Source organism: Diadema antillarum, unplaced genomic scaffold, assembly GCF_040938485.1.
Source record: "Diadema antillarum isolate AM-2024a unplaced genomic scaffold, OU_Dant_1.0 seq00001099_RagTag, whole genome shotgun sequence".
NCBI classification, from domain to species: domain Eukaryota; kingdom Metazoa; phylum Echinodermata; class Echinoidea; order Diadematoida; family Diadematidae; genus Diadema; species Diadema antillarum.
Window position 1 is genome coordinate 248,235 of NW_027271916.1, and position 115,346 is coordinate 363,580.

Sequence of the window (115,346 nt, forward strand, 5' to 3'; positions counted from 1 at the left end):
CTTATTTATTTTGGCCACTTCTGTAAGTGGTTAATTCAAAGTGGGGCATTCGTGGATATGTAAATGTTTTATCCGTAAGATTTGTTGTTTGATAAACCATCATTATGAGTGACATAAATTAGGATTCTTAAGGTCACGTTGAGGGTTTGTGTTAACTTGTCGAGACTCCTAATTACTGGACACACACACACACACACACACACACACACACACACACACACACACATTATTTTGAAAGACATCGTCTTCTGTCTGTCTCCACTGTACTTATGGATTTCTCTCCTGCATGTACAAATTATATCAGTGATTTTTCTTTTTTTTTTAAAGTATGATTTCTACCTGGCCCGCAGCAATGTGATGCAAGTAATGACCTATTGATGTCCAGAATATGTGAGGGGGAAAAAAAAGAATGTCTGAGCGCCGTCAATTTTGATTTCCCACACGTTGGCTCAGGATGCTCTTCTGTCATTTAAGAACATCAGCAGTATATATGGGAGGAAGCTACATTTTGTAATCCGACAAGTGACAGTTCACGCGGGCATTAGTTGTGTCTGCGTGTACGGAGACAAGAGTACACAGTCGATAGATACAGGTGGATAGATATATACATGTAGATAGATAGAATGAGATACGGAGAGGTAAACAAATTAATAGGGAGAAAGATAATTGGAGGTAAAGGGGAGATATGGAATTCACCTTCCTCCTCCCCCCCCCCCCAACAAAAAGTAAAGTTAACATGGTTGCGGGCAAAAATTATAGTCTCTTGAAAATAAACAGGACTGTGAAAGAAGGAGATTGGGATTGATATTTCCATGATATGCGATTTGTTTATTTCCTTGCTGAACCTGATGGAAAATAGTGTGATCTTGGCAAAGTACGATTAGCTGTAACATCTTATTGATTTCATTATACACTTATCATCGTATTCTTGAAACAGCATTGGCCTAGATTTCTTTGGAGTGCAGAAATAGCAAATGTAAACAACTTTTGCTATCGAATATATCATTTTACACTTTGCTGTATTTAAAGACCTCATACTGGGACATGAATCGTTTAGACAAAATTTCCCTCCCCTCTCTTAATCTATAAAACTGCCGATATTGCCCCTTAATGGGTACTTATGTACCCTGCTAGCTTAAAGTTGCAATGGCATTGAGTCACCTCCAGCATGAAGTTGTTGACAATTTACTATCCCTCACATTCGAGAGGAATTAATCGGGAAGCAGATCGATGTGACCCATAATTGCTGAGTGGTACCAGGATGCTAACTGAAATTTTGAAGTGGTTCCTAGCTCAAGAGGTCGCGTCATCAAGTGGTGATGGTAACAAGTGTCACTATTGCATTCGAATCTTCCCGGAATTGTTTGCTTCCAAAATCAACAATAGATTATTTTCCCTTAATCAAGTTTGATATCGAATATCATTTTCGATCCTGCTCCGCGAGCTCATCTCAAGCGTAAATCAAACATTTTCATTTGCAGGGAAGTAAATAAGACTTGTCGGTTCCTAAGAAAATCAACAAACTACGAAAAAAAAAAGATTCAAAGACGAATTGAAAGGATCATATCTAGGTCATACTCCAATGATGTTTGTACTTACGGAAAGGGTCATTTTCAGGTCATTCCAAAGTAATTACATTACTTGCACTTTAATGTTATCAAATTATCAAATTGAATGGATTGTTGTTCTATGTTTGCATTTTAATTATTCTGTAATACGCTACATTTATCAAATTCAGTACTCAGAAGACCCCATGCTTCAATGTTGAAATAGTTTTCGCAGTTCAAAACGTGTTTCAAAAACTTGAAATCTATCGTTCAGATTTCTTTTCCGCTAATTCAGAAATTTTACAACACATCGATAAAACTACGCCTTTTTTATTTCCCACTTCTTCTTTTGTTTTCTTGTCTGCATCGATATAGATTTCAGGCAGTGAGTCATCCAGACGCCAGGTATCCTCGCTTTCCTTTCAATCTCCGTTTGCATCTTTTGCTATGAAATCTAAAAGCCACGCAAATTTGAGAACCATCTTTTAGGCCTACAGCTTTGAAGTAAAAAAAAAAAAAAATATATATATATATATATATATATATGTATATATATATATATATATATATATATATATATATGTTTCTGCTCCAAGCCGTGATGAAAATATCGCGTTCCCAAATATTTCAGTGCTACCTATAAAGAATTTAGGCGCAACACTGGTGCTTTCAATTTCTTTTTGAAAGGTAAAGTTTTGATCTTTTTTGTTATTGTTGTTGCGCATGTTGTCTAAATATATCATTAAAGGATTGCGTTAAATTTTTTTTTAGATGTTTCGGAAGATTTTCCAGAGGATTTTAACTATAAAGCTTCTTAGATTTGCCGCTGGACAAATGTTTCAAGAGTTGAAGAAGATAATCGATAAACAGTAATTGCAAGTTATGATTGGAACCGTCAGTTATGAGGGTGATGATCTTAAAAACAATTTGCAAACCGCAACGAGTATAGACAATTCACTTGCTAAAAGATAGTCGACTCTTTATAGTGCCTGGTCTTTACAATGATATTAACTGACATTATTTTTCCATGTAGGCCTATTAAGATCATATCCTAGACTGTTCATAAATGAGGAATTACAGTAAATGTTTGTGGAAGAATGAGAGAGATGATTGTTTCTCCAATAAGCTTTAATATTGTTCAAGTTTTATAAGTCGCTGCAGATATGAATTTGTAAATATATTTTCCCGAAAATTTCACCATGAAAATTACCTATTAGTCTGAGATAACTTCGTTCCTATGCACGCAATTACTGTCTTGCAAAGGGAGAGACGAGAGATACTCCCAACGTGAATCAGTCTCCAAAGGATAGGCGGAATTTGCTAGGATTGTTTGTAGGATGCGGGCCAGGGGCGTGTTTGGGTGGTGAGTATATTTCCCGTCAAGCGACACTGGGAATTCTCTCTCACACAACTTTCTCAGGTGTACGTGACAAGACGCCAGAAATTTGTTTGGTCTGAAGACGGAGACATAATGTCCCAATGGAGATTTCTGAGAGGATCCAAACTCTCTTTTTTTTCTTCATTATCCCTTGCCATCCAGTATTCAAGACAGTTTATAATCACTTCTCTTCTCTTTGAAGCACTGCTGTTCTCTGTTTAGATATTCGTTGTATTGGGGATGCATCGATGTTCTATTGGAGTCGGCACTGTCTTCTCTCTGTCATTTTTTCTTTCCTAATTTCGTAGTTCTAAAATGCAAGGTTACATTACTTTCTTTGAAGAACCCAAAGTTTACTTGCATTGCTTTTAGTGGGTCTTCCATTCTTCTCCAGAATAAATTGATTTCATGAAAATGATAAGAAATGGAAATTAATTATAGTGCAGTATATTTTGTGCTGATAATGTGATAATGTACTAGTTTTGTCTTTCCGTTTGTTCTGCTGGTGAAACTTACAGTCACTTTAATCGGGCTGTCGAAATCCAATTAATCTTATTGTATCGTAATATCAAATTGGTGTATACAGTTGTCCAGCTGTGACATGTTGCGAAGGCCCGGTTATGAGGGTAAATTAAAGGATGGCAATGAAATAATACTGCAAGGCAAGTTCCAGCATGGGAACATAAAGGTTAACATGCTTGAACATGTTCTGCTCTGGAGTTATATTATTGACCATGTAAGTCTAACACTATCTTGAAATTTATGAGTTTGAAGTTTCTGCAGCGATTCAACGTTGGATTGTCCTAGAATACTGTTGAATTAAAGAAAGATTACAAAGAAATACTCTTATTTATCTCTGCCTTAGCAAATAACGCGTATTTTGTTAGATAACTAATCTAATTTCTAAAGAACGCTGTTGATTTTAACATCACACCAAATCATGTGCTTTCATATAATCTCATCACTGAGCTTTCAGATGTCATTAGCTAGAAAAACAAAAGAATAATGTCTAGAAATTCAAATTTCCATCCTTTCCGTTTTATCTTATTTACATGTTATGAATAATCAGTGGCTGTTTGATTTGATTTTCCATTCATTCATTTCAAAGAAGAACTCTTATTTGCATGACCTGCGAAAGAAACAGCGCCATCATTGGAAATATTGCTGACCCAAATCTGACACAGTAACATAATTATTATGTTATTTTGTTATTATTCAAAACCAAAATCCAAAAGGCATGGAAAAAGATATCAGTCAGAGATTAAGATGGCTATAGCAGCAGCAGAATGTGAAGAAATTCCTGCAAGTGTCTCCAAATAAAAGAGCATTTCTAAAACCTCATTCTTAAACTCTTATCGATCTTCACTGCGATGAAGTCCGGTATATGGCGGTTTAGGTAACATCATGTTGCTTAGAAGCATGAATATGGTGATATGATGGAACGTTGCTACAGCATAATTGTTCATAGGATACTTTGCAACAATATACATTTCTATAATGACTGCTTCCATATCAGTGGTTCATCACCTCAATTCCATACAGACACGACAGAATACGCTTCTACATCGTAAATATCTACTTTCATATCGTCTCAGTTGTCGCTACTCTGGATCATACATTCCATCTGTATGCTGTGTGATTCGGTGGTGCATGTAGATGATTGTTTAACTTAGAAATTACACAGATAGAAAGATATCATTTACAAGTGAGGCCACATACAACAGAGCGGTATGAATCAATACACATTTCAGCTTTATTGTTTCAGAATGAAAGACAAAGAGTATAAAAATACTGTGGTTGACTTTTACAAAATTACTTACACGAAACAACCACTGCATTGCTTACACCTGATACAAAGATAATCACTCTACAAGGCGTATATATATATATATATATATATATATATATAAACATATATTATATATATGTACATATATATATATACATATATATATGTACATATATATTTATATACATATATTATATATATATATATATTTAGCAGGCTTCTGTCTATTCACAGTAGGTTGCGATTGTGTATATGATGTCACTTTCTTCATCATTTGACCATTGTACTCGTCGAAAGATGTGAAAAATATAATTCAACCGTTTACCTATTTTTTGACAGACATGTACACATTTCTGACAGACATGTACACATTTCTTGTGAGTATTTGTTATCTTTGTTCAATAACATCATTGATTATGATTACACCTTAGAATAAAATGACAATACAGCACATGCAATATTACGGAAAAAGAGAGGGAGATTGTGGTAGAAGCGAAATGGACACGTTACTAGCATATGAAACATAAGCAGCACAGAGAGAAGTGGGTCCTCTTTCCTTGAAGGGGCCAACGTTAGTACTATCTCTTCTTGAAAGAATATAATTTCTCATTCCCCTTTAATCTGGGACGACTCACAGACATGTCTAGATTTAACTTGTTATCTCTCAGCAGTGACTGCATTTAATTATACCACAATTTGTAACTGACTGATCGAAGCATAGATATATTTTGCTCTTTAATTGTTGTTGATGTATTGTATATTCAAAGTTAGGAGACTCTGTATGGACAGTCGTGGCATTCTAGCGTCGCGTTACGTGAGGATAGTAACGTTACTCATCAACTTCTTATGATCGCTATCGCTTTCTATAGATATCCATCCATTCGTATTTGTCTCATAAAAACGATGCATTCACTGGAGTATCATCGATCTCGTGATAGTAATCCAACAATTTTAAGAGGGCGCTTTATCATTGAGGGTGGGGTGGGGTGCGAATTGCAGTTCTGACTGCACAGACTACCAGGTCAACACTTTCCGTGCACAATATAACATGAGAGGTAATATAACTTCAACATGCATTCATGATTTCATTTTACAATGTGTGAGGCAATGTTGCCAAATAAATGAATGAATATATTAATATGCGTCACGCAAAATCGACTTTTTGATTATCAATTTTGAAACGAAATGCAAGCAACCATCTACCTGACAACCTTACAGATAGGATGTTGTCATTGTTTGGAGAAATGACTACTAAAGCGGGTATTCTTCTTTTATGTGCCGTGATTTTTGCGCGGACGGGTTAACCATCAATGCAGACAACATTCCCATAAAGTCCATGCGAATTTAGATGGTAGGATGAGTTATTAAGAAGATAGATACTCTTAGTAGTAATATTCAGAATAAATTTTTAAGTACACAGTCAATTCTTGCGGAGTAAATATGATAATAGCCCTGCTAATAAACTTCAGGTTCTTTCCTTTTTCGAAATATCTCTTGTCTTGTCGACACGATTACTCTGATAAAATCAATGGCAGCAGAGTAGATGAATTCACAAGTGCATCAATGTCACAAACCAAATAAAAAATAACAGGAAGCAAACTTACGAGGTCTTTACTAATCATACTATTAACGCGTATCGCAACCCTGATCGGAGAGCTTCAAATCGGAAAACCCAGTGAAGTAGAAGAGAATTCAAAACCTGAGATAAAACTTGTTCCCGACGGAGAGCTGCTATTGCATATATATCGTGTGGTTTCCAACTCATTTTCCTCCCCTTCATAAGTTTGCCGCCATCGAAAGCAAATATTATAACAAAAGAATTAAACAAGAAGACTTCACGTCATAATGAGACTCTTTCTAAGATATCGGTAATTTGCCTCTCTTTCCGCTACTTCTCACTCGCTCTCTCACTCTCTCTCTCTATCCTCCCCTGTCTATCTTCTCCGGGTAGGTCCGACTATGTGATTCACGAGACTCAATCCGGGGGAATTTCTGTCTTCCTCTGCCTGTATGGGATGAGAATCATAAATTCATTTCAGTGAGCTTTAGCTACACGCAGAGCTAGATGATTCGAAATCATATGAGTATGAATCACAAGTTTTTCTCTTCTTCAATGATCTTTTCTCTCTATTTCACTTTGGAATGTCAACATTTAGCTTAAAAAACGTTGTCTGGAATAATGTTTCCTCGTCTTAACTTCTTCCACTCTCTGTCTGTCTGTCAATCTGTGTTAACGTGTAATAAAATACGTATTGAATCTCACAAACCATACCTTTTACAATTCGATATATCCGGTCTGTATATTATGCGCACTGTGTTGAAAAGAAGCAACTCACAAACTGAAGACAGTTACATCTTAAAAACTGTTAAGAATATGAATATTATATTTGGGCCCGAATCAGGCTGTTAGGACTCCATGCACAAAATACTCATGAGCTGGTGGAGGTGTGAAGTTTGCACTGTATGTCATAAACAGCTGCTGTTGAATGTGTTTTGAGTGAAAAGTGATTGGAAAGTTCCTTCACTTCTGATTCTAATAGTCACTGGTTACGAATATTGTTCGCACCTTCTGTAGATGAACAGACCCCCTGCGATGACACCAACAATCAGGAGGATGAGGATAAAGAAGACGTACCAGTGTCTCTGTCCCCAGGGCTGGTTTAGAAAGCATTAAAAAGCATCATCACTCGTAGCAACTCAGGTGACCAACAATTACGAAAATATCTGTGATCTTATAATGGTAGTTATGGTGGTAATTTAATAAGATAATATAACATCATCATTATAACCGTCAAGTATGTTATGTCACTATCATCAATGGCTAGTATTCATAGTCGCCGGGAGAGAGAAGACACGATAACATCATGTATCTCGTAGAAGTTGAATATTCAACACAAGGCGTAAAAGTATAAATGCATGCAGTGTGGGAAATGTCTCTAATACTAGTAACCATAGAAACGGAGGAAGTCCAGTAGGAAAGATGAGGGTGTTCCCTAATGGGAGAGGTCCTTTGATTCCGTAAGTGAGCTGGATGGCCCAAGTTTTCCTTTATTGAATCCAGATCCAAGATCATGTCGACCCGTTCTCAGCTCGTTTTCTATAGAGTCAATATGTTTTTGAGTACCTAGGGATTTGCCGCTAGGAAGTTTTGCTATGTGTCGTCATGGAAACCATGATAGAGATGGTGAAAGATGTCGACAGTGGTTCGGATTTTCAGTTTCCCTTTTTCCTCTCTCTCTCTTTATTCCTTTCAACTATGGTCGGGTATAGTGCATTTCCCCCATGAGCCTTTTCAATCCAATACTAGGGTAACGAAAGTGACAACCGGGATCACAGTTCTTGTTAATATCCACAAAGGGTATATCAAGACGTTCTTGTGACTCCGGTCAGTTACTCGTGACAGCCCGTCCCAAAAGAGAAGAAGAAAAAACAAGATATTCCATAAAGCTGCCAACGATGTCCTTGAAAAGTATTAATTGCCACCGGATGGTGCAATGCACTCATGAAAAATACAGTCCAAAATCCTTCTATGCCGTGGTGATGCGTCCTAACTTGTATCAGAAATATTTGCCTCTTGTGAAATTGGTTGAATAATTATAGCATATTCAGAAAGTACAATTTCATCTCAGCAAACGTCATGCTGTCATCATCATAACAACACTTGAAATCTGAAATAATAAAGCATTTTTGAATGAAAAAAAATACATAAATCTGTCAAGTCAGACCATATTCTCATCCTCTTTGGAATGACAAAGTGTCGCCTCTTAAAAAAAGAAGAAAATATTATGATTATGATTTTGCCACAATGTGAAATTTGATCTTAATGGCAGAGAATGAAGATCAGAAAAATTACGGTATGATTTTGATATTTTCCCCTGAATGTGGATTTCACACTCTATCAACTCTAAAACTGCCACAGTATGATGGCATTAATGATAAAAAGTATGTTTCTGTTTGTGAGATTGTCCACTGAAATGATAAATAAAATTTAACAGAATTATTGGCAACTATAACTTCGTACTAAAGATAAAGGATTACAAGGTGTTTAATAGACATTATTACGGCACGTCTGCGTTGACTTTTGTTATTGTTTTTTAGCATGAAAGGTTAAAGGTTGCCCTGTGACCAAAGAATCTTGACATATACAGAGTACTACTTCCTTTATTTTTTTTTAAAGAGAAGAGCAAATCATAAAAGGATAAAGATATCACGACAGGAAGAATAGTCAGTGGTAAATTCATAACGCGTTTTCAAAGATCCTATTCTTTTTTTCACACCTGTTGATATGTCATAAATACGGATAAACTCTATGAACGTGTTCAGTTAATCACCTTTTTCCTCTTAATGTCGCTGTCGTTATTGATGTTGTTGTTGATAACCTCTTTGACGTCATCAATGATCAGTCTTCTCTTCTCGTCCACAAACAGACGGTAAGGGTACAGAAGTTTGTTGATGTGCGCGGGAGGAAGCGAAGTCAGCATGACAGCCAGCGAGTGTCGATCGGCGGGTTGGTCATCCACCATAGCGAAGATTGTAACGTTGGTGAAGTCCATCCTGTTGAATGTATAATTGTTGATGGATTTCTTTAAGATGTGGAGAGTGATTTTGTATGAAATGCCTACCACGGATTAGTTTGTACAAGCTTCTGTCTGCATTCTTTGAATCTTCTCTCTCGTTCCTATACTTCCGGCAGCTGTCAAATTAACGATCGCTCGATCTAACGGCTGAAGCAATCACTGAATTATCACACGCACACACACACACACACACACACACACACACAAGCAAGCACGCACTTATGTGCATACTTGCATGTATTCCACACATGCGAGACCTCGTGGACCAAGACATGTGTAACAACATCAATTTTTGAATCCCAGAAACTGAAAGATGTTTTGCACGTACAAACAGACGCTAAACTCATTATCAATAATACGTTTTAGAAAATATGAAACAAACTTCATGACATTGAGTGTCTAGTAAACAAGGTTTTACGTCGGACTCATTGTCGATATTACATTATTCTGACACACTCTGCATCAAGATTGTTGTGCGACAACTTTACGGAGGGCATGAAGCAGTCATTGACGTAATCTTTTTCTGTCAAAGCATAAAATGTTTGGTGGTTAAAGATAATAACTTCACTAGTATACCATTGTCATTCCAGATGAACCCTTCGAAGGCGCCACCGGATTACTTACCCAGACACGGCGCCGTTCCCTATCGCACTGTCAACGATAGTGATGTTGACGTTCGTGTGGTTGTGATTGTCACTGACCAAAGCCTCCTTCAGGACGTGTGTTATCTTGTATTCGAGGCCGTTAAGCCGAGTATGTTTCTTCTCGAGTAACACGCTGGTTGTAATGTTCGGCACATCTAAGAAAGACATGCACACAGGGAAAGATCTAAATGCTTCTCCCGTAACATGTAAACCACGAAAAATTTATTATCGGAAGTAAATCTCAAGCAGAAACAAGCAACCCAGTGGAGCAATTTTTGAGAAATCAAACACATATCAAAGGTAATTACTCGACACATTTCTGCAAACAAACAAGCCAAGGCACCCTCTTTCCCAACTCAAAGAAAGACTTATCAAAACTGTTAAAATAAACTTTCTTCAATACAAAGAAAACCAATCCATTCATTATATTCCTATAAGCTCGGTAGAAAACTGCATCACATTCACATGACTCTTACTGACCGTATTTAAGGAGCTCATGAAAATCTTAAATTCAAACTGCCAGAACTTGAAGACTGAAGTGAGCTTTAGAAGCAAGTTTAGAAATACATGTATCAGTAAATTATAATTGAACTACATGATGACTGTAACCCGCCAAGTGACGTAAAGCATACGAATAGGTTATATCATAATAAAAAATTTTCTGAATAGTAGACCACTGTCAAACGGCACGATGGAATACTGTTTGCCAAAAGGCATACTCTTCGTGCAATTGTAACACAAGTGAAAGATCATGTGAATAGATAATTCACTTCAAGCTTTAATTCTGATTGTTTACGCAAGCGAAGTTACTGTCCGTATCTACCTCTCTACCATTTTCGTAAGTGTCAGACAAGAACGATGGAGAGTTAATAAGTGTTTGCGTAGACTGTCTAATACATATGATTAATTGGAACAGTTTAAATGCAAAAAACACCACCAGATATATCCATGTTTATCAATTTGAGATATTTGGGATTAAAGGTGCTGAAAAACTAAGAAAATAACTTGATACAAAAAATGTGATAATCTGAGTAGTATCTTCTTGTTATGTATGTTACAAATGCGGTATCCTTGAAAAGACTTTATTTCTCTCTCTTCAATGATGACCACACTTCTTCTGTTTTCGCATTCAAATTCTTCATTTCTAATATCTATATGGCCAGATCGAGCACCGGACTTACATGTGTCACATTCTGTTCCAATGAATCCAACGTCGCAAACGCAGGCATACACAGGTTGTTCTGTAGACATGCTGAGCTCACATTCTCCGTTAAAGCATTTTATTGACCCACAAATCTCTGGGTCGTAGACGTCACACAATGCTCCCTTTGAAGTTGGTGGACAAATACACCTAATTGTAAATGATAATAAAAAAACATGAACAGACAAAGGTGATGTTGAGGTGTGAGATTTCTACAACTTTGTCTCCTTCTACAAATGAAATTTTTAAGATCGCAACTGCTGATCTATAATTTTAACAAACCTTTCGGGAAAAAGGGATCACGGGACTCAAACCTGTTATCTACCGCTTTCAGGGCAGCAACACTACCACCAGCTAGCTATCCCGCGGTTTCTATTTTCCAACCTCAACCTTCACCCCTCTGCTTAATAATCTCTTGCTTTCAAAGACTATGTTGTTGATGCATGATGCATTCCAAATCTTACTTTTTGGATCACCGAGCTAAATTTATTCTTATGCCATGAATTGCCTTATCTTAATAAATGCAGTGAAATTGAGGACAACTGTAGCATCAATCTTATATTAAACACAAGTGAACCAGCTCACCTAAAGTCTGTCTCAGTTGTAAAACACGTTGAATTCCCATGACATGGATGAAGCTGACAGTGGTCCAGTATTGTCTCACATTTGACGCCACTAAAACCTTCCCTGCATTTGCAAACAAATCCTGCCAGCAAATCTTCACACTCTCCATCGTGGACACATGGATTACTGTCACACTCATTCGTTTCAATTTCACATAGCCATCCTTCGAAGCCAGCGGGACAGTAGCAGAAGAAACTGTTCACCCCGTTCAGACAAGTGCCATCATTCTTGCATGGCTGACTGTCACACTCATTGATCTCGACTTCACAGTGCTTTCCTTCGTAGCCAAGAACACACTGACACTCATAACTGTCAACAGCGTCTATGCACGTGGCGCGATTCTTACAAGGCATACTCGCGCAATCATCGATGTTGATTTCGCAGTTGACCCCCTCAAAGCCAATAGTACAGTAACAGGTATACTCCTCAAAGCCATCTACGCATATCGCTCCATTCTGACAAGGGTCACTTCTGCACTCATCCGTTATGATTTCACAGTGGTCACCCTCATATCCAGGCGGACATTCGCAGTAGTAGCTGTTAATGGCATCTTGACACGTACCGTCGTTCATGCACGGCTCACTCGAACACTCGTCGCGGTTGATCTCGCAGTTCTTTCCAAAGAAGCCTTTTATGCAGTGACACCGGTAGCCATTGAGTCTGTCAAGGCAGATGCCGTTTTGACAGGGACTACTGCTGCATTCATCTATCTCATCCCGACAACGTGGACCTCCATACCCAGCTTTACAATGGCAGGTATACCCATTTAAACCATCTACACATCTACTGCCATGTAAGCAAGGGTTGCTTTGACATTCATCAACGTCGAGTTCACACAATACCCCTTCAAATCCTGGCCAACATCGGCAGAAGTAACCGTTGACATCATCAATGCACCTGCCGTTATTCATGCACGGATTGCTCACGCACTCGTCGATATTAACTTGGCAATGATCACCTTCAAATCCACTTGGACAGCTACATGAATACCCAGCGATGTAATCAGTGCAGGTACCTCCATGTTGACAAGGCACGCTTGAGCACTCGTCAATATTTTGCTCACAAGACGCGCCATCGTATCCAGTCGTGCATTCGCATTCGTACGCATTGATCCTGTCATAGCATGTACCATCATGAAGACATGGTTGACTTACACATTCGTCGATGTCAATTTCGCACATTACTCCTTCATAGCCTGACGTACAATTACAGGCAAACCGGTTGACTTCATCAATACACCGTCCACCATTTCGACAAGGCGCGCTATCACACTCATCACGTTCATATTCGCAGTGTACGCCGTGATATCCCGGAAGACATTCACATCCATATCCGTTTACTTTATCATAACAAGTTGAAGCAAATTCACAGGGGTTGCTGGCACATTCATCGATGTTTACCTCACAAAGTGTACCGGCAAATCCTGGTGCACATCGGCAATCATACGAGTTGATCCTGTCAATGCACCTGCCTCCATTCCTACAAGGAGAGCTTTCGCACTCGTCCGTATTAACTTGACAATGGAACCCCACGAATCCCGGTATGCATGTGCAACTATATCCATTTACCTTGTCGAAACAAGTCGCGCCGTTCATGCATGGATCACTTGCACACTCGTCAATATTGGTTTCACAATTACTTCCCATATACCCATCAAGACAGACACACAGGTATTCATTTACCAGATCTACACACTCGGCTCCGTTCTGACATGGAGAGCTAGCGCATTCATTCACATCATTGTCACAGTGTTCCCCGTCATAGCCGGGGAGGCAAGCACATATGTAACCGTTGATGGAGTCCCGGCACGTTCCCTCATTGCTACAGGGATCACTTTCGCATTCATCGATATTTGTCTCACAAAATGTTCCCGTAAAACCTTGCTGGCAGTTGCAAGTGAACTTATTCACAAGGTCCACACAAGACGCCCTGTTGAGACAAGGGGAACTGGCACATTCGTTGATGTTGATCTCACAGTGCGTGCCATCAAAACCGGGCTTACATCGACATCGATATCCATTCATCTTGTCTCTGCATACGGCTCCGTTTTGGCATGGCTGACTGGCACATTCATCTATATCAATCTCACAGTGGACACCTTCTGTCCCCGACACACAGTGGCAATTGTACCCGTTGATAATATCCTCACATTCTGCGTCATGTTGGCAAGGAGAACTGGAGCATTCGTCAACATCTGTTTCGCAGTGCAAGCCGACAAAGCCGGATGCACATGTGCACGTATATCCATCTATTCTATCCACACAAGAACCGCCGTTTTGGCAGGGGAGACTGTCACATTCGTTGATATTTGTTTCACAGTAAACACCAGCAAAACCTCTTTGACACTGACAAAGATAGCTATCTACTTTATCGATGCACAGAGCATCATTTTGACACGGACCACTTTGGCACTCGTCTATGTCCACCTCACACAGGGTTCCCCTGTATCCTGGGAGACAGCTACATCGGAATCGATTCACTTTATCGATACATGTGGCGTTGTTGTAACAGGGATTGCTCTCACACTCGTTGATGTTAACTTCACATTGATCCCCTTCATAACCTCTTGCACATTGACACTCATATCTGTTGACATAATCAACGCATGTAGCTCTGTTCTTGCACGGGTCGCTGCCACATTCGTTTACATCAATTTCGCAATATTCCCCGGCGTATCCAGGCCTACAGACACATGCGAATCTGTTCACAAGGTCAGTGCATTCAGCACCATTCCTGCACGGGTCACTGGAACACTCGTCAATGTTTACTTCACAATGTTCTCCTTCAAACCCGCCACGACACAAGCACTTGTAACGATTTACTTTGTCCACACATGTCGCATTATTCATACATGGGTCACTGCTACATTCGTTGATATTATTTCCACAGTTCACTCCGTTGTAGCCAGCTCTGCAAGTACAGCTGTACTCGTTAACCATGTCGTGGCATGTCGCTCCATTCAAACAAGGATCGCTGTCACATTCGTCGATGTCAGTCTCACAAAGGGTGCCTTTATAACCTGGTTCACAGTCGCATGAAAATCCGTTTATTATGTCCATGCAGACAGCGCCATTAAGACATGGACTGCTTTCGCACTCATTTATTTCGGTTTCACATTGTATACCAGAATAGCCTGGAGAACAACGGCAGGAGTAGCTGTTTACGGCATCGATGCAATTTCCATTATTCAAGCACGGATTGCTTCTGCACTCATTTATGTTCGATTCGCAGAGCGTCCCTTCAAAGCCCAACAAACAACTACATATGTATCCATTAATTTGATCTATGCAAGTTGCATTGTTGTGGCAAGGCCGGCTGAGGCATTCATCGATGTCGACTGAGCAAAGAATACCACTGAACCCATCCAAGCATCGACAGCTAAATCTGTTGACGTGATCCCGACACATAGCACCATTTTTACATGGCGACGACAAGCACTCATCTATATCATTTTCACACAACGCACCGTCATACCCTGGCTGACAGTGGCAGATGTAATCGTTCACTCCATCCTCACATTCTGCGTTATTTAAACAAGGATTACTGGCACATTCGTCAAAATCAACCTGGCATTCTTTTCCGCGATATCCATCGACACAGACGCACTTGTAGCGATTTATTTTATCAATACAAGTTCCATTATTTCGACAGGGAGTACTAGCGCATTCGTCAATATCAACTTCGCAGTGTAAGCCGGTAAAACCACCAGGACAGGTACAGTGGTACCCGTTGATATCATCCACGCAGCTCCCTCCATTTTCACAGGGAGAACTCACGCATTCATCGGTGTCTACCTCGCAATGAATTCCTTCGTACCCAGGGACGCACAAGCACTCGTATGCAGCGACCATATCGTCACATGTAGCTGAATGGAGGCATGGTGAACTTGCGCATTCATCAATGTTGTTCTCGCAGTAAATTCCATCATAGCCATCACGGCAGCGGCAGGTGTAACCATTGACCTTGTCTTTGCACTTTGCACCATTCATGCAGGGGTCACTTGCACATTCGTCTATGTTAACCTCACAATGGACCCCTTGATATCCTTCCAAACAAGAACATACATAGCCGTTGACGTTGTCGATACAAGCTGCACCATTGACACAAGGGGCGCTTTCGCACTCATTGATATCAACCTCACAGTGAGTACCTCCATACCCCTGATTACACACACATGCGTATCCATTCACGTAGTCAGTACAGTTTGCTCCATTCAAGCAAGGCGCACTGTTGCATTCGTCAATATCCACTTCACAATACGTTCCTTGAAATCCATCCAAACACGAGCAAACGTAGCCATTTATTTCGTCTAAACAAGTTGCTCCATTCAGACAGGGGTCGCTGGAACATTCGTTGACGTCCACTTCACAGTGGTTTCCCTCGAAGCCAGGCAGACATTTGCACTTAAAGCTATTCACACGATCAATGCACCTCGCACCATTTCGGCATGGATCACTGGCACACTCATCTACGTTTGTTTCACAGTGTGTACCTCGGTAACCAGGAAGACATGTGCATGTATACCCATTGACCTCGTCAATGCAGGAGGCTTCATTTTGGCAGGGTGACGAAGTGCATTCGTTGATATCAATCTCGCAGTGAATGCCGTCGAAGCCAGGTAAACATTGGCAATCGTAGCCGTCTATCATATCGTTACAAGTAGCATTGTTCTTGCAAGGGTCGCTTTGACATTCGTCAATATCGTTGTTACAATGCCTTCCACTAAATCCAGGAGGGCACACGCAATCATAGCCGGCGACCCTATCAAGGCAAGTGCCGTTGTTGTAACAAGGTGAGCTTGCGCATTCGTTGATGTCATCTTCACAGTGTGTGCCATCGAAGCCGTCGACGCATTCACAAACATATCCATTGATCTGATCCACACATACTGCACCATTCTGGCACGGCATGTTTGCACATTCATTAATATTGATCTCACAGTGGTATCCTCTGAATCCATCCAAACATCGACATTTATACTTGTTTACTCGATCCAAACATGAGGCTCCATTTTCACAAGGGTCACTTGAACATTCATCTATGTCTGTCTCACAGTGCAGTCCCTCGTAACCTGGGAGGCAAGTGCAAATGTATTCATTCACACGATCCACGCACGAGGCACCATTTTGACAAGGTGACGACTTACATTCATCAATGTCAGTTTCACAATGCACCCCAGTAAATCCAGAGAGGCATTTGCAGTCGTATCTATCTATTCCATCGGCACAAGTGGCATTGTTCATACAGGGATTGCTGCCACACTCTTCAATATTTCTTTCGCAGTGGACACCATCGAATCCCGCTTGGCAGTTGCACATGTATTTGTCAACGCGATCAACACATGTTGCATTGTTGTGACAAGGAGAACTTTCGCATTCATCGACATTTGTTTCACAGTGCACCCCAATGAATCCCGGGATACATCTGCACTTATACCTGTTGACTCTATCCACGCAGGTGGCGTCGTTCATGCAAGGGTTGCTTTGGCACTCGTCTACTTCAATCTCGCAGTGAATGCCAACATACCCAGGTATACACCGACACTCATAGCCATTGATGACATCGTGGCAAGTCGCCCCATTCCGGCACGGATTGCTCTCACATTCATCTGTATCCGTTTGACACCATGTTCCTTCGAATCCCGGAAGACACTGGCAAGTATAGCTGTTTATGTTGTCGACACAGGTAGCATTATTACGACACGGTGAACTGGAACATTCGTCAACATTGTTCTCACAGAAGATTCCGTTAAAGCCCGCTGCACATATGCACTGATGTCTAGCTATTTGATCAACGCAAGATGCACCATTCTGACACGGGTTACTTGTACACTCATTAATATCGATCTGACAATGTAGCCCACCATATCCCGGCTGACACCTGCATCTGTACCCATTGACTCGGTCTACACATCTCCCATTGTTCTTGCAAGGGGAACTACTGCACTCGTCAATGTCGTTTCCGCAATGGTCTCCATCATAGCCTGGAGTGCATAAGCATGCGTAGCCGTTCACATTGTCAACACACGTAGCTCCATTCTCACAGGGGTCCGAAAGACATTCATCAATATTGGTCTCACAGTGAGTGCCTTTGAAGCCCGCCACACATTCACATGTATACTCGTTGATGTCATCGTAACATGTTGCATTATTCAAACATGGCGCACTGGCACATTCGTCGATATCAATCTCACAAAGAATACCTGCATAACCGTCCTGACATTCGCAAGTAAATCGATTAATGTGGTCATGACAGACAGAACTGTGTTGGCATGGGAAGCTTTCGCATTCATCGACGTTTGTTTCGCAGTGAATGCCGACATATCCAGGAACACACTCACAGTGGTACCGATTGATTTGATCAACACAAGTGGCCCCGTTTAAACAAGGGTCACTAGCACATTCATCTATCTCGCTTTCGCAATGCGTTCCTATGTATCCTGGCTTACATTTGCAGTGATAACCATTGATAAGGTCTTTACACCGGGCACCGTTTTGGCAAGGATCACTGGAACATTCGTTAACATTCACTTGACAGTGTACTCCATCAAATCCGGCAGCACAATGGCATATGTATCCATTAATTGCATCCTCACACGTTGCGCTGTTCTGGCAAGGAGAGCTGACACATTCGTCAATGTCTGTTTCACAATGTGTATCAGTGTACCCTGGTACACAATGACATTGATAAGCGTTGATAAGGTCCTCGCAAGACGCGCCGTTTTCACATGGATTGCTTTCACACTCGTCGATATTTATCCCACACTGAATGCCGGAGTAACCCGGAGCACAGATACACTCATACCCGTTAATATGATCCACGCACGTTCCACCGTGTTGACACACAACACTGGCACATTCATCTACATCAATTTGGCAATGGCTACCGTCGTAACCAGGGACACAATCGCAGATGTATCCATTGATCTCATCCCTGCATGTTCCACCATTGTCGCAGGGGTTAGATGAACATTCATCAATGTTATTTTGACAATGGACACCGTCATAACCTGGTGCACATTTGCAACTGTAGCCATTGACAGCGTCTTCGCAGGTTGCGCCGTTTTGACATGGAGCACTAGCACATTCATTGATGTCAATATTGCACTCAACTCCAGTGTAACCGGGTACACATTCACATTCGTAGCCGTTTATTCCATCGACACAGGATCCACCGTTCCTGCATGGCAAGCTTTTGCATTCGTCAATGTTGGTTTCACAGTGGATTCCGTCGAATCCGTCAGCACACTCACAGGTGTAGCCATTGATTCTGTCCAGGCAACTTGCTGCATTCACACATGGGTCACTGAAACACTCATCTATATCAGTGCCACAATTTGACCCTTCGTATCCAGGGAGACACACGCAATCATATCCATTGACAATGTCGACACAAGGTGCTTCATTCTGGCACGGGTCGCTCTGGCATTCATCGATTTCAGTCTGACATTCATCGCCCTCGTAACCAGGCTCACAGTAACACCGATAACCATTGACAAGATCACTACACGTGCCTCCATGAACACAGGGATTACTCGCGCATTCGTCAATATCTCTTTCACAGTGAATGCCGTCATATCCGGCAGCGCAGGTACAAGTGTAGCCATTAACTCTGTCTTCACAAGTACCTCTGTTAGCGCACGGGTGGCTGGCGCACTCATCAATGTCGATATGGCAGAGTTTCCCCCTATATCCAGCAGCGCAGACACATTCAAAGTGATTGACTTTATCCAAGCAGGTTGACCCATGTTGGCATGGCTCACTGAAACATTCGTTCACATCCACTTCGCAATGTTCCCCAATGTATCCCCTGACGCACCTGCACTTATATCGGTCAATCTTATCTATGCAGGTAGCACCATTGTGGCAAGGACCACTGCTGCACTCGTCTATGTCGATCTCACAGTGAGTTCCTGTAAAGCCAGGTACGCACAAGCAGACGTATCCGTCGATGCCATCCGAACAAATCGCATTGTTTTGGCAGGGGTAGCTTGCGCATTCGTTAATGTTGAACTCACAATGTGTCCCCGTGAAACCAGGAGGACACATGCATGTATACGCAGCAAACCCATCAACGCACGTGGCACCGTTCTGGCAGTCATTCCTCCTGCAGTCGTCTGGGTTGGTTTCACAAAACCTCCCTGTGTCAACCGGTAAAGAAAATTGACATTAAAAAGCATTATCCATTAAATATATATATACACGAGACCACATTTTAAAGCTATCAATATTTACACTCCAAGTACACATTTACACTGTAGTCTTTGTCGACTTTCGCGAAAGCTAGATGAAGAAAAAACAATTGTAAAACATACTCAAAGTCTTAAAGCTCCTTTCTAAGGGAAGCTAAAGTGAAGTGTAAAGCTTTAAGGATAATTTGCAGACAGCACGAGTGTAGTCATTTTATTCATTATTATTCATTCTCATATCCTTAGCCGCCAACGAACCTTCGGAAAATCGAATAGCTGTAGCACCCATGACCTACCTGTGGTACCCTCCTTACAAATACACCAGAATCCGTTGACGATGTCATGGCATGTACCGTTGTGTTGACAGGGCACGGACTCGCATTCGTTGATTTCCTGCATTGTTAAAACAAAACCAAACGCAATACACACTGAAACTAGGCAATTAGGTAAAGTGTGTATCCCTTCCCCAACAGGATAGACGACCACAGATGAAAAAAGTGTGCATAGGGGTGCGATGGGGAATTTTTCAAAGAAAGGATGTTTAATACTTAAAAACTGTCCGGAAGACAATCAAAGAAAAGAAGATGAAAAGATCGTCGGATAGCTTGTTAAAGATCCGGAAGCAGGCACAGGAAATAGTCGTATTGTGTGTTATGTACATAAAATAATATGCGAAAGGACACCTTGCGATGCTTTTGCACTGCAAGCAAATATCCACGAAGAGAATTTCGGACACACTAGGGACCAAGACATGGCGACAGTCTTGTGTACGTCACGTACCTCTTGGCATCTGTATCCGGTGTATCCGCCATGGCAGATCATGTCGCCCGTCAGCGGATCGCAGTAGAAGTGGTCAATACCATCACCTCTGGGACGGCAATAAACAGAGCAGTCCGGGCCGTAGTAATTGATGCCACAATACACCTTGACATCTACAAGAATGCTGCATCAACATGTTGCATGTGAGATGGAGAGATCGAGACATAGAGAAGAAGACATCGTGTGTCTGCAAATGAATTGAGTTTATCGGCGTTAATTGTTGAAGACACTCTATCTATTACATCCTCACTAAACGCTTACCACTTCCCCGCGCGTACCACACATTTGACTATAATATTGATCCTACTTTAAATTCAGGAAATGGGAACTTGGGCTGTGTAAGTGATGCGTGGTGACAGTCTTTGTCAATTGGTTTTTATCGTATAGTCAACAGTAACAATGATATCGATTACCATTGAGATATTTTGATAACGACAAAGGCAGGGAAAGAAATCAGGAGAAAACAAAGAAGAGAATAAAGCAATATAAAAAATTAGCCACACATCTCTATCACAGGACAGATGCAAACATGTGTTGACGATAGCCAAGCAATATTCTGATTTCATGTGCCCAGCATGTAATTAAAAAACCAATGGAACTCCATTCGGAAATCCATATGGAGAAAGGAGTAAAGACATTTTTTTTTTGTTAGACATATCCTCATACTGCATTTTCATTGAGATGATCTACTTTTCTAAGCTGTGTTATTCTTCCCATCAATGCTATTATGGATTCACAACATGATCTTACTAGTCATCTTAATCGACAGTTTTACACAGAAATTTTTCCATTGCTATTTGGAAGTATTTTATCTTTTGTAACTGATAAAACACTGACAAAAAGAAATCTGAGATAATTCTAGCATTCCATCAAAATGTATATATAATATATATATGACTGCCTATTTGAATTTGTTTCATAGAAAGAACTATTTTAGAATTGTTTCAATTGTTTTTAACATCAGATTAAACCTACCGTGAAGGACCTTGGCCGTCCACTATCCATCTCCTCTTTGGCGCCGTTGACGGCGTCCTCGCTGGTGATAACAAAAAATCCCGGCCGTAAGAGTCAACATGTACTTCCGGGTCATAGAACGCGTTGACATCCATGACTTTCATTTTGAAGCGGAAGCCTCGCTGTTTGAACAAACATGCAGTAACTATGTCATCATTGAGAAGCTAAAGTACCGTGGACTCCCGTTATAACGAACTCCTCGGGACCGGCGATTTTCTTTCGTTATATCGAAATTTCGTTATAACCGAACAAGTAAACAATAAAGAACAAAGAGCGGATGATTTTGCGGCCTGAGTTTTTACTTCGTTGTAACCGAAATATTGTTGTAACCGTATTCGTTATAACGGGAGTGCACTGTAATACATTCCATCAGGATACGATGGAACCATGCTAGCATCTGAATGTTTTACGAAATGCTTGTCACTTTTTTTTTTTGAACACAAAATGATTCCTTTGCTTTCATCTTTGACCTTTTATGATGGCTATCAATCATATCTCCTTACAAGGTTTAGATCGGGCCTTTTAGTAATCAAGACAGTTTGATATACGACGTGTTGAATATCATAAAAAAAGCAAACTGTGAAAAAAGAAGAATGAGTTAGAAAAAAGGTCAAATGTAGTCTGGTGATAATCAAATTGGAAGCTCAGTTGACAAGTTGTGATGAATGTCGGCTTAAGTCTGTCCTACAATGCATGATTATTGCAAAGGATTCGAAATGTGCGGTTTCAAAGTGCCTATTTCCGCTTATCACGCTGATGAGTTGTGGGGGTATTATGCTCTAACTCCTGAGACTGCTTTAAGATTATCTTGGTTTTGAAATACTTCATAACACTGATTAATTTATGACGATTTTGATTATGACGCATTCTACAATCTAATCATCACATATAAATCTGAAATAGGCTATCTGCAGTCACATATGTTATTATTTTCTACATGTCAATCTATTCTAATTATGTTCCCATAAATTACCTTTGATTCATGTTTTGAATTATGTCATGCTTAATACTACATGTATGTGATTTTACTATTTCAGAAATAAACATGAGCAAGCAAGAATAACACTAAAAATAGCTAACATAAATATTCATATTTTTTGCATGTCCATTTTGTGTTTATCGTGATACTGCTTTTTAAATTCATTCAAACTAATTGAAACCAAACTCTCCTCTGTTATCACTCTCAATTTCGTTTCGTTTTTATATTAGACTGTAAAGTGAACAGGAATGGCTTTCCTCTTTATAGCTACTTACTTTCCACTTGTTGATCGATAGTATCATGGGGTTTGGTACCCCGCCGGGCATTGGGGAAGGAAAGAGGAACAAATCCCGATCTTCGTGAATCTTTAGCGTCTCGAAGCCTCCGTACGGACAATTATCCAGACTAGAATCACTAAAGGATTGAGTAAAGGGAAGTAAAAAAGAATGTATAAGATTATAAATTTGCCACTTTATATGAACTGACGACGGGATCACTTTAAACTGAGTTCATTTTGCGCGTTCATCGCTCTGAGAGATTGTCATATCTCTAAGTAACGTTAAATTCTCAGTGGCGGATTTGTTTGAAAAAAAATGGGGGAGGCGTGCGCCCCCTATAATTTTGTAAAGTCGCCCTCCCCCCTCCTTTACGGAATTCCTGGATCCGCCCCTGATGATCACATTAAATACATAACGAAATTAATGGCTCCTTAGATTTTCAGTCAGTAGTTCAGGGATTGTTATTGTAACGAAACCAGGTTCTTTGAATGCAAGAGCTTGCACCATTGATGCATGAGCACAGAACACTAGATGTGCACAAGACATTAGACGCTTCGTACACACGCTATCAAATCTTAATGTCCGTTATTTGTTAGCATAAACTATTCTGTTGGCATGTCAGGTCTAACGGTTCTCTAAAAAAGTTACATGATGTTGTATAATTTTACCTGTCGCCTTCATGGATGTTCTAGAAATAAGCTCAAAATCGAGAGCAGCGAGATATGCTTGGAGACTATAATTTCAACTGGTCCATGATTTTGTTTACATCACTACCGTCTGTCATGTCCCTCCTCGTACTTTTCTCTGGTCATCGATCGGCATAAAGAATGTCCCCCAAACTACTTCCAGTTAGGTGAGGGTTGCGTAATCCCGCTATAGCATATTGCATGAAAGTAGTCTTAACGTGTTACTGTCACTTAGTTTCATTTAAGCCAAGAGATATATTTCCTGTCCAGCTCCCTGGCTAGAGCACGTTTTCCATATCAAAAAAAGGCGGTCATCAAGAGTTTGAATAACCACAATAGAGAATGAAAGCTGTATAATGTGCACTCACTTGCCAATGGCTCCGAAGCAGATCTTGAACTTGTTATCACACTTTGTATCACACAGCTCTGTGGATATTCCATCGCAGCAGGTGCCATCGATGAGTTTGCTGGACGGATTGGAGTAGGTCAGGAGCCGGAAGGACACGACCACTTTGGCCCAGGTGGGAATCAAGCCCTGTTTCGGCAACAGCGTCAAGATGATTTCAAAATGAATGAATGATGTCTACATATATTATATATATATATATATATATATATATATATATATATTTGCGAACCTTAAATCAGTATGGTTAGCTATGATTAACTATTGTTTTAATCACGTCATTATCTGATTTATGAGGTTAATGAGGTTAATTAGAAGCTTTAATTTCAAGCTGACTTTCACGCACAAAGTAGATCTTGGAATACAATAATATCAAAGTTATACATGACTTTGGTTCAAAGAAAAATAAGAAATTGACTGATGTGTAAACTTCCGTATAAAAGAAAAATCAATAATGGTCGTGCACAATCACATGCGTTCACAAAATGTGGCTTGTTGACATTTTGTTCTTCCTCTTAAGCTGCCTGAGACGTGATTGAAGTTGATTCTGCCCCAAACACTACATCAACAGGCCAATGCAACTGATTTTGCCACTACAAATACTCCCTAAAGTGCTTCAAATACCACGAACTCGCACCCCTCCCACTAGTTCTACTACCACTTCTAATACTTCTTCAAGTTTTCTCCTTCAAGTGTTTTGTATAGTTTAGTTTTTACTACCATCATTACAAAATGTTTCCTCAATTGCTGCAATGTTGGTCCTTCTTTTTTCCCCTATCTGTATACCAGAACAGTTACTGCAGCTATTGCAACCTCTACAGTAGTTCCTAGTCTTTTAGCTCTGGTGTTTGCAGGCCTTTATTGGGCATGAATGGGAGGTTATCCCTGCTGTAAAAAACACAGTGTCCCACAGTGTGAGAAACACAGTGTCCCACAGTGTGAGAACCACAATTTGAACACAGTGTGACACATTGTGAACACAGTGTGAAATCTCTTCACACTATTGAATTCGAGCGTTTTAACAGTGTGAACGTGGCCACAGTTTTAAACTATTCATCCTCCCACATCAAGCGCTATTGCTACCAACGCTGCTAATAGCACGACATCATCCAATTCGAATTGTGTGACTTCAGTGTAGTGAAATGCAATTAAGTGCATTTATAGATGTTATATTGAAGGGCAGTTATGTTTTTGCCAGCTCTCAAGTTACTCAATTTCATGACATTCGATACTGATGGAATATAATGATCTCTTGACAAATTTGAATTATTCTATCAAGAATAAATAACTGCGCAACATTTGTTTTTGCTCGCATGACTGCATGAGGCGGATACTCAACACATAAAAGACAGCCTTCTTGTAAATCAACCTAACCTCATGACTTGTGAGCGTATGGAAATGAAAATTTGTATCTAAAGCGTAACGTTGAAGACGATTTCATCAGTTGTCACATTGTTTATACTCCTGGCACCCAGACTATTTTGTTTTAATGTTATGAGGAAAAAGCTTGAGCAAAACAGAGTGCTGGTAATTAATCTGAGTTGTTAAAGTTGTCTTATAACTGTCCCTCATGAATTATTGGAAGATGAGTTTATATGTCAGTGGTTTCCATATGTGCACACATTTCAAAGACAACCTCTTTGCTCTTTTTTTTTTTTGCCAGATTTCTCCCGCGATATAATGAAACCCCTCTCTCTTGTAATGGAAATTCAATGAAAACATGAAAGGCGTATAAAATGGTGATCATTAATTCAATTCAACTCTGTGGCTCTTTTATCCTCGCCCTCTGATTATGGGAGCCGGTTTTGTCATGACAGTTATTTTATACTCTATATAGGCATGGTAGATATTAGACGGCGTCGGGCAAAGAAGAAACGGGTGTAACATAATACGATCAATTGCAACTCCAAAATAAAACTTGAATATAAACCAAATGTAATTTTGTGTATTTCAGTACAAATCTGTCGCATGAAAAAAACAAAAAACAAAAAACGTCTACTGTCAATCGCAACTTGCTTTATGCAAATGAACTTGGGATCAAACGCTTGCTTTAGCCTTTTTTCCAAGTTGCAACTAACTGCATTCAAACCTTTATGCAACAGGCCTTATAGGAAGCGAAATTAAAGCACGGAAAAACAAGAAAAAGAGGGGGGTGGGAGAAGCACCGTGTTTATACACTTCCTTACCAGACTATTTTGGGAGATAGGCCTACGGAAAAACCATATCCCTAAAGGTTGTACAGTCATGTTAAAGCAGAGGGTAAGCTTGGTAATATTCTCTGGTTTAAGACAACTAGAGGATTTCAGTTTATAATGTTTTCACGAAAAAATGGTATTAGTGGCAACCACATACCTTTAAAATTAGGGTTGATGACGTCATGGCGTCACCAGGTCTCCCATCAATATTTACATAAACCTTTACTAAACTTCCCTTGTGTGTTTGGATTGATTTTACGTGGTAACTAAGGAGGCAATTAAATGTTTATGAGCATGCTGCCATGCCGCTGAAATGCCCCCTTCGAAAGACTGATGATGATAAAGTGCTTTTCCAAGAGGCACACTGATTGCCGTCAGGGGACTTGAACCAAGGATCTCGAGACTGAGGGTCCAATGTGGCTCAGTGGCCCGGCTCAGTGGATATGACTACTACTTTTAATAACATAAAAATGATGTAATCAAGGGGGAATTTCTACTTCATTGCCAAATTAATTGTTTATCTGTTGACCGAAGAAAGGATTTTCATGGTTTTTAGGTAACAAAAAAAAAATATGGAGGCAGTTGTGAGATTATGACATTACCGCCACTACCAGTTTGCATGTGTGGTTGCCAGCAATATCACTGCATGTAAATTACATAGCTTTCCGGGCGCGCGAGAGAGAGAGTGGCGTCAAAGCCATTCATTTTTCGCGGTCACCGCAAGATTTAGTCTCGTTCAAGAAACATCATTATGTCCGTTTTAAAGTCTCAGACATCGGGACCTGCTAAAAGGCTGCAGTGGTGTCCCCGGCCCAGCCCACTGTATTGCCTGCGTGGGGGTACCTGTCAGGGCTGATATCCTCTCCGTCCCTTGAGGAGGATAGCTACCAGGCAGACCGGGGCAAGGAAAATCACTGCCAACTAGCAACCCCCGGAACCTGCCTGGTTTATTTTTGGTTTACTGCCAAACTCGGGGAGGCGAGTGAACTCGAGGAAACTAAGACCACATTGATGGTAGACGACAGCCTGCACCCAGCTAATAATGACCATTCTTTGTTGCCAGCGAATATTTATATTAATTTGATTTAAATAGAGAAATCTCACTGTCTTAATTGACTGAACATGTATATGGTTGAATTCCAGTAGCTTCATAATATAGGATATGATCCATTTTCTGAGGAGACACTCAGATTTATATGACTTTAAGTATAGGTTTCTCCACATTTCCTTTTTCTATTAAAAATGTCACATTTCATAGGGCATAATAGGAGTGATTTCTTTCCTCGCTTGCTTTTATTTCTTTTGAAATATACCATCAAAATTCTACTCACTTCATCGTTTACAAGGTCAGCCATAAACTTTATATATATATAACGACCATATATGCACATATAATCTTGTGGCAATCCCGGTGCGTATCAAGCAACCAACTGCAAAAAAAGTTATGATTGAGTTCATATGCTACATAAGGAATGTAAATTATGTACTGTAAAACACAATGGTCATCACCCAATCATATTAGCTAGGAATGGCAATAGTGTCATTTTCGAGGATGACGATGGAACTGAGTTGTGAGACACGTGAAAAAGTAAACAGTGAACTAAAAAGTAATAATGAACTTGCTCCTTTATCTTACATGTGAAGGAGACACCCAAACTCAGTTAAACAAAACCTTTAACGGCATAGCGCGTTTCATGGAGCATTATAACCCCCACCCCATCCTCTCCACCACCTCCGCCTTTCCGACGCCTGACAAACCAATATTGACGTGAATGAGCTCGATGCCCTCTGCTTATCCTAGTTAGACAGTTAAGAGAAAGTGGAGAAAAAAATGAAGCATGCACGTAAAATGATGCCGGGATATGATCGCGGACAATGTGACACATCTGTATCTCTTGATGACGAGGACAAACCCCTTTGCGGAGCATGATTTGGCCGCGAGGCTGGAAGTGTCAATTCAAGCTAACTATACCCAAGAGTTCCTCCGTACGCGTTGTGTCTGTCTTCTTCCTGTTTCTCCCGGGTCTTGTTTATGTTTCACCATGGTAACCGAGCTGGAATCACTTAGCTATTATTTTGTATATTGTCCCATACGTTCGTAGGTAGTAGTTCTACGCCAATTCATGCATTCGTCTCTTTCAGCTTGTTTCACGTTATTGTCTGACAGAATGTGACGAAGAATGTTTCGTTGCATGGTGTGTACTATGTATGTGGTGAACGTCTTCCAGATCTCCTAAGCATTTATGAGAATATACAATGCAATACAATACAATACAATACAATACAATACAATACAATACAATATGATTAATGTTAAATACGCTCTTTCCATAAGGCTCAGAGCGTTAAAAAATTCAGAAATTAAAAGAATATATGTTTTAACAGAATACAGAATAAGAAATACAAACAAACAATTTTGATCAGCCGTAGATCCATTATTTGGACGCCATACAGTAAATAAACACAGGTATAATATGTACACAATTCAGACACACAAAATTATATACTTATTCTACTCTTAATACAATAACTGAAAGGCTGATTCAACTTTGAATCTCAAAAAAGCATGTCAAAGCCTTCAGGGTTGAGATTATTACGACATATTAATGAGCAATTTTCTAATTGATAGGGTGGAACATACTCCTATGGTGGTTTCAGTGGCAGGGTACGATGGTAAGTGTCTGAAGTATGTTTGTCCTTTATGTTTTAGGTTATATTATGCATGAACTGAATGAAAACAAAACTGAAAACACAAATAAATCAGAATGAAAAATATCAAGCTTTATTAGAAATTTGAAGGTTATTAGAACTTCATGATCTTTTCATGGGATATTCTTTAATTTGCTACAGCTTATCAAAACTTGTATCAAAGTTTTTGTTTGATTGTTTGCTTGTTTTTGAGGGGGAGGGGGCGCATCCCAACATACTATGATATTGGCATGACCTATCAGGCTATAACTTCTCCCCCACTTACTGCGCGATTACATTTTCGACATAATGAGAAATGGCACTTGCTAAACAGTAAATTGGTAAACATGTCGCAACTGCATCATTGAGTGGAGCCATGTCAATGTTGTTGGGAGAAAAAAAGAATCATCTTACGGGACCCTAGATCACTTTAAATCTTTTTCGAGAGTCGATTGACCTTTACCGTGTACGCAGACTGCACAGCTTCGACTAGGACTTTTAGTCCAACGACAGCCAGCATGCACCTGTCAGTCGAATGCGATTGTGGAACAATGCCATCTATCAAGCCAGCGTCCCCTTCTAACCCCTCACTCCATTGCAGTAGATTTTGTTTTTGATATGTATCAATGCACAGAATACAGTTATTAATTATGACCAGGTAAAACACTTGGGCGGCGATTTGGCTCAGTTGGTAACGCGTGTGCCTCCAGATCCAAAGGACCAGGGTTCGATTCCCGAGTCTATAACTGTGCAATATTGTGTGTAATCATACCGTCCCCTCCAGTACGAGGCAAGGCAATCTTTCCTTTGGATAGGACATGAAATGGAGGTCCTATGTTTTAGAATTCACATTAAACTTCTCATGAGGCACAAGTGTGGGACAACCAGGGAGATGGCACAGATACCCTCCACGGACCAACGACTTTAACACCTATATAGTGCGATATATTATTTCATTTCATTTCATTTTCATATTCATTTTCATTTTCATTTTCAACATAGAATATGAGTGTATACAAAACATATCTTGTCTTGCTAAAAAGAAATACGTGTTATGAATATATGAAAAATATGTTGAAGCGAAACATTTCTATTCTAAAACAACTTGCTAGAGATTTCCTTGCTGTTGAAATTACGTAAAGGCGAAAAACTACGGAAACCGTCATCGACATAATCTAATCAGCGAGTAGGCCTATAAATCACATGCAATGTATTCAATTAGTCATAGATTTGTCACTTCTTAGAGGGTCAATGTTCTCTTGATATATGAGTTTTTGCTCTTCTTTTCTCTGAGAATTGTTCAGTGGCAAGTTTTTTTTTTGGCACAAGTCTTTCTGCAATTCTTCTTACGAACACGTCTTCCGCAAAGCAAGTGAAAAAAAAAAAAACTCTTAAAAAGTGCTTTACTCGTGTGACCGTTCTTTCTAATTCATCTCTTGAGGGTGGAAAGCGAAGTAAATGCCGATCTGTCATGAATTGTCCCCGTCTTAATTTCCTGCGATAATCTTGATAATTTCCGTCTTCAAGATGCGTTGGTGGGCACACTGCACATTGCATCATTGAAAACACAGGGAATGAAAAAGAGACGCTAAAAAGATGAAAAAGCGACGAAGTCCTACTAGATTCTTTATCTTTTGCTTGCTTGCTAGCGGGACTCTTGAGTTTACATCTTTTTCATCTGGAATGACTAGAGACATCCAGCTTTATAATTCTGTAGCAACGAACTGTCTTTATTCCCTGTGTCTGCAAGACCTGCATGTTCAAGTCGCGTGGCTTTCCAAGCTTGATGCTCACATGGCGCAACGGACTGCCGGTAGGAAGGGGCACCTTGTGATTGACATGACACAGTATGCCGCCTTGCTCCTGTTACTAAACGTAGTGCATGTGCAAAGGAGCGGAGATACACCGGCGTTCTCCTTTCTATTAAGAGGAAGGAATTACCTCAAGAGGTTTCCCTCATATCAAATCAAAATCTTTAATATTTCCATGCGTCAATTATTTTGCAGTGGTCAACCTTTCCCCTTTAAATGCCCCGATGCTGTAATGATGAGCGCCATATCACTTTTTTGTGTTCTATTAATTCAAGTTAGATAAGAACAATAACGCATTCATTCTTTTTCTACTTGAATTATACGTATATGCGTGTAAACTAAAAATAATGTTGATGTGGATAGACATTATACACACTCAACTCTGTGGTCTCCTGAATAGAAAAACTCGATTATCTTTTTCTCTTTCTAAACTGTGTTTGTACCATCTTAACTCTCAAAGACAAGTTCAGTCGCATCTATAAAGAGGCCTTTCAAACAGGCCTTTCTATTCAATACTCATTCATCCCCCCCCCCCCCCCGAGAAGTATGCAATACGCGATCTTAGATACCCTCCTTGAAGTTTTGGCAAAATTTCTAGAACTCTACCATAAATATAGCCATTGTATTTGTTGAGGGGTGTTAAAGAATGTTCTGCCCATACTGAAGCTCACCTGACCCAAACGAATTTATACAGCTTTTCAGTGTGGCAATCCAATCACTATAATGTTATAATGATGAAAACAACGATACTAGTTATGGTTATGATATCTGTGATGATGATAACATTATAAATTAACATTCGTATTAGTGCCTATAGTGCCTTGGGGGAGGTCTCTATGCACTTGAAATAACAGAAAAAAGTGGAAAGATCACGTGAAGAAAAGTTACTTCATGATAATATTCCTGCATGTTGTAGGGATCAGTGTATCATTCGTTCCATACCATAAAACACATGCAGATGTTGATCATATCTAAAACAGAGATTTAATGAAGGAGTTCTCCGTTGTGTAAGACGCCGTCTTCGAGAAGGATTTGAATGGCAATCTGGGGTATTAAATGCTTCGGTCATAATGATTGAAATGGTCCCCCTCTGCAGAGCAGACTGACCTGTCTGGGAGGAAGTGGTTACGTAATACACGTACTGCCTGGTTTAATTGCAAGTCCCGCTTCAGATTTAACTAAAGTATTAAGCATTGAAAAGTGATTATATATCAAAGGGAACATTAGTTGAGATGGATAAAATGCATATCATGAGAAGCTTATCGTAGGGAGCTCTTTCATTTTGATGACAGTGTAATCAATTCTTCATTTACGTTTCATGATACCTTAATGTCTCGTATGTAACGTTCGGAGAGTCATTTCCCCTCGCTGTTGTTATATATTTTTTAACAGTCAAACGTGTGTGTATGTTCCTTGCCACCCCCCCCCCCCGTTCAGAGGCCCCTGCGTTGTAAACTTCTTGGTTTATATCTGCCCTAGATCACGCCCGTTGACATACTAACAGTCCCTCTTTTCAAAACCATTTTAATGGAAATCCGTGAGAGTATTTTTTCCAAATTTGTCAAAAAAAGACTTATAATCATACCTACTAAGCATGCTACCAGCAATTAAACACACTTCTGTGCCTATATTGTTATGTGTTATCATTCCCAAGTCTTACGTTTTCTCTATCTTGCTACATACATAATATATCATAATATCGTGACAACAGAAAGACGAGGCATCATGCAGTATGGACATCGCTGTAATGCACAAGTCCCTTTGATATAAAACTTTCAGGCCTCGGTCCTTTGTCAGATCTTCATTATCAATGACAAGTACATATTGTATGTGCACTTAGTATGTTATACACTGCTAAACCTTCATGAAAAGTGCAATCACTTTATAATACATTGTATGTGCTTGTCGCTGATATTGTAGATTTGACGAAAGGGTCGAGGCCCGAAAGCTTGTTAAAGGAGCTTATGCATCACAGCGACGTGACGTCCACTGGCGTCCCTTGTACGTTGTTATCACGACATACTTAAGTTAAGACACCATTCTCACCGCTTAAATTTCTGATTTGAAGATTTTAGTAGCACGAACTTGCCACCAGACTATCAAAATAATGGTATCGGGCCCTGATATATAAATAAGATGAAAATAAAATACTGTGATACATTATTTATTTATTTATTTATTCATTTATTTAGTCATATTTATACAGGGTGGCCCTATCAGTAGTCAATGCACTGTTCTCCCTAGAGGCCCTGTGTCACAAACTCATTCATAACAGTCAAACGAAACAGACAAATAACACTACAGAAATATACAACAGAGATTACAGAAAATGGATCTAACAAGATCTACATATGTCAGATAGCAAATAACCCAGGTTATGAGGCGAAATGTTTCAAATAATTACAGCAAAAGGTAGCTTTTGAAGGAGAACTGCGTATAATTGCAGGAAGTCAACATTCCAAAGCATAGCTCCAGAGAAAGAAAAAGCCCTTTTCCCACTCTCAGAGGTGACTCTGGGCAAAACAAGACCATGGGTGCCCGCCCTTCTTGTCCTGTACCGATGTGTACTACTGCATAGCGTGAAGCGATTATAATGCATTATAAGCGTCCAACAACTTAATCGTTGCGCCGAATTTTTGACATGTCACTTCTGTTCTTCAAGCGTGAAGAAGACCTGAAGAAAACACGTAACATGTTGAAAATTTGGTGGAAAGATTAAAAGCTGTTGGACGCTGATAATGATTTAAAATATCTTCTTTTTTATCAAAACCTATGGATAAATAGATAGATATATAGATATATAACTAATATAAGTATATGGCCAGATGGATGGATATAGGCCGCTTGTTGCTTTTGTTGTTAGTATTATCCTTGTGATGTGATCATTACAAACTAATTAAAGACTAAGTGGTTGTTAAATTTCTCAGTGACAACTTTTACAGTGATTGGAAGTTAATGGCACTTGCGATGATCCGGCAATTAGTGCAGTGAAAGGCCCGCTTTTAATAATTAGATTTGGGATCCCACGTTCTGGATTCATATGGGACGCGGGCACGGGCGTATGATTCTGGCAAGATATAGGGCAGTCAGATATAAGTTCGAGGGAGAACGATGGGACCAGGAAAAGAAAGAGAGGGAAAGGAAGGAATGCAAGTGGGGGAGGGGAAGGTAACGACAGAAAGCAGAAAAGAAATGAAAGAGCCGAGAGAGAAAAAGAGGGAGAGAGGAAGGAAAGAAAGTTGAGAGGGGGAGAGGGAGAGCTGGTGAATAGTAAACAAAAATGATAGAGCAAAATGATAGAGCAAGGAAGCGCATTGAATATTAAAACAAACAGACAGACACCTAGACGGACTGACGGACAAACAGACGGAAAGGTAGAGATGAGATCACAGCCAGTGACGTTGCGCGGGATATGTGTTTCATTTTACGATTCATTCATCCATTCACTCGTCGCCTCCCCTTTCCGCCTGCTGATGACATGAGTTCATTGACGCGCTCCCCCAGTCAGCAGGCGAATCAACCAATTAATGCCGCGGAAACGCTAAACTTCCTCCCTAATGTACAGGTAACGACATTCGGCCAAAATTTTGACGAATAGCGTCGCAGCGTTTGGCATAAAGTTACAACTTTCCATTCAGATCTATATTGAAAATTAGTTGCCAAGAATAGTAAAGACATTCTATGATGATAGCAGTGCTGTTTGCAATCAACCTGGGATTCCAGTTTACTTAAGTCATCTTTTATGCGCCTACTCGGCAAAATGATTGATTGAACTAAATATTCGCCAAGAATTGCTCTTCATAATTGTATTCTGGAACTGATTAATCTTTAGAAAGAGATAAAGCAAAGAAAGTCTGCAATTAGATCTTGAAATGCATCTAGCCTTCATTAAATTATTCATGTTTGATAGGAACGTCACAAGATTTCGTATAAAACAAAATTACCCACAGCCATGTATCGATCTAAAGAAACCTTACATAGAGAAAAAAAAGCATACATATATACATACATACATACAAGCAAACATTGGAAATACATATTTGATGAAAAAGAGATATCAATATACAATCAATTAGCAATAGAACATAAAACATCGTTCCCATACCTGTACGATGAGAAGGAATAGCGCACCTTGTGCCCACATGTTGATAAGTTACGGTAGGTGCATTTCATTCAGAGCATATCCAGTCCACAATCTCGTGAATACAGCGTCGTCTGCTTCAATCACAAATTTCACTGTACGCTTTTCAGTCAGTCCCAGAGTTAGAGTCTGTCCAGCGTGTAATCAATGGTGTGATCAAGAAGACACTCATAGCGATGAATGTCTTTGCATTGTTTTGTTTTTTGTTCAAAGTCGAATGTATCCAATGCGATTTTATCGGCGCGCTGTCACTTATTCTTGAATCCATCCCTTGTTAACACTGAGCGTGAACACGGTAGGAGGCTATTTGCGTTCATCGCCTATGAGCAGCTTGTCACGTGACTGAAGAACTGACCCTCGAGTTGGATGGCGCGCTCTTTGTCAAACTTCTTGATAATGAGTCATCGTTTGGCAGAGAGAAGAAGCGAAGTGGGGAAGAGGATGAGATAGAATCAGATATGTAAACAAGAAGATAGACGGATAGACAGAACGACAGGCAAACATCAGATTTGAAGACTTGATCATGTTTGGTTTTTTTTTTGTTGTTTTCTTAGTCTTCTTTTAACTTTATCTCATACTTTTCGATCATACCTTCCTCTTTTCATCTCTGTATAACACTTTAAAGCTCTTTGTAGTCTTGCTCTCTCTTTGAATTCTTGGCTGTATTCTACAAAATATTTTTATGCACTTCGAAGTAACATTCATTCTACCGAGTCGTTATCATCATTCCCGTCAATGAAAGATACATTGCGAGAATATGCTGTTTAGGCGGGTTAACTGGCAATTGAACCATGAAACGAAATGAAATGAAATTTATTTGCCAAACAAACATCGTCATCATAGTCAAAACAGTCAATAGTTAAAGTACAGTTTTTGGCAAAAAGGAACCGGCAATAGCGTGCACGCTAGTCGAGGCCAGTCCTTTCAATGATATAGATTATACAACGTATTTAGAAAATTCACAGAAGCAATGCTACATGTACATATTTACAGGTATTCATGCTATATGTACACATTTACAGGTATTCATAGGGGATCAGTTATACATTGTTTGATAAGAGATACTTTCGTAATGATTTCCGAAAAGTGTTTTCATCTTTTTTACTTCCTGTGGAAATCCTCTCCAAAATACTGCCCGCATAAGTATTACATGGAGTGTTTACCAGTTTCAGATTTGATTTTTATTGGTTTATAGTTCATTTTTTTAACCTTGTATCATAGTCATGCTCAATTTTAAGACAATAATCGGAGACATCGTGCGGTAAAGTGTGATGGATTAGGTCGAACATTACAATACCAATTACAAATTTGTATAGTCTATAATCATCTAGCATTTTTAAACTATGAAATACGCTCTCTAGGTCTTTTGGAACAGATTGCACGCACTAATTCCTTTTGTAACAAAATAATAGATTGAAGATATGAATGGTATGTACATCCCCAAGCTTCTAGTCCATAAGACATACATTTACGCGGAAGGATAAGGATGTTATATGATAATTGTTAGATTCGTCTAGGTACAAGTTGTCTTATTCTAAATATGATTCCAATTGTTTTCCTCATTGAGGAAGAGATACACTCGATAAGTTTTTGCCATGATAGGTTTTCGTCTAAATTAACTCCTAGAAGCAAATCAAATGTATCTGTTCTATCTATCTGTGCCGAGCACAATGAAATTCATTATTTTCATTTATCTCCACATGTCTACGTTTACTTTCAAAAACTATATACCTTGTCTTGGACGTGTTGATTTTTAATTTGTTAGTATTACACCATTTTAAAAGGTCTAGTAAATTATGTTCAACCTCCTGTAAGTCAATAATAATAACCACAATGAAACTACAGACATATAATAAGAGTAATGCAGACCATTATATCATTGATGCGATCATCGTTGTTTTCATGGTCAAAACAACATCTACATTTCTTTTACACCATTATCATTGGTAGTTTGTCTCATCTCTCATTTAGGGTAGGTAGTTTGTATCGGCATGATATCACTATGACAGCATGCAACCTAGTTTTACAAGATCGATCAATAACGGGTGCTATATGTTGTATAAATCGCATTGTCAGTAACAGCCAGTCGATGTCAGAACTATTATCTCCTTTGTAGCTTTGTGTATAAGAGAGAGAAATGTATAGAGAGAGCAAGAGAGAGAGAGAGAGGGGGAGAGAGAGAGGTGGGGGGGGGGAGGACTCCCCTGGTGCTTAATAGCACATTAAAACATTATATTTCACGCTATCTCGTTGGTCAGAGTGATGTTATATACTGGTGTGGGCACAAGTTACTACCATGACTATAGGCCCTACTGTAATTTCCTCTGTCACAGTGTGTTCCTCATGATGTACCGTAGATGAAAACAGTGTGTCGACACTGTGATCGCTACGGAAATGTGTCCAGACTGCTAAAAGTGATTGATAATCCCTTATGTTCCTATCGCGATAGTGAAGAGAAAACACAGTGACCACGCTATTATCAATTCGAAACTTTTCGCGTTTCCCTTTGAACATGACGGGGAAGTTACAAAGTATGAGTCAAAAGTTACAAAGTAACGAGTCACTGTAAGCTCCAAGAAGGGATTGACATTTTTTCCAAACTTAATTTTTTTTCATCTCTCCAACTGTGATGTTTTTGATCTATGTAGTCCATAGCCCTCAAATAATTAACAACAGCCGCGTTTGCGTTTTAAGCACACTCGTGAGTCATGGTACGTGTACTACAACATATGTTGCCAGCTGACTGCAGATAAACAAATCTATTACACAATTCAATCGTATTTACCGTATTACAATGTGTTTAAGGAGTACGCAAAGACGACTATATATCAGAATTTGAATAGTTAGGGCCATTTTGTCATGTTACAGAGAGAATGAGAAAGAAAATGTAGTCACTTGTGTAAAACGATATAGGACAAATAAAAAGAGAATTCCTCATAATTTCATTTTTTTGAAAAAAAAAACACATTCTCCCGACTTGTTACTGATGTATGCAAGAGTAATATTATCATCCCCAGCCTTCTGAAAGAGGCAGGTTAAGTGCTCTTTTATCACGCGAGAAAAGTGAAAATCTGTTGAATTTTCTTCATATATTTTTTACATCGTTCTACGGACGTGACATCACAACCTGTAGTCGTCTCATCCAGCAATGGTAGCAAATTGAAACTTCGAAAATTCATCACTTTTGAATGGATTGTCCGATTTTCCTCAAACTTTCACTGATGTGTTTAACTAATATTGTTGCATTCTCTCAATACATGTGTATATCAAGGTGAACTTAAAGGCAAGAGGTGTCACACCAGTCAGTGAAATTCCAAAGAATTCTTTCTGATCTTCCTTTTCCCCACCACCATCGACCATACATTAACTTGTGCATGGACATACACAGCCATATAAACAATGGGAAAATTCGCCTGGACTGCTTTACGCCTACGAAATTACTGACTTAAAGAAATTATGCATGATATCATTTCAGGTCCAGAATAAGTGGACCAGTCAATTTTGTTTCCAATGAAGAATAGATTGGCATTAAATGGAAGACCGGCGTAATTTGACGATGCAGAATTGATATCAAAATAAAGTTAATCTTAGCGTGCATTGAGAAAAGTTGTCCAATATGCAATTGAGTGATTGATTATGCAAGGTATATAAGATTCTGTAGTGCTATGACATATCATCATCTCATACGAGAACACTGGTGTAACTGGAAATCTTAGCTACAAAACATAGTTATGAATGGTATTGTTGGAATTTTTTTCGAAGCAGTCAATTACATAATTTTGTCACTTTAAAAATGTGCGTGTCATAAGAGTTCTAAAAGCGGTTTGAAATGTTTGTGACTATATTTACTCACATCTATACATTAATTCCATACACACACACACGCACCCACACACACACACACACACACACACACACACACACACACACACACACACACAAAAGATATGTGCAAACGTATACATCAGACGAATTAACATTAATTTTTGTTCATCCACTTGGTTCACGCCAAAAGGTGTTATTCCCCATTCTAATAAAAGTAAAACACGACAAGCGACAAGTCATTGGTCCCTAGATGTGTCATTTCACGTCAATAATGTGAACATTAATTTCCTGTTCTCATACCGCAACTTCGGGCCTACGACCTCGAGAGACCCCCAAAACTTTGACTTTGTCGACATGGGTCGTGGCATATATTTTGATTATCTCAGTGCGGGGCGTGAAAACCTTCACCCCGGGATAAAAACTAGGTCTAGAGTTTCGTAGACATCAGGGAATCCTCAATTACAGCAGCATCAGCACAGGCAGTTTCGAGTGAAGGATGATGGCGAATCGCTTTGAGTGTACAGGAACGTGGCTTGCAGGAAGTTCAAGCCGACAAACCTTCCCATCATGCAACGCTCCTCCACACAGTGTCATATTCAGGCGGTATCAAAGAGCCTATATGATATACTGTGTCATTTTAGTAAAGTGGTTGGATTTTGTGGTTACGTGTTGTTTCAATGAGTTTTTATCGTTATGTCTTGAATTTGGAAAAAAAAAGGTAATCAACAATTCCGCAACAAGCATCCCCTTTGCTTTCAACGAATCTTCCAATTTTATTTCCTTTTCGTGAGCTCAAAAAAGTGACGATACAGAAGTATAATAACACAATCTTCAGAGATGTGTTTGTGTCGGTGTTTCTTTTTATAGTTGATTTTGTTTGATGTAGGATTTTTTATTCATATTTTTTCATAATGAAAGTAATGAAATGATAATTATGATCTGAAGTTACATTGACGTGAACTTGATGTGAAATTTCTTTTGAATTTTTCCAGTTGATGAATGTGGAAAGGGGTCCTAACTATAATACCTATCAAAACGTCCAACTACAAAAATCTGAAAAACCCATCTTAATTAGTGAAGTAGTTTCAGCATGCCTCAAAACACCGGACTATACGAAGCAAAGAAACAGAACAGAACTTCACTTTCGTCACCATGACTCTCCTCACCTTCCCCAGTTTCAGATTGCTTCTGGGTTTTTTTAGGAAGAGCAGCGAATGGTCTTTTTTCGGTCTTGTGTTTAGGATTAAGAATAGAACGCCCTATATATATGAAAAGGTCCCCGTGATTTTAATGTTAACGCTGTAGACATGAGGATGGATGGTGTGGTTTGCTCACAAGTTGACCATATAGTACTATGCAATGATAAGAGCACTTTTGAAGGAGACACCCGTTGCTGTTTGCAACAAAGAGCCGACATTTCTACGTAATATCAGAAATTTATGGAATCGCACATTTTAAGATGTAACACCGTATCGAACATCGCAAATGGACGACCTGTCATAATCTTCTTAGTTTCCATGAGAAATGTTCCTTTCAGCAGCCTTCTCCGTACTTTTCACATCGGATGGTTCTGTATCTGGCTTTTCTTCTTTTTTTTAAATTCATTTAGTGTACTTAAGACGACTAGGACAGCTTGGCTTCCCGCAGCTTGATCGTTGTGACGGACTGAAATTCTCCCACTGAAAATTTCACTCACTGTGCCGTTAGTTGTATCTTTTATCACAGTCGCCGTCTCCTCCCTTCCGTTAACCTCCCTCCACTCATATACCTGTCCCGGCTGTGGTTCTTTCCGTGAAATCTTGATTTTTTTTTAATTCATGGTCTAATGTTTAACCTGAATCGAGTTTAGACGCAAGAACGCAATCGTTGGTTGTCTACAGCAAAATTAAAGGAAAATCATTACATTATGTCCATCCTGCGAAAGATAACAAAAACAAAACTCAAAACTATTCAACACATCTTCCGCTTGGTTCGGCCAACGAAAGAACATTGCGTCCAAATGTCAACTTTTTAAAGTTTACTCTTTTTCTCTGGTTGGATATTATGTCCTTTATGTGAGTTGAACATTTCGAGAATCGGGTGCATGTCACGAGACCGACACCCACGAGTCATACAGCCCACGAGTCATACAGCTCACGAGTAATATAGCCCGCGAATCATACAGCCAATGAGTTCGGCACTAAGCAAACAAGGCCCACGAGACCGACACAGTAAAAGCCCCGTGTGGTATCTATCGAACTCGTGGGTTGTTTTTACCTAGTGTCGAACTCATGGGCTGAATGACTCGAGGGCCGTATGACTCATGGACTTTTCTTTTTTAGTGTCGAACTCGTTGGCTGTATGACTCGTGGATGTCGGTCTCGTCGGATGACCCCAGTGAATGCACTGCTGCGGAAGTAATCTTAACGTTATGTTTATGGTACAATTCCACATCTCATAGTATTTGATATCGCTATCCTGGAATAGAATTCCCGGATAAAGTTAGTTAAATTAGTTATTTTAAGTAACCATGTTTCATCATATGCACGTGTGGTCAGCAATTGGCATTCCTCATAGTCCTTCGATGAAACGCATCCGCCTTCTACTTCTCTGATCTGATCAAGGATGTCAAAAGGACGTGAACCTTCATTGACTCGATCTGCTTCCTTCTTACGCAACAAAAGTCTACCTGAATGCAAATGTTTTTAACTTACCAGGGATAAAATGAATTCATTTAGATCATATCTTCTGAAAGGGAGACCAAACACGAAGATATGACTAGCACAAACAAATTGAAAAGAACGTTATAGTTCGGGCGTTGCGTTTTCACCAAAAATTATATATGAAAGTGATATACTCTTTATAGATCAGCGAGTTGTCGAGTAATAGATGTGTATTATGAGCGATGAATGAAATCATCGATGTTGAAGCTGTTAAAGGGGAATTCCGGAACAGATGAAAGTTAGTCTAAAAAGAAGGAGTAACCCCTTCTGGCACAACATTAACAAATTGATCAAAATCAGATGAAACTTAAGGAATTTATGAAACTGTGAAGTTTCGCTAATTTTTCAAGAAACAGTTCGTGAACAGTCAACGATCGTATGAATGATATATTTACAGTATACAATATAAAATTATATATATATATATATATATATAATATATGTGTGTTTGTGTGTGTGTGTGTGTGTGTGTGTGTATAATTATATATAAAAACCTCATTGGCATTAATCAGCAGCACCAAACCAGATATTCTCTATGTAGTTCAAGATCAGACATGAAAATGTGACGATATAATGTAATAAACGCTTTCCTTCGTTCTGAACCTTGCACGTTACCTCTTACAGCGGGTAAACATTTTCTTAATATTACGAGATGTAGGTCAAAATCATATCTTCAAAAACCAAGGCGGCCTCGGAGACAGGAATGACCTTTAGGCGTGGAAACCGCAAAGGAAAAGAAAGGAGCCGTTTCGTGCCTTCTGCCCCATGAGCGAAACTTGCGACATCTCGATTCTGCGAATGATCGCGGCTTACCCAGCATGGAGTATCCCATATCAGGATGTCCGAGTTCTTGGCGGACGTGAGCGACTAGCCCGGGTACACCGCTTAGAATATGACAAGATGACTGGGTCTGTCGGCATCTGATGGATTTTGGATCAAAATTGTCTAGCACCATCGCCAGAGAATTTGTTCACATAACACTAGCGAGAAAGGACCTTCAGCCCTTCCGTTGATTTTGTAGTTAAAATTGTAGTTTCATTAATTCATTATTCGTTTTCTTAACTATTTTCTGAGGGCCCCATATTGTACAAGCTTTGCTTTTAAGTGGGACCCTCGATTTCAATTTCCATTCTTATTTAATTTGTACTATGCATATTTACATCCAAAAAATACAATGTTTTCTTAATTTTGTTACTCATGATCACATGTATTTTTGTTAATTTACATTTTTTCAATTATTGCAAATATGTTCTGCTTATATATTGTATATGATTTTCTCTGTTTATTTGATGGAAATGAAAATAAATTCGAATTCAATTGAATTTAATTGAATCAGAAGAAACACACAAAAACAGGATTGTCAATATTCATTTTTATATCAAGTCGTCAATCATTAATCATAACTCATTAGAGTAAACACCATCGAAGCTTCCTTAAGAATGGTCGATTTACAAATCAAACAATTCTTGTACTTGTATTCGAGTGTGCTTTTGATTCGCTTTATAGGCCTACTTCACAATTCTGTATTGAACTCTCAGTAATTGCAGCACTGTCTTGGATACGGGACACTCCTCGAATATGAGAATGAAAGATTATGCTATGGAAAATGACTCATTCAGAAATGAAAACACAAGGGATCTTTAATACTCTCTTTCATGTAAACGTTTTGTCCAGTTAGGGATGACATTGTCTTTCTATTTCTATAATTAGATTAATGAAAAGAGTATAGGGGCAGGGTTGACAATGAAGGGGACGCGTCAATTTGTAGCTTCGAATTCATATGGGAACACTAGGGATTTTTCTTTTCCTATCTTTTTTACTTCTCTTCCTCTCCTTTACCACCATATCTTTTCAGAAAATTTTGCACCTTGTCATGGGCTCTAGGCAAGTGAATTGGTAAGAATAAGTGTGCTGTCATGGTATTTTATACGTTCTGAAGTCCTGCCTGGTTCCTTGAACATATGATGAGCATCCACATGCTAGCTAGCTGGAAGGTTATTACACATAGTAAATCCCCACCCCTCCATTTCCTGGAAATTTCCATGGCAGTATTTCCCCATAATCAGTCTTAGAGTGAACCATGATTTTCCAGATCTAACCACATTGCAGATATAGGTAAAATATGTGTACATTCTCGATTCCTTCTCCTTAATCGAATATGTCGTAGATTTTTTGTTTTGAACGGCTGACGAAACAAAAACAAAACAAAAACATGACTGATACCAAGTTGCGTGTCAGAGTGACTAACATGACCAGAAGCCTGGCGCGTGGAAATCCTTATGAAATTCAAAGAGGAAGGCATCATATTGGCAAGGCATGGTAAAGCTGCGTCCCTTGACTTGTAGAGGAGATGCCTGTGGTCGACGACGCACGTATTACGTAATCAACATAATCCACATGTCTTTCCTTTGACATAACCAAGACTCTGAGTGACAAGGTGAGAAACCTGAACACAGACTCTACTGCAGGTGATCAATGCTTATTTCATAAGGCTTCACAGCAAAGCGTACTTTTTATATATCATACAAGAGATGTCATGTACACATGTATGTGAAACACGATCATAATTATCATTAGCGCCTAGGGTTCCATGTTCATATTCAATATACTTTATATATATATATATATATATATATATATATATACATATATATATATCAGGACTTTTTAGCATGACCCGTACCCACTAAATGTTGATGTCGGGTCACCGAATGGTGGCCCTATATGAATTCAAAATAAATGTTAATATTTCCTTTTCCACTAAACTTTCAAATTCAAAGATTTCAGTGGCCCAAACAGGCCATCAGAAAAAAGTTAATGTCAAGCCGTGATACAAATAATATGTATACACGCGCGCGCACACACACACACACACACACACACACACACACACATTATATATATATGTGTATATATACAGGGCTCGACACTAACGGTGGTCCGGTGGCCCGGGGCCACCAAAAACGCAAGTCGGGCCACCAAAATTTCAGAAATGATGAATTTGGTGGCCTGATCGGGCCATCAAAAAAGGTCGAATGTTTGCCTTTGGGCCACCAAAAAAAAAAAGTTAGTGTGGAGCCCTGATATATATATATATATATACATAATCCACAGAACGAATCAAAACAGAAACGTAATTAGTCTCATTTGTTAACAATTTATTATTCCAGATTTGTACAAATCCTCATAGAAAACACAAATAAATGGTACTCTAAACACGACAGTGACACCAAATTTACTGACAGCAACCACAAACACAACTATCAAAAACGTACTATAGGCTACACAAAGCTAAAATGTATTTTGTAAAACGCCAAACAAAGAAAACCTGAATATCTCTACGCTCCTGTGTTGATGGAACTGGATTCTTTACATATGTTTGTAAGAATTCATACTACTCATTGCATTAGCTGTAGCATATAAAAGGAAAGACGGAGAACTATTTTCCTAGTCAATCAGTTTCTGGCAGATTTCTGTCAGGAAGTATGAAGCAGGTCTGTCTTTAATATCTCATTGCAGTGAATTACCATTTATGCTATCGTGAGACAGATCGATCTGCAAGGGTAGACAACAGAAAAAATGCAATTCTGAATATGATCACTTATGCAAATATGATTTCATTATCCCATACTCAAACAGCATTCTTTGCTGCTTACACCATTTAGAAACGACAGTCTCGTAAAAAGATTGATTGTAACAGCTTTTGATGACATTATCAAAACCAGAAAAAAGAAAGATGATAAAATATATATTTTCCAATGAACACCGTCTCTTGAAAACACAGGTACAGCTGGTTTCCGATGTGATCATTTGTGTTTAAAATACATTCTGACTAAAAGATAATTCTTTAACACTCCCCAAAAACTAAAATACTAATTTGCAATATGGCCATAAGCTTGACATAATTTCATTCATAACTATCAAAGTAACCTCAGCAGTGGTATCATATCTTCAGCTATGGAATAAATATGAGTCAATACACTCCCATTTATTTTGTACAAAATATATCAGATATTTACACAAAATACAAAGGTATATACAATCCTTTTTACATCAATAGAATCTTTCTTAAAAATATTCACAAGAAGAGACATATTTATTCGTCAAATGTTAACTTTCTGTATATAACCTCAATTTTTGAAAGAGTACCTCTCAATTGTAAATGACAGTAAATCACCTATTTTCAAGTGAAGGTGATGTAATTAGTGTCAAATACGAATATATCAAACTGTATTCTAAAGACAACCAAGGAGTGACGACTTTATAAAGTTTGAATGGTGACAAAAGTAAGACACTTCGTGAGAATCGGAACTACCAGTGTGTTTTTCCCCCATTTTCTTCCCTAATTTTCTCTTTTCAGTGGGAATTCAGACCACCGACTACGTTGGGATTTTACAGGCTATGAACTTTATTTTCATTTGTTATCGTCAAAATTGACAAACGATAAATCGATGCCGGAATAGCCTATGAATAAGCAAGTGTTCATGTTTATTTGTTATATTAACTTTCATCAATATCTTGACGATCTTTTTATATTTATTTTACAAGCTTTATATTTCATCCATAAAGGGTTCTTTCGGAAAAAAAAATCGGTCTGCATTGAAAAAACAAACAAACAAACAGACAAACAAACAACACATCATCGTCCGACGCCTTACACGAGTTATCACCACCGCATGTTCACGATTGTCACCTACTTTGCCTTTAGGTGGCGCACATATAAAAAAGCTAAGCTTGAAGTTCGTGTTAGGAAGTGCCTCTGAGTTTCACGTCTCTCAACTGAGGGTTACAGGCGGGAGCTTGAATTTTTCATTGCGGATGACTTTCAACTTGTTTAAACTCTGTCCTTATATTCCTGGACTCCATTTACTAGTGTCAACTTCTGTATCATGCACAATTTGAGCAGTTTTGTGTAGATTCTACCACGAAACGGGAAAATTATCCTGTCTACTCATGATTTATAATTCTTCACTTGGACTTCCATTAAAGGCATAATTTACCATTGCAGATGAAATAAAAACCCAGCATTAGTGCTTCAAAATGGTTTTAAAATGTGATTTAGGGATAGAAACAACCAATGCAAAAATTTGATCTAGTATAATCAATGTTAAGTATTGTTAAATATACAAGATGTGAACAATGGTTTAAAATAAAAATGTTTCCAGACTAAACCGTCTATACAGTTACGGTTTATTGAGAAAAAGAATGATATCTCCTTATATTTTAGGTTTTATTGCAAAATTCGTATATGTTAGGATGTTTTGTGACACAACTGACCACACATATGCATCAAATGTGATATCTAGAACATTTTTTAATCACTCTCCCAATGGTAAACAGGACCTTTAATGTTAATGTTCTTTTCATTTTGCTATAATGCGGAAGTAAAGGGAGTATTTTTTGTTATTATCAAACGCAACAATTCGTTCGTTGACTAACATCCGCCAATTCGGAAGCTTAAACCAGCACTTGGTATTAATCATGTTAGTATTATTATATCTTTAAGAAAAGACATGTGAACATTACTTCAAATCTTAGGCAAAAGCAGCGTAGTGAATTCGTGCTATTTCTGCTATGGTTGACTGCGGCCTCTTCAGTGTAAAACATACCCACTCATGCACATCTGATGGTCGAATTCAAGATGTATTCAAAGGCAGATATCACAACGCTCTTATACCTCTAGAAACTGAATAAATACTACAATTCCTATTGTTTGGTCCACACTTGAAATGCAGCAAACCAGGGGAAGTGGGTCTACTGCACAGGTTGTTTCTTCAGGTTGCTGGAATTTCATACAGAGAGATGGCAAGTAATATAGGTGGTTACAAAATGGCGTCTGTAGATCGCCTAAAATTTGGTCGTGCTTCGATCCCTCGGGCAAACAGGCACTGGCATGCCAAGATTCCGACTCGTGCTACATACACACAACACACACACACATACAAACACTCACTCACGCACGCAAGCACGCGCGCACGCGCGCACACACGCACACAGACGCACACACAAACAAACACGAACGCACACTCGCACACACACAAACACGCATACACACATATTCATACTCACACGGATGATGCTGATGATAAGCATGCAACATGATTGTTTTGTTCATGCTGTCGTATTGATAGATAGCTATTTTGATTAACAAAACAAATCTATTTTTTTCTTTCTTTATTTCTGCTCCCTTTTATGACAAATGCAAACAATGGAAGGCATGAAGATGGAATAGAAAAGAGTTAAAGATATAAAATGAAGGCATAATGCGTGCATGGTGTCAGACAGGAAAGGGAAGGGCAGTGCACTTTCTTTTCTTTCATTTCTCTTCCTTGAAAATGCATGCATGGTTGTTTTGGCACATACACATGGCCCGTCATGCACGTGAAAAGATTCCCAAAGCATGCAGAATTAGATGCTGACCGATCGGGCGTATGGAGGTCATGGTAGTTTGAGGGGTGTCGGTGAATTATATAGGGTGATACTTTTTCACACTCTCGTGCCATGCATTTCACTACGTGCAGCAAGCTCTGTGTTTCGGCTGTACCTTACTACGACAGCGATGATGAAGACGATAAACAAGATAAGGATTATCATCAACAAGAGAAAGATGTACCAGCGCTGTAACGGCCAAGGCTATAATATAGATTGCAAAAAGCACATGGAACAAAACGGAAAGGGTGATTAGGCTGGATAAGATCCAACATTGATGGATACGTTAATAATTATGCACATAGAAATATAACAAAAAAATTCCTAATCGTCTGCGGATTGTCACAGTGTTATCTGCTCGCTACGTATCCAATGGCAACGAGTAACCCGACAATGATGAGGAGCAAGATGACCAGAACGATCCAATTTAATAATGGCCAGCCGGGCTGAAGACAAACGGAAAGAAGAACATCAGAGTACTTAATGTCGGCACGAATCAGTAGACATGATCAGAATATCTATGGAGAAACTTATCAGTTAACCCGTTGAGGACTAGTCCAGAGTATATCAACAGGCAGGTGTCTATGAAAAATGCGTGTTATAGCAAAATCAGCTACAGTAGTCCTTTAACGGGTTAAGATTTCAGCAGCAAAGGACATAATATTAAGATTATTGCATAAAGAGATTGAGGAAATTAAGGAAAACAAAAAGGACCTAGCAAAATTAGAATTCGGACATAATAGCGGATGTTTTACAAGAATCTATTCAATAATTTGAGAAAACCGTGGTCTGAACCATTGATATACAAACAATTACAAAATTCAAAATCTTTTGAAAGAAAAGCGTATACCTTTAACAAATAGAAACCAAAACCAAACAAACAACAATACGAAGAAGAAATATAACTGATTAAAATGTCTAGATTTCAAGATAAAAGCTTGAGCTCTGAGCACAGAATTTAAGTTGAACATGATTCTTTTTGGAGTTCTGTGACTAGAGGGCGCTACTGCTCGACAAATGACAGTGCATCATTGGCTCGATTAGGTTTCCCCATTACTGCTTCTTTCAGGCAGGCCTTGCGTGACTCACGCCATCTAATAGTAAGTAATGGACAAGCTTTGATTATTTCAACCTTATCACACTTACAGCTATGATAAAATCAAGATCAACTGTGCTTGAATTCTTCACTCAACTAATATCTTTAGTTATTTTCTTCTTCTCGATTTTAAAAGTGCAGGGAAAATTTTGGAATATGTCATTACAAGGATATTTTGCACGCGCAATACTCATGTCTTACTGTATCCGTTTGCACCGATTATGTGGAATGGAGTGGAATGATGTTCCGTGTTGATTGTGGAAAAACGTCGGGGGAAAACACAAAAAGATGGTTTCCCGCACTTAATCAAAAGAATAGTACCTTGAGGCATTAACACGGCTACAGACTCGGCAGATGATGAAAATTTGGATTAGTTTCAAAACTTTCATTGACGTTCCTTATATGGTGTATAAATGATCTGCTTCTCAAATTAAGGTAAAGTGCGATTTATCCTGACAGGAATCGTCATTGTTTTTATACATTCAGAAAAAAAAAATCCTTCGCAAATGAAGTTTTAAGTTGTTATTGGTTTCCACAATCGCCACTCTACTGTATCAGGGCAATTACCCAATGAGGACAATCACTCCCGGCTAAATACTGGGTAGTGATAAGGCTAGAGTAAAGATCAGGGTTAGTGTTAGGTTTAGGTTAAGAGTTTGGGTTAGGGTTGGGATCAGGTTCAGGATTAGTATTAGGGTTAGGGTCAGGGGAAGGGCCTGAGGTAATTGTCAACGATGTAATTGTCTCCTGGACATTCAGAAATGCTGCTACATGGACGCGTTTCATAGGGATGTCTTACCTTGCGACCCGTTTCTTCAGGTTGGATGGGAGCCTCGTCGTAAATCTCATATGGATCCATGATGGCGTCCTTCTCCTCGTTTGGTATAGAGTCGAATAACTTTTCCTGCTCTTCTTGGCTCAATACCTCGTCGTTCACCATAGTATAAAAAGTCGTATTTGTGTATTTACTCCTGGAGAGCAAAATTCGAACAGACATAAGAGTCAATACTTGTAAAACTCACAACGCTTAAATTTTTTCTTACCAGTCAGCAAAAGACAATCAGAAATTGTTTGCTTTATAGCCTATCATTGAATCCTCTAGTGATGAAAAAAAAATCAAACAAGGCAAGCAGGTAATAGTCAACCACTCCAATCCAAATGAGATTCAGAGCAAGTAATGGCTGTTATGTACATATTTATGCTGTATATCAGGGTTCGGCATTCATGGTGATCCGGTGGACCGAGGCCAATAAAAACTAATGTCGGACCACCAGACTTCCTAAAAGGCTATCTTTTGGTTGCCCAATCGGGTACTTAAAATTCAAAATGGATTGCCAAGCTTCCTTTAATTTCGGGCCACCAAATTTTCAGTTTCAAAGATTTCAGTGGCCAGAACGGGCCACCAGATAATAAAGTTAATGTCGAGCCCTGCATATAGATACATTCAACGTCTACTTTCACTTAGTTGTTTTGAAAGATTGGAACCACTGTTATGAAGAAAGTGTGATAAGGTTACATTGCATATCCACTATAAGTCTTGTAGACATATTGATTTTGGATTACCTCAGTTTGTAAGAAGGCTCATTTACAAAGACCAGTTGCCTTCCCACAAAGTGTGTCTCAAAGTTAAGTTTGCAATAACTATATATGGAAATGGAGATAAGATAGGCTTTAATGACAATAATAGGTCAAATGACTGTTTTTAATAACAGATGAGTTCAGAGGAATTTCATGAAGCACTTTGGTCGGATATATTTCTGACAAACTGTTACAAGCTAATGAAATCCTTGCCTCTTATTGTCTGAGAGCAAATTTGTCCGACAACTTTGTCGGACAAAATGCTTCATGAAATGCCCCCAGGCCTTACCCGGTGATCTGCGAACTTTCGTTGCTCGCCGAGACAATGATGACTTTGATATTCTTGGGCTCTTTGAGGTTGGCACCTAGGGACATCTTGAAGACCTTGCTCAGCTTCGCAGCGATCGTCTCCATGTCGGTCTTTGGTTGATGGTTGTTCAAGAGGACATTAGCCGAAACAGAGTTGATATCTGTCGAAGGACACGTTATTACAGGGCGAAATTTAGACAAAGTTTCTCTGCATGTAATAATATAAACGTAGAAACCATACAACATTCACAAAATGATGATTACTAGAATAAGATTACTAGAATAAGATGAATTACTTGAATGCTGGAGACACCAAAACGATCATTGGACTGATATGTTAACATACAGCGGCATGCCTTGCTAATATCACTATAGTTTTATCGCGATGTAAATCCTTCAAACTCCAAGTCCAAACTATCTTCCCGTTGGTTGAATCAAATTGAGCAGAAGAACGCTGACAGACACGTAGCTTTGTTATCAAAATTTTAATGAAATAATTAATTAGAGTTAAAGGATTTATGATAGTTTAAGGCGGTTTTAAGTAATACATGCATCATATTGACAGTCATTTAAAGGGGATGGCTAGTAACTAATCAGTGGGAATCAGTGGGAATGCTGGGGTGATTGTTCCATTCCTTGTGGGATTCATTTAAGAGTACATTATGTGTCTATTGTTGTGTGAAAATTATTTGCTTCAGAACGGTCTCATATTTCAAGTAATGTGCAGTTTGATGTTTCCAGGTTAGCATGCCTGTACAGTGACTGGGCGATCGTCCAACTGGACCTCATGGAAGACCAGCTATTGCAACTTAATATGGGCTCATCAAGCCATCTTTTCAGATGGAAATGAAATAAACAAACAAACAAACAAACACCACACTTGTTTGTACGTATAAAATATGCATTTGTGTTTTGGGTTGATATCATGATACAACAGTACAATAACATAATGCTGATGATACAGTATTTTCCTATTGATTTCTCTCTTTAAGGAAATCAAATCAATATTCACACGAAGGTTAACGCTAAATCTATGAATTTATGACACCTTTGTATTTGACTGTTGTTTCGTCAGCTTGTACACGGGATGGATTTAAACTTTGCAAATGAAAGGAACAAAACACAGAAGCTGGTTCTTTAAAAAAATACTCTTGGTCAAACAGTTGATATATTCACGAACCTGTATCGCAAGCACTCCCAACAAAGCCGTTGTTACATATGCACGAATAGATGATGTTTTCATCGGGCGAGCGAGACACTGCACACTTTCCCGAGATGCAGGAATCACCACAAATGCCGAAGTCGTACTCCTCGCAGAACTCTCCCGCGTAGCCGAATGCACAGTCACATCTGCAAACATTGATATGATTGGTGAATGATTGGTTATGAATGGTAGTACAAGAAAAATAACTGAACTTAAAATATAAGTCAGAACACACATTCAGCCAGTATATCATTCACGTTATCCCCTACCGATGCGACAAACCAAAAGACGGCTTTGAAAATATGCCAAGAAAGCAGCAATTATGCCAGATAGATATAATTCATCAGTGCGAAGTAAAAAAAAAATAAAAATAAAGAAGGGAAACGAAACCTTACCTTGTTCCGTTTGTCGTACTCTGGCACGTTGCGTTGTTTGCACATGGCTGGCTGATGCAATAGTCAGCTATGGTCTCGCATCTCTTTCCAGACATTCCTATAGGACAAGTGCATTCGAACCCATCCACAAGATCTATACACGTTCCGCCCTGCCCACAAGGACTCGATGTACACTCGTCCGTCTCTGTTTCGCAAGTTTTGCCTTCGAACCCTGGAAGGCACATACAGTGATATCCATTTATGTCGTCGAAACATGTGCTATTCTCGCCGCATGGTGACGAATTGCACTCATTAATGTCCACTCCACAGTTAGCACCTTCAAAACCAGGGAGGCAGCTACACCTGTACGTTGCAACGCCGTCCGCGCAAGCACCACCATTATGACATGGGTTCGACTGACATTCATTGATATCAATCTCACACACGGTACCATCAAATCCCTCCGAACAGTTACACTGATAGGCATTTATGAGATCATCGCATGTCGCGTTATTAAGGCAGGGAGAACTCGCGCACTCGTCAACGTTGATTTCACAGTGAATTCCCTCGAATCCCGGCTGACAATCACACGAGTATCCGTTCACTTCATCTGCGCATGCTCCTCCATTCAAGCACGGTTGACTTTCACACTCGTCAACGTTATGTTCACAAGTCCTGCCTTCGAAACCTTCACGACACTCGCACATGTAATCATTGACCAGGTCGACGCAAGTCGCGTTGTTGAGACACGGCATTTTGAGGCAATCATCGATGTCGACTTCGCAGTTCGTTCCTTCGTAACCATTGGTGCATACACAAACATAGTGACCGACAAGATCGACACAGGTAGCATTGTTCCTGCAAGGCTTGTTCGCGCAGTCGTCTATGTTCTCCTCACATCTGGTGCCAGTAAATCCTGGATGACATTGACAGAGGTATCCATTCACCTTGTCTTCGCAAGTACCATTGTTCAGACACGGTTCTAGAGCACAGTCATTCGTATCGGTCTCGCAGTGGTCATCTTCATAACCTGGAGCACAGGCGCATAGATATCCATTGATGTAGTCCCTGCAGGTACCACCATTTAGACAGGGGCTACTCGAGCACTCGTCAGTATTTGTTTCACAGTGTATTCCTTCGTAGCCAGGTAAGCATGTACACTCGTACCCATTTATGAGATCCACACAAGCAGCCCCATTTAGACAAGGTGTGCTGATGCACTCATTCTCTTCGATTTCACAGTGTGTCCCTACATACCCGTCCATACAAGCACATGTGTATCCGTTTACCTCATCCGTACATGTTGAGTTATGTTGGCATGGTGTGCTCAAACATTCGTCCACGTCAATCTCGCAGTGACTTCCATTGTAACCAGGAGGACACACGCACGAATAATGGTTGATGCCATCACGGCATGTAGCTTTATTCATACATGGGTTACTGGCACATTCATTTATATTATTGCTACAAGTAGGACCATCGAAACCATCAGCACACGCGCACGTAAATCCGTTCACACCATCCTCACAAACCCCATTGTTTTCACAAGGGCTACTGGAGCATTCATTGATGTTTTCTGTGCAATGAGTGCCTGTAAAGCCATCAGCGCAGGTACACTCATATCCATTCACCATGTCGCTGCAGCTTGCCCCGTTTGAGCACGGCATGCTGACACATTCGTCGATTTCTATTTCACAGTAGAAGCCTCTGTATCCCGGTGTGCAAACACACTCGATAGAATTAATGCGATCAAGACATGTTGACTGGTGTCTGCAAAGATTGACGGCACAATCATCGGTGTTACTCTCACAGAGTGCTCCGTGGAATCCAGGTTGGCAATGACAAGCAAAACTGTTGACACCGTCTTCACAAGTGCCATTGTTCATGCATGGTCCACTGGCACACTCGTCTACATTAACTTCACAGAACAGTCCCGTAAAACCTCGGGCACATACGCATGAGAAACCATTGTCCTCGTCTACGCAGGTTCCTGCGTTTTCACACGGACTACTCATGCATTCATCAATGTTAATACCACATGTCTCTCCTTCGAACCCATCGACACAGCTGCAGATGAAGCCGTTGACCATATCCTCACAAGTTCCTCCATTTTCGCAGGGCTGGCTGACGCATTCATTGATATCAATCTCGCACAGGTCTCCTTCATAACCCTCTGCGCAGCTACACTTAAAGGAATTCACACCATCATGGCACGTTGCAGAGTTTTGACAGGGATTACTCTCGCATTCGTCACGATTAACCTCACACAGAGGTCCTTCGTAGCCTTGGACACAGTCACAAGCAAAACTGTCGACAAGGTCTCGACATGTTGCTCCATTTTTACACGGATATCCGATGCATTCATCAACTTCTGTCTCACAAAGGCTACCTTCGTAGCCTCCTACGCAAGTGCAAGCAAAGGAGTCTACCCCTTCTGAGCAAGTAGCGTTATTTTGACACGGGCTACTGACACATTCATCAATGTCAGTCTCGCAGTGCAATCCTTCAAAGCCAGCAAGACAGTGGCAAGTGTATCCTGCTATGCTATCATTGCAGGTAGCGTTGTTCCTACAAGGAGACGATAGGCATTCGTCCATGTTGTGTTCACAGTGAGTGCCATCAAAACCTGGAGAGCACTGACAGGCAAATGCCCCGACAAGATCATTACAAGTCGCCCCATTCATGCAGGGATTCTCCGCACAATCATCAATGTTAATCTTGCAAAGGGCGCCCTCAAAACCCTCTGAGCAATTGCATTGGAAGGCATTCACACCGTCGAGGCACGTTGCATTGTTTTGGCAAGGATTGCTTGCGCATTCGTCGATATTAGTTTCACAATGCACACCCACGAAGCCTACTGCGCATTGGCAGATGTATCTGTCGATTAAGTCATTGCAGATGCCTCCATTCAGACAAGGATCCCCAACACATTCGTCAACATCATTTTCGCATAGTGTTCCGTGATACCCTCCTGGACAGATGCACATGAAAGAAGCAACTCCGTCCAAGCATGTGGCGTTGTTTCTGCAAGGACTACTCCCGCATTCATCAATGTCTATTTCACACAATGCTCCAGTATACCCTACAGCACATGTGCACTCAAAACTATTGATATGGTCCTGACAGATCCCCCCATTCTGACATGGATCTCCAACACATTCATCAATGTTATTCTCGCAGAGTGGTCCTTCAAACCCATCACGGCACGAGCATGTGAATGAATTTAGTATATCCAAACATGTGGCGTTGTTTCGACATGGACTGCTAGCGCACTCGTTGATGTCCGTTTCACAAATAACACCCTCATAACCTTCTACGCATTCGCAGACGTAGCCATTGATTCTATCTTGACATGTTCCCTGATTCAGACACGGCTTCCCGGCGCAGTCGTCAATATCCATTTCGCAAAGAACGCCCTCGAAGCCAGGAAGACACCGGCATTCAAATGCATTGACCATATCTGAGCAGGTTGCATTGTTTTGGCATGGACTGCTAGCGCACTCGTTGATGTCTGTTTCACAAATAACACCCTTATAACCTTCTACGCATTCGCAGACGTAGCCATTGATTCTATCTTGACATGTTCCCTGATTCAGACACGGCTTCCCGGCGCAGTCGTCAATATCCATTTCGCAAAGAATGCCCTCGAAGCCTGGAAGACACCGGCATTTAAATGCATTGACCATATCTGAGCAGGTTGCATTGTTTTGGCATGGACTGCTGGCACATTCGTCAATGTCATTTTCACAATGCACGCCCTCAAATCCAGAGATGCACCGACATGTGTATTCCGCTACGGAATCCATGCAAGTTCCGTTATTCTGACAAGGAGAAGAAGAACATTCATCCACGTTCTCCGCACAGTTTGTTCCCGCAAAACCCTCCGGGCAAACACAGTCGTACCCGTTGATTTGATCGGTGCATGTACCACCATTGGTGCATGGATCACTGGCGCACTCATCGATGTTTACGTCACAAAGAAGCCCATTAAAACCTGGGGCACACTGACATGTAAAGCTATCGATGGCATCTTGACACGTACCATCGTTTTGACAAGGGAAACTTTCGCATTCATCAATTTCCACTTCGCAGTTCTCCCCTTGATACCCGGGGGAACAAAGGCACGTGTAGGTCTCTGCCCCATTGACGCATGTTGCTCCATTCCTACATGGTTCACCCAAACATCTATTGGTATTAATCTCGCAATAGCGCCCGGTGTAGTCTTCGGGACAGTCACAGCGGAAGGCGTTGAGAAGGTCAACACAGGTGCCGTTGTTTTGACACGTGACGTCGGCGCAGTCATCGACGTTGTGTTCACAGTGCACCCCTAATAATCAGTAACAAGTGGAAATAAAACAAAACAAAACAAACAAACGTTAGTTTGCATCAGAAATGCTAGAATAACTCTAATCTCATGTTATTTCAACTGTCGTTTCATTCTACGAAATGGAAGGAAGAACTACTCGTATCGCGGAAGGAATGGAAGTGTAAAGTGGTACAGTAGGCGTCACCCCCTCCCCACCCCCCCCCATCAGTATAACAGAATATACAATGACAGAGATACTGTATATAGATTACCATAGGTTCCTCGCTTGCACTTGCAAATGTAGCCGTTCACCCTGTCCCTACATCGGGCACGTTGTTGACACGGAGATGAAGCACACTCATCTATATTCTTGAATGAAAAATGCAAACAAAAATGCATAGAAACTGCTAAAAACACACATTGACAAAGAAAATAAAAGCTCGATGATAACAGAACACCGTATTTCGTCATTTTTTGACAAGTTTGGACGAACGCCAAAAAGACTTTTTACATCATACCCTTGATGCCACATTACTCAAATAGTACGTGAGTCGGGTGCATGAAATAATTGTATGGGATTGTACTGTATTGCACATCACTTGTCAAGATAACGATGCATCTAGTGATGAAAACAAAGTACTGTCATTAGATCATATAGGTAAACATTTCGGCCCACTTCCGCTGTTTGAACAGAATTCATACACACTACTCTGGGGAGGTCTTTCCTACCACTCTGAAGATTGACGAATGTGCAATAACATCACTCAAAGTGAACGCGTGTGAGCAGTTCCTAACGCTTGGATTTTTTCTCTTTTCCTAGTCTTTTTCCTCCTATATTTTCCCCTTTTCAGCTTCTTTCTTTCATCCTTCTCATCCTTTATCTAAGTATATCCATTACGTGGGATATGGCGCGACAGCAATTAATTTGTGTTATCGTTACGGGAAAAAATGCGCGGACACATACCGATTCCTTTCACATTCAACTATATATCCACAAGGTGACGTTTTATGTCTGAAGTGTTCCAAGTGTTGTACGTTGCACCTACCACGGACGAATCCTAATACAATATTAATCTATATCCCCGGGAAAAATAAGTTATATTTACACAGTGGTGGAAATCAAGAGTTTGATATCTCTTTTTTTAATTATCCACTCATAATCTCACACATCTGCGTCCGTCTAAGCCATCAGATCATACGCTTGATTTATTCGTTGGAGTTTCGGGGGAAATATTTAGCGAAAAATAGGTTTATATGTTAAATTACCACTTCACATTCGTCGCCAGTAAATCCTGGTTTGCAGATCTTATTGCCTGTGTACTCTTCGCAGGTATAGGCTTTGGAGTTGGGCTTGCAGAATACGTAACAGCTCGGCCCGAAGAAGTCCGGTGCGCAGTAAACACGAATTTCGGTCCTCACCCTGGGCAGAGAGAAAGGGATGGGGAAAAAACACAAGCTGACTCAGCAAGACTATGCGTACCTGTTTACTGAAATCATAAATTTGACAACCGCTCCTCCGTTAGTTGGAAATGTTCTTAAGTATTTAAACAGTGTACGTGGTAGATTTTCTGTTGCGTTCAAAGTGTATAGTAATCATAAAAGGGGGAAAACGTAAGGTGGGGGATATGCGAGTTCAACATTTCTATTGAAATGACAACAACGAAACAAACATGCAGAGTCAGAAAAACAGACAAACAAACGTTTCGACGTTTGAGGTGGCTATCTATACTCAACCAGAGATGCTTTAAGATTCCATTATTTGCAATGCAGGTATACATACAGCTGTACTCTTGAAAATACTTATTGCTCACCTTGCAGAATGACGTGCAATAAGCATTTAGGGACAGACTGTGAAGGTTATATTTTATTCGAATAGGAGATAAATTGTAAATTGATCATGTGTACAACGTCTGAAATCAGGACTCTCTCGTCCTCGTATTTTTCTTACTGTTTGAGTCGTGCGATTGGCATTTATTCAAAAAGAATTTGTGAGACTGCGGATGCATGATTATACATTGCTCTATCCTTTTTTTTTCAGTATGTAAAGGTCGTGCTGAACATTATATTCATCTAGATTTCCCATCATCCTATCTATAGGTAAAGTGCTTTTAAATTTTCCACGCGGTTATGACAACGTGAATACTGATGAAATACTAAAAATGGTAATTTTCACTGGTTTATCAGAATCTAGTCACACCTTGCCTCTCCCGAACCCTCGAGAGTCGCTTTCCACTGCACAGTGGATTGCAGATTGGCATCCGGGTAGTAGCTTGCATCTCTTACAAGGATGTCGACCTCGTCTTCACCTTCCGGGTCGACGTCGAGTACGCGTAATTTGATTCGAATACCTCTCTGCAAAACCAAATCATGTCACGGGAAAAGGAAAAGAAAAGAGAGCGTCAGTTTTGCTTTCGTTTAAAACAAGATTAATATATCTACCATGATTTTTATTTATGCCAGTTTGCTTTAGAGGGTGCGTCATGTCCTATGGAAAAGTTAAATGATTCTATTTCATTAGGTAGAGCGTGTCTCTTGCTCTTTTTAGAACCTCCTTTATAGAATACTAGTAGCTCATTAATGCATTATTAGGGAGCGGCTCACACTACATTTCGTCATACTATTTTACATGGATTTGGGTGATGGATTGGAGTGTGCATTACTGATATCTTTGACATCAGTGGAGAGTCGCTGTGATTGTGAGTACTGTTTTGTTGTGATTATCTATTTGCATTTGTGCTTTGCTTTTATGTTTGTTTCTTTCTGTGTTGTCTGTCCTGTAATGTCTGTCCTATGCAGAATGGCTAACTATTTTTCCTTTGTAAGTTCTTGAGTCTATTATAAGAGTTGTCCACAGTATACAAGCTTTACTTGTAAGTCGACTCCTCGATTCTACATTAATTTTCCTCAAAACATGGATGATGTAACATTATAAATAATTGGTTGGAAGCTATGTATTATATTTCTTTAATTCGTTAATTACTCTAATTTTCATCCTACAGTTAACTGTTATGTATTAAAAATCATTTGTAATTTTCGCATTTTATGTTTTGTTCCGTGGAAAAAGAAAAATATAATAGATTAAAATTGAAATGACGCGTGCGCATCTTAAATGGATTTTATATAGTATTGGTGGAGATGAGAACTGGGCTTTTAACCTTTTGTGAGACTAAGAAACCACTTATGGAATAGTACAGAGCATACCATTTAAGAGGAATTCAAAGTTTGTTAGATGAAAATCGTTTTGGAATCACTGAGACATCCAAAAACAAAGTAAAACAAAGCGATCCTAATAAAAGGTGGGCCCCGCTTTTTATTAGGAATGCTCTTTTTTGATATCTCAGCCATTTTAAAACCAATTTTCATCAAGTAAATGCTGAATCCCTCTTGGAATTACATGCTCTTTCATATTTCATGAGAGGTCTCTCATTATCTCACCAAAAAAAAAAAAAAAATTAGAAAGGTGTCTCAACCAAAACTCTAAATACTTAAAGCAACTTCACAAATTGTGTAGCAAAAACGCCCACGCCTTTCAACAGCAATGTGGTCTGTTTTTTTCTTGTCCGTCACCAACATTATTATACCCGGATCTCTATTCCATCTACTCCTGATATTAGGCTCGAAATCAGCATGGCGACTCGATCCGCTTCATAGTCTGTTTCATGTGAAGTGGTGGATGACAAAACCACAAAAGTAAGCTAAGACAGGAAGAAAAATGAAATAAAAAGGCAATTACGGTTTGTCAGGCATTACGCAACGACGACGTATTATACTTTGGTAAAAGGAGGCAAGGGACAAATATTAACCCAATTTTCTAAAGCTATTAGCATTGTTAGACTAGACGTAGCGTAACTTAACCTACTTGGATACCGTGTTTTGAGCTAAAGCACGCATCGTACTGATCTACCATGAGTGGATGCCTATTATAAGTTAAGACGTCACAACATCGTTATGTTTTCGATGTAAGTGATGGTTCTATTTTCGTGAGATAATTTCAATGTTGCCACATGCTTCTTTTGCTGGGATAAGCCAGAAGTTATTTTTCCTGAGAAATGGCACTGTTGTAACTTGCTTCTCTTTGCTATAGGATAAGCCAGAAGTATCATTTCATCTGCCTTCCGAGTACGGAAGCCTAATTACACAATCTGCAAAAACAATTGTCTTGCCTTTGCATTGACATTTGATGAGGGGAGGGGAAGCTAAATATTATGGCGAGAATTGATATCGCGGTAAAAATCGACATCCCACGCACCGATGTCGTGTTGATGGTTATCGTGCTGCCAGCTTTTAATTTCTGGACGAGCGAACGAGTCGATCTTGCCTATCGACTGGAAATGATATACGAAATGAAATAAGGGACAAGACAGGAACCACATAAGTTCCTTGTGGTTCTGCTATAAAGTCGAATGTTGAATGTCGTATCATTCGAAGATTCATGATTGCCAGAACTACATTTATGTGCGTCTTTCCGGTGTATGCACATGACGTCATGGACATACACTTGTATTATGTGACACAAATCTGCATCCATTCATATATGTAACACGTTGCTTCAGTTTTCATATAAACTGTGACGCATTGTGTGTCGAGCTTAGTAAATTTCTCATTGATCTGATGTACATTGATAATGATATACAGTTATTGTATTTTTATTATCATTATCATTACCATTTTTATTATCAACATTATCATTATTATCATTATTATTATCATTATCATTATTATTATTATTATTATTACTATACTAGTAGTAGTAGTGGTAGTAGTAGTAGTAGTATGAATAGTTAATACATTTTATCACATAATTACATTATCTTCTTTCTCTATCTGTCTGTCTCTCCCTGTCTATCTATGCATTATATATATATATATATATATATATATATATATATATATATATATATATACATGTGTGCGTGTTCTCCTGACACTGATGTGATGATGTGGGAGTATGTTTTCTTCGCATGGTCACGAAAGATAAGTTATTTTACTCTCAATCTGAACTCTCTGTAACATGGAATTAAGTCACGAGTACACAATGCTCACTTGTTTCAATAGAGTGTCTATAATATCCCCGTTGGGGGAGTATGATGTTTAACTTGAATGAAAGTCGTTCTTACTGTCGAGTTACACTGCCTCTTCTTCTATCACAATGCTCTCAGAAACTTCATATGAACCTACCAAAAAAAAAGTCCGTTTCTGAGACTCAATTTGTTGGGGTTTTTTTTTTGGTTTTCTTTTTACAAACAGCTGTGTTTTGTTTCCTCCACATTGGCCGTGATGAATATTCCTCCTTCTGAAACATGGCGAACTCATGTGCCTCGAAGGTCTTTGACATCGATTGTCCCTTCAAATGCAATTTCCTGAAATCTCCTCTGACTAATGAGGATGAGAAGTCCTTTGTGACGTCATCCTCTCTTGTCTTTTTTTTTCTGATATATTGCCAGGGGAGCAAGCGCTCGGAAGGACTTGCCACCGTGTGAGATGGTGATTATTCCAACACCAGGTCTCCTCTTTGACGGAACGTCAATGGTAAATTGATCAGTCGCTAATTCATCAAAACGAGCGCTGCATGAAGCTGCTTGATTTACCCTGCACAGTCAAGTTTATGCAGGGAATTTTCATTTGTGAACCGGATGACAAGTTTCTTTACGCAGATTAAGAAAACAAAGAAATATAAACAGGAAAAAAGGAAGAAGTAACGGCACACTTATTGAATCGAACTGTAGCTCCTTTGGTTCATGTGTGAGAATACTGCATATCCACTGAAGCTGCTTCATCTTTCATCCATAAGAAGTTGATGTTTAGATTTAATACTTGAATTATCTGGTTTCCTTAAGCAATACGTTAATATGAAGTGTATGCGTGTGTGTGTGTGTGCGTGTGTGTGTGTGTGTGTGTGTGTGTTTGTGATTTGTTTTTGTTCCTTGAATTGTGTATATATTCTATGTCTTTTTTCATGTTACACCCAGAATGAGTCAATCCATGCATGATTTATTGAATGAAGGAAAACATCAAAAGTGTATATTAGTCATTTCCTCTTTATCAATATCAACATTTGTGTTGGTACATTAGTATCATGCGCTCTTGTAATTGATTTTATTATCAATCTTTAAATAGATAATCCACTGTTAATTGATACCACCAGATTGCATGGTTTTAGAGTAAGACAATTTCTTATTGCTTTTGCGAATGATGTGGAAAAAAAATAATTCTGAATGATTTAAACAAACAAGCAAACAAACAAGCAGGCATTCAAAACAACATTTTAAGTTTATTAACAAAAACGCTCACTATTATGTGTCAAGTTCAAGGTACGAAAACTTCAAAATGCAAAATGTAACAAAGGCAAAAATAATGTAAATGTGAGATGTGAGAAACAAGACCGGGACATTTTGATTAAACAGTCGAGGTGTGTTAAAATGCCTTTGACGTGTTGCACTGCAACGTGCAAATAAACATGGCACATGGACTGTCTCGTAAACATGGACGTACAAACTGAAGGACAAACTTCTGTCATATGGGACGTTATGCTGGGGGGAAACCCGCGAGGATCGTACCCAGGATATCATAATCCGCTAGATTTTTATTCCAGACTTTGAAAATAAAAATCATAATCATAACGATATATGCCCCGATGAGGAAAAAGGATGTACCAGCAACAACGCGGTAGTGCCAAGGTCGGTGGGATCTGATTTGGGAATGTGTTAATACTATACAGCCGTTTGATTCGTTCCTTTTTGTTACATCTTACAACATGTCATGTTCCCTATGACAGCCTGCAAACTTAAATACACATATGGTGCATATAGACCCATATTATGAGTGATTTCTTCGCGATGATTATTACGGCATCGAAACAAAAATCCTCACTGGTTATGAGAAGTCATAGTACACAATAATATCTTTAATTAGAATCACCGCGAAAAATGTTGACAAATTATATTTTGAAGGATTCTAAGGAGCCTATCATTGATAGCTTTTATGATATACAACTAGAATAGTAAAGTATAGTATAGTATAGTATAGTATAGCATAGTATAGTATAGTATAGTATAGTATGTGGTGATTACACATTAAAGGGATCGTACAGTTGTGGTTGAGACCTAATTTCAGGTTTCTAACATTTTTTGGTGAGATAATGAGAAACCTCTTATGAAATATGACAGAGCATGTAATTCTATGAGGAATTCAACGTTTATTTGATGAAAATTGGTCTTGAAATGGCTGAGATATCCAAAAAAGAGCGATTCTAATGAAGTGTGGGACCCACACTTTATTACGATCGCTTTGTTTTACTTTGTTTTTGGATGTTTCAGTCATTCCAAACCCGATTTTCATCAAATAAACTTTGAATTCCTCTTAAATGGTATTCCCTGTACTATATCATAAGTGTTTTCTTGGTATCTCGCAAAAAGTTTAAAGCCCAATTCTCATCTCCACCAATACTGTACTATCCCTTTAATTATTTCACTTATACAATTTAGCACGATTTAATGTGATGCATACTATTAACAGATGAGTCTTTTGAATCAATACTCTAGTGGGTAGATGTTACGCATGGTTCTACGGCAAGCAACCTTGATCACATGCCAAGTATTGCCTCGGTCTGTAAGAGAAGACGTGTACCCAATGATATGATTCAAAGTTCTTGATTAGAATGTGAAATTATATTCAGTCAAAAAGTGTTATACATGTATCACAGAGAAACTACAATGTACGTCACGTTTATCAACTGGAGAGGTTGCGTGTAGTACTTCAAATAGATTGTCTTCAAAGGTATTAGAAGCATTTTCAATTTTTTTATTTTTCAAAGTCCGCATTTTCGTTGTTATCGAAGGGAAATTACTTCAATTATCATATGAACATTCTACGTATTATGAGTACAGGGCCCTGTTTCATAAAGCTGTTCGTAAAGTTACGAGCAACTTACGAGCGACTGGCGATCAGTACTTGTGCTGAATTATTGGAATTCTGATAAGTATAGCACATCAGAACTGATCACCAGTCGCTTGTAAGTTAGTTGTACGAACAGCTTTATGAAACAGGGCCCAGGACATCTTCTCACCACTGTCTACTTACCCAGGGTCCTGGAATGAAGAAAGAGAAAGGATTTTCCAGTGCACCGCCCTCTACGGTCGGCAATGTTGCCGGAAAGGTCACGCTGTCACTGTCGTCCACCAGTTTGGAAATGTTCGCTGTGAAGAACTCGCAGGGAGACATGTCGAAGTTACTGCATGAGGAAGAGGGTAAAAAATATGACATTGAGGGTTTTCATGTTCCAGTGGGGCTCTAACCTGGTTTGTATGGGAAGACTTGACGAAAATTAGATGCACTCGTAGCTGAAATTCGGGAAATTCAACTTCCTTCAGTTCAGTTCAGTTTTATTTCTGTATTCCGTTTTCAATAATACAGTCAGGATAGCAAAATTTATCAGTGTCGGCATAATTTGATGCATGGTATCATTATCACAAATCACTTCCAAAAAATTATAATCATATGCATTTAACATGAACTAGTAAGATGTTTTTGATGGGGGGGGGGGGGTATTTCTGCACGAAACAGAAATGAATGATTACAACGAGCAGTACAATCGATGAAAACAGTCGAACATTATTGTGGTTTTGTCTTTTAAGATCTGTCAGATTCAACGTAAATTTCAAGGGCAACCTTTGTGCCCTAGGACTTCGTTGCATACCGACCTTCTTTCTGAGGTAAACCCTTCAAGAAAACAGAGTCACGAAAACAAAATACATAATGGACACACGAGCAAATCTCACGGTATTTTCATTTTTTTTTTTTGACCATCGAAAATAACCGTGTGACCGATTTTCCGCAGTGCCGTTTGCATTACTTAATGTTGAATTCGTCACATATACGAGCTCTTTTATTTCCTTTTCATATCTGTGTTTTAATTCTCTTAAAACACAGATCACCTGGATGCTCAAAAGGGATAATCACTGTTTAATGATACCTTACTTTTGTTCGAGACTTATGCAAACATGATAGTGCCATGCTCACGTTCATGCTAAATCAGGGCTATAGGGAGTAAACGATGGAACGATGAGTGATATTCATACAATCATGTCAATGGAGAGGTCATGGGGTCAATGCGATACACACGGCATTTTGCCAACTTGAAACATTTCAACTGGCCTGACAATTTCCTTTCACGAGATTTCCTGTGCAAATCTTTACGGGAATGTGACAGTGAACATTATGGAAGTCTTGAACTATGGAATGACTGGCAAGCATTAACTGACACAAACTGTCTCCTGAAAAAAAAAAAAAAAAACATAGATAAGAAGACGCTCCTTTATACCATATCATTATTCTCAACGTTCTCAACTCATCCTCTAGCCTCATGATAACTTTCTTTAAAAATATTTTCGCTTTTATAGGAATTTGCGCGTTGAATAATAGTCACTTCCAATTTGCCATGATTCTACGTTTATAAATATACCCAGATGCACAGGGCACTGTGGCATAGTGGATAAGACTCTTTAATTTTCAATCAGAAGTCCGGAGTTCGAATCCCGTCAAGTGTCTACGTCCTTGGACAAGATGTTTCACCTAAAATGTCCCTCTCGACCAAGGTGTATTAGTGGGCACGTGGTAATGATAGGGCAAACAACAAATTAACAAAGGCACATCCTGGATACGTACGGATTCATTTGGTCGACACAGAGCTGGTAGCGGTTGTCGCATTTGTCTCGGCATGTTTCCCCTGCTCGGCTTTGGTCACAGCACCCACCGGACTGAAGGCGACTGGACGGGTTGGTGTAGGTTAGCAGCGTAACCTGGACCATAGTGTCCCCACTCGCGAGTGGAACAACCTGTGAATTGGGGCAAAAAATTTAAGTATTGTCACGTTATCAAACACTCACTGAGAATGGATGCTATGATGTGACATTAACAGAATATAATACTTCATGTGGAATATTCGACGTAAGGCTGCAACCACATAATTACTTGAATTGGAACTAGGCGAAGAACTAATCTCTGAATCAATCAGTCATAATGTCTTGTAAACTTTGTATGCTGTTAGATAGCTATTTTCAAACATACACAAAACACCAAGTCCCTGAACTGCATTTGACAAGTTAGGAATCTTCAATCATGAACAAGTTCGTATGCGCAGGTACAATCTACACGTCTGCAAAATCATCGATAATTCGGCATGATTTATTGTGAGGAGATAAGTTCTAGGAATACTTTTGGTCAATTATTGATAGCGTCCATAAATGGAGAAACTTATCTGAGGGATTGATGCCGGAAATTGCAGAGGAATGTTCTGTGAGCCGGCAAGGTCAATTTGTATGATGTCCGTATCTACGATAATATCTAGCTATGTTGTTTGATCACTAACATTCAAAATGTATTGCTTGCTTTCTCTAACCTAAAGATACAATCACTTTCATACAATCAAGCCATATATGCCACACTCGAGTACCTTTATTATAACTATGTTTGGGGGCATACAGTGAAGAAAAAAAAAGGCTACCGTACATTTTCCCCGATTCTCTTGCCACTTTCGGGTTTCATCGGGTGACAAGGGGGGAAAAGGGGAGTTTCAGGGCCCTGACCACTGACAAAGATGGTTTCTTTTTGATATATTTCAAAGGGTTGAGGGACGGGGGCTCACGAGTCCTTTTCTATTTGTTATTTTATTTCTTTTATTTTCCAAAAATCGTACGGTGCGCCCCCTCCCCCATCCCCACTGCAACCCATTCTCTTCGCGATTCTCTACTACTGGAGGATTTAGTCACGACTGATGGTGAACCACCACGTTGGATTATTGGACTCTACATTTGACACGACTGCAGCCAGAGTAATGCCAGTGGTTTCTGAGGTATGTGTCAAAATGGGTAGCATCAATTCGAGGGCAAGTGCCGCTAGCAATATAGCAAGCACATCTTTAAAGCTCCTTGAAGCCACGCGTGAACAAAGATGGGGAAGCAGGGGGCGATGCCTGTCACATGATTCACACACTGTTGGAAATGTTTATCTCCATGGTAACGCGTAAGTCATGCTCTGAATCAAGAACCCTGAGCTCTGTATTAAACGGCGATTTGTTGGTTGCGACAGCCATCTAAATGAAAATTTTCTGTTCTTTAATTTTCTCTCCACAGTCATTAAGGCATGAAGGCCTCGTGCAATGAATAACATAAATCATAAAATTTAGATACTAGTGATTATGTTAACGACTATGGCAAGGGACAATGTGCTGGCATTTATGATGATCTAATATAATTTTGATATGATTTTTACGCTTGCTTTTGTCGGTGAGCTTTACTGACGTTTTTTAAGTCAAAATGATTTAAACAAATGCTGACAGTAATTATTTATATGCCACCTTATACACGAGAATGATAGCGAGTTCATTCCTCTTAATCTCACACGAAGAATACACACATCGTAACCAGATTCAGTGGCATGTTATTATGTTTCCTAAAAGCCGCTGAATGCCCCGAAAGTTGTAGAGAGAAAGTGAACTGAATATGATAGATATATGGACCTGTGTATCAGAACCTTTTTTTTGGGGGGGGGGGGCGAGGGGGGGGGGGGGGGGGGTAGGCAGGTTTCAAATCGGTGCACCTGTCAGATGTGGGCTGGACCGGTAAAGTATACAATATAGTCACACTTATCGTGACGACAGATTTAGATATCTGTGTAAGCGGTCAATAGATTATTGTATATCTGCCAGAACAGTATACTTTCATGTGTTGTGCAAGAGATTTTCGCTTCCTCGTAATTTGATACTTCCACATTGATCATGTATCGATTGGTATGGTTCCCATAGAAACAAAAGCCTGGGTATCCACTTGCTTTCGAGTTGCTATGGTGATATAATACCACGCTTTAGCCTTGCATTTGTTGGAAGTTTACAGTTCAGAATGAACGGCAAAGTGAAGGGTATAAAACCCTTTTATACACACAATAAAATATGATACAAATTGTCGGACGCTGAAACGAATACGTTGCTCTTTAGAATTATTTCTCTCTATTTCCCCTTTGTATCATCATTCCCTCCGTATAATCTATGAAATTGTTCATCCAACTGATACACTGAAACGTCGAAATATGGGAGTTCCCCTTGAACAGAAAATGCATACAAGGTCAAAAACCATTGTAACCTATTATGACAGAATCTCGAAAATACACTGTAGTTACTAAACACATTGTTTGCATAACCCTATAACTGAATACAACAAAACAAATTCAATTTGCATGTGAGTGCTAGACGTCTTTATTTTTGATTGCGTGATTTTAACTGACATAATTGTTTCAAGGCAACATAAACTTTAATATTCTACATTATTTTTTGCCTTTAAGTGACAACGAAAGTTTAAAATTCATTATTTTTTATCAATTTTGTCTGATTGTTGTAAAGTTTACTGAGTTATTTTTTTTTAACCTTACTCCAGCTATTACAGTTCAACAACTGAAAACACGAAGAAAAGTTCCGGGGGAAACATCCCGGAAAGATAGATAGTAGCCAGAGAGGAAGAAACTCTCAATGTTTCGTCGGTTGTTTTGTTTTATCTTGTTTTGTTTTTGTTTTGTTTTTTTGAAAGAAAAAGGCCACCGGAACTAGCGTGTTTTTATGAGTGTTTTGCCCCAGGGTTGGGTCTTTACACGTACAATGTTGTCTCCATGTAAATTGTCTGTATACTTTCCGCTTCCAAAATGATCTTGAAATAGCTTTCAAGTGCAACTCCAAAACCATGTTTCAGGTGATCATAGAATGGTAGATGTGTCATCATAATCTTACTTTTGAATTAGAAGGTTATTGAATTTAAACTTTCCCCTTGGTTTTGGCTTACATTCAGATTGGCAGGAATGATGTCATCAATTCATAAGTTTCTCATTTTGTTTGCAAACATATATATATATATATATATATATATATATATATATATATATATTGTTAAAAGCATGCCGATGGTCGATAATGTCGTAAATCCAATCTGTTTACCCATAAAAGAATAATCGTTGCTAAGTTATCACAAGGTTGCAGTTATATGACACCACTGATATACTAACATTAAATCCTTGATTTTACTGCACGAAAGGAAAACCTCGTGGAGAGTTGCTTGAACAGGTGGTTGCGACTGATATCATCGAATCGTGAATTTGTGAGAACATTTAAAGTTCATACTAACTCCTGGGACCAATTTTGATCACAATGGAATCAATCTGTGTCTCTGATTTTACTGTATCTTATTCAAGACAATCTTAACATTGCGTGGAATGGCACTAGTAAAGGCATCGGCGAAAAGACGATAGGAAAAACACAGATCAGCGGATGCTTATATAGTTGTGCAAGAACGTGGATTTCAAATGCAATACCATTCCATTTTCGTCTCAACCACCTGTGTGCTGTATGAAATTGATTAAAATGAAGTGATGATTTCGTCACCTCACTACTCATCCATTGTTACACACAGACTTATCATTATTGTTTTTTCAGAGTATATAACCGAAACTTTTTTCCCCTGAAAGCCATCATTTCTGTCAACTATCAATACGCATATGCAGTTTTCAACTGTGCTATTTATCTTACAAATTCCAGCTTGTCAAAATATTTTCCATCCGTCTTCTGGTCTCATCTACATCCGACCTAGAATGTCTTTTATCTCAACAAAGAATATGCGTACGGACCATGTTGCCTGAAGACATTATCTATTATTCCAGTAATCATGTTCTTGAGCTGGTCGGGCCTTGAAGGACAGCCAAACCATTTCCTCGAACTCTCGATGAAGGCCCTGGGTGATAAGAGTTCTTTAACATCGTCTCCTTTCAATAGATCTGTTTCCTTTCACTCTTCATTCTAGCACCAACCTACAAACATGCATGTGTTATTATTTCTTTCTCCTATATACTCTGCATTTGATCAGGTTTATGTAGTCTTGAGGCTTGTCCAGTAAGTTTGTTTTTTTTAATAATGCCATCATTCCATTTGATTTTCAGCATTCGTCTTCATCACGTCATATTTTTCCAGCTTCATGATGTCTGTCTTTTTTACGACCAAGAATTGCATGCATACAAAAGTCAACTTCGATCAAGTGTCTTTCATTCATGTCTTCTTCAGTATTCATTTCTTTCCACTATTCTTCACGATATCATGTTTTTTTTTGTTGTATGATTATATCTTTTTCAAGCTTTTTCCATCTTTTGCTAGAAAAACACGATTTCCAGGTCCTCAATTAGTTGACATGTTCTCTCTCTCTCCTCTCTCTTTTTTTTTCTTCAAAACCATATATAGTAATGCAGCATACTTACATTGTGCTATATAACACGGAGCTATCACTTCAGCCAATATTCCCTAGCATCGAAAAGGACACTTACACACATACACACGCACACACGTACATCACCCTTGTAATAAACTATCCACGTGCCTGCCTGCGAAAGAAAGTGCAGCAGACACAAGCAGCATCCCACGATGATCATACTCTTGTCGGGGTGATCCCGGTCTAAATAGGCCCAGCGAGATGACTCCTTCATCCGCCGTCTGTGCCTTGATGACTCTGGCATATGTACATGTAGCTACATACGGGGCGAGATCTTCCCTATTGGAAACATTCAGCTATTTACCATATACGAGAGTATATAAACCATATTTCCCACGGCCGACGAGTGTATGTGTTTTGTTGAATTAATTTAATTTTTGACGTTTATTAGTTTCTTTTCGTGTCAGTTAATTTTGTGTTTAAGTAAGTTAATGATTTTGTACATGTGTCTACGTTTATAATAAACACACATCTCGAGGGTTCCTATTCCTTGTCTAGAAATCTGACACCTTTGCCCAGCTCTTCGCAAAGCTAGGAGATGTGAGCAAGACACCGCCAGACTAAACTTGTAATTGACCCATGTTTGTCTATCCAGGGAGGTGGACACTTCCCACCTCCCTGGTCTATCCAAATACACTGAGTGTCGCCGTTACTTGGATGTACCAGGCACGCTAGGACTGAAAGATCTGCTGTATGCTTTCAACCAATATCAGTTACCACTTAATCGGGTCGTCAATGACTCGCAATCTGCCAGCAAAAACGGAGGTAGGGAAATACCATCTTCATAATGTCTGGGGAATGTTACTTTACTGTCACTTCACTTGGAGATTGCATGAATCATAAGGGTGAAAATAGCCTGAGCTGCTTGTCTGCGAGAAGTAGTAATTATTGTCCACATAATACCGCTTTGAGTGGAACAGCAAGCGCTATAACAAAAGATCTTAAGTGTTATCTACATTCTGCGCCAGTTGCTGCGCTCGAGTTAACTCGGCTGAAAGGATTTTAACTGAAAAGAACGGATTGGTACACTGTTCATGAAAATCGCACCTCGAAATACGAAAGTTATGGAACTTAAAGTGTATTTTCCCATGTCTCTCTGAAACTCAGTTTGTATTGGTATATCACCGCTCAGACATTTTCATTAGCGAAATGCAGGTATTTTTGAAGAAGAAGCTAAGTTTTTAGCTAATTGATCATGATCTATATCTCATTTTCCTCCTTTCCGCACATTTTCCTGAGTAAAAACAGATAGTAAGGGAAGAGGATATATTTGTCTTACTATTAGGCAAGGTCATAAGTGTGAGCGCTAACGAGCGAATCGGTAATTCCCAATCCAATGAAACAAGAACAGTCATGTTCTGATGTTTGCTGCTTCTCTGGCGTTTATTCAAAGACGTTTCAGTCTGATAAGGCGCATCAGACAATAAGACCGAAATAAGGGAAACAATTCTTTTGTCAGTGACGATGCGTGATTATGTAATCATCATTTTCGAGACACCTGTATATACTCATTGAGGTGCGCATAGTCAGGTGGTGGCAGATCTCGTACTTATAAAACAGTGAAAGTCCATTCATTATTACGTCCATGCTACTCTGTTGGAAAAGAAACATCCATTAATTCTATAATACATTACAGAAACGGTCTATTCAGAAGAGGTGATCGATGAGGCCATGGCCTTATAAGGTCATCCTCCTGTAACACTTGAGCTGAACAATAGACACAGTTATGTGCCTTTCCATTCATGGCTATTTACCACCTGCACTTACTCACAACAGCATCACGTGTTCTTTTTTTATGCAAATGTTTCTGACAATTTTTGACATAGCAATGAATGGTAAGGCACATAGCTTTGTCTATTGTTCAGCTCAAGGTGTTACAGAATGTCCCAGCTGGAATATGAATAAAAATGTCCTGGGCATATTTGAGGAGTGCAGAAAAAATAATTTAAAAAAATGTTTAAGAATTTGATACTTTTATGAAGTGTTTAGTGATTTCGTTATGTACAGACCAAAAAGGAATCAATAGAGCCCATACTTTTTTGACTGCAGGGACCTTTAAAATCTCCCACACATAAAAATGCACTAAATTATCCCTTGTGACAATGCTGTTATACATGAAATGAAAAAGCGAGACTACTTGTGTCCTTCGACCAATTAAATTTTGTTGTGTTGTAGTTGTTTTTTTTAAACATGAAACTGGATGTAGTTGCTACATCGTCGACCAAAAACATGATTGTCACAATAAAAGTGCTATAAGTTAATGATGCCACCTCAGCTAATATGAGCGTGGGTGATTACAACCCATATCACAATTAAAAGGAGGAAACATATAAACTTTAGGTAATAACATAATTTTGTCGTTTCGCAACTGAAAGTTCCACCAAATTGTTGATCTTATGTTAAACCATTGGCAAACTCAAGCATTGTGTGGTGCTGACTTTTAATAACTAAACGTAACACATCAAAAGATTTACCCTTCCCCCCATAAAAAAGGAAAGAATATCCACCTCATATTATCGTTTAGTGTGGTCAGGTTTTTGTTTGTATGTTCGTTTGTCTTTTCATAACACAGGAAAGATTGAAATGGGAAGAATTTGTCTACCTAAAAGCCGAGGAGCAGTATAATAGTGGGATAAATGTGACGCTGTACGTCTTCGATATCATCTGTCCAAAGCTGTCAAATGAAATGTCACGAATTACAAGCTGTTTGTTATTCAGCGTGACGAACTGCGCTTTCGCCTTACAAGGCATGTGTTCAAGTGTGTTCATGCGATCTCAAGTTTTTGTCATAGTACACTAGAGAAACATCCGTTACCAGGCAAGTGGAAGTTATGACAAATCCCCGTCATATTTTGCCTAAATACTCTGGGGAGGATTTCACCTCAGAATCCTTCGCCTTTTTCTGATGAGCGTAAAAAACAAAATCGCCATCGAAGGCTGAGACGGCCAATTGATATGCAATTGAAAACGGATGATGGAATGTCTACTTCCGCATTTCGAAGCCCCCAGAGGGACTGGTCCAAATCAAGACAAGACGGATTTACGCCATACCGTCTATGTGACCGTTAATCGTACCAAGATCAAGAGCATACAGTAATTGTTACTGATGTAGTATAAAATGCATTCCGATCTTCGGCTACAAACTGCGGGATCTATAATATACCTGCATGAAGTGGTTCTTGAAACAGGCAGGCAGACAGACAGACAGGCAGGCAGAGGGGGGGGGGGGGAGGAAGAGGGGTAGGTAGAAGGGGGAGGGGGAAGCTGCTGAATCATAGATGTGGGCGCATGGTGGCCTACGGGATATGACTCTGGATTGCATAGGGGTTCCCATATCGAATCTTGCAATAGGGTTCGCACGACCTTGAAGAAGATGCTACAACCCATCTTAGACAATACCCCGCTCCTCTCACGGGTAACATCATGAAAGTATGGTTACCTATATAGCTATAAAACTGTGGTCATGACGATGCAAGAAATACGTGGGATAACATTGCTTTCACTACAGAAGGTAATGATGATAATAACTATAATAATGATAGTGATGATGATGATTTTAGTGGATCACTATTTTCCATAATCGAATCTATTTTCCGCACGCCCACGAAGTATATATGTATTGTCCTCCTAATTATTGTATATATATATAAATATATGTTGTTATACAATTTATCTCGGATACTACATGAATCTTTTGCAAATGTTTGAACAATATCATTTCATGATATGTATACTTTGTACTATGTTTTGATTTTCGTTGATTGGAAATTTGTACTATGTTTTTGATTTTCGTTGATTGGAAATAAACTATGATTGAACTGAATTGAATTGAACTGATGATAATAATAATAATGATAATAATAACAATAACAATAATAACAATGATAACAATAAGAGTAACAATGATATCATTATCATTGTGGTTATTGTTGTTCTTCTTCTGATTATCATGATTATGATTATCATTATCATTATCATTATCATCATTATTATCATTATTATAATTATTACCTTTATCATTATTCTTCTTCTTATTATTATTATTAGTAGTAGTTAGGAGTAGTAATAGTAGTACATTAATTCATACAGCGCAATTTCCATGAACGTTTTCATTTCATTTATTTCCATCATTCCACAAGGATAAAAAAAACACATGACATACATATCAAAAACCGTTAACGCAAGGTATTGCTACATTCGTATGCTATACAAATCACTGAGCACAAAGTACACAACTGTAATGATGAAAAATGGAATGCGCATGAGAAAGCATTCTGAGAATATGTTAGTGATTATGTTGAGATGGATAAAAATAGAACAACCTTGAACTTGAACTTGATCTTGAACTATTATTATTATCATTTGTCCAAGGACCCTTACACCAAGATAGACACTATATATTCGCGCGACCGTGAGTTTGTATCAGCAAGAAGTATTCTGCGCCATAGATACATCACTTCAACCTACTAATATAATAGTATTTTGAAGACCAGTAACGACACAGGTTGCAAACGTCACGCTAAAGTAACAATTCAGTTTGTAACGACTATCAAACTATCGAGCTGAAGGTCACCGAGAAAATGCATTATTCTCATTAATCTCAACGTAGTATTATTTATTATTATGCAGATAGGCTTAGAAAGGGACTACGTACAAAATCTAAAAAAAGAGAATGAAACAAGTGTCAAATGTTCGACCATATGCCATTTTGCATTGTCTCATTTTGTATATATCTGAATATTCGGTGTAATCTCCGCCATGATAATATGGTACGGTTCGCAAGGGGTTGCCCAAGAGAAATCAACAGAGGAAAAAGGCAAAAGAATCTGTCACTTTCCTTGTATCAGAATGACATCTGACCCTATTTTCTCCTCTCTTCATTATTTCTTTTTCCAAGACAGTTCAAAATCCCGAAAGCACAACATACTCCATTCTACGGCCAACATAGGAAGAAGCAAACTGGCCTACACCCACACAACAATACTTCTAGCATGACTAGTGTTTTCAGCAAGCAGGACCTTGGAACATCTTGACTAATGCTAGCAAACACAGTATGCAAGACCAAAGCATTAGGTTTTCTATGTAACACTTTTCATGTAATTCAAGTCGCATGTTCAAAACAAACCGTCGCCTATCGCCACATTTCCATTTTGTTGCAGGAACAAAACTACAACAACAGGTACTATTCAAATGAAATAGACGTCAATTCCAACGGGACTATAATAGGCACATTTATATTTGATGGAATGATCTATTCCTATATACTCACGAGAAGGCAGGTATATGTTGTACTCCTTTTTTCAATAAGAAGGTGAACAAAATGTTAATAACTCTACAGCAAAATGAAACAATCTACAAAATAATGACTACATTATTTCAATTCCCTTCGGAGAATTTCTACGTTCTTTTTATGTCTGCCTCTGTGTTCGACGATTTTCATATAATTATGTTTGCTTATTTGCTTATGTCTCAGCTGTAAGTTATATGTTACCGTATACAGAAAATTGAATATCATTAAGCTTAAGTCTTATGAGAACCGGGTTTAGGATGGATTAGACAGCATGAAGAAATAAGCACTTTTTTTTTTCATCTGCAAGTTCGCCCGACGGATTACACGTTTACGCAAGACACTTTGAGCGTCTTTACAAGAACATCACTTCTGCTGATATTCCGTCCAAGAAATATACCGCGGTGATCATGTGATTACCGTATTTATCCCGGACTATAAGCCTTCAGCCAGGCTTCAGACTTTAAATCAATAAAAGTAAACAGGCTGGGGAGGTTCGGGCAGAGACGCTGGGGATTGAAGGGGTTAATTCTTCATTTCCGCCTCGCGGAGTCAAGAGTTGAAACATTTTTCGACAGAGAACATGATGTTGACATACCCCCTGATGAGTGGACTGGCTGGAGCGCAGGCATCCAGCGCCATATTATCTTTCTTTTTATCCCTCCCTTCGCCCTTTATTTTCTCCCCCTCTTCCCCCTCTCTTCCCCCTCCTCTGTCTCTCTAGCCTTCTCTTCCTCTCTCCTATATCTTTCTCTCAGAGGGGAATTATTGGGTCTTTCATATAGGGCAGCCAAGATACGAGGTAAGCAAAGGCTCAACGCAGACCTGCTGACACTGTCCGCTGTAGTAGTTGCCGTTTCAAGGGATATACTATATAGTTTTAGTTGCGAAGGGGATTCAGGTTTTAGCTTTTTGCGAGGTAATTTGAAACCATTTGTATGAAATATTAAAGAACACACAATTCTAAGAGGAATTTAAAGTTTATTTGATTGAAATCAGTGATGAAATGGCTGAGATACAAAAACAAACCCCAAGTAAAATAAAGTGGTCCTAATAAAAGGTGGGTCCGACTTCTATCAAAACCACTTGGGTTTTGGATATCTCAGCCATTTCAAAACTGATTTGCATCAAATAAACTTTAAATTCCTCGTAGAATTGTATGCTCTGTATATAAGTGGTTTCGACTTGTCTTGCAAAAAGCTAAAACCTTAATCCCCATCTCAACCCAAACTATACCATGACTTTAAGCGACTTACTAATTTGTCGACATATTCAGACGACTATCAAATACATGCAGGATTAATGATGATTATCATGCACTTTATAGATACGATATATCATTACTATCATCGAAAGAAAAATCAGTATTACCAATCGCTACCACAACCATGGTTCACCATCATTTCCTATAGAGCAAGGCCTGTTCATGGTGTGGTGCAGTGTTACAGAGATTGCATTCACAAAAATGGTGACGGAGTGTGGCGGGTGAAGAGTAAACTCCTTGGGCGTCATTAACAACACGGGGAATTAGGTTGATGGAAATTGGGGTTCAACTAATGAAATCATTGATCCACGTCATCCACATTTTCTTTCTTTTTCGACATGCAGAAGGTTAGCTCCTGACAGCAGATGGCACTGATATCTTAATAGTGGGCGCAAACGTGGAGAAACTTAACTATGTTATGAACAGTGTATTAAAAATAGCAACTTTCTAGAACGCAGAGTTCAGCTTAACTCGCGCCTTTCACTTTAAATTTTCCCAACATCGTATACTGCAGGAAGAAGAGCTCATATCTATGTTAAAGAGAGAGAGAGAGAGAGAGAGAGAGAGAGAGAGGGAGACAGAGAGAGAGAAAAGGGGGGGGGGGGAGAGAAAGAAAAAAAGAGAGAAAGAACGACAGATAGATAGAGAAATGACCCCTGTCTTAAGAGTCTTTAACAATCTCAATGCCTTATAGTTCAAGTCGCCAGAAGAGGATGAAAGATAAGATTAATACAATTATTAGAAATGGTCATGTGTCATGTTTGTATGTTCCATTCCTCATCTGCATTGCTTTTCCGTGTTGCTTATGGGACCGTTTAAAAACATTATCAAGAAACGGAACTCATCACCAAGGAAATTCGGTAAGCCTATAATCCTTCCAGTTTCATATGGACAATTTATTTCAAATTCTAGGTATATATCTTAAACTATGACGATGAAACACAATGTCTTTATATTTGCTCAGTGTCAAGAAATGCACATTTCTTTCGACTAGGTGTTTTTGGATATAATAATAAGAAAGTAAATTTATGTTAGCTGATACGATAATGAAACAAGATATGATTTCTCGAATACCATCATATTTGCTCCAAGACAGAAAATGTTTTTTTCTGTTGATTAAGTGTTTCTGGATATAAACACGTAAAAACTCTGCAAAATTCAGCTGTCTAGAGTTTTCCCACATACTAGTAAGAGTTATAGGATGAATGATCGAAGCCCCGCGATGAGCTATATATGGAAACGGAGTCTGATTTTCCTCTACAACACTACAACGTTCATCTCCTTGTTTGCTCCCTTTTTTTTCTTCCTTTTCATTTACTTCTTTTTGTCCCATCTATCTCTTCCTCCATCCACGCGTCTTCGTCATTTGCATCATCATTATTATCACCACCACCACCACCACCATCACCATCATCATTATCAAAAACATCATCATCATCTCCTTTACCTTCTTAATTTACCTTCTTAGCTCCCTGCCTTTCCCATGGCATGTATGGTTTTATGGGAAAGAAGATTTTGTTCCTATTATATTTGATGAGATTTTTGTACTTGTACAGTGAATTGCAATATGACACAAGACCGAACCAGGGACCCTCTGAGTCTATGACAGATAAGTTGTCGACCTAACTATCCTAAAACGTTGCCTCATGCCCGCCTTTAATATTTCGATAAAAATTTATCCGGGCATCCCAAGTCTGATATCAGAGTAAATAACGTTCGATGTCAAATCACAAGTTTATCGCTTGCCCATAAAATATTAGCTGAACGCATCTATACCGTCGTAAAATCTAGGTTTGTGAGATTTTCCTCGTATAAATACTAAAAATGCTTTCGTGCCAGTGTTTATGCAATCCTGGCAAAAGGTATATCGTCTGGAAATACGTGTGACTTGCAGCAAAACTCTATGTCCTCGACCAAACACATAGTAACAGATCCCTTTACTGTTATGACAGTATCACACAAGACATGATAACACGCGATGGATCTCAGTGACGTTTAGAGGGAGAAACATCGCAATCTTGAAAGTACGATGAACTCCAGACTTGATGTTTTCGTGGTTTTGACATATGGTGTGCATCGATCGTATGATTCTCTTTTACAGAGTTACTTTCCGCGTGCATCTATAAATGCCGTCATTGAATGCAATCTAGAAAAAAAATTGCTTTATTTTGTCAAAAATAATTTAAATGAATCCCTGTTTGACAAGTTGTTACAAATAAAGCCATGCACCACCGATTAGAGGAATCAATGTCATAAAAAAACAAACAAGCGGAAGAGTCAGGTGTGGATTCACCCTTCTCGGGTTAAGTGATGGAAATGTAAACTATTCTTATGTTCCTTTATAACATGCTCAGAGTGCCTTTAAACTGCCACTGAAAAAAAGAGTCGACTTTTCAGGCTAGCCATTTATGATAGCAAAAATTGAATGTGATGATAGCATATCTCATCGTCTATTACGCAATAATGACGATATCAATCGAAAAAAGGCTGTTTCTGCAAAAGATCATTCGTTTCATTAACACCCAATCGTGCTGTCACACGCGTACCTCTCACCACAGCTGTTTCTAAAAGATTATGTTTTTGAAGTTAACGTTATTCCGGAAAGTTGTGAAAAACTCCATTAATATAAGAGCAGTTCACACTGACAGGATAGAAGCTAAAACAGCAAGTGCCACAATTACATGCAATTCCATCCGACATTCTAATCACAATTACGGACCAGGGTTGACTGAGGACACTTGAAAGGAAGTAACTTAGAAAACTTTTAGCTTTGTTTGTGATTGAATGACAGATGCTCTTGAAGACAGCCAGATCTTTAGGAAATGGCCAGGCTTATACAAATACAGCAATTGTGTGTTTATTATTACTGGGAGTGAGATCAAACGTCAATGATCAGCGACAAAGTATAGCGAAGCTAACAGGATAATGATAATTTTATGTATTTTCATTTAGATATCGGTATGCTATTTCAATCAGACGGTATCCACTTGTCAATTCGCACGAGGATAGCCGTCTTTGGTCCCCCCCCCCCCCATGTTTTGCTCATCAAATGTTACAATGTCGACAAGTCTAGGAAATACCATTTTTATGATATTGCTAAAGGCCAGCTGCCCTCTTCCTGACCATTCAGACAAACTCAGTGACTTCTGCATCTATATGTCATCGACAAAGAAGCCAGAACAACATCATCGCGGTTGGTGCAGTTAAAATGTTAATCTTGTTCTTGCACACAATAAGGTGACACTTGCATTATGGAATGTAGCGTACCTTTAACAGAAATGTTCATGATTGTTTTTTTTTCCAATTCCCAATCAACACTGATCTATACGCACAAAGGCAGGACGGAATCATGAGATCTTACACTAAACTTTGTTTCCCTACCCCTTTTATTCCAAGTCCACAATAGCACTCTTTTAACCTCCCAAACTCCTGCGCTCATCATTGTACTCGTTGAAGTTCATTGTTGCGGTTAAGAAATCCCAGGGTAAACTTCTCTCACCCCCTCTTTCTTTTAATAGCCGGATATTTTCATCTCTCCGTTTATTGTTGAGCTTTACGAGGATGTTGATCGACCTTAAATGATAATCCTGGAAAGAATTATAGAAAACAACATAAAGATTACTTCACATGCTCTGTTTGTAATTATCCTGGTAGGTCGAGTCGTACGTAAGAATATACTTCATGCGTAATCTTTACAGCTACAGTAAATCGCACTTCGAGGCTTTTGTTAACCACTAACACTGGCTATCTAATCCGGCTGGCTATATACGTCAAAACTTGATCAGGGAACCAATGATTTAATACATGGAGGAGATCATGTCGTGATCATGCCAGTCGCGAACAACCTTGGTGAGGATAATTAGTATGTCGTCCATGATGCCGCCCCAACCCAACCCTAATGTTGGGGTCCTTTTGAATAGCAGTGGCATTACAACAACTTATTCAATTCAATTCAATCCAATTCTTCAATTCAATTCAATTCAATTCAATTCAATTCAATTCAATTAAATTCAATTCAATCCAATTCTTCAATTCAATTCAATTCAATTCTTCAATTTAATTTGATTCAATTCAATTCAATTCAATTCAAATCTTACTTCATTTTTTGACGAGAACATAGACATTTTACTTTCTTTGGAGACTCTTTCTTTGGTAACTTATTGAACTAATAATTTTTCATTTTCGTGAATTTGAAATTGCTCTTGATGTCTTCTGTATATAGTCATAAAGGACAACAAATTGTGATGTCTACTTCTGTTCTTTCAACATGACCTTTTAGGCTGTATAGTTATACAGTTGGTATTATAGGTCTGTAATTTTCATACTGTTTGCGATTGCGGCTGAGAGTAATTTCTCAGTATGGAAATGATATACATGTACTAGTATTATATTCTTTGGTGATATTACACCTGTGCCAATAAGCCAGTTCGTAGTTCCACTTTGCGCATGAGCAGAAAAAGGTCATTTGTACTAAGAGGCTCGTTGGTTTTTAAGTTCACTGAGATAAGCATCTGTCATATAGTGATTATTCATGTCATTCTTGTAAATGTTGCTTGCCAGTACATCCACCTGACAGCAAACCTGGTATTTGGCAATATGAATAAAACAGTTTTTTAATGCATTCAAAGCAAAACAATGAAATGGATGCTTCCCCGATGGCTGATTGACGGACCATTATGGTCACCTGGTCTATGCAAGTTCATTTATTATTTGAAAACGAATTCCATGAATTGTTACGTCTGGTAAGCTTCCCGGTACGAATAATGTCTCTTAGAAAACGATTAAAGTGCCTAACCAATTGAGAAAAAAGAAGGTCATTTGTACCAACGTGCCCATGAGCTAAGTACGAACTGGCTTATATAATGCACGATATGTAAAGACGTTTGCCATCATAACGCATTAGCAAATATTGTTACAGTACGATGTTACAATCTATATGGTTATAACTTTGAGGCAAGAGACAAGACAAGACAAGACAAGACAGTGGATCTTCGATTGAATTGCTAAACAATTAGGAACAAACGAACAAGTAATGATGTGTTAAGAACGGTTTTCATTCACCATTAATCCTGAAAACATATATACCCCTTTGAGTTACCTCGACCCGTCTAGCGCTATGGATATCCAAATGACAAATGGGTAATGATAATGATGTGGTGAGAACATGATATAATGCGTTGCCTCGAAAAGCTTATTACCAAAATAATGATAACAATGATAAAATTCAGGGGGAAACACTGTACATCATTTAAGCCACTTAAACGGGATGATATTTACTGGGTGAGCAATCACTATTTAAACCTGTTGATTAGAAATGATCCTTGGTATAACATGATAGATACACCAGGGTCACTGCCAACGAGCTCATGATTAGCTTACTCAGCGGTTTGGTGGCATACAACATAGGATATCATGTCACCATTGTCCTTGTTATACAATTGTCGTAACATGTTTTGTTGTTGACAGTTAGCAACATGATTTGCAGGCATATCGCTAACAGTCGATTGTCTTTAGCGACCATCGGGTCCACCCCTTAAAAGACTACTCAGGTATGACGGCACTGCATTATTGTCCGTGACCGGAAGTCTATAATAACGATAAGCATTCCCAATTAGCTATTAGTAGTAACCAACGACAGTTTGTTGCTTCAAAGATCTTTCCTCTTTCGCTCTTTGTCCTTCCGTATGTGATACTATCTGACCTACTTATCTAGCCTCTTCCTTTTTTCTTTGTCTGCTGTCAATTTGCTTCACTGAACTACCCAATACCTAACCCACTGGTTTCCTGTGGTTTCTATGTCTGTTTAGCTCATTTCCTTTATATTGCTCCATGAAAGTCGAATGATAAATTCAGCCTTTGACTTATCATCATCTTCTCTTCTCTTTTTTTTTTTTTTTGCTCAAGATAACATGACATAAACATAAGAAATGTCATAGTATACTCGTATAGCAATGACTGATGAATGCTACGAAAAGGGTAATGGGAACAAGCGATACATTTTCGATATAGAGTAAGATAATACTCGTGGTATATTTCCTAAGAGGAACACAGCGACCCGGTACTGAAATTCGGAAATGGGTAGATCAGTACAAACAAATACAAATACACTAACGACACAAAAATAAACACTATGTACACATAAAACACACACGCTTTCGCACATAGTTAGCTAAGTTGAATACCACGCGGAAATGATGTCTGTATACCAGCAATGACGTATACACATACACACACAAAAAAAAAAATATTGGAGAAGGAAAAAGTAAGTGGAGAGCAAAGAATAGAACAAATGAAATCTAAAAAGAAGCGCGTCATAAATGGGGCCAGATTTGTCATATCTGTAGATATTTAATCCCCGACGACCAAAACACAAAACAAAACAGAACAAAAAAATATGTAATTCGTTTCCATTACATTGTATTCCGTTCCTGTTCAACATATTTGAATACTTCGAAATCTGCTTGGATATGTATGTTTATTATCATTCTGTAGGAAAAGGCTTTCGAAAGCTTACTGGTTGTCGGAAACAACGTATGTAATGAAGATATGCATCATATTAAGATACAACTGATTGGTAATTGGCCCATTAATTACGTCATCAATAATCATTGCATCATAGATGCATATCTTAGTGAATCTTTAAGAACCAGCATGCCTCTTATCACGAGTGACCCTTTTCTGCTCATGCGTAAAGTGGAACTATACGGATTGGTTTGTTTCTCGGGACTTGATGGGTTAAGCGGCAAAAAAATCAGACACATGCTGCTATCGGCCTGATCGCCAGGCAGGGCAACATTCTGACCCATGGTTAATTTTCGTGTACTTTTTGTTGAAAAAAATATCTTATGTTAGGAACGAAAAAATCAATTCATATTTAACGTTGTCATTAATATTGATATGCCATTGACTATGTCATGACCACGTGTGAACTCTTGACCCCGCACAAGACACATGTTATTGATGGGAATTCTATCAAGCCGCGAAAGACACGTGGTATCGATAGAAATGGCGCGGGAGACTAAGTCTTCCCTTATCTTGAGAAAGCAAGCTCGCGTATGGATTTCTTAATAACCGAGCACCGAATTGTTAATCACTGAGCAAGGAGCACTTTCGTGCGCTTGCTTAGTCGACGGTGCCGACGCGGACTGAGAGATTCGCCAGACCAGTTTTACTTAATCATGACTTAATGATTACACCATTCAGGGCTAGATTAAAGATTCTCGTGAAAAAAAAAAAAAAACACCCACCACTGACTCATCTATAGATAACTTTGGCACATTTTGTTTTTCTATTGCTTTGAATCCATCCTTTGTTTCCATGACAGTAACGACGGAAGGTGAACGCTGTGCTATACTCCCGAGGTTGCAGAGCGGAGGTTGTTTTGTTTTGTTTTGTTTTTGTCTTGAAACTTTACACATTCATGTGTACCCTGAATTCCTAATGTAACTTCTGAATGTTTCAAGTAATCATCGGACCGGCATGTGAAATACATCAGCTGATCCCACCACCATGCAGTCTTAAGTCATGGAATTGTAATTTACTTATCGTCACATAACTTCATTTACTCCCAAGAGGCATACAACTCTGGCTCATTTTCCCACGTTTCAAATAACGACACTTCCAACTGTACATGGCAGTGTGCCGATGCTCTGTTTCCTATTAATGAAAATACTGACTATTTCTCAGTGGAATTCACATTGAAAGTGTCATGCTATACCACAGAATTCTCTTCATGGATTCATGGTTTCATTGCCCTCTAAAAGCGGTAATAGGTATTTATATAGTGGTCAAAAAGTACAGATGATCTTTTATTCACCATTAATTGTCAATTCTTGTAATAATGATGAAGGCGTTCATTGCTGGTCTAATTTACTCGACTCTCGTAGGCTAAGAAACATCGCGAAGAATACCCGAAGGATATTCTTGACCAGAAACTGCAATCAGGAATGCTATCTATTCATGCCTTGTTCTCTTATAGATTCCATAGCAAATGGTTGCATGCATGTTATAAACTTTTGTTAGATTAGCCGAGGGTCATGGTTAATGACGTACCAAGAAATACGCAAATCTTAACGCAATCAAGCGAAGTGAGGGAAAGAGTCACTACGTCAATCGTCTATACATATAGCAAGATTTTCTTCTTTCCACTGAAACGAGGCTTTACGGTGATATTGTGAGTGTTGTAAATCGGAAATTTTGCTGAACCTGTCCTAGCTCTTATTCACCTGTAGAATTACGGTTCGCTTTGTCGTTCAGCTATCATGCCACAGGAATAGAAATAATAAAGATAAAAAGAGAAGAGAGAGAGAGAGAGAAATCTATCACATCGTAGGGACACAAATTGTCCAGTACTTGGAATGGACTGTCTTGATACTATCCACCTTGCTACTTAATCTATCATTTCTTTTATATGTACATGTGCGCATGAATACACACACACACACACACACACACACACACACACACACACATATATATATATATATATATATATATATATATATATATATACATATATATATATATAGTGCGAGAGATAGTTCCCTTCCCAAACGTGCGCGGTGCCTCATTGAGGGTAGCATAATAAACTGATATGTATATATATATATAAACACATATATACACCGACACATACACAAATACATATGTATGTCAGTTTCTCTTCTCCTCCCACTCTTTCCCCTCCCGTAGGAATTAGGAATTAGCAAAGCCATGAAACATACGTACTAATGAACTAGCGCTCGCGTCGACATGCGAGCTTTTTTCCCCTTCTAGATCTGGCGTATCATCACTGATTTGAGAAACATCTGTTGGCGCTGATGAGTTTCTGCTCCAGCGATATTTTGTTCGGGTGAAAAAAAAAAAAAAACAAAACAAAACAAAGCTCACAAAAAAAGAGAGAGAGAAAAAAAACCTTAAGAAAATTGCATTTGAAGGTGATGAGTAATGAGTCGGAGCGTGATACAGGTAGGGCAATGATTACTGTTTATTTTACATGCTCATCGCCCCGTAATGATATGTCTGAGAGCACCATCACTTGCCACACCCGGTATATTCGAGGGAGGAAAAACTAGCTTGGATCCTGAAAAAGAAATACATACATATATATATATATATATATATATATATATATATATATATATATATATATGTATATATATAATTATATCCTATCTACATCTGTAGTAACGTATGCATGTACCCATGCATCTGTGTAAGAAAGTCGGTCTGAATATAATGTATATATATATGTATGTATGCATGTAGGTATGTAAATATATGTACTTTATTTTCTTCATCAATATATGCATTCATATATATTTATGTTTACATATTGTTCCTTTCGTATGATTTTCATTTTCATAGTGTAAAAAGGAATTATAAGCTGGCCTCGCGTGTTTATGACCTTTGTTTTACATGTGCCCACAGAGATTTTCCTCGAGTTTTCCTTTCTAATGCTTGCCTAAAATAATATGGAAACCTTGAAAGGTAGTTTGGAGAAATATGAGGTGTGCTTGATGTGCATATCAAGTGTAACCGATAAAACCTGCCACTGTCGGCAAACAAATATAACGAGTACTCCTACGCAAACAATGTGTTCTTGCAGAGAGTGAATAATGTATACACTATTCATCTAAGTTTCCATGTTATACATCTCGATACACTTTGCCTGACGTGTGTTATCTCTCCTTCGGAGGATGGGAAACATTTTGGCGTCTGCTTAAATTTTCTTTTTGCGCAATTATGCAAAACATGAAAATGCATTCATGCAACTAGTTTAGTTGTTTGATATTAGAATTAGTCATGGTTAATGATATGATAATAAACTTTTATGAATCAATGTGCCGCATGAAAAGACAAGAAAAATGGCACCTGTAAGAGACATGCAACGAGGTCGTGAAAATACTTTCTAATTTTCTGTTGCTACAATCTTTAATCAAACATTTCCCTCCAATCATTACCATAGTAATGTAAAACAACACAATGAAAATTTGTATTGTTATCGACAACCCTCCTCTGAGATTCATACATATGATAAACTGGGAACAACACCCGTCAATGATACAGCGGGGTAAGGCACAGGTGGCAGTAGACAGCAAGTGGCTACCAGTGTGAGAGAGACATAGTGGTATTGATCTCTCATTGTCATTATCATCAGGCCACGAGGCCAGCTACACAATAGAGGTTTAAACAAATATTACTGACCACTAAGATTTACGCCAATCTTGCCACACACACACACACACACACACACACTCATATATATATATATATATATATATAATATATATATACATATTATATATATATAATATATATATTATATATATAATATATATATATGTAATATATATATATATAATATATATATACGCACACATAGTATGTGATGCACAGTATTTACCACATCATAATACATAACCATGATAATAGAATTGGGATATGTCAACACAATGGGGTAAACAACAACAACAACAACAAAATCCTATGAGTCGACATATTTCGTTTAGGGATATTCAGATATGACAAAATTATCTTGTATAGTCAGTGCTGCGATATTCAAACGTTGAAGTATATCCTACTCTGTGCAACCAGGATCAGACGAAAGCTTGTAATAAAATATTTTTTTTCTGTATGAAAAAAAAAAAACGGTCACAGCGAAATCCTGTGTTGAGTGTTATGTTGTCCTCGTGTGATTCTTCGCCCCCCCCCCCGTCTATCTTCCTACGATCGAGTATCATCCATTATACCTAATGTGCTGCAATAGTAGTGCATGTACCATTTCCCAGACTAGAAGTACTAGTGATTATATTCAAGCGTTTTCTGATAATACGAGGGAAAAAAAAAACGGTCACAGCGAAATCCTGCGTTGAGTGTTATGTTGTCCTCGTGTGATTCTTCGCTCCCCCCCCCCCCCCATCTATCTTCCTACGATCGAGTATCATCCATCATACCTAATGTGCGGCAAGAATAATGCATGTACTATGGCCCAGACTAACTCTACCTCATTTTTCAAGCGTTTCCTGAGTATACAAGCAACTCTGATTTGCTTGTATACAGAGAAAAAAACTAGCACTTCTAGTAAAAAAACGAGTACGTAAAACTTGATCAGAATTTCACTTCCTCGTACGCTGGTAGAGAATGATGTTTTCATGTCTGCCCGATGTTGTTGTTCTTGTTCTGATAACTTACATTCTTAAAATGATTTATGTTGAATTGTCTGTTTGTTTGTACGTTTGCTTTAGTTCTTCTCGGTAGGCTGGAAATGGTAACATAATGTCATGATTGGTGATACATGGAATTGAAGATGTGCAGTACGTATACTTGCCGAAATAGTCGTATCGTTAATTTGACTTCATTCTCATACGAGAAAAACGGCATTGGTTTAACTTAATGGTCTACACTTGATGAGAGTTATGGCGTTCTTTTTGTCACATGACAGCGTTCAAAATAGTGTCCTATAAGAACTCTTTCCCGCTCCATCTCACCCACTCACTCTCACACACACTCACACACACACTACACACACATACTCAAATACCCGAGAACATAGCACACACACACCCAGCATACACATGAGGCACATAGTTAACACACATAGTTACATACACAGAAACATAACACACACACAAACGCACACACACATACACACACTATCTAACCCAATTCTTGTATCGCTTTATCACACTACAAATGTAAGTTACTTTGATGCAACACATGTGAGGAAATACAAGAAAATAAAGTTCTGAAGGCAGCATTTACATTGCTCTGCTGAAGGAGCCTGTCAGTTTTTATATAATTTTGTTGTAATCTTGTTGCTTTTCTTGGATTTAATGCCGTAATCATCAAAATGGAACAGTCACTGTACTCTTTACCGCCGCGTCACTCTGCCGCACTTTCGGATTTTGGTGGATAATGCTTCAGCCTGCGGTGACACGCTTGACCCAAATTGTGTGAGAGAAAAACTAAAGCTCCAGTGTGGGCGAGGAAACGGTTGGGCAGAGGTGGATCTCGGAAACAAATGCACATCAATTTTGCGTTGTCCTAATGAGTTTCCATTTTTTTCCGGACATAAAGTAGACAGCCGCCACCTCCCCTCCCCCAAACAAACACACAAACACACCTTCACGACCGTCTCTCACACCCAATCTCTCCCTCTCTCCCTCTCTCTTTCTCTATCATACTACTTGGCGTGCATAACGCGCACACGTGCACACACACACACACACACACACACACACACACATACACATCGTGCACATACACATAAACACACACATCCACATTTTTCTATTACTATTGCCAAATACTTGGCTGTAAATGAATACTTTGTTGATATCATGTGGATGTGCTGGAATAAGCACCATTTACATGGATTACATGAACATTCATTACATCACCGATGTTTATCTCAGTGAATTTCCAGAAACCAACACGCCTTTTCTCACAAATGACTTTTCTTTGTTATTGTCAATCACAGACCACTCAATAATGATATTATGGTTGTCTTCCTCCAGGGTAGCCACTTCCGTGTTGACACTGTTTTACCAGACGGTCCTGCCATTATCATTTGCCATAACAGAAGAACCATTTTTTTTTGTGAGTGTGTGTGATAAATATTTCTTAATCAAAGGCAAACTGATATCTTATGAATATTTTGTGCAAGAGAGAAATCTATCAATTACATTATTACTTTGATGAAGAAGGTATTAGACCCATATTGTTTATTCTGGGAGGGGGTGAATAGCAGATATATTGCCAATGTGTTGCGAATTTAACAGACCTGTAGTTTTGAAAGGAGGGAGATAATTATGATTGGTTGCTGGTTAACGTGACGTCTTCCACTGATGATGAGTAAAATTTAATAGATTCTAACTTTTCGGAAAGGTTTAGAAAAAGGTTTTGTGACATTCCATCTGAAAAAAAATGAACATTTTGTAATAGGTTCACATAAATCGCACACTCTTTAAGTACGAGAGGTCCACTATAATTTTCAACTTGCTGCAAAAGTATTCAAGAAATTTAGATTTTAGAATTTACATATCGGAATCTTTGTTTGAATCACTTCGTGGAGCTGTATACACAAAGATAGTTATATTTCTTCGAGTGTGGCTTGTTTCAGATAATCATTGTTCTTTTTTTACGGGCAAGGAATGAAAACATTTTTCTTTATTTTGTGATTGTGTAAAGATGAAAGCATTACGGCAGCTAGTTATATAAGAGTTGATATTAAAGGATATAATTTGGGAAGATATTCATGCAGGCATACCGGGAAACTCGGAGAACAGAGAATCAAATACTGTGATTCAAATGTACTCATTGTTACACGTTTCATGTCAATCAAGGCCAGGAGGAGTTATTCGGTCAGTATATAAGGTATATAAAAAGCATTTGGAATATGGAGAAGAGGAAAACAAAATAGCTATCAAAGGTCTGAAGGTGGTAAATAAGATTGCATTGATGAAACGGAACAGTTTAAAAGTTATTTGATTTTTTTCTCTCTAAAGCTCTTAAATCCTCCTCTGTACTATTACACAGTTGAAAAAAAATGAAATTAGTTTTTTTTTATTGTTACAAAAAGCAGCGAAAATTAGCACTGAATTGGTCCTTCACAAGCTTGTAAAATAAGAATTCTAGCGGGAATATGTTTGGCTGTTTGTGTGTATGTTGCCGTGGGTGGGTGTGAATGTAGATTCAGTCTGTGTATCATAGGAGTATTGTCTTTTTATCATTTGAACGGAAATGAATAAACAAATTGAAAAAAGTGTATTTTGTGTGTGCGTGTGTGTCCCAGGATGCTTTTGTCCTCCAAACGGCGTGTCGCGCACGCAGACGCAGCCGAACTCAGTGGGGGAGTTACAGTGTCGACACGAGAGGATCAATGAGCTCAGTCCCCGACAGATCCCTCGCGTTTTCTTGGCAAAATAGCGCGGGAGATCGCGTCACGTGCCTCCTGACGGCATGAGTTGTCGAAATGCCAAAGTGACGAGCATGTAATTGCTATCGAAGGGCAAGTGCCGATACATGCATGTTCCTCTTTCCTTTTGATCATCATTTTTTTTTTTGGAGGGGGGGGGGGGGGGGGAGGGGGTGCTTTGGGACGAATGGCATTCTGATCGTGACTTTCCATGGAGAGAAGTTAAGTCCTACTGACAGAAAAGACACCTGCCACCGTGATCCGAGCAAGGCATGGAACAAAGGCGCAAACTCTTCCGTTCAGCAGGTCAACGCCCATCTTTGCCGCATCATACAAGACGGGAATTAGAGAGTAAATTTAAACGCTCTCAATGATCACGTGGAAACAAATAGGATAAAAAAAAAATCGCAATTTACAAATGACAGGCGAAAAAATGCCTTGTTATAATAATAGCAACATTCCGCAATGCCGTATGATAGGGCGCTAGATACCTATTGTCTAGTAGAGGTAATTAGTCGTTTGACTGTGAACGAGTTTGACCTTCGTGATTTACACATAGCTAAACAATGCATTGTTGCAAAGATAACGATTTTCTCGTTTTGGCTCTTGGCTCACCCACATGACAAATTCTTTTATTATTAGCAACACAAATCCTATGCATACCCATGAGGTCGTTCCCTACAACCTTAAAAAAAATGCCCTAGCCTATTCAACATAGCAACAAGAATACAAGCATGCAAACTGAGTATTGATACTCATGCATCGAATAGTAAGATTGTTGTGTATAGGCGGATGAAATGAGTTTAGTAAGTCCTTAGAGGAATAAAAAAATACCCATAAAGTATAAAAAACTTTAGTAGGCTGGTCCAAGGAGATTTCGATGAGCTTCCAATGCACTCAATAACGAATAACACACTCCCTACTTCTTATGAACCACAAAATGAGGGGAATGAGGTGTGTTATTAGTGTGTGTGTGTGTGTGTGTGTGTGTGTGTGTAAATGTGTGTTTAAATGGGTACATGTATCTGTAATTCCAAAGGGTATAGAAATATATTCATGATCAGATGATAATGACGTTTAAGACTGCCACTCAGCACTTTCTCACCAATGAACTAACCATGGTCTCACAAGTATAGCGCACAACTGACACAATGGGGTTTAAAGGGATGGTATAGTTTTGGTTGAGATGGGAGTTCAGGTGTAAACTCTTTGTGAGATGATTAGAAACCCATTATGAAATATTAAAGAGCATATACAATTCTAAGAGGAATTCAAAATTTATTTCATGAAAATCGGTTTTAAGGTGGCTGAATCCCCATCTCAATCAAAACAATGGGGTATCACCCCTTTAACTATAGATTATGATAGACCTTTCCGTTGACAATGGCCCAAGAGATTGGCCATGCCATCGCACCAACACAGAAGTAGCCCGACATATCGATTTCCTTTTCGCTATCAGGACCGCGTCTATCCTCTCCGACCTTGAAAGGTGCGTCGGATTCGCGGTCGAGTTGCAGTAGTGGGTGATATCAGAAACAGTCTCAAAATCTTCTACCAACCAACCCCGCCAAGTTCACTGTGAACTCTCCAGGTACAATACTGGCCCGAAGTCCCATTGCTATTTCATTTGCAAATGTTCCCCTGTGAGGATTAAGGTATAATGTATAACTGACTTCCTTGAAAGTTATTTAGCTGGTAGGTGCGGACGCGTATTGCCCACGATGCAAAACAACACCAAAACACTAGGATGTATCTCCATGGAAACGGCTCATTAACATTGTAGCTGATCAAACGGTTTGATTTCAGCAATGAAACTAGAATGATATACAATTATCTGTACATATTCACCAATACATAAACGAAAAGAAGCAAAAATAAACACCGATGGAATGTAACGCAGCGAGTGATATGTAGACCTTGCTTCAGGGTTATGATGAATGGGACGAGCCTTGCAACTCGGACGTATCTTTTGCAACGGGCAGAAATTTGAACTTGACCACAGGTGCAGCTAGTATTCAAGCACGCACTCATGTGAATGGGTCGTGTTGCTATTGATTTCTTCGGTCACGGCTGAGTGGCAGATGTAGCGACTGTACAAATGTTTTTGCTATATCTTACGACTAACATGATGAGGGATATACACCTGGCAACACATTCTAATTGCGTTGTCACTTTGCTTGTGCATCGCAAGAAAAAGTCTGATACAGGCGTCTCTCAAATCGAGCCATTTTGTGTTGTTTTGTACATTGATATTTGCCTTCATTTCTCGTTTGTTTCTCTATCATTACATTTTTATCTTTACTTTCTCTTGTTTACTCCTCTTTCTCTTTTTTATTTTCTTCTTCTTCATATCGTTACTGTTCTTATCGTCACATCTATCATAATCATAATCCTTGATACTTTTACTGCCATCATTATCATTTGATAAGTCAATCGTATCATTTTAATGACCACCATCATCATCATCATCATAACTATCACTATTGATTTTTCTTCTCTTTCTCTGCTATAAATTCCTTCTCCATCTTTATCTCCCCCTCGTGATCAACATTCTTGTCCCCACCTAGCAACGTCCTAGGCATGAAATCTATGCTCCCCTTCCAGCTTTTTATTGAAGTTACGATTTATGATTGAGCTGTAATGAGCTCAGGTCACACTCTACAAAGCAATAATGTCATTGCCTGATTAAGAATCTGAACGCTAAACTACGCAGGGGAAAACTATGAGTGACAAAAGTAAGTAGACCTATCTAGTCTATATCTGCGTTCCATGTATATGTCGTACACTCACGATATTCAAATCCCCATTACAATGCAGACATTTATTTATTTATTTATTTATCTATTTATTTATTTATTTAGTCATATTTATACAGGGTGGCCCTATGACATGACATGACATGACATAGATAACGCCCAAACCACACTCATGAACTTTCACTTGCAATTCCAGATATTTAACAAACTCATGGGCCTTGAAATCAGCCCAGTGTTGTGAGTACACACTAGATATGGAAGACTAGACAAGACTAGAAAAGATGATCTTTCCAGTGTTCGGCACCACGCATCGTTTGTTTTTGCAAGATCATCATTAATAAAGACGTTCCATTGCAACCTTTCAAAATCCCTTAACTGTAAGTTTGAAAATTGACCTTTGGAACTTATTGTGGCTGGTGCTCAGATTTGGTTCAAACGATATTTTTCGAGCAAAATATAGCAATAGACTTAACTTATAGGCAGAATCCTAACGTTAATTGTTCTGTTGTTTTGAATTAACCATTTAGGCCATAGCTCTCGGTGTTTTTGTGTTGTTGTTGTTTTTTTACCTGTTGTTAGGTGATTCCACTTTTTTTTCACGTAACAAAATCATGCCATGTTCATGTTGTGAATCGTAGATACAATAGAACTGCAAAACTTTAAAAAGAAAGAAAGAACGCCCAGTGATACTTCGCTCATAACACTAACACCTACCAGAGCCAACAATAAGAACTGGTACATGCAGATTTGAGCAATTAGCCTCGAGATGTGTCGACATGGGCTGGCCTTACTTGAATAGTTCCAGCGGAAATGACACCTTCACATTCTCTTTGCTTACGTAAAGAATAACACAATCTCTGCAATAATTGACTTACATAACTTACCATGCAGCACAAAAGAATCCGTAAAATTAACTCTGGAACATCCATTTTCCCTTTCCAAATAAAGTGAGTGTGACGATTCCAAATCCAAACGTCATTCAACAGCAACACCGATTTGTTACCATTTCAGCATCGATACATCCAACGAGATATAAATAGCGATGGTCAGGATCATCGACATAAACACCTTATGGAATATCGTCTCCTGTCCAGAGCCACACCATGTACTACACGTCGATGTTTTGTCTTCCTTCTTAATTTATTCCGGGGAAGTGTTAGAGTTGAACATAGATATCAGAAGAAAGCGGGTTTCCGTCTCTCACAATGGCCTTCTGAACCGCGTCTGGGACAAGTCAAGTTCAGACCTTATCGTCTGCTCTGCTGGCACTGGTGGCAGCTAGCTAGCAGGGGAGAAATTGCGCATGCGCATATTTAGTACAGCAGGAATGCATGTTCCCTAGTGCGCAACATACTAGCAGATAAGCTCCCCATCCAGTACGCACTCAGCGGAGTGCGACTGCAGCTCGTGTTACTGCAATAATGTGAATGAAAGAGACACGAACTTATAAAATACTAAATTAATGGTATATATAGGAGATGACTCTTGAAAGTTGTAACCATAGAAATATGGAAACAATTCTCCATGTATCAAGGTTGTCACAAGACATTTTAGGAGAATGAATCTCCAAAGGAAAGGCACTCCGAAAGCAGGTTGACGTCACCGGGTGTTAAAGTGAGGTGGGATTGTCTGATAATGACTTCCTCTCTCCATTAAATCATTATCTCTAAACGCACTTGGGAGGAAATTAAACTCTTTGATATTAGCCAAGACGTTAGGAGGCTTTTCACGGCCTGGCCGATAATTTTGTGTGTCACTTAAACTTATATACATGTTTGTTGTGGCCCTCTGAAAAGACGCACACAATAATTTGCTTTGATTATCATGTCTGTCGAACGAGGCTGAACAAGTTAGGTAGTGCTAAGCCATGTTTTCCATTCACTTGGTCCTAAGCCATGATTTGTAAAGCGTTAATTCCTCTATTTATGTTTTTTCTCTACCAAACAACACCATATTTCCAAAGCATACGAGTAGCATTCCATATAGGCCCTACATGTAGCCTTTTTTTACGATGTACAGTTGTAGTTAGATGTCTCGAGATTTTTCAAAGTCACATTGAATCACCACACAAAAGGCACAGAATCCAGAAATTATGGATTCAAGGACAGTGTGCCCTTCTCAGAAAGATGTGATCTTACACCACTAAGTGAGTATATTGGTTGACAAATTATCTAATCATAAACATGGGGTGAGCAATGATGACAAGTGAAAAGGGGTGTGAAGACTATTAGTGGTGGAGGTTGAGGGTTTGTGCACCGGTTTCATTTTTTGACGCCGGGTTTTCAAAGCGTAGCTACTGCATTTTACCCATGGATGTAGGGAACTTACAGGAGATTAATTCTTCTCGACGGGAAATGTGAAGCTGTGGAATTATTTCACAAAATGTATTGTTGCCTGACGGACGTTCATTTAGTTATATTAAAAACCATGCTTATTGCAATATTGCAAATCAATTCTCCTTCTCAAAACCGCACTTGTCTTGCAAATACGGCATTCAAGGAACAAGATGAAATCAAACAGATATTCAGAAGTGTGTAGTTATAGCCTCAATTTGTTGTCCAAATTGACTATGAACTCTGATAATGACACTCTCTCGATTCGAAAGAGTATTTGGTAGCAGCCCCTTCAATACTTATTGAGAGCATCGGAATTAAGGCATGCAATGCGATGGAAATGACTTACCCGTGGGAGCAAGACACCTAATCAAATCAAATCAAATCAAATTTGTTTGCAATCGGTAAGACTTACTGTCAAGAGCTGATGATGATCAGTCATCGTATTTTCAAATGTATCATATAGGGGAGAGATAGTTTCGAAAAGGAAAAAATATGTTGTTTTTTGTGGCGAAGAATCTCTGCTCATTCTTAGAGCAAAACTCCACTGTGTGTAGGCTACATTGAGCGACAAGAGTTAAAAAGTCAAGCAAACAGAACAGGTAAAGTCATCGTTATCAGAAGAAGAAAGTTATGAGAAAAGTGAAACTGAGTAATCAGATATAAATACCTGATGAACACGACTTTTGACACAGGGACCTGAATTCCACCACTCTTTTTACCTCCTGTCGTTTTTAAAGAGTGCTATTTCAAACAAAACATTTTATTACGGAATGGAATCAAAATGGATCTTATCCACATACAGATAGAAGACACTGACCGGTATACAGGATGTTATCGAGACATATATGATAATATCTTTTCCGTCGTGATTTTTTCGTTTAATAGTATAGGTCCTATTCTTCTCCGAACCATCGACATTTATAGCGCAGCCAAACCAAACAAAGGAATTTGATAGGTGGCTGTCCACGGTTTCTTTTCTGAACCGTTAACATTAGTAACATATCTTGTGTAGTAGGAAGCTACCATACTATTGTAAAAGGAAGCAAGTCATAGCGAGTTGCGTATTATTAGCGGATGATTATGTTCACTCTGTGTAAATACACTGCCACACCTTTTTTTTTTGTGGGAGGGAAAAGTTTTCTGACTTTTTTTTTTAATGGCACTGTAACAAAACTGGAATTCTTTCGTTTATACACATCACCATGACAGAGCACGAAAATTATACAGAATGTACAAAGGAACTTTAAAACATTGCCAAGCTTTTCTCTATAGCCCCAAGGATAATAGGTCATCAATTGTTGCAGAGTGTGGTGAGCTGACAACTGTGTAAAGTAATGAGCAAACAGCAGTAATCACCGCTGATTACCTTTATTCTCTTCTATGCTTTAAGCAATCTCTCCTGTAACCACTGCTTCTCTTTGAAATAAAAAGAAATGTTTACTTTCGTAATTTAGGGAGCTCTGCATGGCCATGAGGGGTGTCGGTTTTAACGGCTTACACCTGATCATTTCCGCATCCTAACAACGCACGTCCTCACACTATTTTTTACAGACTACACAATACATGTAACCAGAAAGCGGGGATTTGGTAAATCGGCCGTTCTCTGCAGGGTTCAGATTTGGAAGTGATCTATGGTTGCATGTATGATTGCTATAATATGGCTTTATGGCATTGTCATTATTTGACCTCGTCTGGCAGAGATCGTGTGGGAATCCGCGGCTTGGCAACGCGGGGGACTCGGAGGGGAATGGGTGCAGCGGTAACCAAGGGATCGCCAGCTTGTTGTCATTATTTGCCAATATTATTATTTATTCTAGGTTTTTGCTTTTATCCAAGGAAACAAGCCTGGTGGATAGTGGGCTGGCAGTGCTCGTTTTCAAGCAACTTACACCCCCGCATACGCACTCTGTATTCATCCGCCAATGATGAGCAACAGACAGAGAGAAGGGGGGGGGGGGATCTATAAAACAAGCCAGCCGATTTGAACACCATTCCAAAACGAATGCGAACTTTGTGGATTTCCTTCCCCGATACATTTCCGCGATTTATATGATATTTTTGTCAAAGTTCTTCCTTGTGATGCACGCAATGTTTACATCACGATATTATGTTGCAAAGAGTAATAGAGGAGGTTAGATGCATAACCTTTGTGCAGATCTGGCAAAGGCTGCTGAATGTCTGGCTAGATGACGTAGTGCCCTGGGGTGAATAATTAAATGTCATTCCTATTAAGACAGTAAGGAATATTATCATAACTATCTAACGATTTGTATGTGTGTATGTATGTGAGGGCGTGTGTGTGTGTGTGTGTGTGTGTGTGTGCGTGTGTGTGTGTGTGTGTGTGTGTGTGTATGTGTGTGTGCACGCGTGTGTGCGTGTGCACAAAAACAAAAGTGCGTGGAATGTGTGCGTGTTGGTTGGGTCAGGTTACCTCCAAGCATGGAGCTATTCGTATTACCTAAATCCTCCAAGCTCCCTCAACCATCTTCATACATTTTCCAGTCTTTATACTAGATCTGATGGCAATGAGAACAGTTGGCGAAGAGCCAAAGCTGCATTTTATTCTTTCTTCTTCTTCTTCTTCTTTTGTGAACGATTATCGCTTTCCCCGCGAGAAATGGGTGGGGCACAGGTCGGAAAAACTTGGTTCACGCCCAAGATGTGCTTCTATACAGAGATGAAGGCAACTCTGAGTTTAAGTGTAAAATAAGAGGCCTCCTTGGAATGAAAGATGGTCGTTTTATTCACTTAAGCCATCCCTGACGGGACCCAACTGTACCCTGTTTTGATCGCATGAAGACTACCAACATACAGCAAGCAGTGGGTTAACTCGAGATCTCCGCTATCGTCTTCACCGGAGATTGCACGATACGGCGCGTAATTCTTGTTTACTAATACACTAATTTAGCGCCGTGTGTGCCTTGCGTATATACGAACCAGGAAGTCAGAATTTGCCTTCTAGACGCTGAACTGTTTAACACAATTAAGACGAGGTCATTGTTTTATGTGGCATGTTTCGAAGGTCGTTGACCAGTCACACAAGAATGATTTACAACTGCACTGCCTGTACAACAAGAGACGGAGTTCAGGATAAGAAAATTTGCTTGCCCCGAAGTTTGATTAAGGTGGCCATGATGATGTTAATGTAGCACATCACAATATATAATAATGTACTGTTACTACTATTGCTATAACTATTACTACTTCTATACTGCTGCTGCTACTACATACTGTGCCAATGAGCTATTATTAACTACTTCTTTCTTTTTACTTTTGCCTCTGCTGCTACTATTGATTTGATTTGATTTGATGTATTTATTCTCTGTATGGCATCATTTACAATTCCTTTTTTTGAAGCAATATAGTCAAACACAATATATACATATATTGATGTTATTGCAACATGCAATATCATGCTCGTCCATGTGTAGGACCACTGTCAAGTAATCGCTTGTGTGAAAATGACATCAGAAAGTCGACAACAAAAATGTTTGTCTTCGGACAGTTTTTTTTTTAGACTGTGGCTGTTTTATATAGGCTGCTGTGTGACACCTCCCGCCAAATCTTGTAAAATAAAAGAGAAAACTGGTTTTTCTTGCATATATTTAAACGACACCATGATCATGAATTTCATGTTGCAATGCATTACTATTCTACCTGTCATCATGGTTTCATGATAATTGGACCTGCATCTCATTCTATTTTTACATTTCCTCTTCGGATGCTGTGCAAAATGGTTTTCGCCAAAGTGACAAATTCAACTCATTTCAGTCCTTAAGTTACATCCTCATCCTAAAACCTACGAGGAGTTTGAATGAATTGAATGATAATTTGCTTGTTTTTTGTTTGTTTTGTTTTGACCTTTTCTCTTACTTTCCAAAGAGATGAAACCGTGCGTTGTTGTAGCTTGTACTACAATATTTTCCCTTTGGCCTTGAGTTGTTTAAGTCTTCATGACAATACCGATCTCTCTCTCTCTCTCTCTCTCTTTATATTACACCCTTTGCAATAGGTATCCAGCTATACCATAGTATCACTTGTTTATGCTTTTTGTTTTTGTTTTCATAGATATGTTCTTTCTCATGTGTTTTATGCACTTACAAATCGATTGTTCGTGAACTGTATCATATCTATGTTCGTTTTGTTTTCCTTTTTGTCGTAGTGTATATTGACGCGGACTCCCTTGTAAAGCAGACCTTTGTGGCTCTAAATGAGGCTATACCCTGCAAAAAGAAGACTTGATTAATGAACTAAAAAGAATAAGGCTAATTGCTTTATCACAGTGGCGGATGTTATCACGTCGTATACGGACATAGATAGATTAATAGATGAAGAGATAAATAGATATAAAAAAATCAACGAACACAATTAAAACAAAAAATATGGATCCATTGAACTGATGAAACATCAGACTAAAATAGAAATGAAGATAAAGTTTAATCATCATTATGATAATTCTGGTTACAGACCAGATAACTATTCAGCGACAGCAACTTTGCTCCCTTCCCTCTTCCCCATAAGATGGAATACTATCAGTAGTTAATCTTAATTCAGTCCCTTCTTTTAGTTTCCAATAAGCATTTCTTTATAGAAAGAAGCAAGAACGAAAAGGGAACTGTCGAGCGCAGTCAGATTGATTGATCGTTATATCTGTTTTTTTTTTTCATTATAATTCCTTGATTGAATGCACTAGACCATTCACTAGAAGTACAATTTGCAACATACATCGTTTGTATTCCCATCTCCATCAATATTTCTAGTCTAATCTATCGAAGCAAGTAACACTGACTATATTAAAACGCGAATGACCAGTCCTCCGAAGAAAGAAAAGCGGTTTGTTGGAAGTGATTCATTTATGTTATTTGATGGCTTAATTCGCCATGTCCCACCATATCACTTTGTTTTTGTAATGCTTTTCTGTTTGTTTTGTCCCCGGCGCGGATGATTTCAGCGTGCCTTTCCTATGTACGGTCAATACCATCGAGGAAGTAGTGGATGGAGTCGTTGGCCGTAATCATAATCAACTACTTCCGATGGGATCAAGACCGTTCCCGGCATACATTGCGAGCGGAAGTCCTGATGCCCGCCGACAGATTTTAAGAATTTCCGTATGCCGTTTAGAGTCAAATATTGTGCTCTATTAAACACAGCTCTCAGCTCTCTGACATGTTATTTCGGAACGATTACGTGCACGTACAATGATTTGATTGATAGAGTGATATTCTTTGCATGAATCATTAATAAAAGGCAATAACTTTGAAGAGCGCTCTTCTCCTCTAGCGTTCCGATAATGATTGCATACAATGCGATTTTTAAACTATGGTTTATTAAGACAATAATAATCATTGTAGCAAATGTGTTTGTTTCAGAGAAATGTAAATCAGCATCCTTCGCTTTATATAAGCTTGGAAAAGTTCGTCAGTTTTTGGATGTAAAACCACTAGGAAACTTGTTCAGGCTTTTGTTATATGTCATTTAGATTATTGTAACAGTTTGTTGTATAATATCTCTGACTCACAGCTACATAAATTCCAGGCAATTCATAATGCAGCTGCAAGATTGACCACCCGCACGAAGAAGAATTCTCACATAACCCCCATTTTGAAACAGCTCCATTGGCTTCCTGTTCAGTCACGTATAGTTTTCAAGATACTGTTACTGACTTATCAGTGCCGCCATTCAATGGCACCAGAATATCTCAGTAAATTCTTGGTCAGGTACGCTCCCTCTCATAATTTAAGATCAACTCAGAAAAATTTTCTCCAATGTCCCATTATCACAACAAAGTTTTATAGTGAGCGATCTTTTGCCCATGCTGCTCCCACACTGTGGAACGCTGTTCCGTGTTATATAAAAGAAGCTCCCACAGTGTTAAAGTTTAAAACTGCTCTCAAGACATTTCTGTTCAAAAAGTATTATGAATGAGTTTGGTTCTGCATTTATGGTACACACATTGTACACTACATTTCTTCTTTCTACTTTCATCCCTCTCCTTTAAAGCGCATAGAGACACCACGGTAGTGATATGCGCTATATAAGCACTGTGTTATATATATATATATATATATATATATATATATATATATATATATATATATATATATATAGCGTATGAAGCAATCTCTTATATTTTTTCGATATGTCTTCCTGCTTTGATATAGGCATGAATATACTTTCCCGTTTTATTTCCTGTCATATTTTCCCCAATCACCTGTTGTGTGATCTATACAAGTTAAATTACTCGACAACATGATTTACATTTCTCGAGCGAACATTATTGATGCTGGAAAACTGGAGAACCAGAACAGCTCATCTTTTTTTTTTTCAATAATAAATACAGATTGAGAGAGAAAGATGGATGAGGTCGTAGGATGGGTCATTCTAAGTTCCACACACAATGGGAGAAGAAAAGCTGCTAGGTGATGGGTACAGGCCTACTAGCTTTATGATTGATTGTGATATATTATTAGTCAAATCTGTGGTTGCTTAAAATGTGAAAGCATGAACTATGACAAGAAAATGATGAAATGAAGAAAACGTAAATTGGTGTATCATCTAATTTCGGGAGAATATGGCTGCTAGATGATGGGTATAGACCTGCTACCTTTATGATTGATTGTAGGAGATATTATTAGTCAAATGTGTGGTTGCTAAGGCAATGTAAAAGCATGAAATGTGACATGTATGATAAGGCGACAAATGAAAATAAGGAAAATGTAAAGTGGTGTATCATCTACTTTCGAAAATCCTTTATGACTTAGCTATATAGTATCAATTGAGAAACTCAACAGAGGAGGCGAACAAGGTATATCTTCATTTAAAGCTGTAGTTTGATTCAGCTAAATTTCCTCTCACCCAATGGAAGCCCACTAAGTGAATGAAATTCTGGTAGTCGCCCCATGATAATTGATAACAATTTAAAAAGCAGATTCCCCGTAATGTGCTTGCAGACCTCACGAAACGGAGTCAATAATCAGAAAGAACACGGCTTCACGTTGCCTTGCAATCATTGCATGACCATAAACCGTCCTTTAGTTAATTTTACATCCTTCCATGGGTGGGCGTGTCCACCTGTATCTCACTTATTGGAGGGAAATGAGATATCAACCCTTGAATCAGTCATCCAGACAATCTGTAACATACAACGTACAACATTTTTATCTAAATCGCTACGCATCTGTTGTTTTCTTTAAAAAAATGTTCTGACTTAAGTTTCCAAGGAAGAACGTTTTGCCAAAAAAAAAAAAAGAAAGAAAGAAAGAAAAGGAAGAGAAATCAGTAAGCGTCATAGTTAAGAAGATTGATTATTCGAGAACATCAGGTTTGGGCACTCTGCAAGCCATAACAATAAAGCTATACCCACATGTCTATGATATCTATGCAGGCAATCTGAAACGCAATCGGTGTTAAGAATTTCGTTTTGCTCAGTTTGTTTTCTTTCTGATTTTGCACAGTTTTGCCTGTTGACGCGAAAATAGACAATCTAGAATATGCAAATAAATAAGGCTGAAACAGTTCATACCGCCACTTAACTTAATTTTACTTACAGCAAAATCATGCACGGGCCCCTGTCTACGGTTAATTTGAATGATTTTAAGGCACCCTTTTCACATTCGTTTTTTAAATATCTCTTTCCCTTATCCTACCATAGATGTTTCAAGTAATGTATCAAGCTTTAATCAGCTGTATGGATTTGAGCCTAATTGCCTTCTGGTATAGGGTGACGTGACAAGACCAATGCACTTATATGGTAATCGTCACCTTTTAGACTTCTCGGAATGTTCTTTTAAGAGGACACAATTATCATACTCGTGTTGAGCTCTATCAAACAGCGGAACTAGGAGGTAGCCATCTGTGTAATTGGTACATAATGTATGATATAGGCCCTGTATTATGTCATGATTTGTTCTGCTTGTACAAGACTATCGTAGAAGAAACGGTGCAAAGTCATCTGTTCATAGATGGTTTAGAATTTGGCTTTATCCCTCGCGGACGTTGGTAGAGACGTGTAAAGTTTTACTAGTCTTATTGATGAGTGAAACAGGACAGTAAAGAGTCTCACGTTAATGGTGTTGCAACAATGAGTGAAGTGATATACATACAACAGCTATGTACATATATGTAGATAACCGTTGGAGTTGTTGTAATGAATTCTATGGATTAATGTATTGGTATGGAGATAAAAAATTAAGAAGTCTTTTCTCTCACGCAAGACGTTTAAGACAATAAGTCAACATTTCCCCTGGAAAGACATACATCATTAGTCGCCCGTGGCAACCGGCGGATCGCATCGCCCCGGCGGCGTAGATGAGACGATCGTGGCCTTGGCATTGTGAACGTGGAGATATTACAGGCATCCCATCCCTTGCCTACTCCTTAATTAGGAAAGAGAGAGAGACTCTGCGAAAGTTAGCCCCGCTGATTTGATGACTTGATTGTAGTTCCAATCAAAGAGCAGAGGAGATTGGTAGCGGGGAAACAAACTTGACGATGGGACCGCCAAGTTTTTCGCCAGCAAACTGACTATATGAGCAGATAATGATAAACGTTTGCATGCCTCGCGATTCTCCAACAGGATAGTAATTAGTGGTAAACGGAATGGTAGCCTACTTGCTCTGGGAACAAACTTGCTTTCATGTTGAAGCACACACATGAACACTCAAACAGGGTATAATTTTGTATGGGTATATCATGTGTGATTATGATACACGTGTGTGTGTGTGTGTGTGTGTGTGTGTGTGTGTGTGTGTGTGTGTGTGTGTGTTTGTGTGTGTGTGTTTGTGCGTGCGTGTATGCCTGTGTGCGTATATGGGATATAGCATAATGAGTATGTATTTTTGTGTGTATGCGAGAGAGAAAAAACAAATGTTTGTTATTCTTCCTTTACCTGACTTTATTGGTCTTGATCATCTGCGGAGATCAATAACAGTATACGACAGTAAACACACAGCAGCAAAACTATATATACACATAAAAATAAGCATCATAAAATAAAATAAAAAATATGAATTGGCACAGTGCTTTGATTGGTTGGCAAGGTGACAATAAAAAAAAAGAAAACGATGTTACATGAGTTCACACGTCACATGATATTTTCTGGGCAGTGTACAATTCGCATCCTCTCAATTTTTTTTTTTACTGTTTTGTTTTCATCATTTCCATAGTAGCAAATTGGTATCTTCCTTTTTGTTTGTCACCATAAATACTTAGAAATGCATTTTTCACTACACACAACACCAGATGTAATTCCAAAAATGTTTTCTATACAACATTTCTTGCATAATCCTCAGAGGACCACTTGAGGTTCTTCATGTAGAACCGGCTGCTCTCGTTTTACGTTAAAGGGGCATTCCAGACGATTTTTCATAATTTCACATCATGGAGTACTTAAATCAAATGTCACAGCTCCATGTGTAGATTTATGGAATTTATTGTTGTCCTTGAGCAGAGAAATCAATACTCTGAAACCACTTTTAACAAGTTCACCCGTGTAGAATATTTGCATGCTTTCTTTTGTTCTTCTTCCTTGAGTCCCTACTCATGTATTCATCTATTGAGGCTGTCATGTCATCATCCTTGTTCATTGTGATTTGTTATAAATTTTGAAAACATTCTTATTCCTCACCCCAGTCACTATAAATTGGGAAACGCTGCACCCAGTGTTAGCAATTTATAGTTGTTCATATGCAAAAGTCTGAATATCATCCGGAGGTCTCCTTTAAACCCTTTGTAGGTCTTCATCGTGCTATTCATATCACACGATATTATGGAGGCAGCCTACGCAATCGACGCATTGAAGAAAGACGCTGATTACATAGCATGCATATTATTATTATCATTACTTCGTAATTGCCTATTGGCGAGGATGCTCAACGCTATACGCACTCTTTCGCGCCATTTGGAGAGGTGATGCTTACAACAGGCGACCTAATTTGGAAGGGGTAAAAACTTGCGTAGGATGGCTGAGATATCGCCTAACTCTTCTTTGCTGACGAGACTGGGCTTGATCTGCGTCATCACCACCATGAATGGCTGTATGCAAGGACATTACCCACGCGAAAAGTGAGGTGTTTGTGTGTGTGTGTTTGTGTTTGTGTGTGTGTGTGTGTGTGTGTGTGTGTGTGTGCGTGCGTGTGTGTGTGTGTTTATTTGTTTGTTTGTTTGTTTGTTTTTAAAGCAAAACCGAGAACAGAAACAAAAACACCCAAAACAAAGTGAAAAATCAATGAATTTACAAAACACTTTATTCTCATGTCGACCTAATATCATTCTATGCTAAAATATTTTCAGTTATATTACTCTATTATGACAACTGCAACCCCCTCCATACACACACACACACACACACACACACACACACACTCACGGATTTTTTTTTTGACTGCAGACATAACAAAATGATAAAACAACATACTTAACAAAAAAAATAATCAAAACTTAATCCCTATCCAGACTTTGAAGAGGACAAAATTAGAATTTGTTTCAGTTTCCTGTCGCCATCAAACATTTTATCAAACTATGTAATTAGTATACACTTGATTTTAGTAATTAGTATTCCGCGACCTAATCACTTAAAAACTTGCCAAGTTCGAGCAGTTGGTAGTGATACTCGTCGACAACTGCGTCGACATGAAAGTAAAAAACCAAAACAAACAGAACAGAATTTGAGTAATTTCTAAAATGATACCAAAGCACGGTATTATGATAATGTGTGTAGTGCCTGAGTGCTGTCCTCCGTTGTAGCAACCAAATTACATCCTTAATTCCCTCCGCCAAAGCACGTACGATGTGAGTATTCAAAGAACAAAAGAACAAGTCACAGAAACTGCTGCCAAGTTCGTGCAGTTGCCACTACTACTCAAACTCTGTACTTTGCTGTGACATCCCTCAAAAAAGTACACCCATGCACACACATACACACACACACACACATACATACACACACGCACACACACACACACACACACACAATCACACAATCACACTTTATAAAAAAATAATATTCAGACTTGAGGGAAATGGGGTCAGATTCGTGGAAGAGGGTGAAAGGTCGACCAGATTGACGTGAAAAAAGAAAAGATGAAAAAGATTTCTAAGAAAGGAAGTATTCACATACCTATGCACAACGAAAACCACAATAAGTTACAGTTCAAATAATGTTTGAGAGAAATATGCAACACAAGTCATGTCGAAAAAGTATCGACTAGTTGAACATTAGTAAATAATCTTAAACAGCGTCCTGTCGTTAGTAGAAACAAACACACATTGTTGAGATCGTGTTTCCATGATAATTATAGTTAGTACAGTAAGTATAGTCCACCTACAATAATCACTGTGATATAATAGTAGATATAATAGTAGATTTTGCTCCTGGCTCAAATTAAAAAGAAAAGGAAAAAGAAAAAAGAGATGATACGCTCGAGTCTTAAGCTACCATGGTGATGGGCACAAAGTTTTCTCGACAAGGTCCATCCAAGGAGGTACTGAGCCTCCGTGCTCCCCTCTGACGCAGATGTGTAACTGGGAACAGGGCAATACCGGCTGCCAGGGGTGATACTATACCAAAGTAAAGGGGGAGGGGGAAGGGAGTTATGTTCTGCTTCCATACGGCTGGAAAAATTAAGAAAACCCTACACCCATGTTTCAGCCTTTAGTGGCAGGTGTTAAACCCATGCTGCAGCAATTTATCAATGTCATAACAGAAACGAATCTGAGCGCTGCAACACGTATAGGATCTTCACTCCAACAACTCATTCTCCAGGATGTAGGGTCACAGGTGAATAGACGTACGTAGATTGCATTCCACGCCGACTGGGTGGTGTTTGTTTGTGCTTGCTTTGAGAATGTCGATAGACACCTGCGTTTAGTTTTTCATATCGAATGTTTGCTGACCACGCCTATATATTTTGACTCTCTTATCGTGCGCCCATCGAGTCATTTTCGATTATATATTGGTTTTCATTGTTGTTATGGTTGAAATAACGCAAAATTATTATGATGTCAAAGTGAGCCAGTAGCTAATTCTGTCAAGGGACATCCAATCTGAGAAAGTCTACAGCATTACAGGTACAGAATCACTTATATCTACATATATCGGATTTTTTCCAAAGCAGAACGTGCAGAACGATTCTGTTAAAACTGATGGAAGTTAAATCTCGAAACGTTAACTTCTAATTGTACTATTTTTTTTCTTTCTTTCAGGCGTTTCGCGAGCTCACCATACATGCAAGTACATCACTCACGACCACACTTGAGCGCATCCCATTATTGGCTGTAGTGTAACTGCACTGAGTGTGATCACTTCGTATGAACGTCACATGATTATTGGTCTCTTGCGCAGAAGAACATGATTATTGGAAGCAGAAGAAGAAGAAGAAGAAGAAGGAACAAAGAAGCAGCAGAAGGAGAGGAGAGTAGGAGAACGAGAAGAAAGGGATGAAGAAGAAGAAGGTAAAGGTGGAACAGGAGAAGCAGAAAAAGACAACCACAGTCGAAACATAGTAACCCCGGACGACCACGCCCGCAACCAGAGATTAGAGCAGTGTAGTTATCAGACAGTTCGTTTTAGAAGACAGAGGAGGAAAGGAGATGGGGAGCAGGTGAGAGCGACGAGAGCAACAGAGAAAATAAAAGAAAGCCCAAAATTGACAGAGAGTTTAGAGAGAGAAGGAAAGAAAAGATGACGGAGAGAGGGAAGGAACATGAGAGAAAGAGACAAGCAACGATCAAATGAGACCAAGGAGAAAAGAAAGGGAGAGTGAAGTTAATCAGAAAGGCGGGGGGGGGGGGGGAGCAGGTAGAGGCAGGCTGCGTGAAGCTGAGAGAGACATGATTCCTGGCACCCTCCCTGAAGACTTGACGATGGTGGTTCTTTATCGAAGCGGACGTCACGCCAAATCCATCGGACAGCATCGTGCTTCATACCGAGGCGTCAGGCTCGTGATCGGCTGAGAGGTCAGTCATGGGCCGGGATGTTGCCTGAAGAAGGGGCAGCCAGCATTGACCTCGGACCAGCTTCTGACATTGACTGGTATGGTCGCGTTTTTTGCGGAGATTTAAAAACAAACAGGTGTATTAAGCCTTAAGATAGAAAGAGAAGTAACCTAATCTTGGCAGAAAATATTTCATTATTCATTTCCTCCCATATCATATAGAGCTGTATTCCGCGTACTATTTTTGCATGCATGAATTCTGTATTTCAGCTTGTTTTCTGAGAATATGAGTATCTAAAGTTACAGAGACTAGTTCTGGAGTAGTGCTAAATGAATAGAAATTACTGCTACATTTGTCATCACCACCAGATATATATATATATATATATATATATATATATATATATATATATATATATATATATATATATATATATCAGCAGCAGGCATACTGATGTTTCCACAAAATGAAAACTATGATAAAGACCTAGATAAACGATAAACGAGTGTTAAAGATTGATAGTCATTTTGCACCGTTTGTTTTGCAGATTGTATGTGTGCACGTGTGTCAGTCTGTGTGTTTGTGCGTGAAATTCTTTGTGTGGATAACCTTTCGAGTTTATTGCACACAAGAGCTGCAGCACTATCCCTCCAACCCAGTCATTGTTAAGTCAACCATGGTACAACCCTACCAACTCCTCTCTCTTCTAATATCGGACCAGTGGGTTGGTACGGTTATCGTCTGTTAACCATACGGTTCATGCGGCCTTCATCATCTAACGCACTTAATTACAATGTGACCATTAGCCAAACACATCATAGTTTATAAAACGTATTTCTCAAACACAGACATTCGTTCACAAATATTTATCAGCCGCTTTTAAAAAGCAACATCTGTAAGGTGTACGCAATTTTTAATGTGTTTCTTAATTGGTTCCTACGTATTTTTTTTGGGGGGGGGTCTTTCTTCAACATTATCTTTTAAAGACGTAACCCCACTCAGTGGCCCTTGCAGCCACACACACACACACACACACACACACACACACACACACACACAAATGATATCCGCTAAAAACGTGTGTGGGTTTGTTTGTCTGTCTGATTGTTTGTTTTCTTCTTTTTTTTTGTCGAGGATGAGGACATTATGTGCTCACAAAATGAAAATGGTGAAAAACGGGCTATTCAATTTTGGAGCGATTGCCATTCTCCAGGGAAGCAAATTTCATAGAAGAATCTACATTCAGTATTGGTGGTTATCATTTTTGCATCCATAATACTTGTACGCATTTTCTTCCACTCAAAGCAATACATTTGGCACACTTTCATGTTTGGGGTGATGATTGGAATTCTGTTTGTAGCTACAGGTGCGAGACCCCAGGACTTCCTCTTTCTGGAAAGATTTAACCCTGCATGAATGTGGCGCTACCATGTGTTTAAACATTGATTGATTTACGATAGACAATCCCAACGAAGATATAATCGAATTCCGCACGTCGGATCACGTACATCACGCGTAAACACATGTCACCGGGGCAGACTCGACCGACCTCGTCGATGAAAAAAGAAGTAGAAGAAACAATCGGCTTCCATCGAGGTTATGGCAAAGTTCGAGTCCAGACAAACGAAGCCTGTCGCGAACAAAGAAGGGTACGGGCGTGGCGTGACATTAAGTTTTTTTCCTCGAATGCTGATCCAGGTACGGATAGAGAGCTGGTCCATTGGACATAGACTAAATAGATGTATTCTGTGAGAGATCAGTTTATGGGCCTCGTCGTCAGGGGGAGAACTTTGTCATCACGTCCGTATTTGCGTCGTTACCACCATCACTCCAACCACCATCATGCCATATCATCATCATAGTGGGCCTTATGTTGACGTTAACAAACATTCCCGGGGCTTCACTGTAAAGCGCACCCTCGGCTTGATGAGGTATTCCGTTTCAGCATTTTTTTTTGCTTTTGTCGGTATACATCTTTTCTGTAACAGATAAAATAAGATTTCAAAAACAAACAAACAAACAAACGAAAACAACGACAAAACCTCGGGAATCCTTAAATTCCGATAACTATCGTCTTTATATGGGTTTTTATGGTTTGCCAGACGCCACCACTATCATGATTATCCTCCTAAGATTCTTAAAATGAATTTCATCATCATGAATATCATAACCATCGTCACTGTCATCACTATTATCAGCAGCAGCACCATCAATGGATAGAATTCTGCCACAATCATTTTATCATCATCATCATCATCATAATCATCATCAACATCATTATCATCATCACCATCATCATCATCATCACCACCAACATCATCATCATCATCATCATCATCATCATCATCACCACCATCTATGCCGTCACCGGGACGACATCGTCCAAAATCACCGTCCACCATCCTCGCCTAAGGTGACATCATCTTGTATTACACGTTTATAGTTATGACAGTTACAATTTTTATTATATGTCTTGTTCATAACACAAATGACACGAATATAACACGAATGACGACAAAAGGAGAAAACTTGTGCCATCTTTACAAATCTCCGAGTCTGATAAATTCTCCTTTCTTTTCTTTGTGCGTTGCATCTTTGCATGCTTTCTTAAAGCCCGGTCACTCGGCGCTTTACGGCTTAATCACGGCCAAAGCACTTCAAAAAGTGGTCTTCCGTGAAGCAGACAATTTTGTTCGCGTTGATGTCGAGTTTAAGACGAGCTACGGTCGATTTATAGACGTGGCAGGACGCGGGGAAAAATGGGAACGGCGTCGGACGCGGTAAAAAGTTTTGAACTGCTCAAAATTTTATTCCGCGGACAACCACGGGCGGCACACGTGGTAAAGACGTGCAACACACATGAAACACACGTGATAATACGTGTTCCGGCAGTGATTAAAACCTGGGGAGACGCGGTAAAGACGCGAAAGTTTAGCGGTCTGTCGCGGGCAGAGCAAGGTCATCTGACGCGTGTTACGCTTTGGCATCACGGGAAATAGCGTGTGTTTAGAGGCTTATCACTGACAAATGGATTTCTCCACGTACATACACGTAGCTGGACGTGGTTAGCCGTGCTTAGGCAGTGCTTCAGCAGTGGAACAACCGCCAACGACCATACCCCGTACAAAGCACGGCCAAACCAAAATTGACCAAAAAGTTACTACTTACGACCACGTCCACCAGATTTTCATAACTTTTTGTACGTGATTTAGACGTGGAGTGCTGTGTGACCGGGGCTTAAATCACTATGGGTTTATGCGTGTAGCCATTGTGTGTATAATAATAATGGCGTGTTTCTGTTTTTTGTTCATCGAGTTATCTCGACTGTTCAATACTTGGCATTAATTTATGCGTATTGCAATCACATCATTAAGTTGTAACTTTGATTACGGACATGTTGTCGAAAGAAATAACACGAGAGGGAAAATGTCATGCGTCTGGTTTTGTGCTCTGTGTTCTAGCTGGAATGCAATAAGCGGGAACGGCATTGTCACTTGTAATAACGACAGAAATCCACGTCTTGATTAAACAGTTTAACAATACAAACAATGAAAATAATCTTACAGTTGCATTTGCTGGTAAAAGTAATAATCAACCGACAGTTTCCATGAATTAAATAAAGTGATCACTCTAACTTCAATTAATCTACAGATTGTCAGTCCACAAACTAGCACGTCCTCACTTCAAATTCCGTAGTACTCAAGGCACTGTGCAAGCAAGCAGGTTTACAATGTTACTCTTCATAACAATATAATGAATACAATAATAATCTATTATCTATATGAAACAAGTCACCACGGCATACAGTAGGCCTATATGCCTAATGACTTAGAAAAATATGTATGTTTGATAATTATATGCTGACCTGAAACAGACTTTTCCTACCTCTTTGATTCACACAGCCTAATTGAAAGAACTAGACAATCACCACCAAAATTATGGTTTATTATAGCAAACACTGAAAATCGAAGAAGTGAACGAATAGGGAATGAGACGAGCATGTGCATTACGTTTGTGCCTCATGAGTGCGAGCAAATCATCACACTTCATCATGTTCATTGGTCAGTGTTACAACTTGCCTCTTTCTTTGCACTGCTTTATGACGTTCGGTAACCACTTCACTGCTCCCCACCTGTTTGTCACGGTTACATGGCTAATCCGGAGGGATTTTGCCTTGTGGGAGCAGCCAATAAAATACACACTCATCGCTCATAGCCCGACGCTCCAGAAAATGACAATACATACTAAAATCATGATGAAGTGGTTTGTGGCAAAGTGCTTGTGCATATTATTCACTGACCGCAAAGTCAAAATATCCTCAAAGGCGAATTGATCATTATTTTGTGCTCTTTTCCGTCTACATGAATAGCAAATTAGAGCTGTTGACAGGGGAAAATAGCATAAACACAACACATGGTTTACTATCTTGACGAAGGCTCTTCACCTTCACTACGCTTCAGTGTACTATAGTATCGCACTCAACTCACTTGCAATCAAAGTACATATGTTATTATAGACCTTGGCAGTATTATCAAATAATACGAGTGGCAAGGATAAAACACTTGTCAGAAGTGAAACACAATATCATATATCTACGTCGTTATTTGTTTTCTATCTATCTATCTATCTATCTATCTAAACACACAAACATACAATATCATATTCTTTTCATTGCATGTAATGTCGGATGTTTTTAGGAAAACACAACTACTATGCTGTATCGGATTTGTGAAAGGAAAGCACTTTGTTCAGATGCAGTGGCGGTATTTTGTGGCCAAATTGAAGGGTCTTCACACCTACGTCATTTATCTTCCAAAATGTCTGTATTCAGGAATATGAGTAACTCCTCGATTCCATGTTCCACGTAAATAAAGACCATTGCGTTTAAGCGTTCAATAAAAAAAGTAGGTGTAGATGGGTAATTTATAAGTCATTTTTCACCTCTCGCGCACACGGCGCCTCGGGACAAATCATGACACATGGTGAACGGTCGTCGGGCGTTATAGAATTCATGACTGCTACGCTCAAATGCGCTAATGGCTGCTTTGCACGGACGCAAAGCCGATTACGCATGGAACGGCAGAACGGCGGAACAAAAACGACTACAATCATACGCTACGCAGAAATCTTCTCTGCCCGCTTCCCCCTCTCTCTCGCTTTCTTCTTCTCTTCGTCAAATAGATTGAGTACTTTACCAATCAGCTCTATATCTCTTTTCCATCTACACGGTATTGATTAAATGATTGAAAAAAAAAATGATCAGCTAAACATCGGATGCTGCTATCCCAAACAATCCCAAAACACATTTGCTTTTACATTACGCCGCGAATGTCAAAAAGCATTTATTCCCAATCTGTAAAGTGATGTCACTGTGGTTCACAAGGATGCAGTATGAATCGCTTTGCTTCATAGTCTCAGGAAAAGAAAAGTTATAGGAAAAAATTACAAACGGGGGAAACACACAAAGAAATGTTGCCTCCCATATTGTATGTCATAATCATGTCACGCAATCGGGGCAATTAATATAAATCTGATATGAGATAGTGCCTGCATCTATAAAGCGCGGTGCAAGAAAAGCTAAAAACAGATTTTATTTTACGGTACTGTACTGTGTTGGAACGTGTTATATCGCGGACAACTTGCGGTTCTCACGACACGACGAACAAAATGATGACTCTGAAAACTATCTTGAGCACAGACACGAGGATAACACTTCCATCAGTTAAGACGGCAAAAAAAAAGAGAAAAAAACCTTATTAAGTTTACAAAG

At 39.0% G+C, this 115,346-nt stretch overlaps 3 protein-coding genes across 3 annotated transcripts; all 3 read right to left on the reverse strand.

The window, feature by feature from the left end:
• Positions 1-6,689: 6,689 nt before the first annotated feature.
• Positions 6,690-34,968, reverse strand: LOC139743635 (uncharacterized). The gene is made up of 12 exons (XM_071654102.1): positions 34,930-34,968; positions 24,093-24,259; positions 23,036-23,174; positions 21,743-21,903; positions 20,729-20,891; positions 20,245-20,341; positions 11,722-19,900; positions 11,117-11,286; positions 9,916-10,090; positions 9,046-9,268; positions 7,281-7,369; positions 6,690-6,720 (listed from the first exon to the last, which is right to left on the reverse strand). Exons 1-12 carry the CDS (start codon positions 34,966-34,968, stop codon positions 6,690-6,692), a joined length of 9,633 nt encoding a protein of 3,210 aa, XP_071510203.1.
• A 13,303-nt stretch (positions 34,969-48,271) lies between these two features.
• LOC139743636 (uncharacterized) lies at positions 48,272-53,754 on the reverse strand. The gene is made up of 5 exons (XM_071654103.1): positions 52,504-53,754; positions 52,085-52,254; positions 50,885-51,065; positions 49,817-49,988; positions 48,272-48,367 (listed from the first exon to the last, which is right to left on the reverse strand). Exons 1-5 carry the CDS (start codon positions 53,745-53,747, stop codon positions 48,272-48,274), a joined length of 1,863 nt encoding a protein of 620 aa, XP_071510204.1. The 5' UTR covers positions 53,748-53,754.
• A 62-nt stretch (positions 53,755-53,816) lies between these two features.
• On the reverse strand, positions 53,817-95,540 carry LOC139743637 (uncharacterized; the record flags this gene model as incomplete). Its single annotated transcript, XM_071654105.1, has 7 exons — positions 95,183-95,540; positions 66,452-66,621; positions 64,868-65,018; positions 58,986-59,140; positions 58,055-58,208; positions 57,061-57,157; positions 53,817-56,809 (listed from the first exon to the last, which is right to left on the reverse strand). Coding segments are annotated over exons 1-7 (3,774 nt in total), but the record flags the coding sequence as incomplete, so codon positions are not given.
• Positions 95,541-115,346: the final 19,806 nt, after the last annotated feature.

Coding starts and splice junctions, on each gene's coding strand:
- LOC139743635 (XM_071654102.1), bottom strand. CDS start 34,968: ATGTGGGCACAAGGTGCGCTATTCCTTCTCATCGTACAG. Junction 24,260..34,929: donor TATTCCTTCTCATCGTACAG/GTATGGGAACGA, acceptor TTGCCGAAACAG/GGCTTGATTCCCACCTGGGC. Junction 11,287..11,721: donor ACAACTGAGACAGACTTTAG/GTGAGCTGGTTC, acceptor ATTTACAATTAG/GTGTATTTGTCCACCAACTT.
- LOC139743636 (XM_071654103.1), bottom strand. CDS start 53,747: ATGGACGGGTATGTAGGGACACACTGTGAAATCGAAGAGAATGAGTGC. Junction 51,066..52,084: donor TGGGAGTGCTTGCGATACAG/GTTCGTGAATAT, acceptor GTCCTTCGACAG/ATATCAACTCTGTTTCGGCT. Junction 49,989..50,884: donor GAAAGTTCGCAGATCACCGG/GTAAGGCCTGGG, acceptor TTTGCTCTCCAG/GAGTAAATACACAAATACGA.